The sequence below is a fragment of the Lutra lutra genome, chromosome 5 (genome assembly GCF_902655055.1).
Source record: "Lutra lutra chromosome 5, mLutLut1.2, whole genome shotgun sequence".
Taxonomy (NCBI): domain Eukaryota; kingdom Metazoa; phylum Chordata; class Mammalia; order Carnivora; family Mustelidae; genus Lutra; species Lutra lutra.
Genome location: NC_062282.1, coordinates 126,296,032 through 126,440,210, shown reverse-complemented (window position 1 = coordinate 126,440,210; position 144,179 = coordinate 126,296,032). Strand labels below are relative to the sequence as shown.

The 144,179-nt window shown below is 35.6% G+C and overlaps 1 protein-coding gene across 5 annotated transcripts; it reads left to right on the top strand.

Annotated features, from left to right (window-relative positions):
* Positions 1–55,086: 55,086 nt before the first annotated feature.
* On the top strand, positions 55,087–129,501 carry SLCO6A1 (solute carrier organic anion transporter family member 6A1). Of its 5 annotated transcripts, none has more exons than XM_047730439.1 (13): positions 55,087–55,646; positions 58,732–58,992; positions 59,264–59,449; positions 61,293–61,389; positions 70,239–70,360; positions 71,168–71,277; positions 81,917–82,061; positions 89,163–89,358; positions 106,361–106,514; positions 112,593–112,780; positions 124,254–124,318; positions 127,458–127,595; positions 129,277–129,501. In XM_047730439.1, exons 1-13 carry the CDS (start codon positions 55,331–55,333, stop codon positions 129,411–129,413), a joined length of 2,115 nt encoding a protein of 704 aa, XP_047586395.1. In that variant the 5' UTR covers positions 55,087–55,330; the 3' UTR covers positions 129,414–129,501. The 5 variants fall into 5 exon arrangements, with proteins under 5 accessions (XP_047586395.1, XP_047586394.1, XP_047586396.1 ...); XM_047730438.1 differs by having other exon boundaries at positions 59,261–59,449; XM_047730440.1 differs by lacking the exon at positions 127,458–127,595 and having other exon boundaries at positions 59,261–59,449.
* The last annotated feature ends 14,678 nt before the right edge of the window (positions 129,502–144,179 follow it).

The following is a 144,179-nucleotide window of genomic DNA, read 5'->3' as shown; positions in this document are numbered from 1 at the left end:
TTTTGTTTGGGATGTCCCCTTTTGCTTCAATGCTCAGAATGTCCCTCTGAAAAAAAAAAGTCGGTCAGTTATAGAACTAAATTCATCTGCTTTGATTTTGTCAGAGATCACATTTGTATGTTACCTGTAGTCCAATGTCTGAAAAATTTTTGATATATATTTGTCTAGTATTCCAGTTCTTTATAGTGGAGAGGTAATTAAATTTCTGTTATTCCATCATGGCCAGAAGTGGACTTCTCAATTCAATCATTGTTGTGCCAATTATCTGAAATAGATTTTAATACTTGTGTTGACTTTTTTTAAAGATAAGATTTCTTTGTCTCTAAGTCAACATTTTTTCTTCAGCTCATGGTCTTGTACATACTAAATAAAAATACTATATATGAGAGATTTGTCTGTTTAAGTCATTCTTTCTTATAAACTCTCTTTCTAACATATTCTCAATGTTCTCACTTTTTCCAACTTAGCCTCTAATCCTTTTCCTCCTGCTCATTTTCTGGCTTTGAGATGACGGCATGGATAATATACCGATTAAAAATACAATAAATACCAATTTGAGAAGTCTTCTCATGGGTGCTTAGGTTACAAGTACTGACAAATGCACACAATTTCAGCTTCTAGAATAGGAGATTTGCTTAATTCACACACTAATCCCAATAGCAGACATTGTGGCCAATTGATATTGATATAATTCTAATCAATCATAAAACAGATTGATAAAATAAAATCAGATGGGGCACCTGGGTGGCTCAGTGGGTTAAAGCCTCTGCCTTCGGCTCAGGTCATAATCCCAGGGTCCTGGGATCGAGCCCCACATCGGGCTCTCTGCTCAGCAGGGAGCCTGCTTCCTCCTCTCTCTCTGCCTGCCTCTGCCTACTTGTGATCTCTGTGTGTCAAATAAATAAATAAAAATCTTTAAAAAATAAAAGAAAAAAATTAAATAAATAAAATAAATGTTTAGATGTTTAGATGATTTTCCTCCTACTTAGTGCTTTTAGATGTTTCGTTGGTCCCTAGTTCATAATACACTTTCCTTTAGGATATTATACTAAATGAACCAGGTTATTGGTGTTTTTTAATTAGTTCATGCACTAAAATATTTAGCTCTATTTCTTTTTTTAATTGCTATTATGTATGTTTGTATATGCAATGGAGAAGATAACTGTTTCCCCGCAAAATAAGAAAGTGGATTATTATGTATGGTTTCCTTTAATGGAGTTAATTCTTCAAATTAATCTTTAAGAATTAAAGATTAAGAAATATTTAATTTCCATATGCTTTACTTATATTTTGGTGTGCCAGTTGCAGATTAAGATTTGATAGATTACATTCATTTCTTTATATTCCATCTACTCCCCAAAGGATTTGAGGGGACTAATATCAGGTATAAGATGATGCCAAATATTGCTTTTCTTTTTTTTTTCAAGATTTTATTTATTTGACACAGAGAGAGATCACAAGTGGGCAGAGAGGCAGGCAGAGAGAGACAGGGAAGCAGGCTCCCCGCCGATTAGAGAGCCGGATGCAGGGCTGGATCCCAGGACCCTGGGATCATGACCCGAGCCAAAAGCGGAGGCTTTAACCCACTGAGCCACCAGGCGCCCTCAAATATCGCCTTTCAAAAGCAATGAACTTGTCATTGGCTTCCTTTTCTTTCTTTCTTTCTCTCTCTCTCTTTTTAAAATTTCTTTCTCATGAAGAGTACATAAACAAGCAGTATTAATTCTACTAGTATTTATTGAGTACCTACTGTCTGGTAGGAACTGTGATGAGTGACTGCAGTTCTGAAGCCTACAATCAGAGTTTGGTTCTTGTATCCAATGAGTACCTAACCAGCCAGTTTGCAGGCATATTGCATATGCCTATTAGCAGTTATCAGCTTCTAAAGGATTGGGACAGTTTAACATTAACAACCCTTAATATTGCTACCACAATGGCAAGTGTGAAGATGCTTATTACATTGCAGCTGATGAAAAAGCAGAGATGGTCAAAATCCCAAGTCTAACACCAGCTGTAAATGACTCTATATTAAAAAAGTGTTTTTTTTTTCCCCCAGAACAGCTATGAATGGAGAAAGTGGAACACTTTTGTGTCCATCTGTTTGTGGCACAGCTTAGAAAAATATTTTTAAATGATTTGAGAATTTGAGAATGAGTTTTTGGATCTTTTCCATACTCTTTTATTATTTCATAATTTGCCAGCCACTTAGAACACTTTGAATGCAGTTGGTTTAGATAGCTCATTTATATTAGTTTTAGCATGTTCCCATTATCCTTCCAAAGGGCAACATCCTATTCCTGCAAGCTTACTTCATAACTCTTGTTGTTAATGCAAAGAAACAAACTCCTTCACACGGTCCCATATGAGCTATTTGCGTCATCATACTCTCAAGTCTGTGATCATTTTTCTTCCTCTCAGCTGACAAAACAGATAAGTTTGTATTGATGATCTGAACAATTAAAGAGATAAGTGAAATTAGAATATTTGAAAGGGATGTTGCCTTCTAGATAAATCCATTAGTGAGGCTTTCATAACATCCTGTCTATCAACATCATGCAAGATTGGACAGAAATCCTAAACATTTCTCATTTTCAAATGTCAAAGGTAAACATTGCTTTGAGAAATTGATATCTGTGTCAGGAGGGTCTCAGCAGGGTGGTCACTGGACTGGGGTTGGAACTGTGAGTTCACCAAGTTGCTCCATGCTCTGGGCATGTGTCCCCTGAATGTCCTCACCCCTTTGCTTCTTTTTGCCACATGATACTTACAAGAAGAAACAAACCAGGAAGAGAATCTCCCTTCCCCTGTAATATCCTTTTAGGGTCCTCTAAAAAAACAAAAACAAAGAAAAATTTAATGTATTCACTGCAAAGGAGAATTGCTTATATGATCTAGTACCATTGTCACAAATCAGATAATGTAGGGGATATTTGGATCTGAGAGGCAATAAATTGATAACTGCCCCAAAGATATATAGAAGATAAATTGGCAAAAGAAAATGATAATCTTAATTTCTTTTGTCTAAGAGAAATATGTAGATGTCTATAAATGTCACTATATGTATCTTGTGACTGTTTTCCCCACTAGTACAACAATTTAATTCCAATTTAATTGGAATTTGATCCCGAGGCAGTAATGCTGTGTGAAAATTTCCATTGACTTGGCCCTTACTTTTCTTCATGCTGCCCCTGCAAACTGCATATGTGTATGCACATATACACACATATCTGAATTCTAATCCCAGTTCTGCCAGTTATTAGATTCATAATCCTCTAAAACTTAATCTGCCTATTTGTAAAGTAGGAATTAAAATATGTCTTCATAGGCATGTAAGGTTTACAAAATACTGTTTGTGAAAATTCAGTTCATCTTAGACACTAAGTAAATGTTTATGAAATTCAAATCCTTTGTAATTTCTAACTCAAAAACTATCACAACAATTGTGTAAAAATGAAAAAGATTAGGTGGTTTTAGCTTCTGTACTTGGAGGAAACCACAGAAAATCCCGAGGTTACCTTGAGGAAATATTAGGAATATATCTATGGCTTGCAATTAAATTGTTTTAGGTTTTGCAAACTGTTTGAAATCACAAACTCATATTGTAAAAGCTTTATGCTTCCATGACAATACAACCATTGATAATTGCTATTCTATATACACAGATGTTTGAAAGTTATAATTGTAGACTTGATCAGTTAGTCAATCAATGTGGTTGTTTTTAACTGGTTTCTCTTTTCTGCTGATTAATTAACTCTCTTATTAAGTCTGTACTCCTAAATAATGCCCCCACCCCACAACACACATGGGCTTATTCTAGTGAGCAGAAAGTATTTTTGGTTGAAATGTGAATAAAGTTGTTTCTCTTTTAAATTCTAGCATCAGTCATATACTCTGTTTTTTACTCTTTGCAGTTCTTGGTACTTCCCAATCATGTGTACCATTTTATGGTAATTAAATCCTGCCTTTTCTTCTACATGGAATGCCTTTGAATTGTATGCATATATCAAGGCTTCACAGATAGCACAAGCCAGAAGTGATCTCTTAGTCCTTTAACCTCTCCCTCACCCCACAGAATGTGGTCTGCACACATCTTCCAGGATGTTTTTCCTCATGTTGTAGGCCTCTGTATATTTACCTGTGTCCATATCAATACTCTTGAGTGATAGGGTCAATTTATCCTTTGTGTATTACACAATATATTATGGTTTACAATAGTTGGTACCCAATAATATTTGATTATGATAATAATGGTCTTAGATAAGGTAAATGATATCAAACTGATTAGAATTATAATATAGCTATATTTAAAATATAATTTTTTTTAATTTTATTTTTTATAAACATATATTTTTATCCCCAGGGGTACAGGTCTGTGAATCGCCAGGTTTACACACTTCATAGCACTCACCATAGCACATACCGTCCCCAATGTCCATAACCACCACCCCCTCCCAACCCCCTAGCCCCATCAACCCTCAGTTTGTTTTGTGAGATTGAGAGTCACTTATGGTTTGTCTCCCTCCCAATCCCATCTTGTTTCATTTACTCTTCTCCTACCCCCTTAACCCCCCATGTTGCATCTCCTCTCCCTCATATCAGGGAGATCATATGATAGTTGTCTTTCTCCGATTGACTTATTTCGCTAAGCATGATACCCTCTAGTTCCATCCACGTCATCGCAAATGGCAAGATTTCATTTCTTTTGATGGCTGCATAGTATTCCATTGTGTATATATACCACATCTTCTTTATCCATTCGTCTGTTGATGGACATCTAGGTTCTTTCCATAGTTTGGCTATCGTAGACATTGCTGTTATAAACATTCGGGTGCACGTGCCCCTTCGGATCACTATGTTTGTATCTTTAGGTAAATACCCAGTAGTGCAATTGCTGGGTCATAGGGTAGTTCTATTTTCAACATTTTGAGGAACCTCCATGCTGTTTTCCAGAGTGGTTGCACCAGCTTGCATTCCCACCAACAGCATATGAGGGTTCCCCTTTCTCCGCATCCTCGCCAGCATCTGTCATTTCCTGACTTGTTAATTTTAGCCATTCTGACTGGTGTGAGGTGATATCTCATGGTGGTTTTGATTTGTATTTCCCTGATGCCGAGTGATACGGAGCACTTTTTCATGTGTCTGTTGGCCATCTGGATGTCTTCTTTGCAGAAATGTCTGTTCATGTCTTCTGCCCATTTCTTGATTGGATTATTTGTTCTTTGGGTGTTGAGTTTACTAAGTTCTTTATAGATTTTGGACACTAGCCCTTTATCTGATATGTCATTTGCAAATATCTTCTCCCATTCTGTCAGTTGTCTTTTGGTTTTGTTAACTGTTTCCTTTGCTGTGCAAAAGCTTCTGATCTTAATGAAATCCCAATAGTTCATTTTTGCCCTTGCTTCCCTTGCCTTTGGCGATGTTCCTAGGAAGACGTTGCTGCGGCTGAGGTCGAAGAGGTTGCTGCCTGTGTTCTCCTCAAGGATTTTGATGGATTCCTTTCTCACATTGAGGTCCTTCATCCATTTTGAGTCTATTTTCGTGTGTGGTGTAAGGAAATGATCCAATTTCATTTTTCTGCATGTGGCTGTCCAATTTTCCCAAAACCATTTATTGAAGAGGCTGTTTTTTTTTCCATTGGATATTCTTTCTTGCTTTGTCAAAGATTAGTTGACCATAGAGTTGAGGGTCTATTTCTGGGCTCTCTATTCTGTTCCATTGATCTATGTATCTGTTTTTGTGCCAGTACCATGCTGTCTTGATGATGACAGCTTTGTAATAGAGCTTGAAGTCCAGGATTGTGATGCCACCAACTTTGGCTTTCTTTTTCAATATTCCTTTGGCTATTCGAGGTCTTTTCTGGTTCCATATAAATTTTAGGATTATTTGTTCCATTTCTTCGAAAAAAAAAGGATGGTACTTTGATAGGAATTGCATTAAATGTGTAGATTGCTTTAGGTAGCATAGACATTTTCACAATATTTATTCTTCCAATCCAGGAGCATGGAACATTTTTCCATTTCTTTGTGTCTTCCTCAGTTTCTTTCATGAGTACTTTAGAGTTTTCTGAGTATAGATTCTTAGCCTCTTTGGTTAGGTTTATTCCTAGGTATCTTATAGTTTTGGGTGCAATTGAAAATGGGATTGACTCCTTAATCTCTCTTTCTTCTGTCTTGTTGTTGGTGTAGAGAAATGCAACTGATTTCTGTGCATTGATTTTATATCCTGACACTTTACTGAATTCCTGTACAAGTTCTAGCAGTTTTGGAGTGGAGTCTTTTGGGTTTTCCACATATAGTATCATATCATCTGTGAAGAGTGATAGTTTGACTTCTTCTTTGCCGATTTGGATGCCTTTAATTTCCTTTTGTTGTCTGATTGCTGGGGCTAGGACTTCTAGTACTATGTTGAATAGCAGCGGTGATAACAGACATCCCTGCCGTGTTCCTGACGTTAGTGGAAAAGCTTTCAGTTTTTCTCCATTGAGAATGATATTTGTGGTGGGTTTTTCATAGATGGCTTTGAGAATATTGAGGTATGTGCCCTCTATCCCTACACTTTGAAGAGTTTTGATCAGGAAGGGATGCTGTACTTTGTCAAATGCTTTTTCAGCATCTATTGAGAGTATCATATGGTTCTTGTTCTTTCTTTTATTAATGTGTTGTATCACATTGATTGATTTGTGGATGTTGAACCAACCTTGCAGCCCTGGAATAAATCCCACTTGGTCATGGTGAATAATCCTTTTAATGTAATGTTGGATCCTATTGGCTAGTGTTTTGGTGAGAATTTTTGCATCTGTGTTCATCAAGGATATTGGTCTGTTGTTCTCTTTTTTGAGGGGATCCTTGTCTGGTTTTGGGATCAAGGTGATGCTGGCCTCATAAAATGAGTTTGGAAGTTTTCCTTCCATTCCTGTTTTTTGGAACAGTTTCAGGAGAATAGGAATTAGTTCTTTAAATGTCTGATAGAATTCTCCCGGGAAGCCGTCCGGCCCTGGGCTTTTGTTTGTTTGGAGATTTTTGATGACTGTTTCAATCTCCTTACTGGTTATGGGTCTGTTCAGGCTTTCTATTTCTTCCTGGTTCAGTTGTGGTAGTTTATATGTCTCTAGGAATGCATCCATTTCTTCCAGATTGTCAAATTTGTTGGCGTAGAGTTGCTCATAGTATGTTCTTATAATTGTCTGTATTTCTTTGGTGTTAGTTGTGATCTCTCCTCTTTCATTCATGATTTTATTTATTTGGGTCCTTTCTCTTTTCTTTTTGAAAAGTCTGGCCAGGGGTTTATCAATCTTATTGATTCTTTCAAAGAACCAGCTCCTAGTTTCATTGATTTGTTCTATTGTTTTTTTGGTTTCTATTTCATTGATTTCTGCTCTGATATTTATGATTTCTCTTCTCCTGCTGGGTTTAGTGTTTCTTTCTTATTCTTTCTCCAGCTCCTTTAGGTGTAGTGTTAGGTTGTGTATTTGAGACCTTTCTTGTTTTTTGAGAAAGGCTTGTACCGCTATATATTTTCCTCTCAGGACTGCCTTTGTTGTGTCCCACAGATTTTGAACCGTTGTGTTTTCATTATCATTTGTTTCCGTGAATTTTTTCAATTCTTCTTTAATTTCCTGGTTGACCCATTCATTCTTTAGAAGGATGCTGTTTAGTCTCCATGTATTTGGGTTCTTTCCAAATTTCCTCTTGTGATTGAGTTCTAGCTTCAGAGCATTGTGGTCTGAAAATATGCAGGGAATGATCCCAATTTTTTTTTTTTTTTTTTAAAGCTGATGGATTCTGTAAATTTTTTTTTTAAAGATTTTATTTATTTGACAGAGATTACAAGGAGAGAGAGAGAGGAGGAAGCAGGCTCCCTGCTGAGCAGAGAGCCCGATGTGGGGCTCGATCCCAGGACCCTGGGACCATGACCCGAGCTGAAGGCAGAGGCTTTAACCCACTGAGCCACCCAGGCGCCCTGATCCCAATCTTTTGATACCAGTTGAGACCTGATTTAGGACTGAGGATGTGATCTATTCTGGAGAATGTTCCATGTGCACTAGAGAAGAATGTGTATTCTGTTGCTTTGGGATGAAATATTCTGAATATATCTGTGATGTCCATCTGGTCCAGGGTGTCATTTAAGGCCTTTATTTCCTTGTTGATCTTTTGCTTGGATGATCTGTCCATTTCAGTGAGGGGAGTATTAAAGTCCCCTACTATTATCATATTATTATTGATGTGTTTTTTTGATTTTGTTATTAATTGGTTTATATAGTTGGCTGCTCCCATGTTACGGGCATAGATATTTAAAATTGTTAGATCTTCTTGTTGGACAGAGCCTTTGAGTATGATATAGTGTCCTTCCTCATCTCTTATTATAGTCTTTGGCTTAAAATCTAATTGATCTGATATAAGGATTGCCATTCCTGCTTTCATCTGATGTCCATTAGCATGGTAAATTCTTTTCCACCCCCTCACTTTAAATCTGGAGGTGTCTTCGGGTTTAAAATAAGTTTCTTGTAGGCAACATGTAGATGGGTTTTGTTTTTTTATCCATTCTGATACCCTGTGTCTTTGGATTGGGGCATTTAGCCCATTAACATTCAGGGTAACTATTGAGAGATATGAATTTTGAAATATAATTTCTAAATAATTAATATATTCAGAGGGTTCAAAACTCAAAAAGCATGAGGAGGTATACCATGACAACTCTCCCTCTCCCCCTTCCACTCAGTTCCTTTTCAGATAGCTAATAACTATTAATTTCTTAGCTATTCTTGCAGAGAAATTTTATGTTTATACAAATTAAATACATATATTATTACCTTATTTTTTAAAGATATTTGTCACTTTGCTTTTTCACCTTAACATACTTAGGATACCTTCCCACACATAACATATAATTATAACTAATGTTTATTTAGTATTTACTATGTACTAGCTTTTGTTTTCAGTATTTTATATGTATTAAATTATTTAGTCATAACAATTACACTAAAAGGTAAATACTATTATTGCCCTCTTTGGTTAAAAATGAAACTGAGGGGCTGCCTGGGTGGCTCCGTGGGTTAAGCCTCTGCCTTCGGCTCGGGTCATGATCTCAGCGTCCTGGGGTCGAGTCCCACATTGGGCCCTCTGCTAGGCAGGGAGCCTGCTTCCTCCTCTCTCTCTCTCTCTACTTGTGATCTCTCTCTATCAAATAAATAAAATCTTTAAAACAAAAAAAGAAACCGAGATATGAAGAAATAGAATAACTAGGACACCTGGGTGGCTTGGTCATTGGGCATCTGCCTTAGGCTCAGGTCATGATCCCAGGGTTTTGGGATCGAGCCCCACGTCAGGCTCCCTGCTCATCAGGAAGCCCGCTTCTCCCTCTTCCACTCCCCCTGCTTGTATTCCCTCTCTCACTCTCTCTGTCTCTGTTAAATAAATAAATAAAATCTTAAAAAAAAAAAAAAAAGAAATAGAGTAAACTACCCAAGATAGGAAGCAGCATGACTCACACTTGGAATACTGACAGTCTGGCTCTGGGGTTCATGTTTTTATCCATTATACACACTGACATTTGTAGAACTTCCTCATTCTTGTTTGCAAAAGAAAACTAGATTTCAGATCCTTAATAGCTGCCTTTTTTTAAACTCTCACTCTACTTTAGGCACAGGGCCAGTCCCATTGCGTGACTGCGAGAGGCACAATTCATGTGGCATACTCTATGAATGAGTCACCCCTGGAGTTGGGTAAGGTGGTTACCCTAAAAGGCACCTTTCAGCAACTCATGGAGAAAATGAGGGTTAGATTGGTAATTTGCCCAAGATTACATACTGTATTGGTAAGTGTGGAACTGTGAATTGAACACTGATCTACCTGATAACAAAATCATCCTCTAAACCATCACCGTTAAACTGGTTCAGTTGCCTTCAGATTTCAGATCTTCAGTAAAGAGAAAATGTATCTTTTAGGTTGTAGGTGATACGGTAGAAAAAACAGTGGTACCATCTTGGTTGAGTTTCCTTCAGGAGAATCCTGAAGAGTTTCACTCCTTCCTCAAACTTGCTTCACCTATTACATTCCTTTATTTCAGTCATCAGGAGAGTTGAAAGAGGAGTTTGTTTCAGAAAGACAAATGTTTAGCTTAAGACATGGCTTCTAGCTGATTCAGTAATTTGTTTTTCAGACCACACTTTATACTCAAAAAGAAAGTGCAAGAGATATGACAGACTTCACTTAGAATTGAAATAAAATTTATCTCTTTTCCTTCCTATCTTCCTTCCTTCTTTCCTTCCTCCTTCCCCTCTGCTTTATTTTTTCTGGTCTGGTTCTGCTCTAAGAACACTTGCCCTACTTGGGGTTAACTTTTCTTCAGAATACATTTGAGTGACTCACAGTTCTGGAAATTGGTGAAAATTTGCAAAGTGCCTGAGCAGCCTTTTTAATTTCTCTTTCATTCTTTGAAAAGGATTACTCCTCTGGGGGAAAATGAGCAGATGGTGTCTAAAGCAGTTGGCCAAATTTCTATAACAATGCTATTACTTGACTCTGTGTCATCTGCTGGAGCATCTGTCAGAAGAAAGAGTTACGCTCCCATGCCTCTCCCCTTTGAGAATTAATCACACCTCTCCTCCATTTCTTACTGTTCAGCATATTGTCTTTTTCGAAATCTGGTGCCAGAAGATTTCACTGATGCTCTGACATAATTCAAAGAAGATACTACAACAATAGCATTATTGGGATTCCTATGAGACAAAGAGAGACTTCACTGGGAAGGAGGCTGACATTTTTTCAGTTATTTCTGACAAGAAGACTGTATAGGGTCAGTTACTAAGTCTCAAGGGAATTATGATCTTTGATGACATCTTAACAAAAAAAAAAAACAAAAAACCCAAAACTAATATGCTATGGAACCTCTACAACCTCATTCTTCTCCTTCTTTCTGATTTAATTCTAGTCGACCTATCTTCGAATATATGGTGAAGAAAATCTATCATTTCATCTTGCCATATGGCATTATTACCACATAGAATTCCTGTGTCAGAGACTAAATGTCTAAATGCAACAGTGTTTGTAATATTTCTTGTATCAGTTAAGACAGTGACATGACTATGCTTTGGCCAAAGTTAGAGAAGAAAGGACAGGAGAACATGTACTAAATTGGAGCAGTCATAGTCATAACACTAAAGCTGTTGGTCATAAATATGTACATAGTCTGTTGAAATAGAATATTGAGTCTTCTATAATAGAATGAATAATTTCATTTCACAGATTAAAAACCAGTTTATGTTTTGAAACCTAGGCATCTAATAGTTATCTCAGCTTTCCAGATACAATCTCAGTGGCCCCAAGATCTTTAGCCAAAGTCATAAAATTTTTAATGTTTCTGTTCATCCAGTCCAATTGAGGCTAGGCCAATGGACTCTCCCTCCTACATCAGGATGAGAAACTCAGGAGCTGGCCCAGGGGATGAAGTAAGGCAAAGGATGACTCAGTTTTATATTTCTTCTTCTTTTTGACAAATCCTATTTTGTTGTTGTTGTTGTTTTGTTTGTTTGAGAGGCATCTGATTTTCTTGAGCTCATTGTGAACAGGGAGGATATTTATGGAAAAAAACAAGAACAGGGACTGTCCGTGGAAGACTAATCACCATGGTCTGCTAGAAAGCAAATAGACCTGTCTCTTATTCCTTTGTTCCTCAGAGACTTTGTCATAATGATATGGAACTGTATCCTCTCCTCCACAAACAGTGGAGGCTCTAGTTTTCTATATAAAAGAGCTAAGGGTCGCAAACAGGTTGGAATTATTGGAAGTCAGAGTCTAGAGAACCTGATTTAAAGCTGAATTTGTTCTCTGTGATTAACTTAGATTATATATTACAGATAAATAGAGCAAAAATTCTTAGAGCTTTCATTCAGCTTAAGATTAAGAACATAATGATTTTTATATCAAATTATGTTGTTAATGGTATTAAAATTATAATCATTATTTTATTTAAAATGGCTTTCGGGGATAAAGAATCCAGCAGCGCTAAAACTTCCCCAAATACCTTTTGGTTATAACTCTCTTCATGGGATCCTCCATGTTGTTTCTACTTCCACCCCCTAGATGTCACCTGCTTCTTCACCTGTACTTTCCCTGCTTTTCTGTTTTACCCCTTATCATATGGAGTTGTAATTATTTGTTCATACCTTCCGTTAGATCATTTGTTTTCAAGAACAAAAATATTGCCGTTTATTTTTATAACCATGGCACTATGTTGAACATCAATGCTGATGAGTCAGATGTGGAAAATGAATAAACAATTTCATCATTCTCTTGGATGACAGTGTTCAAAGCTCTGCTTATCGAAATCAATGAGAAAGACAGACAGACTAGCCAGTGAAAGTTTTCAGAAATGGCCCTAAGGACAAATGGCAAATGAAGAAAGAGGTATTCAAGGAAATTAATAAAAGAAAGGTGAGAGTATGTGATATTTGACCAAGAGTGCTTCCTCCTTTCTTCTCTCCCAGCTCTGAAAGGTGGAAAAACTGCTCCAGACCATTGCAACGAAGACCACAGGACCACTTCTTGGTCAGCTATATTGTCAGACGGCTTTTTTTTCCATGAAGAAACAGATCTTCAGTGCTTCTCCTTCTGCCCCCAGCTACCTGTTGCTCAGGCTAAGTTCCAGGAGGGAGTCCCACTGATGAGAAGTGGGACTCCCTTCTTCAAATGTGGGCTCTACGTTGGGTATGGAGCCCTGAGAATACTATGGTACTGACTTACTTGCCCTAACTCATGAGGTAGAGGTTCCACATGAGGAGAGAGAAACTGAGAGAGACTCAGTGGCTGCCCCCTACACAGAGTGTTGAACTTCCAAAGGGGATGGTCATGTGCAGAGAGGCTTGCCATTTGCCCTATGCTCAGTTCTAAAGCCCTGCTTCACAGATTTTTGCCTCAAAAGAGAAGCAGACTGTAAAATGGATAACCCCTTATCACTTCCCAAAGGAATTGACTTCATTTGCATGAAGAAATTCAAATCTAAGACTCTCTCACGAATAGTGGAGGTTGTGGTGAAAGGCAATTGGGAGATTTGTGGATCATAAAGATGTAGCCAGGACTCTAAACTAGACTCTCGCTAACCCCAGCTCCATAGTCCCAGCTAAGACAGTTTTCCTGAAGGGAGAATCAGGCCATAAAACAGATAGTTCCTAATCTCTTCTCAAAGGAACTGACTTCATTTGCAGCAGTTTAATGGAGAAGTTTTAAGCCTAAGAGTGCTCTAAAGAATGCTGGGGATTGGCAAAAGGCAATTGGGAGGAGATTCTTGAATATAATGAAGATGCAACCTAGACTGTTGGCTGCCAAGTTTGTAAGAGAGAACTAGAGAATACCATAGCTGGGAGAAGCTTTCCTGGGGTTATAACTAATATCAGGCACTGACCAGGATCCATTTATTCTGAGGAGCCACCATAAGATTGGATTAGTTCATAGGTATCTTGGTGTCTTGGGGCATTGCTGAAAACAACAGAGTAGTCAGCTGGCAGTTAATGGAGTTTAACTTCTAGGTGAGGTCACTGAAAGAAAGGAACAGAAGCTTATAAATACTACTGTCATCCTAGGGTTGCTGTGGGTATGTCTAAAGCTGTGACTTCCTGAAGAGCAACAACCAAGCCTTAATATTGTGCGTGGAGGGGTGTGCATAGGAAATAGACTATGCTAAAATAATCCAGACTTTCACTAAACAAATTTTTTAAAATGGCAATAAAATTCCCCAGGAGACTTTTGGTTTTGTTGGCTGTTTCCTTTGCTATACAAAAGCTTTTTATCTTGATGAAGTCCCAATAGTTCATTTTTGCCCTTGCTTCCCCTGCCTTTGGCGATGTTTCTAGGAAGCAGTTGCTGTGGCTGAGGTCAAAGAGGTTGCTGCCTCTGTTCTCCTCAAGGGTTTTGATGGATTCCTGTCACACATCTAGGTTTTTGTATCCATTTTGGGTCTATTTTTGTGTGTAGTATAAGGAAATGGCCTAGTTTCATTCTTCTGCATGTGCCTGTCCAATTTTCCCAACACCATTTGTTGAAGAGACTGTCTTTTTTCCATTGGACATTCTTTCCTGCTTTGTCAAAGATTAGTTGATCATAGAGTTGAGGGTCCATTTCCGGGCTCTCTATTTTGTTCCATTGATCTATGTGTCTGTTTTGTGCCAGTACCCTACTGTCTTGATGGTGACAGCTTTGTAATAGAGCTTGAAGTCCAGAATTGTGATGCCACCAGCTTTGGTTTTCTTTTTCAACATTCCTCTGGCTATTCGGGGTTTTTCCTGGTTCCATAGAAATTTTAGGATTATTTGTTCCATTTTTGTGAAAAAAGTTGATGGTATTTTGATAAGGATTGCATTATGTGTAGCCATGCGTAAATTGCTCCAAGTAGCATAGATATTTTAAAATATTTTATTTATTTATTTGAGAGAGAGAGAGAGACAGTGAGAGAGAGTATGAGTGAGGAGAAGGTCAGAGGGAGAAGCAGACTCCCCGTGGAGCTGGGAGCCTGATGCGGGACTCAATCCCAGGACTCCAGGATCATGACCTGAGCTGAAGGCAGTCGCTTAACCAACTGAACCACCCAGGCGCCCAAGCATAGATATTTTAATAACATTTATTCTTCTAATCTGTGAACATAGATGGGAGAAGATATTTGCAAATTACATATTAGATAAAGGGCTAGTATCCAAAATCTATAAAGAACTTAACCAAAGAACAAATAATCCAATCAAGAAATGAGTGGACATTTTAATAACATTTATTCTCCTAATCTGTGAACATGGATGGGAGAAGATATTTGCAAATTACATATCAGATAAAGGGCTAATATCCAAAATCTATAAAGAACTTATCAAACTCAGCACCCAAAGAACAAATAATCCAATCAAGAAATGGGTGGAAGATATGAACAGACATTTCTGCAAAGAAGACATCCAAATGGTCAACAGACACATGAAAAAATGCTCAACATCACTCAGCATCAGGGAAATACAAATCAAAACCACAGTGAGATACTATCTCACACCAGTCAGAATGGCTAAAATTAACAAGTCAGGACAGATGTTGGTGAGGATGCAGAGAAAGGGGAACCCCCCTACACTGTTGGTGGGAATGCAAGCTGGTGCAGCCACTCTGTAAAACAGTATGGAAGTTTCTCAAAAAAGTTAAAAATAGAACTACCCTATGACTCAGCAATTATATTAATGGGTATTTACCCTAAAGATACAAATGCAGTGAATCAAAGGGGCATGTACACCTGAATGTTTATAGCAGCAATGTCCACAATAGCCAAACTATGGAAAGAGCCTAGCTGTCCATCAACAGATGAATGGATAAAGAAGATGTGAAATATATATATATATATATATATATATATATATATATATACACACACACAATGGAATTGCAATGGAATATTATGTAGCCATCAAAAATTGAAATCTTGCTTTTTGTAACAACGTGGATGGAACTAGACTAATGATGTTGCTAAGTGAAATAGGTCAATCAGAGAAAGACAGTTATCATATGATCCCACTGATATGTGGAATTTGAGAAACAGGGCAGAGGATTATGGGGGAAGAGAAGAAAAAATGAAATGGGATGAAACCAGGAGGGAGACAAACCATAACAGACTCTTAATCTCAGGAAACAAGCAGGGTTGCTGGAGTGAAAGGGGGTGGGAGGGAGGAGCAGCTGGATGATGGACATTGAGGAAGGTATGTGCTATGGTGAGTGCTGTGAATCGTATAAGACTGATGAATCACAGACCTGTACCCTTGAAACAAATCATATATAAAATAATAATAATTTAAAAAATGCCCTGGGAGGGGGATAACTAGTACCCAGAGGTTCTAAATATCATGTAAATTTTCAGTTTCCACCAAATTATAAGACATGCAAAGGGACTAGAAACAAACAAACCCCAAGACAGCAGAAACTGTGAGCATGACCAGATATTAGATTTAACATACACTTTTTGACTCCACAATTTCCATTTGGTTCTTTTTTGTTATTTTTGTGTTCTTATTGACAGTCTTTATTTGATGGAACATTGTCATTATACCTTCCTTTATTTCTTTAATCATGCTTTCCTTTAGTTTTTTGAACATTTGTGATGGCTCTTTTGAAGTCTTTTATGTGAAACCTGATTTCTTTGGTGTGTTAGGCATTCTTCACAAAGAGCCAAGAGGAAGAAGGTGGCCAGGAGGACTCATAGGCATGCTGGCATTCTGTTATTTTTTAACTATGAGCCTACTTTAATCCAGTTTTGTTCCTCTATGGAGCTAAAGACTACAATTCTATTACAATTCCCAAGGCCAAATTCACTCAAAAATATTTTCATATTCTGTAACATTGTTGAGGCTTTTCTGCTAATCTCTCTTCTTGACCACAACATAGGCTACAAAATTCTGACTTTTCTCATCATGTAGATTAAATATGATACTTCACCAAGTGCATTTTTAAAAATGCCAACCAAAACACGATTTTTTTTTTTAGGTGTATTGGATGTCATCCCTCTAGAAAATCCAAGTCTAGTTACTCCAAGTGAAATACAGATGGAGATATCTATAGAATATCTTTAAAGATGAGATTTATTTTACTTATAGATATAAGGCTATAATAGTAAAGTTAAAACTAAATATATTGATTAAGTAACTTCCAAGTAGACGGTGTATGTTTATATCTCAGAATTCTCTTCTAAGAAAATACTTATTTGATTTCTCATATTTAGTAGTAAAATAATTTTTAGGCATATGTGAGAATAGTGAGTTGTGAAAGAACAATATGTATGGTTATTTGATTTGTATAGATCACCAGGATGTCCTATTATGTTATTTCCCAGTTGACATTTGGACTGTTCATTATAAAAAAAAAATTCATCCCTATCAAATTAATGTCTTTGAGTCTCTTAAATAAATACTTTTTTTTAAGAAAGTATCAGTGCATATTTTTAAAATATGGCTACATAGAGAAACAAAAGTTCAGATTTGCACATTAACAGAGTATTTTACAAAACCTGCCAGAATTGCTCAGTGTTCATGATCATAATTGCCTTCTCATGGGCACATTTTTAAGGTCAGGTAAATTGAGTATTAAAATATTTAGTATTAAGAAAATAAAAACTTACTAATACTTGAACAAAGGATATGAACAGTGAAAGTCAGCATCTTTAGGTATGTATTCAATGGCTTTTAATAAATGTCACAGTCATATAACCACTCCTGAAAACAAGGTTGGGAGTACTTTAATCTCTCTAAAAGATTTACTTCTACTCACTTGCATTTAGTCCTTTCACCCCATTCCCTTTCTCCCCAGCAACTACTGATCTAATTTCTGTTGCTGTAGTTTTCCTTTTTCAAGAATGTCATATGAATGGAAGCCCAATGTATGTAGCATTTTTGTGTCTGGAATCTCTCACTCAGCTTCTTTTACTTGTAACGTTCATCTATGTGGTTGCATGCATGAGTAGTTCATTCTTTCTTCCTGCCAAGCGCTATTCCATTGTACAGTTACATCACAGGTTTATTCAGCCAGTCACCAGTTGCTGGGTTCTTTTCAGCTTTGGTAAGTGTAAATAAAGCTGATGTGACCATTTATATACTGACCTTTGTGTGGACACATGTTTTCATTTATCTTAAATAGATGGAAAGACTTAAGATTGCTGGATGGTAACGTAAAGACCTCTCACAGCTCGACACTAACAAAACCAACAACAAACTCAAAAAACATTGGGCAAAAGATCTGAATGGATACCTCAGTGAAGAAGATATAAACCTGTAAAATAAGCATATTAGAAAATGCTCAACTTCATTAGTCATTAAAGAAAGGCAAACTGAAACCACAGTGAGATACCACTAGAGTAACTAAAATAGTGGCCAAGTGCTAATAAGAATATGGAACAATTAATTGAACTTCCCTATTTTATTGGTGAGGATGCAAAATGGTATAGTTATTTTGGAAAAACATTTTTGCAGTTTCTTATAAAATTAAACATCAGTGCTCCTTCTTTTCCTACAACCAGTTTAAGCAATGGCTCCACCTAGTGTATATATGGAAGGAAACACTTAAACAATCTACATTTGATTTGGAAGAATTAGAGCATGCCAGTTTTTACCCTATATTTTATTTAGATATTCTTATTATTTTGAATCTTATTTCTGTGTGGTAGTTTATGAGCTCAAGGTAAGGAAATTCCAAAAAATAATCAAATATATGAAATAAAATCTTCTGGCATCCTGTTTTTTTTTCTTTAAAAAAATACCACACAGATATATTTTTTATTGTGGTAAAATATACATAATGTGAAATTTACTATTTTCACTATTTGTAAGTATACTTCATTTGCGTTAAGTACATTCACACTGTTCTACAACTATCATATCTTTCTGTCTCCAGAACTCTCCTTCATTCTAAATTGAAACCTGCATGTATTAAACATAAACTTCCCACCTCCTCCTCTCCCCAACCTCTGGTTACTTTTATTCTATTTTATATTTCCATAAATATGAAAAGCAATACGTTATTCTTTTTCCAGATTCATTGAGATGTATTGACATATAATATTGTGTATGTTTAAGGCATACAATGTGTTGATTTGATACACTTTTATATTGTGAAAGGATGACCATACTAGCATTAGCTAACGTCTCCATCATGCCTATAGTTACCATTTCTTTTTTGTGCCACTTACTATTAAAAGAAGGAAATGGGTGGGAAATGTTATATAATCTTGGGTAAATTCCAGATACTGAATTAAAAAAAAAACCATTGTTTTCTTGAAGATAAAATGTTAAGTTGGAATAGAATGCTGAGAAGGCTAAAAACTTTTGTTTTCATTTTGTATGTTAGTAGTAGTATGAATTTATAAAATGAATATATGGGGAGATGGTTATGTAGTGCTTTGCCTTTACTAGTTTTTTTTTATGCTTTAAATTTTAATTCTGCATTTAACATGTGCCAGATATAATATGAAGCCCAACAGATGCAAAGATGAATATGAGGCATAGTTCTTATCTTCTAGGAGTTCACATATATTCTGGGAATGATATAATAGTACATATAAGTAAAAACAACAAATAAAGAGTAGAAAGAAGAAATTGCATTGTATAAACAGTGATGCATTTGTAGCTACATTGGTTCTCAAAAATTAATTACCTGATAAAAATTTATTTACATAGAATTTGTGTTTCATTTCAAATGTGTAATTATAGGAGAAACCTATGTGAATTTAGAAGAGGGATAAAATTTCCCTTTGCACATTATCATAAAGATCCTTAAATTACCTTGAAAACTCAGTATTTTCAATTAACTTAGTAGAATGAGTTTGAATACAAACATTTACTACAGCATGAAAGGCACTAAGTACTTTTAGTACTTACTATAAGAAGCTGAATGTAGTTTGAAGGTAAAAAATGTTTTTAAAAAATTGTAAAGAAGGCTTTAAGTTATTCTAAACTAGCAATGTTAAGAACTAGAAATACAGTTTCAATGTACTTCTCTCATTCATTTAACAAAAAGCTCTTTGATTCAATGAACAGAGAATATTTTCTTAAATGGACAGATATACTCAATTACACATACACAGCAGAAACGTTTGGGTAGTAGGAAATATCATGGAGTTTGTTCACTTGGGACCATGTCATTGTTTTTCTTTTATGGGCTGTGAAAAGTACATTTTAGAAGATATCTTTGAAGAATCAAAGCATTTGTTATTCTATTCACCAGAAGATTTTAAAAATATTCAATAGGTTTTATAAATGGGATTACATACTTTCTAAGAGGAACACACACAAAATTCCCACATACGAATATTGGATTTGAGAGAGAAAATCGTTAATATAAGTCTTTGGAAAGCCATTCTTGGGTCTGAACATCCTCTTATCAGTGTCCAGATGTTCTACTGTTTTTCTAAGACTTGCTGCAATCAGGAACTGTTTTTACACTTAATTTAGAATGGTCATCCCAAATGGTTGGTAAGCTTCAGGTTTCTCATGTCTCCTAGCAGCGTGGGTCCCCAAAGAGCAGTACCGGCCAAGATCATGATGTCATTCCCACTGTGGCCTGAAGTATTCAAAGGCTAAATTGTTTCTCATGTTGTTGAAAATATCTTGCTTAAAATGTTGAATATTGCCTACACTTCATTTTACAGAACCATATCAATCAAGTATCTAGAGCATATTAAGAAAAATGTAACTTTAATTAATTTTTGGAATATTTCTTTTCTACCCTATGTCAGTTTACATAAAACTACTTAGTACAGTTTTGATTCAACTCTTAAAATAGCTAAATATAAAGATTCAATTTTAAGCTTTTAGAGAATAATTTTTATAACCTATTACAGAAGAAACTTCCCATTAAGCATACATTAAGTATGGTTAGCTACAAAATATGGAAGATTTTAACCATAAACATTTACCCTATTTATTTAATAAGTTTGTGTCCATTTTGTGGAAAAAATCCATATAAAAACAATAAATGGCTTTTAATATGCTATAGACCCATGGTTCTTAGGTGGCTACCTTGGTGATCTCTGTCTGCCCTTAGGAACTGTGGCTTAGTCACAACTATATCCTGTTTCAGCTCTTCTGATGGAAAGGAATTTGTAGTCTAGTGAATTTATGTCTTACCAATTTCTTCACTCAAAGGAACTCAATGTACATTTCGTTACAACACCCCCTTACAACATTCTAATAACGTAAGAGGTAAAACTTGCTTTCCACAGCTTAAAAATGAAGAAACGGATGTATGTTGAAGTTAAGTGGTTTAACGAAAGTCATTCAGAGGTTCAGGTCTGACTCTTACTTCCACAACCTTTAACTCACTCAGACCACGTTCAGACTGAGACACAACACAGAGCCATAGCAGTCCCTGTTCTGCTTCCTTAGCTCCAGATTTTCTGATGATTCTACAAATCAACGTGCAAATAAAGATGATGCTGTTAAAGAGATTGAGTTTTCTGCACATGTTTTATGGTGCAGGGTTTTAGAGGTAATCAGCATGTTCCTAAAGTTTTATGTTTAAATTTATCTTGCTAAAGATGACTTTTCCTTTTATTTATGTCTGCTTGGTCATCAGAATCATCATCTGCTTTTTCCTGCCTGTGGCAGAGGAAGGGTATCAGCTTCAGTGGGTTGAGTAGGATAATTTTTATCTAAAGAAAAGTTCTTAATTGCACAGATTTGTGTTATAGGGGGAGAAATAGATAAAGAAGTTCTTGGGCAATTGGCAAACTCTTTCTGCTTGAAGCAAATACCCTAAGCTCTGCTTGGTAGCCGACAGAGACCGGAATTTCTCTGTATTGATAGGAGGAACATGGCTCCGCAGTCATCGTCCAGTTAGGGTTCTCCAGAAGAGGACACTATGTTTCAAAGCTAGAACCAAAGGAACCCAGATCTATACCAGGAACCTGAAGAAGTCAGTTCTCTAACTTCATGACTAAGGCTTTTTTGAAGAAAGATTGGAAACTAACACAAAGCTATAAATTATACAGCTATAATTCAGTTGAAATTTATTAAAGAAAAAGGTTGTAAAATTGAAGATATGAAGGTTTCTTGCTATAAATATCACTTTCTTGTGGTTTCCAAAAGTCACACATGAAAGTGCTAAAAAACGTGTAGCTAGTCTAAACCAGGCAGACTAGGCAATAAGGCTGTGAAGCACTTTCTCAAGCAGTAGCTGGGTGTAAGCTCATTGTGAACGGAACTGTTTCATGAGCGATTCCTGTTATACTTGACACATATGTAGTCATTTTATGGGGGCTTCTGGTCTCCTTACTGAATGTGCCCTTTAATAATTTCTCTCTCATTCTAAATGATCTGATTGTAATGAATTATTAAGTGATTACTATTTTGAAACTCTTTAAATATTATAAATACGATACTATAATTAAATTTGCTCTGTTACATTCTGGAACTTAAAATAAGTCTTGATGTTTATTCCTCACTAATATTTGGAATGGGTCTTGTTACTGGTCAGGCACTGTTAGATGCACCTTGAAGTCTTTGTGTCAATATTGAACAAGTATTTATGGGGAACCAAATATTTTAGACATTGTCCTAGAAGCATGGGTGAAGTGTTAAGATTATAAAGCAATTAGGACAACTTTGTACATATAGTGTGATTTGATTATTTTTAACCAAAATTGTTAATCAGTTCAGCTAAACAAGCTATTAGTTCAACCTTACAATTAGGAAACCCCTTTTTATTTAAAAATAAACTAACTGTTTGGCTGACTGAAGTGAGAGGTTATTTTCAAGCGAGAAGCTAAATTTTGGATGTAAGTGTAACATCACTTGTCAAAACTCTAATTCTCATTCATTCCATTGAATCAGATATATAGAGCCACAGATAGTATTTCTTTTCCTTTATGTTCTATCACCTGTTGCTTTGCTTTTCCGTATGGTTCATGCATTTCAGTTTTCCAATGGCCTAGCAAGTACTATCTGGGCAAGGAATGCAGATTCTAAGTGCCAAAAGAAAAAAATACAGTGACAAATGGAGGAAATGGAAGTTATATTACAATTTCAGAAATATCTAGGTGAAATTCTTCAAGCTGAATTTTAACTTAAAAGGTTCTTTTTTTTTTTTAAGATTTTATTTATTTGACAGAGATCACATGTAGGCAGAGAGGCAGGCAGAGAGAGAGAGAGAGAGAGAGAGAGAGGAGGAAGCAGGCTCTCCACTGAGCAGAGAGCCCGATGCGGGGCTTGATCCCAGGACCCTGAGATCATGACCTGAGCCGAAGGCAGAGGCTTTAACCCACTGAGCCATCCAGGCGCCCCTAATTTAAAAGGATATTAAAAGTATACATTTGTTGTGGTTTTATTTTTGCTTTCTTTTCTGATATTCTAGGCATTCTTATCTGTTTTTGTTTTTGTTTTTGTTTTTCATAGTTGATGATCCATGATAGCTATTTCAGTTAGGTCAAACTGAGGAGGTCATCGAGGTCGTAAGGCTTCATCTGGGTATCTCACCTCAACTTCCTATAGGTCTTCTTAGTTCCTGTTCTAAAGACTTGTGCTTTGAAAAAACAAAACAGTAAAACATACACAACAATACCTCATCAAAAATTACTCCCTTGAGGCACAATTTGCAGTGTAATGAAAATCACGAAATGCAAGAGGACTTGGTAAAATCTCCCATTATTCTCTTCTGAGTCCTGGTGAGGAACATTAACCATTCCGTAAATTTACTTTGCTTGCATCAACATTCCTGTGGCGGGATGAAAAAGGACTATGTTAATCTTTAAGTTCCATAGTTTGCCCAGATAATTTGTTACAAGGTACAGTATTATTTGGTTTAGGGTATAATATGTAGACTATCTAAAATAATGCCTACTGGCCATTCAGTAAACATTTTTAATGATCTTGTTTTGAAAATAAGAGCTGGGCAGCCCCTGTTGGCCTATTGTTTTCCTTGCCCAGGAGATACAGCTTGGCAGACTCTGTGCAGTTAATCAGGAGTTTTGCTTAGCCCTTTGTCCCTTCTTCTGGGAGATAATTCACACCCCATCTCTCCACAGTGCTTACCCGTGCAGTAAGGCATACCAACTACAGTCAGGTAGGGAAGTTTAACTGTGTCAGATCTAGTTGTGCACATTTGTTCCCATCAGAGAGCCCAGGAGGGGCAATCAGCCAGTAACTCTCTTTTTATTCTTCCTCAGTTTAGGCTTTAGGGAGCTTAAATTTTCCCCTGCCCGTGACCTAGACCCACTGATACCCACCTCCTCTTCACTACTTGGTGTAATGTAGTTCTGCCCAACCTGGTTTAAGGATTCCACGGAGATGAAGGGACCCAGATAAAGGACTGGAAGTTATACTTGGAAGGAGATAAGCAGCAGAAGAAGATTTTCAATAATTCGGTATTTATTCTACATCATAAAGATCTGGGTAGAAAAACAGAAAAATCTAATGATGGAGAAGTATAATAGAAACGAATAGTAAGATAGCAACTGATTACTTTATACAGAACAAAATAAAGCACACTAGGGATGAAATTAAGAATAATAACCAACTGGTTAAATATTAAAGATGATATATTTTTTCTTTATAATTTATAATAGTGTGGATGTAAAACTTTTCCAGTGTAGCTACCCCTCAATGTTACTAGCACATGAATTCTAAAAATACTCAAGTATAAAAAGAAGTGGAATTTACAGATGAAGCTCAAATATAACTAAGGGTTTTGCTAGAGAATTTGTATCCATACTGTGTTTAAGGATACAAAGTTATATTAGTCATGAATCGCTAAGTTGTTAAGTGTCAAAAGCACACATCAGGGCACCTGGGTGGCTCAGTGGGTTAAAGCCTCTGCCTTCAGCTCAGGTCATGGTCCCAGGGTCCTGGGATCGAGCCTCGCATCGGGCTCTCTGCTCGGCAGGGAGCCTGCTTCCCTTCCTCTCTCTCTCTCTCTCTGCCTGCCTCTCTGCCTACTTGTGATCTCTATCTGTCAAATAAATAAATAAAATCTTTAAAAAAAAAAAAAGCACACATCAAACCAGTTAAAGAAAACAAAAGCAACAAGATTCATTGGCACACATTACTGTGATTGAAGAGATATGTTTCAGATATTAGAGTTTAAAATAATTATTTCAGAATTCTTTCTGTCTTCATTCCTGTTTCTACTTGTGCATTGGTTTTATTCTAGAGATAGGCATTTTTTTCTTACAGCAGGGAAGAAGATTGCGGCTAGCTCAAATTTACATCCAGACAGATAGAATCTTGGTGGGGAAAGTCTTAATATCTCCAAATCAGTGTCAGTGAAGATTCTTACTGCTCCTGCTTGAGTCAGGTGAAGCGCCCTGGGCCAGCCTTGGTCACACAGCCACCCTGAAGTAGGGAAGGAGTGGTGTGGAACAGTCTGAACCAGAACACACAGGCAAAAACTTGGTGTTATTACCACAGAAGGGAGAAGAAATACTAGGTGGGCAAAAACCAAAATTTCCTATCATAGTGATATATTTTTAAAAATTTTTATTTATTTTATTTGACAGAGAGAGAGCGAGCCCAAGCAGGCAGAGTAGCAGGCAGAGCGAGATGGAGAAGCAGGCTCCCTGCTGAGTAAGGAGCTGGACACGGGGCTCGACCCCAGGACCTTGGGATCATGACCTGAGCAGAAGGCAGTTGCTTAACCAAGGGAGCCATCCAGGTGCCCCCATAGTGATATTTTTAATTGGGTGTGATGGAAAAGATAATATATGAACATTTTAAGAAAAAAATTTTTTAGTGAGGCCATTTTACTAGCAAACACCATAGAAAATGTGTTTTATAATTATAGGTAAAATAGAGTGTATAGCCTACTTGTTAATGATCTTCATGTTCAATCTTTTTTATAAATTTTGATTAGTTAGGGTCCCCTGGATGGCTCAGTCAGTTAAGTGTCCAACTCTGGATTTTGGCTCAGGACATGGTCGCAGGGTTATGCATAGAGCTCCCTGGGTGTGGAGCCTGCTTAAGATTCTTTCTCTCCCTTTCCCCTCCCCCGCCCTTCTCTGGCTGCTCCCATTCTCTCTCTCTCAAAACAAACAAAACAAAAACTTTTGAGTAGTTAAAAAATAATTATCTGAATGTAACTAATTACATTTGTAATTCTTATAGACAAATGGCGTTGAAGGATAAGTATGCTAATTTCAATGAACTGATTTGAGTGGTAGAAACATATAAATAAAGTTGTCATAATAGAAGGTTATTGATTCTGAATGTGGTTATGGCATACTCCTGTTTAACATACAGAGCAATATGCTGTCATGCTAGTGGTCAGGGTACATAAAATGAAGGTAAGTCCCCAGACTAGCAAGTTTCCTTTAAAATTTACATCTGACTCTGCTTGACTTACTTCACTTAGCATAATCCCTTCCAGTTCCATCCTTGTCAATGCAAATGGTGGGTAGTCATCATTTCTGATGATTGAGTAATAGTCCATTGTGTATATGGACCGCATCTTCTTTATCCTTTCATCTGCTGAAGGGCATTTTGGCTCCTTCCACAGTCTGGCTGTCATGGACCTTGTTCTTAGGAGCACCAGAGTGCATGTGCCCCTTCTTTGCACTACATCTGTATCTTTGGGGTGAAACTGAACATAATTAAAAATACATATATACATATGTATTTTTTGTATATGGGATTGTAAATTATTTGTAAATATGTATATATGTATGTATGTAAAAAATACATGTAATGTAAAAAAATACATGTAATGTAAAAAATACATACATACATATATACAGGTATATATATATACATATATGTGTGTATATATATACACACATACACACACACACACACATATATGGTCCCAACACAAAAATTTAAAAATAAAGATTGAAAAAATAAAATAAAATTTACATCTGGCTAACTTAATAATTATTAAAAGCAGATTTTTGAACCTGCGCTTCTATCTGTATACAAAGAGGTATAGGTGACTTTGAGGTATAGATGACCTAGGTCATATATAACATGTGGTATTACCAGTTCGACTATTTGATATTTTCAGTAGCTGTTACTAATCCTCAACTGTTGAAAAAGGTGATTTCTAGCAGTGTTATCTAGAAGTTAACAATTATAAGAAATTCAAGGCCATCTTTGCACAAAGTTGGATGATATTAAAAGACATACACCTTAGTAAACTGGAGGGAAATAAATATTAAGATTCACAAGAGATTTAAAAAAATAGTAGATTTTAAAAAATAGTAGTTAAAAAATGTAACTTTTTTTTTTTTAAAGATTTTATTTATTTATTTGTTAGAGAGAGAGAGAGCGAGCAAGCACAGGCAGACAGAGAGGCAGGCAGAGGCAGAGAGAGAAGCAGGCTCCCCGCTGAGCAAGGAGCCTGATGTGGGACTTGATCCCAGAACACTGGGATCATGACCTGAGCTGAAGGCAGCCGCCCAACCAATTGAGCCACCCAGGCGTCCCTAAAAAATGTAACTTATCCTGAAAGTCTAGGAAGAACATTCTTCCTCCTCTGGATAACTAATTCTACTTTGAAAATTAATTTGTGAGTTAAGAGAAAAAGTGAAGTATAGATACCACCTGTCACCATACAAAATTATGACGGGCATTGTGAAATGTAAAGAATTGTTGAATCACTGTGTTGTATACCTGAAACTAACATAACATTGTTTGTCAACTATAATTCAATTTAGAAAAGAGAGAGAGAATGACAAAAAGGAAAGCTTGCTTTCTTTTTACTTGTTTTCTTTTTACTCTCCTAAATCCATGAAGAAAAAAAAAAAGTAAGTGAAAACTGACAACTGCATACCCTCATATTCTGTTTCTCTTTTGATGTGGATTTAGAGAAACCATCTCAAATTCCACATTTATAATGTGAAATTTAAATTTATAATTTATATATAGAGAGAATTTATATACATAAATTCTCTATATATAATTTATAATGTGAAATTTAAAGTCTATATATTGCCTCATGAAGAAACTCTTCAGAATACATAAATGTGCTTTGGAGGTCACATGAGCCTTGAAAATTATTTTATTTTGGTGACACTTCTGGCTCCATCTAACTTAAATATATTTCTTAAATATTCATGATTAATCTATTGAACTAGAAATTACTAAATTAATTTTCAATTAATGAACTAGAAATAATTATTTGAAAATTATTTTCGATAACTTCATGAGATCTTCTCAGATTACTCTCGTTCCTTAGTAGCTACAAAAAAAGCAAAATAAAAATTAAAAATAAAAAGTATATTCCATGCACTCTTCAATAATAACATTGATAATGTAGCTTTCTAAAACCTATTTTAAGATTATATAAAATATGTGTAATTCGATTGTTTATTAACTCACTGAAATAAGTCTTTCTAATCAATGAATTAAATTATCAACAAGGGACACCTAGGTGGCTCCGTCGGTTAAGCCACTGCCTTCGGCTCAGGTCATGCTCTCAGGGTCGTGGGATCAAGTCCCATATCAGACTCCCTGCTCAGTGGGGAGCCTGCTTCTCTCTCTGCCTCTGACTGCCACTCTGCCTGCTTGTGTGCTCTCTCTCTCTGACAAATAAATAAACAAGATCTTAAAAAAAATTATCAACAATATTGTATTCAACAAATATTTATTGGGCACCTGTTTTGGTATTGATTGATGTGCTGGGATCATAGTCTTGAGACTCTGTCATTGTGGAGATTACTTTCCAGATGAATAAATAAGATACTTTCAAATGATGAAAAGTGCTATACAGATAATCCAACTGAGTAATGGGAGTAATGGGAGAGTGTGCTCTCATGTTTGAACCTAACATCCTGGGTTTAGGAAATGAGCTTACTTTAGATTGGATAGTTACTCAGGAATGGCCTTTCTGAAGCATTAACACCATCAGGAATCACTTAATTTACTCCTTCATTAGTATTTTGGAAAGTATAATGTCTATATTCAGAGAGGAGATCAGAAATGTAGTTAAAGATTTACCATTGAAAAATCAGCAGGCCTCCTGGACGGGTGGTTATAAGGCTCAGTTCTGTTTATAGTAAAAAATGACCGTGCTGTCATTTGGTCAAAGCAACCACAACTTCTCAAAGGATACTGCGCTGTGACTGCAGAACAGATAAGTTTGGCTTATAAGGGAAACCATGATGTCCATAACAGATACAACACCAGTGTTTCAGACCCATACATTTCGAGGTAGAACCACAGACTGATCCAATAGTAACTCCTTAGGGATTCTCTAAAGAGGAGACCACGGACGCTTCAGTAATTCCCTAGTTTACGACTTGACCAATCCCGCTTGCACCATTCTCTTTCTGACACCAGTCTCCCAAACCCTGTAAAATTCTTCCCCAACTCCCTCCTTTTGAAGATCCATTTCCCCGTACTATGAGGTCCTCCTTGTTGTTAGTGATAAACCTACCTGTGCTGAACACAGATGTGTTCTAGGGGCTTTTTGACTCTTGGGAATTGACAAAAGGTAATTCCTGTATTATTTAAGCTATTCCAGATCATATACCATCTTTCTTTAGGAAGTAGAAGTTTAGTAGAAGTTTAGTAGAAGCTGAAAGTGGTTAGACTATCCAAAAGAATTTCCTTCTGTTAACTGGCTCCCTGAAGAAATTAGAAAGGATATACTTTTTAAATTTCAGGTTCTTGAAACAATAAACAAGTACATGTATAGCAGAAATACTAAACTACCATCATGTATTTGAAATGTTCCAAGATTCTACAGAAATGACATTAAAACTTGAGTAATTATATCATGATTATCTTCTATCACAGGGCTACTATTTACCAAACTAACAACTCTTGGAATCAATTAATGAACATTAGATAATTAAGGAGATGTAGAAACTTCAGCTTTTAGAATATATCCCTTTGGTCTGAGAAACCCAGGTGTTGAAACTAAATTATCTCCCCTTTATCATGAGTATTTAGAAGACTTATCAAGTATTTAGAAGACTTATCCCTAGTATCCAATTTATTCTGAGGAATACTAGCTGACTGCTCTAGTTGGCTTGTAAATTGGTAGAATGCTTGTTCAATGAGCAAAGCAAAGTTGCAAGCAATTCGACCTCATGTAAGTAAAACAGTACACATCTCCATGAAGCCTCTGTGAGACCAAGGCCCAGCATCTAGCAGGTGTCTTTCACAGAACAGCAAAGAGGGCAGGAGCTCTGCAGAGTGTGTATCTCCTCAGATCTACTTAGAGAGCAAAGATGAGTCACCCAGAATGTTATTTTCCTTAGAGAAACCAAGCCATACAAAGGTGTATGAAATGTATAGTTCTTATAACTGGCTGCATAGCGGACAGCTTTAAAAATTGGGAGCTTTAAAAATTCCTGATGCCCAGGGGGGCCTGGCTGGCTCGTGGGTTAAGCCTCCAACTCTTGAGTGAGGCTCTGGTCATGATCTCAGGGTGGTGAGATCCAGCCTGGCATCAGGCTCTGCATTGCTTAAGATTCTCTCTCTCCTCTGCCCCTCTCCCTGCAGTCCCTGCTCTCTCTCTCTCTCTCTCTCACACACACACACATGCACGCTTGCACTCTCTCTCCAAAAAAAAAAAGAAAAAAAAAATCCCAATGCCGAGATCACACCCCATACCTATTAAATCACAATCTCCAAGGAGGATGGGACCCAGGCATTTATTAAAGTTCCCTAGACAAATACTGTATGTGGTCACAGTTGAGAACCACTGCTTTAGGAATAAACTGAGTTACGTACAGTAGTATGTCACTTAAGAAAACAATAGATCTCAGAATGGGTAGTACATACCAATACAACCTCCCCCTTCCCAAACCACCCTCCCCCACAACAAGCGGACAAGCAACTTCTTTTTTTTTTTTTTTTTTTTTTTTTTTTTTTATGTGACAGAGAGAGAGAGATCACAAGTAGGCAGAGAGGCAGGCAGAGAGAGAGGGGAAAGCAGGCTCCCGGCTGAGCAGAGAGCCTGATGTGGGGCTCGATCCCAGGACCCTGAGATCATGACCTGAGCCGAAGGCAGTGGCTTAACCCACTGAGCCACCCAGGCGCCCCAGACAAGCAACTTCTTATAGCTTTTGGTTAAAAGCCTATTTCTTTGTGGTGGTGCTAAAGGTTACAGGAACACATTTGAAACCATCCTATTCATCAAGATTATGTTTGATGCCCCTATCAGTTCTATATTTGCCCTTGTTCTTCTGCCAGAAACAGTTAATTTTGAGCTTGAAATTTTGTGAAATTTCTAATATATGAAACATCTACATTGATTAAGCACGTTGAGTAATCAGTATTTATTGATTTCTTTTTAATTTTTCTTATTTGGGTATAACTGACACACAATGCTACATTAGTTTCAGGTGTGCAACTTAGTGATTTGACAGTTTATATATTGTGCTGTGTTTACAACAAGTGTAGCTGCCATCTGTCCTGTTACATTGCTGTGATAGTATCATTGACTACTTTCCTTATGCTATGCCTTTATTCCCAGGACTTATTCATTCCAGAACTGGAAGCCTGTTTTCCCTTCATCCATTTCCCTTTCTTCAATTTTGCCAAACCTCCCACTACTCTCCTGTCTGGGAACCATCAGTTTGTTGTCTGTATTTATAGCTCTGTTTTTTTGTTTGTTCCTTCATTCTTTTTTTTTTTTTTTTTTTTTTTTTAGATTGCACTTATAAGTGAAATCAAATGGTATTTGTCTTTCTCAGTCTAACTTTTTTCACTTCATATAATACTGTCTAGGTTCATTTATGTTGACTCAAATGTCAAGAGCCCATCCTTTATATGGCTGCATAATGTTCCATTGTGTGTATATGTAAGTGTGTGTGTGTGTATATATATATATATATCACATTTTCCTTATCCATTCATTTATAGACAGACAATTAGGTTGCCCACATCTTGGCTATTGCAAAGAATGCTACCATAAACACTGGGGTGCATGTATTTTTTCAAATTTGTGCTTTCTTTTTCTTTGGGTAAATACCTGATAGTGGAATTATTGAGTCATATGGTATTTCTATTTTTAATTTTTTTGAGGAACCTCGATTCTGTTTTTACAGTGGTTGTACCAGTTTACATTCCTACCAACAGTGCTTGTTCCTTTTTCCTCCACTTAATGATCAGTATTTGTTAAATAACAGAACTTCTGGTTAATTTGACAGGATTTTCAGCTTATATTATTAGAATGCTCTTCTACTGGTTATCACAGAGTTACTTTAAATCAGATCTTGTGTTAAGTCTTTTTTTTTTAAGATTTTATTTATTTATTTGACACAGAGAGATCATAAGTAGACAGAGAGGCAGACAGGGGAAGAGGGGAGCAGGTCCCCCACCGAGCAGAGAGCCCGATGCGGGGCTTGATCCCAGGACCCTGGGATCATGACCTGAGCTGAAGGCAGAGGCTCAACCCATGAACCACCCAGGCGTCCCTCTGGTGTTAAGTCTTTAACCAACTAGTAATTTCGTGATATTTATAAGCATCCATTTGGTTAATAGCTTGGTTTTTTGTGTTAGACCTGCTTGAATTCTGGCTAGATGTGTGTCCTTAGTAAATTAGGTACTTTTCTTGCCTCCTTTTCTCTATACCTGTAAAACTGCGATATGTGTGCCTAATTCATAGAGTATAGAATTAAATGGTAAAACACATGAAAAGTGCTTTGTGGAGTGCTTGACAAATAACAAGTAATAGCTATTGTTACTTAGTTTTAATAATACTATGCACATTGCTATAATCCAGAGTAACTAAAGGCTCTCCTTTCCCTATATCAAAGAGAGGACTGCATATTTATTACATATTTTCATTAACTAGAATATATCAAACCTCGGGCCAAGAGGCTTGTATAGATTTCTCATTTAGTCTTCTTTGTGTGAAGTAGATCTTATCATCCCAGCTTTACAAATGGAACCCTGATGGCAAGGGAGATTAACAGTACATCCTAATTTTATTCTACTGAGCACTTTTATTGATAATAGCAACCACCCTAATAATGAATCCCACAAACCCTTGCCGTCATAATAATTTAAACAATAGAAAATAGTCAGTACTGCATTGTGTGGACTATTTCTTATGGTTCTCTCTGTGATTATTGAACTTCGGAGCCTAAGACAAAGAAAGTCCAGCAAATGTGGGACTATCTCCATGAACAACACTAAGGTGCTTTCTCTCTTCGGAAAACAGAGGAGGGAGTGATAAGGAGATGTTCAGAATTCAGAAAGAAAGACCTGAAGGAAGTAACACTGTGTTGGTCAGAATGACCTGATCAGAGAAACAGTTTGATTTCTAACTTTGGTCAACTTTTTTTCCTAAGGAAAACAATCCCAATGGGCCAATGGGATCTTAAATGAGCAAAGAGAAGCCCTAGTCCCTTTGCACCCTGGCTCCATTTCTCCCCACTGACTCTGCCTCTGAGGAGATGGATCCCAAGCAGGGGTATTTTAATTCCTAGGAGCTGGGAGATGGCGTATGTGCAGGGACAGCGTTACGTGACTCTAAATGTGGTGAGCAGGTATAGAGAATATTTTGCTTGGATCTAATTATGCTTTGAGGGTCTGCTTGTATGCCAGGAGAGTATTTTCTGTACAAACAAAATAGATCATTAATATGGAAGCCCAGTAGAGACTGGGTTTTGCCTAGGAGGCTCATAAGCATAATATTCATCACTTTCCCATCCATCCATCCTAAGAATATCCAGATGGTGAAATGCATTCCCCTATGACCAGACCTGTGAGTACTGTCTGCCAATTCTTTCTATCTGCAGCACCTAAAATAATAAGGCTCTCTCTCTCTCTCTTTTTTTTTTTTATTGCCTGATATTAGTGTTCTTAATTTGGTTGGAACTTGATCTTCTATAATTCTTCAACTAATCCATATCTTAATCTGAGATCTTCTAAAAAGCATAGTGTAAAAAAAGGATCTGCGTGTCAGTGGTAGTTCGGGAAGCAGATAATAGCAGCGAGAGGGAGCTCAAACAGGGAGGCCAGGCAGCCGAGACAGAGCTAGGTTGCTGAGAAGGTCACTGCCATGGGTCACAAGGGCTCCATCCTTCTGGGGAAGCGTAGAGTATCTCAGCACTGTCTACCCGAGGGCACCCAGGACAAAGCATTTGCCCTTTGCTCTCCTACTGCACCTCTTGTGGGTTATCCGGTGTTTTTACTCCCCAGGGGCACGAGGGTGTGTGCTGAATGGAATCCTGCAGGACTCTCAGGGCATAGAATTGGAAGGCCCTGGGGCAGTTGCTTGAGGCACGCTGTTGTCAACACCAGTGAGTCAAAGCAAACCCTTACCTGATCCCCAGAGCCAAGGCTGCAGTTAGAGGTGAGGCCTGAGGATACTGAGAAAGGGCATCTGAGTTAGGCAAACAACCTTTTTATGGCAGTTCCAACTGGATTTGAATCTGAACCCCATAACTTGCTCTCTGAGTCATTTTGGACCCTTTGTTTATCATTACTATGTCTCAGTTTACTCACTGTAAAACGGAAATAGTTATGTGTTTCATAGCAAGGAGCTGCTTATTAGCACCACTATAGGGAGTGTTTGAAGAATATTGCCTGGAAAATTCTAAGTCATGTAGAAGAGGTGGTTTGCAATCACATCACATGTCTCTAAAAAGGCTGATCAAAATTATTTCTGTGGAACAATACAGGACTGTTTACTTTGAGTAGGGCAAGTGTTATATTTACTTTATAAGGACTTTGAAACAAAAAGAGGTTATATGATTTAACTAAAATCTCTTACCTAATAAAAGACAATGCTGATTTTTCTGCCCCTTCTTCTAAGTGTTTAGGTTTTTTTTTAATTTTTAGTAAATATTAAAATTGCTGAGTTGATCTGCAGTGTGCAGATTATCATTTACTTGCACATACAAATTATGGATCAAGGCTTAATTGCAGTGGACTAATATCTGTTTACTTACTGAACTTGGTGAGTAGCTCCTTCCCTGTCATTGATTTTACTGTTGAGAATTGGGCAAGGCCTTGCCAAGTCATTTTTCCATGTCAGAGTTCACTATGGAAGGACCAGTGTAATTACCTCCACCGACTTCTGGCTCTTAATTGAATTAGTGGTTCCTATCGTCTGCCTTAGATTAGGTTCTTAGGAAGCAATTTAGTTGTCAAATGACTTAGATTAAGTATGCACATTTGGATGTTAATTTTTTGAATACCTCAGTAACTAAGAAGCATACACAAAACAGGTAATAATTGAAAGAGTCAGAAACAGAGTTACAGAAACTTCATTAATCCCAAATTCACCATTTAGCAGAAATGTTAGTGAACACATTAATTTGATGAAGCTTATTCTTTCTATTCATGTATTTAATGAAAAATGTATTGCAGTTCTATACCACAGCTTAAAAAGTAGCATCATCTTCTTTGTAAACATTATATGTTTATTATATGCCCAGCCCTGCTCTAAGACTCTTACAAATACTAACCTATTTAATCTTTATCATAGCCTTATGAGAAAGGAATGATTGTTTTTTATTTTTTTAGAGAGAGAAAGAGAAGGGGGAGGGGCAGAGGGAGAGGGAATCTCAATCAGACTCCCAACTGAGCATGGACCCACAGGGCTTGATCCCACAGCCCTGAGATCATGACCTGAGCTGAAATTGAGTTGGAGGCTTAACTGACTGAGCCACCCAGGTGCCCTGAGATAGGAAGAATTATACCCATTTATGAAAGGAAACTGAGGCACAAAGAGGTTAGGTGACTTGGTGAAGGTCACATGGCTAGGAAGTGGCAAAACTAAAGTTCCTATTGAGTTTACTAAGCACAGGTGATTCCAGTTAGGGATGGGGCTTTTTGTTTGTTGGATTCTCCCAAGACCCTCTTAAGTAAACATGTATAGTAGAACTTGTTATTGAAATGTTTAACAAGATACATGATGTGGACTACTACAAATAAAATGCTGAGATGCCTGAGTTTCTTTTGTTTGTCTGTTTGGTTGTCCTGATCAAAATTTTCATATTCTAGATCATCTATGTCATCTTTGGGTTGCTAGGGTCAGAAGTTCCATTAAGTTGGTTTAACAAGAAAATGAAATTTATTGGCAACTTTAACTGATAATCCTGATGGTTAGTGCTGGTTTAGGACTTGATTCTGTGTAGGATATCTTTTTCTTTTTCTTTCTCCATCTCTTGGCTCTGTTCTTGTTTATTTTTCCCTCCAGTCAGGCTTTCTTTTTCTTCCTTCCTTCCTTCCTTTCTTTCTTTTTTTCCTTCTCTCTTTCTTTCTTTCTTTTAAAGACTTTATTTATTTATTTGAGAGAGAGACAGAAGGAGTGAGAGAGAGAGACTGTACACGAGTAGGTGAGGGGTAGAGGAAGAAGTAGACTCCCTGCTGACCAGGAAGGCTGATGCAGCGCTGGATCCTGGGACTCCTGGATCATGAACTGAGTTGAAGGCAAATGATTAACTGACTGAGCCACCCACGCGCCCCAGGCAGGCTTTTTGTTTATATTTATTTTAAATTATTTTTTATTTTTTAAGATTTTATTTATTTATTTGACAGAGATCACAAGTAGGCAGAGAGGCAGGCAGAGAGAGGGGGGGAAGAAGGCTCCCTGCCAAGCAGAGAGCCCAATGTGGGGCTTTATCCCAGGACCCTGGGATAATGACCTGAGCTGAAGGCAGAGGCTCAACCCACTGAGCCACCCAGGTGCCCCCCAGGGCAGGCTTTTCATATGTGGTGTCAATGTTGATTCTAGAGACCATCCAGAGTTCATATTAATTTCCAGAAAAGCACTGATTGGCTCTGCTTGGGTTGAGTGTCTGCTCCTGCAATAATCATTACTTCCAGAGGCATGTGGCCATTACTTGACCAATCCGGGTTGGTTGGGATTGACACATTGTTGGAATCATATCAAATATGTGACATGCAATTCCCCAAAGAAACAGAGGATTTAGTTGCCAGAGGAGGAAAACTATCTGTGTAGCTCATAAGTCACAGCTGTTTGAGATTCCAAAATCTTCGGGTCCTTTCAAGATATTTAGTGACAATGATGAGTGTAATGGACATTATTGGACCCTGTTTTCTTATTTTCCCAGAAAGCAAGATAGTGAAGAGGAGCAATAGATACCCTGCTCATTATTTATCATCTTCATTAAACAGACAAAATAAAAACCTTTTTTAAAAAAATTATTTATGATGAGTCTTAATTTGCTTCAGGTGATCAATGAAAGTAAGCTACTTAAAGTTAAAATAGTATAAAGCTCTCGCTTTGTGTACTGGCATACGTTTATGTGCTGTTCTCTCACTGCAATGCCAGTCCTTATCTGCCAAACATACTCTTGATTCTCAGGAGATCTACCCAGGCCACAGCCTCTGGAGCCTTGCACTGACCTAACTCCTATTCTTAGCCCCCCCACCTGCCCCAGCAATCGCTTTTTAGACTAGGGAGAATGCGTGACTCTAATACAGCAACCTCTCTGTGAGGCAGAAGTGTTGTTATCCTTAATTTACATTTGAGGAAACCAAGGCCCTGAAACATTGCAGAGTTGGTTAATGATAAGAGTCAAAATACAAATTCAGGGAGTCCAAGCCCATATTTTTAATCACTATATTGCCTCTCGTTCAGGATGCTTATTGAGTAAATGGATTAATGGTTATTGAAAACCAGCCCTAATACTATGCCATGAGTGACTAGAAAAATTAAGAGTCACAATTTTTTAAAAAGGGAAGAAAAACAAAACTGCTATTAGGTTCACTTAAAAAGAAAACAGAGAAGCCAATCCTCCTATATTTTGTGAATGCAGTGTTGATTGGTCAAAGCTTTTAGATTAATGTGAGGTATTTTTATAGAGTTCCTGGGAGAAAATTTTGATCTATAAGAACCAAAGCATTTGATTTAAAAACACACACACACACACACACACACACACACACACACACACACACACAACGCCCTTCTAGTATGACCTATAAATTCAATATATACATTTAATATTTCATTTTTCCCTTGAGGAAAGAGTCAAGCTTATGGTAACGTACATATGTTTACTTTTTCTTTCACAAGATGTCAGTTAATGCTTGTCCTTTGACATTCTAGGAGCAAAGGCTTCTGACAGTGCTGCTGAATCAGGGACTGCTTTGGTTGGAAATTCTGTGTTCAGTGGGATGTGATACCTACCTAGCTGCTGAAAACTGGCAGTGTGTGGTTACTTTTGGCTGGAGAGCAAAAGACAAATGATTTGAATGTATTGGAAAATAATAAGATAGGGAATAGAAGTAAAGAAGGGTTGATAGATTCGTGCAAAACCAAATTAAACCTATAAAACCAAACAATTATTAAAAGCAATCATATAGTCTCTGTAGGAGCAGAATACCTTTACAAAAAATTAATGAGTTTCAACCCCAAATAGCAGAATAGTCTCACCATATTCCATATCCAGGAGAACCTTTTTGGATACCCATTTAACAAGGATCTTTATAGAATTCCAAATTTAATCCCCTCATTTAAAAGATCATTATTCATCCTAATTTATTGATCTCTCCCTAGATAATACTAAATGTTCCTATTTTTATCTGAACTCTGCCAACTACCTGATGAATCTTTGATTGTCACTTTAATTCTATTATTTGCTGCCAAGAATTTCATTGCCTTTTCTTCATTCTTTAAGTAAATCACTTTTTTTGGACTTTTCATAATATATATTTGGGGATCAATTGCAAATAAGTAGCCATGGAAAAATAATTTTACTTTATTTTAAAATTAGGTACTTTTTTAACCATCTATGTAAAATGGTTAGCATCAGATCTTTAGAATCATGTTTCTAAATCCTTAACATGTTAAAACTCCTTAACCTTTAAACTCTCTTCTATTTGTTCACTTCACAGAAAATACAGAGTAATGAGAAAGACCCACAGAGAATTGTCTCCCAACCCTTGGGACTCTTTTCTCCAGGGAATCCTCTATTATTTTGACTAGTTCACCGCACTGAAAAAATAAACCAGTACAGGCAGTCTGCAGTATACTCACACACATATTCCTACTTTAGTGAACTTTCACTCCTTCTCTATAATGACATGGGTTTGTCTAGGAGACTATAGCAATAGGTGATAATTACAGGGGTCCCATTAAGGGTTGAATTTTATGTCCTCAAAATTTATATGTTGAAGTCCTAATGCTTGGTGCCTTAGAATGTAACCTTAGAGGGAATACAGTCATTGTGGCTATAATTGGTTCTGATGAGGTCATATTGCCATAGTGTGGCCCCTAATTGAATATGATTGGAGCCATTATGAAAATGGGACATTTAGACACAGACATGCCTACAAGGACAATGCTGTGTTAAAATGAAGGTAGAGGTTGGGTGGAGGCTTCCGTACAAGGCAGAAAAAGCCAGAGATTGTCAGAAAACTACCAGAAGGTAAGGGAGAGTGGTAGGATAAATTCTTTCCTATAACCTTCAGAAGGAACCAAGTCCGCTGACAGACTTCTAGTCTTGGGTTTCTAGTTTCCAGCACTGTGAGACAATCATCTCTGTTGCTTAATCTATCTAGTTCGTGATACTTTCTTACAACAGCCCTAGAAAACTAGGTTTCTAGACTCACCCAGACTTGGAAGACCTGATCCTGATGAGCACTGACATTTGATCAGAATCTTCAAGTCTTTCTCCAACCTGAGCTCAGATCAACCCTCCCTGAGTGACAGTATTACCATTTGGTAAATTCTCCAAACTCAGCAGAGCCTGTACTAGAAGCCAGTAGGCAGAAGGAATATCACTAATTTCAGATGGTATTTTTAATGCTAGGATTTTAGAGCCGAAGAAACCCTTTAGATCTGAAATGTTGATACTACTGATATTCCTCTGCTGAACTCCCAACCAAGTTTCCTTTGCTTTTAGTTCTTATAAAACTCAGTTACAATTCTTCCCTCTACCTCTATTCCTGGATTTTATTTACTAAAGTACTCCTAAACGTTGCCTTAATCGTACCATCATTCCGATCTTTATAGTCAGGGAGTTAGCCCCGGTTCTGAGGATCTGAGCATGCACAAGGAAGCATGTAGTGGAGAATTGGCAAGGTGGGAGAGTAGAACTACCTTTTTTCCCTTCACGAAAGAACAATGCTTACCTGCCCATGGGCTTGTGTGTGACATAGCTTATGAATAACTTGAACAAGAAGTACTCCGCCCCTGGGATAATAACACATTATGAATTCCAACTTTGTGTGTTATGGACTTCATGAGGTTCTTTGCCTATAAATTCCAAGTTGACCTTAACCATGACCATCATTTTCATCATTGACCAAGCGTGTTTGCACCTACAGTGTGTTTGCACTGCAGTAGGTTTTAATACACTTAATTTTAGTTTATACCTAGGACAGAATTAGGGATTATTCTCCACATTGTACAAATAAAGGAAGGGAGGTTCAGAGATGTTAAATATTTAAGTTAGAAGGGCAGGAATTTTGACCGACAAGATTAATGCTGTAACAATCTAGGACAAAGTTATAAACATAAAAAGACCAAAAAAAAAAAAAAAAGAAATGCAATAAATAGAAGTTTCTCTTTACATTGTCTGCAGTCAGAGAGATTTATTGCTCTTTTGGACATGTTAGTGAACAAAGGTACCTCAAATCTGAAAGTCACACAATAACGAGCCTAATTCTTTCTACATGTAACTCACTCAATTTTAACAACATTTCCCCACTTCCGGCTCAAAATGTTCTACTCTTTCCCACCTTCCCTCTTTCCCTCCCTTTATCCAAGCATGGACATGGCCTGAAATGTCATGAGAACAGGCAGAATGTACAGCAGTACCTCCTACTCTGTGGCTCATGCCATTACTGTACATTTTTTCCCCATCATTTCAGACAAGTGGGTCTTTACTGGAACTCCAAGTGAGAACTGATTTCTAACAAATTTTTGCAATAGCCTGTTGAATTACTATTGAAATGCAATAGACTGTGGCTAAATCAGCTGTCCTCGAGACTGTTGAAAAGGGAGTTTTCTGAAGCTCAAGGTTAATATTACTTGCAGTAAGAAGATTTCCCCAGAGGCTTTTTTTTTTTTTTTTTTTTGCTGTGGAATACTGTAGATTTATGGCATGGCTTCAGGCAAGGTTCTGGTTTCTTTCTATCAACACCCTCTTAAAAATTCATGAATCAAAACACAGATTCAGAAATTAATGGAAGCATGAACCTGAAGATCACAGTTCCAAAAGCCAGCTTGTCTTTTATTGTCATGCAGGAAAAAAAAAAAAAAACAACTCTCCCTGGGAACTTAGTTTAATTAACTACTGAAATATTCTATTCTAAGGATTATTGACACTTTAAATGGATTCTTTCTGAAGTAGCTAACAAAAACTTTTGTTGGGAGATTGTTAAGAAAAAACAATAAATTAGAGCTGGTGAAATGTAAGTAAAATGGTTATTCCTTATTTGAGAGAAACAAATGGCAAGGAGCTGATCCATTCCTTTTCTTGTGAGCAGAAGAGAGAGAGAAAAAAAAAATCTTCCAAGATCTGCAGTAACATTGATTCAGGGATTCATATTTCCCAAAGACACTAACTGCACCTTTTCTTTATTTCTGCTCTTGAGACAGTAGGACAAATAAGATTTTAGAACAAGAACTAGAATAGAGAAATGCTGATTTGTGTTTATGTTTTCCTTCCTGACTGCTTCTTCCTGGTGCCATGAAGATTTTAACAAGTGGATGAATTGTAAGATCTAAAAATTATTACCAAATGGTAACACTAGATAAACAGAGAAAATGAAACCAAATGATGTAATTCTTCCATTGGTTATAAATTTCTAGGAATTAAATAAATATTAAATACATAGTATTAAACATTTAGAACAAGTAATCTCTTTTTTTAAAATTAACATATAATGTATTATTAGCCCCAGGGGTACAGGTCTGTGAATAGTCAGGTTTACACACTTCACAGCACTCACCGTAACACATACCCTCCCCAGTGTCCATCACCCAACCACCCTCTCCCTACTCCCCTTCCCCCGCAACCCTCAGTTAGAACAAGTAATCTTTAAAAAAAAAAAAAAAAGAACAAGTAATCTTTGAAGGTCATAAGTAATTTCCTTTATTCTCATTTAACATTTATTTTTACCTCCCTACTGTTTTTTTTCTAATATGGGACTTCAAAGCAAGATGGTGTATGTATGTTTATATTTCAATTTACAGTATGTATAAGATGTATACAAGATAGTGCCTATGAAAGTGGGCCTTAGAGATAACTTGAACATGAATTCTGATTGTGCTGGTTGCTAAGTCTAACCTTGGACAAGTGATACTACATCTCTTTGTCCAAATATTCTCCTGTATAAACAGGTTAATAGTAGCTACTTCATGGTGGTGTTCTAAGAATAAAATGAGTTAATATGGTGGCCTAAGCCTGGTACATGAACACTTTAAAGGGTAGGGACAGTTTTAAGGGAATTCCTTTTTTGATCCCGAAGCCCACATACATTCTGCCTGAGAACTTGTGGCTGGGAAAGGGTCATGTTGGAGAGGTCGTGCCTCTTTTCTTCTCTCTTTTCACAACTGTCCTTTCCCACACTTTAAAATAAGGTGCATCTCTCGCCCATCCAGAGTCTTACTCTGCTGCTTTCACTTAATGTAGAAATTCTTCAGTGCCAAGTAAAGGGACTATCTGAAATAGAGTTGTCAGTGTTGAGATGGTGAGTGACACTAATGAGTTGAATTATGTTTTTCTGCAAGTCTGGTGATTTTTAATTCTTTACTTTCAACAAAATTGAAGACGGACTTCATTGAATTTTCAGCTGATAGATCATTAGAAATATTAAGGATGATAAGAATAGAGGAGTCGGTCATTGCTATCTACCTCTGTATGTGAACAAGTTTTTTAGCTTGTTATGTATCCCTGGTCACAATGTATTTTTTTAATTTTTAAAGATTTTACTTATTTATTTGACAGAGAAAGACACAGCAAGAGAGGGAACACAAGCAAGGGGAGTGGGAGAAGGAGTAGCAGGCTTCCGGCAGAGTAGGGAACCCAATGAGGCTCCACCACAAGACCCATCCCGGGATCATGACCTGAGCTGAAGACAGATGCTTGGTGACTGAGCCACCCAGGCGCCCCCTCACTGGTCACAATTTAAAAATTGTTTTATATCATATACATATACATATATGTACATATTTACTGTTTGCTTTTTTTGTTGTTGTTTTGGGGATAATAGGTATCAAATTATGACCTATACAAATTATGACTAGCTCATAATTTGTATAATACCAAGCATTATTCTGGTTGTATTTCAAAGCCCACTCATGTTCAAGGGAAAGACACAAAGATCCCACCTCTTGGTGGAGAGCTGCCAATGACATATTGTGAAAGAGTTTATTGGGTGGGATGTATTATTGCAACCATCATTGAAAAACAGAAAATACTACATATTATAAGAAGGGAAAACACTACAATTTCGAATTTGCAAGCAGTTTTTTGTTTCTATAAATGAGGAAGCTTGAATTTGCCTTGGAGATCAGCTGTTTCTTCTGTTCTGGGGAAGAAATCTAAACAGTTTATTAGGGCTTTTCCTGTGGTCAGTCAATATTATATTCTGAAATGAAGGGATATACAGTGAGGGATGAAATTACTCTGCATTGTAAAAAAATTTTTTCCTACTAAGAAATGGAGCCACATCTCTGAAATTTGTTCCCTTTCAAAACAAAAAACTCTCCACTTTCATTTCTAAGGGAGTCCTTGAGAGAGTTCTGGTCCTGAATTCTGAGCAGGACAGTCATGCTGAAGGACACTCATTTGTTTAGGAGCTAAATGTAACATGGCAGGATACTGGGAACTAAGGGTAGACATGTTCACAAGCAGGTATGTTGGAATGGTTTGGCCAGGGGATTCCTGGAATGGCTGTGTGTAACGTCCAGTTTTGAGAGGTTTTTGTTTTTGTTTTGATAATTCTGTCTTCTAATATGCTGGAGACTTCAGTAGAATTTTGGTTTACATGACATTTTACTGTCATTTTTTTTTCCTTTGTCAACTAAGGAATGGATTTTGTTAGGATAACCAACTTGTCCTGGTTTGCCCAGAATTTTCTGGTTCTACCACTAAAGGTCCTATATTCCAGGAAATCTCTCCAGGCCCAGGAGAACCTAGATGGTTGGTCACTATAGCTGAAATCAACACTGGAGGTGAACTTTTTGGGAGAAGGGGATGATAGCTTTGGGAAAGTTGGGTTCAGGTCAGGAAGTGGCAACCTTCAGAAGAGATGGGCCATCCTTGAATCAGGAATCAGTTCAGGTTTCAAAAAAATGTTAAGAAAAGGTATCCTAATCTTAGAAATAGGCACAAGAGATTACTGGGCATCATTTTAGGGTCATGCTGGGTACTGAAGTTCACAGAAATGTTATCTAATTCTCTAGTACCTTTGCTTGACTTACTGTTTTAGTAATGATTATGTATTTTATATCTCTGTAAATGTTGTTATTAACTTGTAGAAGCTGATGTGCATAATTATTTTTTGATAGCAGTGCAAATGAATTTTGTTCAAGAGATGAAATTATTTCTGTCCCATAAAAAGAAATGAACCCCTTGGGCGCCTGGGTGGCTTAGTGGGTTAAGCCTCTGCCTTCGGCTCAAGTCATGATCCCATGTTCCTGGGATAGAGCCCCGCATCGGGCTCTCTGCTCAGCAGGGAGCCTGCTTCCCCCTCTCACTCTGCCTGCCTCTCTGCCTACTTGTGATCTCTGTCTGTCAAATAAATAAATAAAATCTTAAAAAAAAAAAAAAGAAAGAAATGAACCCCAGAGGTTATAGTTTTAGTGCCCTGAAGAATATTAACAGGTTTTATATTTTAATTAGTGTTCTTATTCTACTACCCTTTCTTTAAGCCACTATAAATACTTTGATTTTTGGAACATCTTGCTAGTTTCTCTCATTATTGAGGTAAATTTGATACTGCTAACTTTATTTGGGTGAGTGATATTTTCATCTTGTTGAAAATCATATTTTGACATTAGAGATTTATGGAATATACTAATATTCCTCAGAAACAGCCCAGAAATTCTTGGAGGGAGAGAACCTCCACGTAAAAAGTTGAAGTCTGGGTTCCCTACATCTTCTCTCTCTGACAGGGCTGGAGAGATGATGAACATGAGATTATAAATAAGAGATTAGGTCTTCCTAGAATGAGGAAGTGTTCTTGTTTCTCCTTCATTCTCAGTGTCAGTGCCCCCAGGACTTCATCTTTTTCTCTACCCGCAATTCCCTCCTCTTAGAGGATTCTATCAGTGATGCTATGGGGGGTCTGGGGTGGGGCACCTTCTTCCCTGCACTCAAACTAAAGCAACTGTAAGTCAAAACTTTCTCTTATCAATATGGACCTCTTCGTAAAGCTTAATTGTACCACATAACATAATGATCCTAAAAGAGTTGGTGTTGCTTTCCTCAGTCTTGCCAAAAATGCTTTCCTTGGAACATATGGGAGATGGAATCAGAATAAAACTGTATGTACACATATAAGCATATGTGTGTGTTGTGTATCTTGTCAGGGTCCTAAGAGGAAAACAGAAACCAGAGACCACTCTACATATTTTTTAAAATGAAGTTAATACCAGGAATTGGTTAAACAGATAATGGAAAGACTGAAAAAACAATTAGGAAAGGGGAGGCACTCCAGAAATTAGCAAGAGCAGGAAACTGCTCCACCTCTCCTGCTGGTTGGACAGAGAAAGAGAAGGTAGTGTTCCTGGAGCTCACTGGCTCATGTCAAATGACAGGAATTGGATCCATAGGGAAGATGGAGCTATTGTTAGAGAAGCCTCCAGAGCAGGGAAAGGAGACAGATTTCTTCCTTCTTTCTACCTTCTCTGAAAGGTCCCACTGGATGGTCCAATAGGGAGCAGTTGATTACAAAGGTAGCCCCTTTGAGAGGAGAAAAGAATAGCAGAAGGGGAAAGAAGGAGAGTAAGAGGTATGCCAAGCACACATGCACTATTTAGGGGGACACAGAGTAGATCAATAAATGTTAAATTCCCATTTCTTCCAGTTTCTAATTTCATTGGCCATTTAGATTGTTTATCTGATTACCATGGGTGTAAAAAAATCTTTTTTTCCAAAGATTTACTTATTTATTTGAGAAAGAGAGCGCATACTTGCCTGCATGCTGGATTGCAGGATTGCTTGTGTGCAGGGAGAGGCAGAGGGAGAGAGTCTTTAGCAAACCTCCTGCTGAGCCCAAATCAACCAGGGCTTGGTTGAGATCATGAGATCTCCATGAGATCGTGACCTGAGCTGAAGCCAAGACTAGGATGCTTAACCGACTGAGCCACCCAAGCGCCCTAAACGTGCTTTCATAATATACCCCAGGACCTTGAATTAGGTCACAACTTCCTGAGAAGACGAAGGGCTGTCCTGCTTTGAATTTCTTGAAACTTACCCTGCTTTGAAGATAATCAACTTGGTCAGGGTAAATAAGCAGTCACTCTCTCAGTTCCTCTACTCACTTCAGTACTTTTTCAGGATCTCTCTCTTTTGCCTGGCCTCCTAAAAATCTTCTTTCCCTGTTTATGATGCATCCCTACATCCCACAAAACCCCCCAGATCTTTCACTGTTTATTTATTTATTTATTTATTTATTTAAAGATTTTATTTATTTATTTGACAGAGAGAGCGAGCAGAGGCAGACAGAGAGGCAGGCAGAGGCAGAGGGAGAAGCAGGCTCCCCGCCAAGCAAGGAGCCCGATGCGGGACTCGATCCCAGGACGCTGGGATCACGACCTGAGCCGAAGGCAGCTGCTTAACCAACTGAGCCACCCAGGCGTCCCATCACTGTTTATTTTTAATTCAATTGCTATCCTATTTCACACATGCACATGCAAAATACTGGGATTCGTGATGAAACTAATTATACCCCCTTTTTGCTTTGAGTTCTGAAACGTTTAAAAAGTAGATACAGAAGTGAGGTAAGGAGTAAAATGGTAGCTGTTCTGCTAGAAAAGCTAGATCAAAGAGCACAGCTGGCACTTGAAGGTGAATTACACATTTCCTCCCACTGAATCATATTTACCACTTTGTCAGAGGTCAAGAGAACAGATAACTTGCAGGCCCCGATCCTGCATGCTCAATCCTGACCTAATTTCATCAATTTGATAAATTAATCCTTCTTCCTGGGGTCTTTTCAAATAATGAGGCAGACAGGGTGATGGGAAATAATCCCCATTAGGTAATATAGGGGAAGGCCTTTTTCCTTGAGGAATGAGAGAAGTAAATGTCTCCCTCCGTCAAACTACTACATACATCAAATGTCATTCAATCTGCTGAAACCTACCTATGGACCAGTTTAACCCCTTTCGTTACCAATTTGTGTATAATCAATCCTGGCCTCAAAAATTTGCAAATTAGACATTCCTGATTCCTAACTAAGGGAATTTAAAAATCTGATTAAATGTTTAAAATTTGAAAAGTTCTGTGTTGAAACTTGTTTTATAAATATATTATGCACTGTTATAAAAGTTAGTACAGCATAAAAAAATACACTATTGCACACCTAATATAGTCAGTAATTCCGACTCTTACAGAGTACTGGAAGCATGAATAATTCTGTAGTTTATAATAACTGAAAATATTTTCCTGCAAGAAAATGTAAGTAACAAATGTAACAGCATATGAATTCTACTTTAAAGTGTCTAAATCCATTTCTTTTAGATTTAATATAAAAATGAAAGTATATGCCCACTAGATGGCGGCAAACTAAATCTTTAAAAACTACCTCTGATGAAGCAGAGGCTGTCATTAAGTTGGTAGGCACTAGGAATTTAGACAGAAACCATGACTTGCAAAATACACTGGCAAATCGTAAAAGCTATCAACCAGGTTGTGGTTACAGACTATCTACATTGGCTTCCTAACATCAAACTCTTTGAACATCAATTCCTTTGGACCCGTATGTTCGAAGATCACACCACAGATAAAACTGATTCAACAGTAACTCCTCACAGTCTGATGAGTTCTGAAAATATAATCATTCACTGTGACAGAGACTGACCTAATTTACAAATTCTGACCAGTCTTTGCCAAGCCCACCGTGTGACTCAGTCTAGAACCAAATCCTTTCAGTACCCATCCTTCCCTGACTCCCTCTTGTGGTGTTCACTCTGGCTTGCTAGAGGTGGTAGACTCATAGAGGTATTGGCCTTGTAGAAGTGTTCCTACTTGTGTTGATTGGGAGCTTTAATACACCAATGAAACATGCTGTTTTCAAATTTATTAAGGGATTATCTTCAACATTCCCTATGATAATTAAAATAGATTTATTTTAGGGGCGCCTGAGTGGCTCTGTCAATTAAGTGTCCAATTCTTGAGGCTGAGGCTCAGGTCTTGATCTCAGGGTTTTGAGTTGGGCTATGTTGGGCTCCACACCTAGCATGGAGCCTACTTAGGAAAAAAAATAGATTTATTTTAGGTAGTGTAAGTTAAGTTCTATCAACAGTACAGAAGCAAAGCATCAAATATCCTGACAAAAACTTTCTCCTTGACCAAATTTTAGACAGACCTCCACCACCCTCTTTTCAACTAATCTAAAAACAGTCTTGGCAAAGAATTCTGCTAAGACATCATCCCCCTACCCTCCATAATCGGATCACCCTTACTGTCTGATCAAATTCCTCGAACCCACCTTTGGTCTATAAGTCCTTGGCTTGCTTTTAGCAAGAGTCCTGTTAGCAAGAATCCCCTCATGCTTGATGTCTCCTCTTAGTAATTTTCTATCTACCGACCCCCTCGGTCTGCTCTTTAGCTGTAAATCCCCACTTGCTTTGCTGTATTTGGAGTTGAGCACAATTTCTCACTGTTATTGCAAAGTTTTTGTTTGTTTGTTTTAATTTTTAAGATTTCCTTACTTACTGGAGAGATACAGAGAGCATGAGTGGGAGGGGCAGAAGGAGAGGGCCAGAGAATCCCAAGCAGACTCTGTGACAAGCATGGAGCCTGTTGCTGGACTCATTGTAACAACCTGGGCCAAAACCAAGAGAGGATGTCCAACCAGCTGTGCCATCCAGGTACTCACAAAGTCTTGAACAAAGTCTTCCTTTTCATTTTAATAATTTCTGTTTTTTTTTAATGTTTAACTTGTTTTCAAAACATTAACATGTAATCTAGCAATCATTCTGAATGGCTTTAAATTTGGAGATATATATATATATATATATATATATATATATATATATATATATATATATATATATATAGTTAAAGCACATTATTTCTAACAGGAATTCTTTGCTAAAGGTCTTCTTCACCATCTATCTTTATATTCAGCAGCTTATAAGTTTATTGATTGACCTAAATAATTTTCTACTGTCTCCAACCTCAATCTACTCAACCATTTTGCACACTGAATTCCTAGACTTCACTAGCTAATGAGTAAAATTACTTTATGTTCATTTCAAAATTATACATTCTTTTTTTTTAAGATAGTGGGGTTATGGCCCATTATTGTTTTCTTCTTCTTTTTAAAAAATGTTTTATTTATTTATTTGTCAGAGAGAGAGAGAGAAAGAGAGGGCACAAGCAGGGGGAAAGGGAGAGGAAGAAGCTGGCTCCCTAATGAGCAGGGAACCCGATGTGTGACTTGATTCCAGGACCCTGGGATCATGACCTGAGCTGAAAGCAGACACTTAATGAACTGAGCCACCCAGGAGTCCTCAACATCATACATTTTTCATTGTAGAACTCAGCTCTCCCAGATACTTCCATGTGCCCCCTATTTTCACAAAGATGTCAGTCAGGGGTCATTCCTGAGCATCTACATACATTTTTTTTTTTTTTTTTTTTCCCCAGCTCATTCCCTTCCAGAGTCATTTGTTAGTGGAATGCTGCTTCAGGTAGCCTTAAAACTCTTTATTACAGTTTTTAACTTTATTTCTAAGTGTCTTCAGCTTTATCTCTAAGGTACCTCATGGTAGACATTGATTGTGGCTGTTATGTTTCTTATAAACCGTTACTTAATCAAGTTCATTAAGGATACTTTCAAGTGTTGTCCTCTCACTTTGGCCTTCTGTGAGAGCATATGCTGATATATTTCCTCCTCAGTTAAGTCAACTTCTACCCATTAATGGAGGATCTAACTTATAGAGGGCTACTATGCATAGTAGGTACTTTTTAATATATAGGTTTATGATTATAATAATTTGATAAATAATTATCTTTGTTGAAGTACTATATATTGGGAACTGTGCTAGACACTTTTAGCATATTACTTCTAACCCACACAATAATCTTTCAAATAAGTTACCATTATTTTAATTATACAGATGAAGAACTAAGGGTGAGAGTGTTTAAAAGAATTCTCCAAAATCATGTAATAACTAAGCAGAAGAGCTGGATCCAAAGTCTAGGTTGAATTCTCCATACACAGTGCTTCCTTCATGCCCCAATGTTTGTTTTTCTCTGGGTTTAAACATTATTTTGCATTTCAATTATCCAGCAGTTAGACCTTTCACCTCAATAAACTTGGGAGGTGAGGTATTAAAAACTGTCACTGCATTAGATGAGCGAGGAATCAAGCATCATTTACCAGAGCAGCTAAGCAAACCAGGGCCATTTACTAAAGGCACAAATAGTTCTCTATCCCTCAATAAGGAAGTCATTCCTGTGTTAAACTACATTACGGTAATTTTTGCCATCATGTTGTTTTTCAGCTTTATTGATGCATTTGCCAAAAAGAGTTATATGAAATACACTCAGTAGGTTAATTTAGTGACTTGTTCTTCCTACATACATGTTTAGAGGTTTTAGCTAAAATAAATATTATATGGAGGATGTTTAATAGCACCTCATAAACATTCATTGTTTAATTCAAGCTTGTTTCTTGAAATGTCTTAAGCTCTTGAATTGCCTAATTTCTCAGGGATTGCCTTAGTTGGTAGCTATATTCACGGCCCACATTGAAATTTTACTTGTTTAAATTACAACAGTTACTTGTTAACTTCTGGAAACCATGCAAAATTATTTTAATATCCATGTTTACAGATTCAAAGACAGTTTTTTCTATATTTAGTATTTCCAAAATTGGGTTCTGTTTTATAACGTTGTTTACATTTTATATGAAAAGTTGCTTTAAATCAGTGACTCATCTTTCAGAAGAATACTCTGCATATGAAGATGTTCATTTCAGTATTGTCAAAGCCAAAATCAGAAACAAGCCATACCATCAACACGGGATTGACTAAATTACAGCAAATTCATACATGGGATTTTATGCAAAGCTTGAGCCACCAAATAAGAATATCGAACATGGATTGTTCGGTGTGATGTTTACTAAGGTTAAACGTGCAGGGCAAACAAAGTTCTGTTATTTCTTCTTAAATACTTAGTCTACAGTCCTTGTGGTTGGATGGTAGTACCCTCTATTATATAATAAAAACCTCATGGTTAGACATTTCTCCACTCAAATAAATGCTATTATTTTAAAAAAAAGATACAATGAAATCATTTAGCTAGCTTTAAAAAATTTATTATAAAAAATGGGAAAATATCAATTTAATATGAAATAGAGTAAAAGAATTGCTATTAATTCTGTGATTTAAACACATTTCACCCCCAAATAACTTACAAACTTTTTCAAAATGAAAAGGAGCCTCTGTAATCACACTCTACATTATGGTAGCCACTGGACCTATATGGCTATCAAGCATTTGAAATGTAGCTAATCTGAACTGAGACGTCCTGTAAGTATAAAATACAAACTAAATACTAAAGACTTACTGGAAACAAATACAAAATAGTCCATTAATAATTGGTGATTTCAAAAATATTAATTACATGTTGAAATGCTAATGTTTAGGACATATTACTCAAATTAATTTACCTATTTCTTTTTAATTTTTTTGTGGTGGGGACTAAAAAATTTAAAATTATGTATTTGCTGACATTTTATTTCTATTGTACAGTACTGCTCTATAACTTGGGTTTCTTACAGACTCAGAAACTTCAGAGGTCTCGTTTTTGGCTAAAACTGAAAATAAATTAGTGAAGCACCACTTATTATTTCATTTTCACACTCCTTTGGACTTTAAAAAATTTTTTTCTGATCAAGACAACAACCATAAAAAAAGCCAAATTACATGGGCAGATCTTCCTCTAAGACCTCATCTTTCTATCAGTAGGCAATTATTTTAGTAAACAACACTACAGGTGTGGTTGCCCTGTAGTTGAGGGCTCTCTAGCTCATACTCTCTGTTACAGTGGAAAGGCCACATCTTTTTATGACTGTCATCTGCTGCTTCCAGTAGTGATTTCCAGACTTAACTTTCTTAAAGGGCTAAATCATCTTTTTCTCCATGGGTATTTTAAACATTGGCTACTGAAAATATGACTATACTTTCACATAGTTGTTTCTTGCATAAAGGATTACTCAAGTAACCCTGGAAGCAAGTCAAAGGTCAATAGGTATGATACCATTTATCAGTTTGGGGCACTTCCCTTGTATTCTTAATTTCTTGTGTGTTTTTATCATGAAAAGGTGATGAGTATTTTCAAATGCTTTTTCTGCATCTACTAAAATGATCAGGTAAATTTTGCCTTTTGTTAATCTGGTATATTTCATTAAATGATCTTCAAATGTTAAACTAAACTTGTATTCTTAGAATAAATTCCACTTGATCGTGGACTATAGTTCTTTTCATATGTTGTTGGGTTTGACTTGCTAATATTTTGAGGTGATTTTTTTGTTTGTTTGTTTATTTTGTTTTGTTTTTTACAGTCCTTGACATCTTTTTGAAAGATATTTTGATGGATAAAGAATTTTTGGTTGGAGACTTTTCTTTTATATTTTAAAGATAGAGTCTGGACTGCATAGTTTTTGATGTTATAATTTACTATTACTTATTTAATTTTTAACAGTTTCATTACTTATATATTTATTTTAGCATAATTTACTTTTATTTTTTTTTATTTTTTTTTTAAAGATTTATTTATTTATTTATTTGACAGAGAGAGAGATCACAAGTAGACGGAGAGGAAGGCAGAGAGAGAGAGAGAGAGGGAAGCAGGCTTCTTGCTGAGCAGAGAGCCCGATGTGGGGCTCGATCCCAGGACCCTGAGATCATGACCCGAGCCGAAGGCAGCGGCCCAACCCACTGAGCCACCCAGGCGCCCGCATAATTTACTTTTAAAATTTGTTTCTCTATAAACTATACTTCTCTTTTCTGTGACTTCCTTCAAACCGCTCTAATTAGGCTTGATTTTTAGCAACTTGACTGTGATATGTGTAAGTATATTTTTCTTTGTATTTATCTTGCTTGGGATTTTCTGAGATTAACGCTTACGTGGTTCTACATCTTTCACTAGTGTTATAAAATTTGTGACAATTGTATCCTCAAATAATTTTTCTACCTCATTTTCTGTCTCTGTCTCTCTCTCTCTTTCTCTCACTCTCTGGTACCTCAATTATACATGTGTTAGACCACTTACAACTTATTTTCAGACACTGTATAAGAATGTGTATTTCAGACTAATGTATTTACACCTGGAAGTGATGATTCTTCTATCTGACTGTCAGTGTAGGTTTGTCAGTGTTGACAGGGGCGGAGACAGATTGGGCTTTTGTTTTTGCTCTATTTATCTTTAGCGTATCACAGGCTTCAAATTCTTCTGATGGGGATTGAAACTTCCTTACTTGGTCTGGAACCTGGAGTGCTTGAGAGTGTTTTGTTAGTGTTATTAACACTAACCTACTCTCAGCCTTCAGTGGGTCTAATATGCCTGCACCACAGAGGGGGCCTCCCTCTGCTCCCTTATCCACCTATATTGGTATAGTGCCACTGATTTGTATTCATACAAATCTCATAATGGAAGCAGGGGATAGGTTCCCCTGGACCAGCCACAATCTTAGTCCTAAGTGTCTGAGTCTCAAGGGTTGGACTTTGCTTGTTTTGGTGCCAGGTCTCGGGAAGGTATAATGTTCTTGCTCCTCCCTCTTTGTCAGACGATTTGTATTTCTACCCTTCCTTCTTGTGGTAGCCAACCTTTGGGTGAAACAGGATGTTTTCCTGCCTCTCTTTCAAGGACAAATGGCTTTTCCTCTGTTCCTCTTGCTTTGCAAGTGACTAGAGGACAGGAGAGTTTCCTGCCTCAATCCCAGAGACAGAACTGCTTTGGCTTTGCTTGATAAAAGGCTCAGGAACATGAAACTTCAGAGCAGGAAGGTAAGCAATGGCAGAGATCTGACATATGGGTGTGGATTCCCCTTGTTTTTGAGGTTCCCGGGGTTTCTAAACCATTATGCTACCCCTCACTTGTTCTTTAAGAATGAAGATTTCAAATGTTTTCTTTTTATCTTCTTTTATGGTTGCTTACCTCCTCCTTCTGTGTTCTACCAAAGGTGAGTTCATGTTTCTCATCCTTCTTCCTAGGAGTTTGCTTCCCTCTGAAAGCAATCCCCTGGTTGCTTTGCAAACGTAGCTCTCCAATGGGCTTAAAAGGGATAATTTTTTATGTTATCCAGGGTTTTTTTTTTTCTTTTGGTTATTATTGTCGTTAGAGTCAGGTGACATTCTGTTTGGCTCTGTATTCTGAATAGAAGCAAAATGTCTTAGAATAATTTCTTTTGAACAGAGCCATCTTTTCCCCTCTGCCCTCATGCAGTACCTAGTTGGGTACCAAAGCACAAGGATGAGTCCCCCTGCTTTCCTCCTTCCTAGGCATCCTATTTCCCTTATGCTTATTAATGTCGTGAAATAATGTGAGGGGATACCCTAGTTGAGAATGATGAATATGGAAAAACCAGGGCATTTTTTCTACTTATGTAGTGATTGTTTCTTTGACAAACTAGGTCTTGTACTAAAGGCAAAATAACATTTCCACCCACTGATCTACATATAGTAAGGCAAGCTGAGGATTCAGGTTGGAAATAGTGTCTGTGGTACCCTTTTCCACAGCTTTTCTCAGTGATTTTTCTCCTAGCACTTGCCAGCTGCACAATATTTTGTTGAAGACCTGGATTGTTTTTAGTAACACGATGTCTAATCCATTGGAAGGAAGATCCTTTCATTTCTCCTGTTAAGTCAACCCACCTGTATATATGGCCTGAATAACTTACATATCCGTCTGAGAAAAGAAAGCTGATAAGAAGGTGAATTTCTAACCATAAAAATATACAAGTTTCATATCCTACTACTGTTCTCCTATATTCTTTTTTTTTCAGTAAACTTTTTATACCTGAGACCTCCCTAAAGAGGGGTCCCATCCCCCTCTTTAGGGAGGAAAATAATAATGCTTTCTACTCTTGGTTAAGGATAGTTTCTAGGGCAAAAATGTCTATGTGTAAAACACTTAAGAGCATTCCTTGGGGGTATTTTATGATCTTTGCTGGTTTCTCTAAATGTGGTAGAAGTGTCTTTTTCATGTCTCTCATTTCTCCTGGTGCTTTAACAATTTTCAGGTTGCTTATAGTGAGATCATCCAGTTCAAAAAAACATTACAATAATGTTATAACATTAGATAAGTCTGGAGAAATCGGAGGAGAGTTCCACTATTGCCTCACTGCACATTTCTCTTTCCTTGCTTCCTAAGAAAAAGTCTTAAATCTAGCATCTTTTGACTTCCATGAGAATTACTCTGGCACCCCCTGTTTGTGTTAGCAATGATCAGAATCTAGTAGTACTATCTTCCTTCCCTCCCCACCCCCACTCCTCTTCCCCACGTGGAAGCAGAGAAGGAAACAGCCTTGGAAGTTCTCTCTGGGCAACTGTCAGCCTTTCAGGGACGTTTGCTTTCTGCCCAAGGAGAAACGTTCCCCTCTGGAGGCTTGGGCTGCAGGCAGCTCTGGGGGCCACCAGTTTCCAGACGTCCAGGCCGGCTGGCCTTTCAGTAGAGCTGGTAGAGCAGGAAATCCCTGGAAGCAACAGGGCACACCTCCTCTGGCCCAGTGCCGCCCTCTGTGAACCAAGGCCTCAGCCTCCGCAGGCCCCAAGCCGCCATGCCAGACGCCCTAGCGGAAGTGGAGCCGAAGGCTGCCCAGCCTCAGGTTGCTGAAAATCCTTTGGAGACGGAACAGGCAAAGCGCAAGAAAAAACCCAAGCTTATGAAGATTTTTCCCACTAGCTTGATCAAGTTCCACACTTTCCAAAACAAAGAAAAAGGTCAGGCTGGGGCCACATCCCCCATTACGAAGAAGCCAAAAGAAAATTTGGAGGGTCCCTGCGGCTTGGGCTGTATAGTTATTTCCAGATGTCAGCGTTTCAACACGCTCCATTGCTTCCAGGTTTTCTACGGCCTCCTGATCACGTCTCAAGGTGAGCTTGAGTGGGTGTGGCGGGCATTCTGGGGAAGGCAGCCCCGGGGCGCCTTGGGACAGGCGTGAATGGGGGACCCCCTGTGGTGACCCAGCTTGAAGCAGCTGTAGTCTCTCAGGCTCTCAAGGTCAGTCTGGAATCACAGCAGGTTAATCGGGCCATTACCTTGGGTGTGTACCCCTGTCATAGCTTTACCTCGGAAGGTACGTGAGAGACCGTCCACTGTACACAGTGTAGGTGATAGGGGCCTGGCCTCCAAATAGGAAGGGGCTGTAGAGTCATTTAACGTTGTTTGGTCAGGGATCCTGGGAAGTACAGGGTTGAATTAACTGGGGAGATTAAAATAAAATTGAATATGGTGTTTGTGAGCACCAGTTTGTTTTCGGTTTCTCCTTACAATTTTGAGACTGGCTGGCCAAACTGCTTGCTGCCTGGATTTGGTATCCTCACATGTGAACTGAGGAGGTGAAGTGGGACCTCAAACAACCTATACCAGAGAACTCAGACTGGCAAGTGTTTTATCTTTGCTCACACAGTTAAACAAAGCATGTGAATTTGAATGCCCTTAGAGGGGGTGTCTGTTCTTTATTTGGCCTCAGCCCTCACCACTCCCTTTATGCTCAAGATTCTTTACTATCCTGTTAACACTGATGGCATTGAAGTTTCCTGGACATGATCTCTCTTTTTGCCCTAAAATGTTATTTCTAAATAAGTACAATAAAAAGGCTGTGTGTGATAAGAACCACATGAAAGGGACACATAAATAGCAATAATTTTATCTTGATTTTATTAAAGAAGTTTCTTGGGGAAGAGGTGTTTGAATCATGCCCTGATAAATAGGGTACAGCTGTGATAATGGAATGTAGTTAAGGAGTATTGTATACGGAAATGAATGTATGAATGAGTGAATGTTTGGATAAATAAAAACTCAGATACAGGAAAGCCTTGTTCCAGAATGGTGAGTGATGAGTTTAGCTTGGATGATGGTTTCACTTAAGCATCCAAAGGCAATTATATTTGTTTTATTCATTGTGTCTCCTTAAGACCTAATTATAGCGACTAAGACAGAAAAGACACTCATTAAGTACGTACTAAATGCATAAATGAATTAAAAAAAGGAAAAGACAATTTTATGAAGGTCTTTAAGTGACAGACTAGAGATTTTGAGAGGACACTGAAAGTTGTTCACTTCCTCGTAATGTGCTGGGTGACAAGTAAGGTGCTTTACAGGTATTCTCTCACTGATATAATCTCCTTCCTAGGTTGATAATGGGGAGCCATTGAAAGTTTTTGCAAAAGTAGTTCGCAGTGAAGTTTTTTAGCTCCACTACTTTTTAATTGACTTCATATAGATCATTAGCTCAGTTTGGGTATAACATTGGGTCTTCGATTTATAAAAATGATTTATCCATGTGTATTTACCAGTTGATCTATTTATTATTTGTTGTTACCTTTTAAACAATTTTGAAATAATTTCAAACATACGAAAAGGGTGCAAAGTTGATACAAAGGATTCCTGCGTCCCCTCACACACATTCTCTAGTTGTTTACATTTCACCACATTTGTTCCTTCACCTTTCCTTGAACATACAGACTTTTTCAGACATGGTGTCTCTTATAGCTAAAGACTCCAGTGTGCATTCTCCCAAAATGAGGACACTCTTCTTCTTAACCACTATACATCTTTCTCAGTCAGGAATATCAGTGCCACACTACCATCAAATTTGGAATTGGTGGCCTCACTCAGATATTGCCAACTGCCTCAATACTGTCTCCTTTTCCTTTCTGGTCCCATATTCTATCCAGGATCACACAATGGATTTAGTTGTCATATTTTAGACTTCTTTAATCTGCAGCAGTTCCCCCACTTTGTCTCTGTTTCTTTTTTTTTTTTTTTAAGATTTTATTTATTTATTTGCCAGAGAGAGAGCACAAACAGAGGAAATGACAGGCAGAGGGAGAGGAAGAAGCAGGCTCCCGTTGAGCAGAGAGCCCGATGTGTCCAACCTCTGTATGAATTTCTTGAAGTTTCAAATATTTAGTACAATATATTTCAAATATTGAGGACAATGTTTTTTTTCCTAGTTGGATACTAGGGGATAGAAATGCACCTCTATGATAAAATTTACTTAATGTTTAGGAACATGACAAACAATTCTCCACATTGTTCAAGGATGTACACATTCTGACTTTTAAAAGAGTCAGAAATTACGACCTTCAAATATAGGTTATGGGTTATGGAGAGAGAGAAGAATGCATTTTGGGGGGGGTACATGCTTGGCTTCAAATACTTTGATGTTTTATTTCCTATTTTGGGTGATAGATAAGTATTCATTAGATTGTCATTTATTTATTTTTTAAAAAGATTTTATTTATGTATTTGAGAGCGAGAGAGAGCAAGAGCGAGAGAGCATGAGCAGGGGGGAGATGCAGAGGAAGAGGGAGAAGCCGACTCCTCGATGAGCAAGGAGCCTGACACAGGGCTCGATACCAGGACCCTGGGACCATGACCTGAGCCAAAGGCAGATGCTTAACTGACTGAGCCACCCAGGTGCCCCTGTTATTTATTCATTTTTATAACTGAATCATAAAACATTAAAATAAAGATCAGTACTAAGTAAGATGACTGAAAAAGATAAGTATTCTCCAGTAAATCAGTACAGAATAGGTAAAATTCAATTAGCAAATATTTCACAAAGGTTAAGTAAGGCCTGTTAATATTTTTTTTTTAAAGATTTTATTTATTTATTTGACAGAAAGAGATCACAAGTAGGCAGAGAGGCAGGCAGAGAGAGAGAGGAGGAAGCAGGATCCCTGCTGGGCAGAGAGCCCAATGTGGGGCTCGATCCCACAACCCTGGGATCATGATCTGAGCTGAAGGCAGAGGCTTTAACCCACTCTGCCACCCAGTGCCCCAGTATTTTAGAAAACGAATCATGTATTTATGGATCTTAAACAGTCAGAATAATGTAAAGTAAACTTAAATCAATGTAAATTGTTTTGGTTTGTAATGATTATAATGATGTTCTATTTTGTCTCTTAAAATGCATGTTACTGCTTTCTTTTTTTTCTTGTTACATTTTAGGTATTGCGTTTGGTCTCAAAGAACTGAGCATAGACACTTTTGAAGAAGGCAATCATCTGAAAGATGTGGAGGATTTATTGTTGCCTTTGACTTATGATATTTCATCTTTTCTGGTAGCAGTGTTTATAGCATACTACGGAGGGAAAGGAAACATACCAAGATGGGTTACATTTGCCTCCTTTTTAGTGGGATTTGGATCACTTTTATTTGCTTACCCATACTTTACTGAAGGAGATTTTAAAGCAAATGTAGATATTGAAGGTAAGATTATAAAAGGTGTCAAATTATTATTTAAATATCCATCATTTCCAGTATTCTCACAAAATTCCTTTTATAATTGTGTTTTTTATGAGAATATAATGACTGATTTTAGAACTGCTACATTCAGTGTAAATGAAATGTTAACTTAAAAAAAAGGTGTATTGGTGGAAATAACTTTGTAAAAGGTGAAATATTTCACGAGAGATACTGCATATTTGTTGTATGTTTAATTTTTGACTCATTTAACAAAAATAATTGTCTTTTTCAGAAGATATTTGCCAAGAAATGAAGACTGTCCAGGCTTGCAGGAAAACTGTACCATCATTCCATGTGAAATATTTAGTTTCCTTCATCCTGGGGCAGACTGTGCAGGGAGTAGCAGCAATGATTCTTTATATCCTTGGAATAGTCTTTATTGACAACAGTGTTGCCATACACTCAGCTGGTATTTATATAGGCAAGTTTTTTTTTTTTTCCCTCTCTAATATGGTTGACCCATTTTGAATTTTTATTGAGCTTTTTACATCTTGGTGTACATATCTAAACTGATATGTAAGTGCTAATTATTTGCCCTTAAAATAACATTGTAACAAATGATAGATAAGTCGTGTGTTTGACTTCAAAATCACATTAGGTTGCCTAATTCTGAGGAATTGCTTGAGATTTTGAATTATAGACAATTCATCTGAAAGTCATCAAAAAGATAAAGAGAAATAGGAAAAGGACATACTTTCTTAAGTAATAAAAACTACTCTTTCTATGTATTGTGTTTAATATATTATACATAGAACATTGATATATATATATATGTCATATCAAACTATATAGATTACATTTCATTTCTCTGGAAAAAGTCTCAAGTTATTAGATTGAATTGTCTGAATAATTGTAAGTTTAAACTTTGGGGACATAGGTGAGAAGTTGCTGCCATCATGTTCATAAGGGGATAGAAATACTGTTTCACATTTCCTCAGTAGTTGATTCAGTGTGGTGTTGAAATCATCATCATCATTTTACTAAGCACTTTAATGCTTTAACTCAGTTCACCTTTTGGCGGGGCTCAGATATTTTGAAGTTAATGAAAATATAATCTTGTTCATTCTATCAAGGAGGGAAGTGATATGCTATTTAATTGACTACAATGTAGTACATTCTATTTCTAGTCTTTTGTGTCATGGTATCCTACAATAAGTAACCCAGGGGTATATCTCACAATAATCTGTATTTCTTCATGTTGCAATAGCTCTGCTCTTGGTTGATCATCTATCTGTACAGTGTTATCATATTTTTAAAAAAATTTAAAGTATTGGAAAGGTAACTTTAGAAACATAGCATTTTGCACCAAAATAATTATTTTTTCCACGAGAAGTAAGGAAGGTTATGTCAATAAATTTAAATAGATGATATTCATATTTATGATTGCTTTTAGAAAAAAATGCAGTGATTTATTAGTGTTGGCTGAGGATGGCAACAAATCTGTTTGTTTTACTTTTGGTTCTACTGATTAGTAATTAAAATGCACATCTACACACTGCAAACAGTTGCCACCTCTTGCCACCATGGCAGCTAAGGTGAAGTATACAAAGTTGCCACAAAGTGTAATCAGCTATATTGGATTTGTATTTATATTAAATATAAATATATTTATATTATATTAAATATGTCGATTTTAAATAAGATACAGTGAATTATATAATTATCTAAGTCTCTTTAATATAGATACTAGAATATATGAAAATATGTGTATATATATATATATGATTAATTTTATATGTCAGTTTTGCTAGATTTGTTCGGTCAGACATCATTCTAGATGTTTCTGCTATATTTTTTAGATGTGAGTAACACAGTCAGTAGACTGAATAAAACAGATTACTCTCCATTATGTGGGTGAATCTTATCAGTTGAAGGCTTTCAGAGCAAAAATGTAGGTATCCCAAAAAAGAAGCAATTCTTTTTCTAGACTGCTAGATAAAAACTCTGCCTGAGTTTTTCCAGCTTTCTGACCTGCCCTGTGAGTTTTAAGCTTAAGTATGGACTCAATAATGTAATATTAACTCTTACCTGGATTACCAGCCTGCTGGCCTGCCCTACAAATTTGGACTTGACAGGCCTTGTAATTGTATAAGGCAATGCCTTAAAAATCTCTCTCAATATCCTATGGGTTTTGTTTCTCAGGAGGACCCTGACTAATAAAGTAGGACATGAGGATTTCAGAAGTAATCTATTTCAGTGATATAATTTTTATCATGACAAAGCTGGCTTATGTAGTTGTTTGATGTTCAGTATTCATTTTATAGGTATAATGGAAGCTTCCTTTGTATTTGGATATTCTCTGAGTTATGGGATAGCAGCACCCCTTTTGAAGGGCGCTAAGAACAGAACTTCTGCAATTAGGTAAGCCATTTTATTTCCTTGTTTGTTGTTTACATTGTTTGCAATATTTTGGGTAGATACTGTAACCTATAAACATATACACTTAATTTGTAATAACCATATTTTTAGGAAAAACATATGTAAATGTGATTGATATGGATATATATGTACATATAAATCTAGAATATACACTTTTATCTTTAGTGTTTGATATGTAATTTTTAAAAACACTATTTATAATGACAACCTTATTACCATTCTACATAGTTTTTTGAAAAATTGTGGAGAAGCCACATAACATAAAATTTACCATCTTAGCCATTTGTAAGTGTATGATACAGTTGTGTTAGCCATGTATACTTTGTTGTGTAACAGACCACTAGAACTTTTTATCTTGCAAAGCTAAAACTCTATATCCATCACAAATAACTTCTATTTACCCACTTCTCCCCAGACCCTGAAAACCACCATTCTACTTTCTACAATTTTGACTACTTTTTATAACTCATGTAAGTGGGATCATGCAGTATTTGTCTTTTTCGTGCCTGGCTTATTTCGCTTAGCATAATGTCCTCAAGGTTAATCCATGCTATAGCATATGCCAGTATTTTCTTCATTTTTAAGGCTAAATAATATTCCATTGCATGTATATGCTATAGTTCTTTATTTTTTAAGCTTTCATTTTTTATTTATTTTTACTTATTTTATTTTTTCCCCACCTACCCCTTCCCCCCACTCCCATAGCAACCTCAGTTTTGTTTCCTGAGAGTAAGAGTCTCTTATGGTTTGTCTTCCTCCCCGGTCCCATTTTGTTTCATTTTTTTCCTTCCCTTCCCTCCACAACCCCCTGCGTTGCTTCTCAAATTCCTCATATCAGAGAGATCATATGATAATTATCTTTCTCTGATTGGCTTATTTCACTTAGCCTAATACCCTCTAGTTCCATCCACGTTGTAGCAAATGGCAAGATTTCTTTTTTGAAGACTGCATAGTATTCCATTGTATGTATATATACCACATCTTCTTTATTCATTCATCTGTTGATGGGCATCTAGGCTCTTCCATAGTTTGGCTATTGTGGACACCGCTGCTATAAACATTTGGGTGCATGTGCCCCTTCGGATCACTGCATTTGTATCTTTAGAGTAAATACCTAGCAGTGCGATTGCTGGGTCATAAGATAGCTCTATTTTCAACTTTTTGAGGAACCTCCATGCTGTTTTCCAGAGTGGTTGCACCAGCTTGCATTCCCACCAACAGTGTAGGAGGGTTCCCCTTTCTCCACATCCTCACCAACATCTGTCATTTCCTGACTTGTTAATTTTATATACCATACTTCTTTATCCATGTATCTATCTGTGGACATTTAGCTTATTTTTTTTTTAAGATTTTATTTATTTATTTGACAGACAGAGATCACAAGCAGGCAGAGAGGCAGGCAGAGAGAGGAAAGGAAGCAGGCTCCCTGCTGAGCAGAGAACCCGACATGGGGCTCGATCCCAGGACCCTGGGATCATGACCTGAGCTGAAGGCAGAGGCTTTAACCCACTGAGCCACCTAGGCACCCCGGACATTTAGCTTATTATGTCCACCCCTGGATTACTATGAATAATGCTTCAGTTAACATGGATAACGTGGATAAGCAAATATCTCTTTGAAATTCTATTTTCAGTTCTTTTGGATATATACTCAGAAGAGGGATTGGTAAATCATATGGTAATTCTATTTTTAATATTTTTGAGGAATTTCCATCTTATTTCCATAGAGGCTCTACCATTTACCTTCCCAGTAGTAGTATATAAGGGTTCCAATTTCTCAATGTCCTAGCTAGCACTTGCTATTTTCTTTCTTCTTCTGCATCCTCCTCCACCTTTTCTTTCTTCTTTCTTCTTCTCTTTATCCTTCTTCTAATAGTCATCCTGACAGTTATGAGGTGATAGCTCATTACAGTTTTGATTTTCTTTTCCTAATGATTAGTGATATTGAGCACCTTTTCATTTACTTGTTGCCTATTTGTCTATTTTCTTTGGAGAAATGTCTAAACATTTAGTCTGTAACATGTACATTGCTTCTTCTAACAATACCATTCAAAGACTCATAGATGCCATATTCATCACTGTGGTTTCTCACATCATACTACCTCTGACAAGGGACCATCTGAGAAGACAAGAAAACTGTGACAGTATGACAACTACAGATTTCACTGGTCTTACTCTGTAATCCATTGTCCAGAAATAGCTGACTTGATAGAATGGTGTCATGGCTTGGTACCTTCACCAGTTTTTTGGTGGAATCTTTAAATTTTCTATATTTAGGATCACGTCATCTTCAGAGACAGTTTTACTCAATCCTTTCTGATTTGAATATCTTTTTTTTTTAAATTTTGTTTATTTATTTGACAGACAGAGATCACAAGTAGTCAGACAGGCAGAGAGAGGGGGGAAGCAGGCTTCTTGCTGAGCAGAGAGCCCCATGTGGGGATCGATCCCAGGACCCTGGGATCATGACCTGAGCCAAAGGCAGAGGCTTTAACCCACTGAGCCACCCAGGTGCCCCTGATTTGAATATCTTTATTTATCTTTCTTGACCAGTTGATTGGGTTAGTATGTCCAGTGCTGTGTTGACTGAAAGTGGGCATCCTTGTTTTGCTACTGATCTTACTTTGTCATATATGGTCTTTATTATGTTGATGTATGTTTCCTTAAACTCTATTTGTTGAGAGTTTTTATTATGAATGAATGATGAATTTTGTCAATGATTCTCTATATCAATTAACATGATCGTATGATTTTTATCTTTCATTTTGTTCATGTGGTGTATCACATTGGTTGATATGCAGTTATTGAACCATTCTTGCATGCCTGGAATAAATCCCACTTTGATTTTTTTAATGTATTGTTAAATTTGGTTTCCTAAGATTTTGTTGAGCATTTTTGAATCTGTGTGCATCAAGGATATTGGCTTGTAATTTTCTTTTCTTGTAGTGTCCTTGTCTGGTTTTAGTTATACATATGAATGTAACGTCCAATTTCAATTTATTTTTTTTATTTAATATGACAAATGGGTAAAGTTTCTCTTTCGCCCCCAAAGGGATAGATACCTTATTGTACTGATGACATTTATGGATCATTCCTTTTTTTTATTTTAATTTTTATTTATTTATTTATTTTTTACATAAAACAGACTTCAATATTTATGACATAAAGGGGTACTAAATTAATACATTAAGAATCTTCTACAGATCAATAAGGGGAAAAAAACTCCTGCAAACACTTGTAAAGATTAGCAGAAAGTTCACAAAGGAAGGAATACATATTCCCAATAAACATAAAAATATATAGAAATTGGTTCCATTTCACTACTAATTTGCAAAAAGAATAACAGTGATATATATAATATACATATTATTATATTAGTTATATTATATTACATTATATTATATGTAGTTAGCAAAGATTCTGAATATTTAGTGCTAGCTAATTTGTGGTAAAAAGACACAAACAACGCTTGAAGAATATAATTAGAATAATTTTTTTTCCTTTTTAATTTAAATTCAATTAACATGTAGTGTATTATTAGTTTCTGAAGTAAAGTTCAGGGATTCATCAGTCTTACATAATACCCAGTGCTCATTACATCATGTGCCCTTCTTCACCCAGTAACCCCATCCCCTAACATCCCCCAGCAACCTTCAGTTTGTTTCCTATGATTATGAGTCTCTTATGTTTTGTCTCCCTCTCTGATTTCATCTTATTTTATTTTTCCCTCCCTTCCCCTATTTGTTTTGTTTCTTAAGTCCCACATATGAGTGAGATCATATAATAATTGTGTTTCTCTGATTGACTCATTTCACTTAGCCTGATACCCTCTAGTCATAGCCAAATACCATCCATGTTATTGCAAATGGCAAGATGTCATTTTTTTGATGACTGAGTAGTATTCCATTGTGTGTGTCTGTATATATGTATGTACATGTGTATGTATGTATGTATGTTTGTGTGTGTGTATATGTATGTGTGTGTGTATATATATATATATATAAACAATATTTGTTCTGGCAGTCCATAAGCTTGGAATGTTTTTCCATTTCTTTGTGTTCTTCAGTTTTTCATGAGTGTTCTATAGTTTTCTGAGTACAGATCATTTGCCTCTTTGGTTAGGCTTATTCCTAGGTATCTTAGGGATTTTGGTGCAATTGTGTGTGGGATCGACTCCTTAACTTCTCTTCTGTCTCATTGTTAGTGTATAAAAATGCAACTGATTTCTGTGTATTGATTTTATATCCTGCTACTTTGCTGAATTCCTGTATGAGTTCTAGAAATTTTTGGTGGAGTCTTTTGGTTTTTCCACATAGAGTATCATGTCATCTGTGAAGACTGAGAGTTTGACTTCTTTGCTGATTTGGATGGATGCCTTTTATTTCTTTTTGTTGTCTGACTGCTGAGGCTAGGACTTCTAGTACTATGTTGAACAACAGTGATGAGCGTGAACATCCCTGCCATGTTCCTGACCTTAGGGGAAAAGCTCTCAGTTTTTTCCCATTGAGAATGATATTCTCTGTAGGCTTTTTACATATGGCTTTTATGATATTGAGGTATGTACCCTCTATCCCTACACTTTAAAGAGTTTTAACCAAGAAAGGATGCTATACACGGTCAAATGCCTTTTCTGCATCTATTGAGAGGATCATAGGGTTCTTATCCTTTCTTTTATTAATGTATTGTATTACACTGGTTGATTTATAGATGTTAAACCACCTTTGCAGCCCAGGAATAAATCTCAGTTGGTTGTGGTGAATAAGCCTTTTAATGTACTGTTGGATCCTGTTGACTTGTATCTTGGTGAGAATTTTTGTATCCATGTTCATCAGGTATATTGGTCTGTAATTCTTTTTGGTGGGGTCTGTGTCTGATTTTATGATCCAAGTAATGCTGGCCTCATAGAAAGAGTTTTGAAGTTTTCCTTCCATTTCTATTTTTTGAAACAGCTTCAGAAGAATAGGTATTAATTCTTTAAATGTTTGGTAGAATTCTCCTGGGAGGCCATCCATCCCTGGACTCTGTTTTTGGGAGGGTTTTTTTGTTTTTTTTTTTTTTTAAGATTTTATTTATTTGCCAAAGAGAGAGAGAGTGAAAGCACAAACTGGGGGAGCTGCAGGCAGAGGGAGAACCAGGCTCCCTGCTGAGCAAGGAGCCCAATTCAGGACTCAATCCCAGGACCCTGAGATCATGACCTGAGCCAAAGGTAGATGCTTAAATGACTGAGCCAGCCAGGCATTCCTGTTGGGAGATTTTTGATTACTGCTTCATTTTTCTTGCTGGTTATTGGTCTGTTCATTTTTTCTATTTATTTCTGTTTCAGTTTTGGTAGTTTATATGTTTCTAGGAATGTCTCCATTTCTTCCAGATTGCCTACTTTGTTGCCATATAGTTGCTCCACAATATGTTCTTATAATTCATATTTCTTCAGTGTTGGTTGTGATCTCTTTCATTCATTATTTTATTTATTTGTGTCCTTTCTCTTTTCTTATTGATAAGTCTGGCCAGGGGTTTATCAATCTTATCAATTCTTTCAAAGAACCAACTCCTAATTTCATTGATCTGTTCTACTATTTTTTTTTTTTTTTTTTGGTTTCTATTTCACTGATATCTGTTCTAATCTTTATTAATTCTCTTCTCCTGCTGGATTTAGTCTTATTTGTTATTCTTTCTCCAGCTCCTTTAGGTATAAAGTTAGGTTGTGTATTTGAGCCCTTTTATATTTTTTTTTTGAGAAAAGCTTGTATTGCTATACACTCTTAGGACCACCTTTGCTGCATTCCAAAGGATTTGAATAGTTGGGTTTTCATTTTCATTTGTTTCTATGAATTCTTTTAAATTCTTCTTTAATTTCCTGGTTGACCCTGTCATTCTTTAGTCAGATGCTCTTTAACCCCCTTGTATTTGACTTCTTTCCAAATTTCCTGTTGTGATTGAGCTGAAATTTCAAAGCATCATGGTCTGAAAATATGCAGGGAATGATCACAGACTTTTGGTACTGGTTGAGATCTGATTTGTAACCTAGTATGTGATCTATTCTGGAGAATATTCCATGTGCACTCCAGAAGAATGTATATTCTGTTGCTTTAGGATGGAATGCTCTGAAAATATCTGTGAAGTCCATCTGGTCCAATGTGTCATTCAAAGCCCTTTTTCCTTGTTGATTTTCTACTTAGATGATTTGTCCATTGCAGTGGATGGAGTGAAAAGTTATAGTACCTTACTATTATTGTATTATCATCAATATGTATCTTTAATTTTGTTGATAATTCATTTTTATAATTGGCTGCTCCCATGTTAGGAGCATAAATATTTGCAATTGTTAGATCTACTTGGTGGATAGACACTTTACTTATGATCTAGTGTCCTTCCTCATCTTTTATTACAGTCTTGGGTTTAAAATCTAATTTGTCTGATATAAGGATTACACCCCAGCTTTCTTTTGATGTCCATTACCATGATAAATGGTTTTGCACCCCCTCACTTTCAATCTGGAGGTGTCTTTGTGTCTAAAATTAATCTCTTGCAAGCAGCATATCTGTGGGTCTTGCTTTTTATCTAATCTGATACCCTGTGTCTTTTAATTGGGGCTTTTCCCCCATTTACATTTAGAGTAATGTATATCAGAGTATCTATTGAAAGATATAAATTTAGTGCCATTGTATTACTTGTACAGTCACTGTTTCTGTATATTGTCTCTGTTCCTTTCTGGTCCATGTTACTTTTGGACTCTCTCTTTGGTTAAAAGATCCCCCTTAATATTTCTTGCAAGGCTAGTTCATTGATCACAAATTCTTTTAGTTTGTGTTTGTCCTGAAGCTTTTTAACCTTCCTTCTATTTTGATTGGCAGCCTGGCTGAATAAAGTATTCTTGGCTGCATATTTTTCTCATTTAGCACCTTGAATGTATCATGTCAGTCCTTTCTGTCCTGCCAGGTCTCTTTGGATAGGTGTTCTGCCAATCTAATGTTTCTGCTTGTATATGTTAAGGACCTCTTGTCCTTAGCTGCTTTCACGACTTTTTCTTTGTCTCCAAGATTTGCAAGCTTCACTGTTATATGTTGAGATATTTATCTATATTTATTGGTTTTGAGAGGGTTCTCTGTGCCTCCTGAACTTGAATATTTGTTTCCTTCCTCAGATTAGGTATGTTCTCAGCTGTAACTTGCTCAAAGATACCTTCTGTCTGTACCGTTTACTCTTCTTCTAGGATCCCAATTATTCTAATATTGTTTATTGTTTTTAAACCTATTTTTTAAAAGATTTTATTTATTTATTTCACAGACATAGATCACAAGTCAGACAGAGATCACAAGTAGGCAGAGAGGCAGGCAGAGAGGGGGTGAAGCAGGCTCCCTGCTGAGCAGAGAGCCTGATGTGGGGCTCGATCCCAGGACCCTGGGATCATGACCTGAGCCGAAGACAGAGGCTTTAACCCACTGAGCCACCCAGGCACCCCTCTAATATTGTTTATTTTTATAGTATCATTTATCTCTCAGATTCTCCCCCATGACCCAGTAGTTGTGTATCTCTTTTTCTCAGCATTTATTCTCCATCATTTTGTCTTCTATATCACTAATTCTCTCTTTTGCTTCATTTATCCTAATAATTAGCGCCTCCATTTTTTATTGCATCTCATTAATACCCCTTTTTATTTCAACTGGATTAGATTTTAGTTCTTTTATTTCTCTAGAAAGAGATTCTCTTTATTGAAAATATTCCACTAAGCTTATTCCTAGTAATTTAAAGTGTTTTGTTAGCATTGTGCATGGAATCTTTATATTATTATGTTTCTTAATTATTTCTAGTAGGAGGAAAATCTATTGATATAGAGGGCACTGTATTCAATTCTTTGCTTATACTTTGCTTTTTCCTTTGTTCTTTGCTTAACTTTGCTTTTTCCTTTGCTCTTTGCTTACACTTTTAATTAATTTCCTCAGTCTTCTTGGTTATCAATTGTTTGCACATATGTAATAATCATATGTAGCATAATGCACATACTTATAATATATAGCTGGATTCAAAAACAAAAGAGAAAAAGAGAAAATTTCTAAGCATTATAATCAGTGAGGAAACACATAGCCCTAGTGACAATCTTCTCCCTGAGTGATACAAAATAATTTCACAACTATGAAAATTTTTCCAAGATTGTGGCCTTAGCATAACTGAAGACAAAGAATGTTGAACCTGCAAAATGTACAATCAGTCAAAAGAGAAAATCAACAAATCCAGCATAGGATCCCTCACATTCCCATCCCACCCTGCTCACTGCAAAGTCTGTAAAGCCAGACCAAGAAAAACTGCAGAAGATAAAGCCTATAAAAGGGTCCTTTGGGCGATTAGGTATGATCACTAGAAGGGTAATTAACATTCAATCTGAGTTGAGTCAGAGAAGGAACTGTATGAAAGAGATTTCCAAGTATTGGTGATTTAAAGGGCCAGATATCAGAAAAGTGTTAGTTATGTACCTTAAAGGGCCAGGGTTGTCCTAAAGGGTGGGCATGATTTAAAGGGGCAGGAGTTTAAAGGATAGGTGATATTTAAAGGGATAGTCTTCCAAACTCATGGTTTCAGCTGAAGAAAAAAAGTTAAAAAGAATAAAGAATTATTTTTGCCACCTGGGTGGACATGGGAAAAGAAAGAAAAGGGAAAAATTTAGACTCTTGCAGGATAAAAGAAAACTACATAATTGGAGGACTTCTCAATCAGCAAAACAAAACAATAGGGACAAATTAACAGAAAATGTTCCATCTCTCTCTCTCTCTGTTTGATTATGGCATTGTTGTAATGAAATACACGATGTTAAAATTTTTTATTTTTTCTCTGTTAAAGTGTTGAAGACAGTTATGACATTCAAAGCTGGCTGCAGCATTGGTGGATTTATTTTGGTATGGTTTCACTTATTGCATGGTCTACATTAATACCATTGTCATGCTTTCCACACAGTGTACAAGGTGACTATAAAACTATAATTCATTTAATTAAAAGACAATAGATTCCTTGTCCCCACCCCATCTCCAATGTCAGAATATGGCTGAACTACATTTCTTTTTGTTATGGAGATATGGTGACATATGCTAGTGTTATTTGAGCAAATGAAGCTGGATTTGGCCAAATATTATTTTATTTATGTGCTAGACTTTAGTATGTATTTTTGCTTCTTGTCATTTTTTTAAATACTAGAGTTCATAATTTTTCTTTAAAAAGAAACATGTTTTAATCTATTTAACTAGTATTATTTAATACATGAAAGAATTATTGAAGATAAAATAAGTATTAACTTTTTTTTGAAAACACTGAAAGATAACGTGTAACATTAGAGAAATCATATACTTTCCTAACAGTAGTAAAAATATTTTTAGCAATGTCAAAGATTACTCTTTTACATTTTAGGGCTGTGCTGTCAAATGCTAAAGTCACTTGCCACATGTGGCTACTTAAATTTCAAATTAAAATTAGAAACCCATGAACTCATTCATAGGAGCTACATTTCTAGTATTAATAATAGCTTCATATAGCCCATGGCTACAGTATTGGACAGTACAGATATGGAAAATTTTCATTATTATAGAATATTCTTCATGACAACACTGTTTTAGGAGAATGTGCTTTTTACTTAATTAGATTGATCTTAGCTTGTTCACACATAGCTCACTTATCATTTCAAGAAAAACTGGGCTTATTAAGATGTGTGCATATATTTATATACTTTTTAAATTATTCAAACATGTCATAAGATTCTTTTACTTGTTATCATATAGGTACAGCAAAGATAAAAGCTGAGAAGCTTAAGCAGCCTCATCCATTCGGTGGACAGATTAAAGATAAGGAATTTGAAACTAGTATCAAGGATTTATTTGCTACTATTTGGGTAAAGTAAAATATTTTATGCACATAAGGCAAATAAGTTGACCTATAGAAGATTTAAGAAAATAACCACAAATGTTCAACTAAAATCTGAGTAGGACTTTCAAAGTCTTAATTAACTTTTTCATTTTATAGATAATGGAAAATAGGACCCATCTTACATAAGTGGCATTTCCAGGAACATGGCTAGTGTCAGAGGATGGTACTAGTATTTTCCTTCTATTTCTTTTAATTTTACTTTTGCGTTAATTTGTTTTGTTCTTTCCCTGAAGAAATACATAAGACATTTAATGAGATGACTTACAGGTATGTTTTAGTATGTTTAAATGACTTAGCAGAGAACTCTAGAAGTTAGCAAATATTCTTACAAACATCATATTTTATGGAAAATATCTCAGTATCCAATGGAGAAGAAATCTTTGCTTCTCTAGGTGAGAAACAAGACCTACGATATAGACATAGAGAGATTGAAAAACCCAACTTCTTTTTAAAATTTTTTAGATTTTATTTATTTGAGAAAGAAAGAGAGAGGGAATATGTGAGTGCAAGCAGAGGAGGAGCAGAAGGGGGCGGAGAGGGAAAGAATCTCAAGCTGACTCCATGCTCAGCGTGGAGTGGGCCATGGAGCTCGATCTCACGATCCTGCGATTATGATCTAAGCTGAAACTGAGAGTCCGATGCTCAACTGACTGAGCCCCCTTCGCCCTGAAAAAAACCCAGCTTCTAAATAGTGATCCTATATTCAATTTGCTTCCTCTTCTCCTTTTCATAACTTTATCCTTTATGTTGTGGGCAGAACAGCATTGAAGATATAAATCTAACACCCATGGCTCTATGGAGCCATGTTCTTCTGTGGGTCTTAGATCTTAAAAAAAATACAGATTAAAAGCAAGTGATTAACAATTATGTAGAGGAAATTCCATGTAAAATGGAATTGGGTCAAAATAGGCTTCACCAAACAGGAGCTTTTAAATGGAAAACCAAATCAAATCAAATCCAACATCTCCTGATGTTGTAGGTTTTTTTTTTTTCTAAAAAAAGAGTTTTCTTGTCATAAATTTTTATTTAAAGGAGCCAGAGAACTATCTAGTTTTAGAATGTATTCTCTCTACTATTACCATATTTCTTGTTGGTCCTTACTTATATATTTTAGAAAATTCATCAATTAAGGAAAGAAAAGAGTTTTATTCAAATGTCAGTAAAGATAATTTTAATTTTAAAATAGATAAAATAGACATAAATAAAAGCTAAAAAGCCAGAAGAGAGACAAAATATTTAATATATTTATAAAGTTATAATATCCATTGCAAATCCTCAATAATATATTAGCAAATCAAATCCAACATTAAAAGAATTATTCACCATGATTGAGTGGGATTTATTCCTGGGGTGTAGGATGGTTCAATATTTGCAAAACAATCAACATGACATATTACATTAATAAAAAGAGATAAGAATGATATGGTCCTCTCAATAGGTGCAGAAAAGCATTTGACAAAATACAGCATCCATTTTTGATAAAAAACCCTCAACAAAATGGGTTTATATGGAACACGCCTCAACATTATAAAGGCCATGTATGAAAGACCCACAACTAATATCATTGGGGAAAAACTGAGAGCTTTTCTTCTAAATTTAGGAACAAGACAGAGATGTCTATTCTCACCATTTCTATTTAACATAGTATTAGAAGTCTTTAGCCTTTGGCAACCAGACAACAAAAAGAAATAAAAAGAATCTAAGTTGACAAGAAGTAAGCTTTCATTATTTGCAGAGGACAGGACACATTATGTAGAAAATCCAAAAGATTCCACCAAAAAATTGCTAGAACTAATACATGAATTCAGCAGAGTTGCAGGATACAAATGTACAGATTTCAATGTACAGAAATTTGTTGCATTTCTATACACCAATAATGAAGCAGAAGAAAGAGAAATCAAGTAATTGATCCCATTTACAATTGCACCAAAACCATAAGATATGAATAAACCTAACCAAAGAGGAGGTAAAAGATCTGTACTCTGAAAACTATAGAACACTTATAAAAGAAATTGAAGATGACACAAAGAAATAGAAAGGTCTTCCATGTTCATGAATTGGAAGAACAAATATTATTAAAATATCTATATTACCCAAAGCAATCTACATATTTAACACAACCCCTATCAAAATACCACCAACATTTTTCATAGCACTAGAACAAACAATCCTAAAATGTGTATGGAACCACAAAGCCACAGAAAAACCAAAGCAATCTTGAAAAACAAAAGCAAAGCTGGAGGCATCACGATTCTGGACTTCAAACTATATTACAAAGCTGTAGTTATCAAGACAGTATGGTACTGGCACAAACCCAGACACGGATCAATAGAACAGAACAGAAAACCCCAAAATGGATCCACAACTATAAGGTCAGCTAATCTTCAACAAAGCTGGAAAGAATATCCAATGGAAAAAAGACAGTCTCTTGAACAAATGGTATAGGAAAAACTGACAGCAATATGCAGAAGAATGAAATTGGATCACTTTGTACATTACACACAAAAGTAAATTAAAAAATGGATGAATGACCTAAATATGAGACAGGAATTCATCAAAATCCTAGAGGAGAACACAAGCAGGAACTTCTTTGACATCAATGGTAGCAACTTCTTACTGGACACATCACTGAAGGCAAAGGAAACAAAAACAGAAATAAATTATTGGTAGTTTGTAAAGATAAAAAGCTTCTGCACAGCAAAGGAAACAATCAACAAAACTAAAATGTAGCCTCTGGAATGGGAGAAGATATTTGCAAATGACATATCTGATAAAGGGTTAGTATCCAAAATCTATGAAGAACTTACCAAACTCAACATCTAAAACCCAAATAATCCAGTTAAGAAATGGGCAGAAGACATGAATAGATATTTTTTCTAAAGAAGACATACAGATGGCTAACAGACTCATGAAAATATGCTCAATATCACTCATCACTGGAAATGCAAATCAAAACCATGACGAGATACTGCCTCACACCTGTCAGAATGGCTAAAACTAATGACACAGGAAATAAAAGATGTTGGTGAGCTGTAGAGAAAGGGGACCCCTCTTGCACTCTTGGTGGGAATTCAAACTGGTGCAGCTGCTCTGGAAAACCGTATGGAGGTTCCTCAAAAAGTTAAAAATAGGGGTGTCTGGGTGGCCCGGTCAGTTAAGTGTCCGACTCTTGATTTCAGCTCAGGTCATGATTTCAGAGTCCTGGGATTGAGCTCCGCATCGGGCTCTCTGCTTAGTGGGAAGTCTGTTGTCTCTCTCTCCTTCTGCTTGCTCTGTCTTTCTCTCTCTCAAATAAATAAAAAAATCTTAAAAAAAAAAGTTAAGAAAAGGACTATTCTATAACCCAGCAATTGCATTATAGGTATTACCCAAAGGATTAAAAAAAAATACAGATTCAAATGGGCATATGCACTTTGATGTTTATACCAGCATTATCATCAATAGCCAAAATATTGAGGGAGACCAAATGTCCATCAGCTGATGAATGGTAAAGAAAATGTGTACACACACACACACACACACACACACACACACAGGAATATTACTCAGCCATCAAAAGAATGATATATTGCCATTTGCAATCATGTGGATTGAGCTACAGTGTATTATGCTATGTGAAATAAGTCAGTCAGAGAAAGACTATGCCATATGTGGTGGAATTTAAGAAACAAAATAGATGAACATATGGGAAGGGTAAAAAGGAGAGAGAGGGAGAGAGAGGGAAACAAATCGTTAGAGACTCTTAATGATAGAGAACAAACAAGATTGATGGAGGGAAGTGGGAAGGGGATGAGTTAAATGGGTGATGGGTGTTAAGGAGGGCAGTTGTTATGATGAGCACTGGATGTTGTATGTAAGTGATGAACAACTGAATTCTACTCCTGAAACAATGTTGTACTTTATGTTAGTTAACTAGAATTAAATAAAAATTTGAAGAAAAAAATAAACAAGTAAAAAAAAAAGTTATAATATCCGTGAGGTGAAAAGTTATAAATAAAAAGTCAGTGGGTCTAAGCTTAAGAATAGAAGGTGAACCCTCTTATGCTGTTGTGGGAATGCAAGTTGGTGCAGCCACTTTGGGAAACAGTATGGAGTTTCCTCAAAAATTTAAAAATAGGGCTACCCTATGACCCGGCAATGGTACTACTGGGTATTTACCCCGAAAGATACAGATGTAGTGAAAAGAAGGGTCATATGCACCCCAATGTTCATAGCAGCAATAGCTACAATAGCCAAACTGTGGAAAGAGCCAAGATGCCCTTCAATAGATGAATGGATAAAGAAGATATGGTCCATATATACAATGGAATGTTACTCAGCCGTCAGAAAAGATGAATACCCAGCTTTTGCATCAGCATGGGTGAGACTGGAGGAGATTATGCTAAGTGAAATAAGTCAAGCAGAGAAAGTCAATTATCATATGGTTTCACTTATTTGTGGAACATAAGGAATATCATGGAGGACATTAGAAGAAGGAAGGGAAAAATGAAGGGGGGAATCAGAGGAGGAGAGGAACCACAAGAGACTGTGTACTCCAAGAAAGAAACTGAGGGTTTTAGAGGGGAAGAGGGTGGGGGGATGGGTGAGCCTGGTGATAGGCATTAAGGAGAGCACATATTGCATAGAGCACTGGGTATTATATGCAAACTATGAATTATGGAACACTACATCAAAAACACTACATCAGAAACCCCTGTACACATATAGGAGTACTACTGTATGGTGACTAACATAACATAATAAAAAATAAATAGATTAAGCATGTGAATTAGTGAAATGTTAATGTGGAATTTTGAAAACGTTTCAAAAATATTTTGTTGTAGAATGCCCAAAAAAAGAGCAATAACTATCCATAGCTCTCAGAATATAATGGATTAAAAATATATTTCAAAAGAATAAAAATAGAAAGCTTAGTAATTAGGGAAATAAATCAGGGAAAAGAAAAAAATGAAATTAAGACTGGCTAGAAGCAGGTAAAGAATAAGATTTTATAGGAGAAAACTTTTTAAATGTATAGAGCAGAGAGATCAACACTTTACCTTCTTTTTCTTTATCTCATGCCTTAAGTCTCATACCTTATTAACAGAGAAGACATTTATATACTAGAACTCCAGTGAATGAAGACTTGTTAATGAATATTATGATATGAAAGAACTTTTTGAACTATAAAGGATGAATTGAATTTAAAGTGTTATTCATTAGTTTTGTGACTAGAAATGGTTGACAGAATACATCAAAGGCAACTAGTATCCAATTATTTAGATATTATGCTATTGGTAGTCAAAATATTGAATTTCCTTGGAAAACAGGTGAACTTCTATCATAGAAACTAGAATCAATATACATTTGACACAAGATTTTTAAAAATATAGTATTACTTGTATTTCTATCAGGACATCATGTACTATTTTCAGTCTCTGATTCATCTACTAGGTTTGATGAAATAAATTGTTGTTTGTAGAAGCAGAGTAAGTGAGATTTCAGGATAGAGGGCTGAAACATTTTTAAACTTGAAAAAACAGCCTTTTCTAGGTGAGTTATTTTACTCTTATTGACAGATTTAATAAAGATAACCATCATTGATTTTCTATGGCTAATTGTAGATGTTCTTCATGAGGAACCAACATGAGAGAAAGGGAGAAGTTAATTGATCAACTAAAACACTTGAGTAACTCAAAGAAGTTTATTGGTATCCTCTTCAAGTTATGTTTTCTTTCTATTTGTTGACATGAAGGCCTTTTACTGGCAAGATCATTGTCTCCTGTCATGCTACTTTGATTAGGGTAGGAAATAGTTTAATGCTTCTATCACCTGAAAGAAGAAGTTCCGTAATTAATTGGGACACTGCATACCACATCTTCACTGAACCTTGGTTGGGTCTTTAGGAGCTCTTTCCTTCCTGCAGCATTCCTCTGCCTCAGTTTCCTCGTTAACATTTATTTCCCACTGCTACTTGAACCCTGTCCTGTATATCAGTCTACTTGTCTGTGTCTACTATACCATTTACATTATATTTTGCTGATCCTGTCCTTGTTTCCTACTCTTACTGAGTAAGTACATGCAGGAGTACTATTTTGGTTGGTTACCATTTGAAAGCATGCATCCCAGACCAGCATGAACCTCCTCTGGTGTGGTAAAGACCATGGTTTTAGATAAAACCATGATGGAGTAGGGCTGAGACCCACAGTGCTATAAGAAATGGCTGTTGCAGGAATTATCTGCTACTACGCAGATTTGATTTCTTCTTTTCTTTTTCAGTATATTAAGCCTGATTTTATTACATAAAATCCCTTGAATACTGATTTTATGTCTGGCCTTTTTCTTTGCCTCCCATATTTATATGTAAGAAAAAAATAGATTTTTTAAAAAAGATTTTATTTATTTATTTGAAAGACAGAGATCATAAGTAGGCAGAGAGGCAGACAGAGAGAGAGGGGAGGGGGGAAGCAGGCTCCCTGCTGAGTAGAGAGCCTGATGTGGGGCTTGATCCCAGGACCCTGAGATCATGACCTGAGCCAAAGATAGAGGCTTAACCCACTGAGCCACCCAGGTGCCCCCCCCCCCCCCCCCCCCCCCGCCTACCCAAAATAGACTTTTTTAAAAAGAGGAAAGCCTAGATACTTTTTCGGAAGGGTCTGTTGTAGTCTGAGTGTTTGCTATGCTCACAGTGTCTTTCTAAGTGCCCGTAGTCCTTTCTGGATAAAGGACCCAGAAGTGTTTCCTTGTGCAGAGTTGCCATGCTCTATATGATGTAGTTCAAATGTCCTAGTTTAAAACTAGGTCTGGGATCAGAACTTAAACCTAAGATAGCAATCCTTAGATTTCTAGAAAACCTATTAAATAGCTTGAGAAAAATATCCAATAGGGAGACCTGCTATAAACCGACTAGTTAACATTCTATTTCTTGGGAGAGTATACGTAGGAGAAAGGCCAGGAAACTTACACGACACAACTCTAATAAACTGACATAGAGAAAATGAATGTGCAAAGGCCATTGAGATAGAGAAGCAAATGGAGAGACAATACAGTGAGCAGCTGTAATAGAAGTAGATATAAGCACAATCAGCTGACAGAAAGAAGCTGAATATCTGGGTCTTTGTAGCAATTAAGACAAAACAATGGAATGCCCACTAGAGAGCAGACCAGATAAACTGCCATTTGCTTCTGAAGAATCTGTTTCTTTAGGAGTGCTGAATTATTCAGCTACTCCGTGTTTTTGGCTTTCTCACTTTACTGTGTAACATTATAGTAAGTCTCATCAACTGGATTAACCTAGGAGTCTGTTCATTTTAATTCTAAAAAGTTCAAACACAAAAATTATCTAGTGCAGTGGTTCTTCGTGTGGCTCCCAGGCCACCACCATCATCATCATTGCCTGGGAATCTGTTAAAACTGCAAATTCTTGGGCTGTGCTCCAAACCTACTGAATCAGAAACTCTGAAAGTAGGACCTGGTAATCTGTGTTTTACACCATCCCAATGATTCAAAGCACACTACAGTTTGTAAACAACAAATCTCATAGTCTAGTGTGACCCTCTTATTTTATAAATTATGAAAATGATGTGTATTCTTTCCTGGGTAACTTCTAGCTGCCAGAAATTAAATTATTACATATATTCCATTTTCATGATCACCTGGAGATATATATATTATCATTTCTAGTTTATAGATCATGAAGCAATAATTTAAAGAGGATGAGTAATTTTTCCAAAGGCATATATATCTTTGGATACACACACACACACACACACACACACGCACACACACACACATATACAGGTAGCTGAACTGAGGTTAACAATATAAAAATATCTCATGTACCTGACTCTAACACCATTCCTGCATCTACTATTATATAATACTCCCTAAAAATGGGATATAGAGAGATGTGATTTGCTAATTGTTGTTCCAAAAATCAGTTGCAGAGCCAAGATAAAAGCGAGGTTTTCTGTTCCTTATTCTACCTGTTATACCTGATACAGATTGCCGTTTCCTATAAAATCATGGTATAGACCAGTGAAACAGAAGACAGAACTCAGCAACAGATTAATATATATAAAAACTTGCTATCTGATAGGGGAGGCACTACAACGATATAGTTCAGTAAATGTGATAATAAAGTTGATTCTCTGTATGGTGAAATGAAGTCGGACCACTACCTCTTATGATACGCAAAGGTGATTTATAGGTTAATAAAACGTGACTAGGAAAAAAAAAAAGAACAGCACAGTTAATGCTAAACCATGAAAGAAGTATCTTGTGACATAGAGGTAGGAAAGGTTAAGCAAGGTTGCAATAGTGTAAAATACAAAGTAAAAATTAGTGGATTAAAGTTATGACAAAGATTTCTGTTCTATGAAGGAAACTGCAGACAACGTTAAAAGATGGGTAACAGGGACGCTTGAGTGGCTCAGCGGGTTCAGCCTCTGCCTTCGGCTCAGGTCATGATCTCAGGGTCCTGGGACTGAGCCCCGCATAGGACTCTGCTCAGCAGGGAGCCTGCTTACCGCCCCCTCTCTCTGCCTGCCTCTCTGCCTACTTGTGATTTCTGTCTGTTAAATAAATAAGTAAAATCTTAAAAAAAAAAAAAAGAAAAGAAAAGATGAGTAACATCTCTCAGTCTAACAAGAGATTAGTATTTAGAATAAATAAGGAATTCCTGGAAGATCTATACAAAAATTTCAGGAAGCCTAATAAAAATATGAATAAGCTGTTCACACACAATAACCAAGTCTAAATAGCTATGAATTACATGAAGAAATGCTCAGTTGGATTTGAATTTAGGAAAGTATCATATAAAGCACTGTGGTATGACTTTATATCCATCAGCGTGACAAAATTTTAAAAGCCTGCTGATAATACCAAGTGTTTGTGATTACGTGGAGTGTACTACTTCTCTATTGCTATGTGACAAACCACCCCAAAACTTAGTGGCTTAAATAATAGAACATGATTTTGCTCATTAATCTGCAGCTTTGTCAGGGCTTACTCCACTCAGCTCTACTTGTCAATTAAAGTGAAGTCTGGGGGATAAAATCCTCTGATGGCTTGTTTACTTAACTGTGAGCTATCGATACCGGCTGTTTGCTGGAACACCCACACATGGCCTCTCCATCTGGCCTTGACTTTCTCCCAACATGGCAAAAGAGTCCCAAAGCCAAAGTCCTGAGAGAGGGAGCATATGCAGCAGAAGTCCTATTGTCATTTTATGATCCAACCTCAGAAGTCTTGCAGCATCTCTTTGTTGAGACAGTCAATAAGGACTTTCCCAGTTCAATGCCTCCTGATGGGGGAAAGGCAAAGTTCTGGAAGGGTATGTGGAACTGAAAATATTGCCGTGGTGAATTTTATAAGTTGCTACATGAAGAGAATAGAAAACTCTGCTACATTATGGTGGGATTATAAAGTGATACATTTTGGGGAAAAAAATTTAAAGAAATAATGGAATGAAGTGTATAGTACATCTTAATGCCCAAGCAATCCTGTTCTGGAATATATACTTCCAAAGACATTCTACCCTAGTCCTTAAGTGTGCACGCACAGGCACATTTAATATAGTCTTGTTTGTGACAGTGGGAGTTTGTGAGCCTAACTTGTGGGAGTAGATGAATATGTAGGATCACAGTATGTAAATTTAGATAGCACTCAGAAGATGAATTAGATTAATATAGAGAATATGTTTAGATTTTTTAAAATGGTGTTTACGACTAGAAAAAAAAATTAAGTTAATTTAACAATATATAAACAAAATGCTACTGAAATTTTTCAAAGATAAGTATATATAAGAAATACAGAAATCAGTTTGAAAGTTTATATTTTAATGTTAATTATTATCAGGTCAATTACTATGTATAGTATAATAGTACTATACATCCTCCTGAGGCTTCTGAGTAAGTTCAAAAAATGCAGAATTTGGGCGCCTGGGTGGCTTAGTGGGTTAAAGCCTCTGCCTTCGGCTCGGGTCATGATCTCAGGGTCCTGGAATGGAGCCCTGCATCAGGCTCTCTGCTCAGCAGGGAGCCTGCTTCCTCCTCTCTCTCTGCCTCTTCTCTGCCTATTGTGATCTGCCAAATAAATAAATAAAATCTTTAAAAACAAATGCAGAATTTACATGACTTCACTGTATGTGGAATACCCAGGAGTAAAATGTTATAGAATCTTAATAGTAATACTAGTAATTTTCCTTGTGTGTTGCTTAAATTATCTTCATTTTGTTTTTTAGTTAGGTGAAAAGATTTCTTAAGGAAAGAAATAGATTAACTAAAGTAAAGGAACATTCTAGACACCTGGTTAATGATATCTATTTTTCCTTAATTTTTGTAGAAATTTCCTTATTTTTGTAGAAAACTGCCAGAATCTCAAATAAAAATTATAGGTGGTATGGAGGTCAAATGAATAAAAATGGTACAAATACTACATGTCTTTAATAGTATATTATTATATACTATATATTGGTGAACTGCAGATTTTGATTTATATATATGTTTAGTTTAGATTCGGAAAGGTAAAATTTTTGCTGATTGGTTATTAACATGTGAGTGAATAAATCTATTTTTCTTTACCTAACAAAATGAAATGATTTGTGTATAACATTTCTATTTTAGGTTCTGTTGAAGAATCCAATATTAATATGCCTAGCTCTGACTAAAGCTTCTGGATCTTTTGTTTTTATTGGAGCTTCTGAATATTTGCCTTTGTATATAGAAAATCAGTTTTCATTAACACGCTCTATAGCAACTAAAATTGCAGGTAGACCTTTTCTGCTCATTATACTCATTTTGAAGTTTTTATATAAAATTTTCTTATATGTTTTTATGAAATATTTGAAATAAACATAAAGTAGGAGTAATATCATTTGCTGAAGTTTCATTTATCTTAATTCATTTTATTATTTTTCCATACTATATATTACTATATATCACTCAGTGCTCATCAATGCTCATCACAATGAGTGTACTCTTAATCTTCTTTATTTTAGCTACTCCCCAACCCACCTTCCCTGTGGCAACCACCAGCTTGTCATCTGTATTTAGAGTCTGGCTTTTTGTTTGTCCCCCTCTTTTTTTTTTTTTCATTTGTTTTGTTTCTTAAATTTCACATATAAGTGGAATCATACAGTATTTGTTTTCTCTGAATGACTTATTTTGCTCAGGATTATAATCTCTAGGACCATCCATACTGTTGTGAATGGCAAGACTGCATTCTTTTATTGCATTGTATATGTATTCCACATTGTCTTTATCCATTCGTCCATCTATTAGCGGACACTTTGACTGCTTCTATAATTTGGCTTTGTAAATAATGCTGCAGTAAACATAGGGAGGCATATATCCCTCCAAATTAGTGCTTTTGTATTCTTTGGAAATAGTCCTGGCAGAGAAATTACTTGATCATAAAATAATTCTATTTTTAGTTTTTTGAGGACTTCCCTACAGTTTTCCATGATGGTTGTATCAGTTTGCATTCCCACCAACAGTGTATAAGGGTTCCTTTTCCTTCACATCTTTGTCAGCACTTATTTTGATTCTAGCCATTCTGACAGGTATGAGGTGATATCTGGTTGTGGTTTTAATTTACATTTCCTTGATGGTGAGTGATGGTGAACATCTTTAAATGTATCTGAAATGTGTCTCTTGTAGGCAACATATAAATGCTTTTTTTTTTTTTTGAAAGAGAGAGGTGTGGAGGGGGCAGAGGGAGAGAGAGAGAATCTTAATCTTTTTTGTGTTTTCTATCTCTTTTTTAAGGGTCTCATTGATATTCTCCACTCTTTTCTCAAGTCCAGTGAGTATCTTTATGATCACTACTTTGACTTCTCTATCAGGCATACTACTTATATCTGTTTCACTTAGATCTCTTGCTGTGGTTTTGTTTAGTCCTGTTATGTCATTTGGGACATATTCCTCTGTCTCCTCATTTTGTCTAACCCTCTGTGTCTATTTCTCTTTGTTAGAGAGCTATGTCTCCTTATGAAGAAGAGGTCCTGTAGTGCTCTGCAGTGCAGAGTCTTCTGTTCACCAGAAGCTGGCACTTCAGGGGTGTCTCCTATGTGTGTTGCTTGTGCCCAGCTCTTGTGTCCTGGTTGCTTTTTCCTTCAGTCCATCCAACTGAAGAGGCTCTCTTTACCTGTTGTGGGCAGTGTTAAGTCCCCAGCTGGGGTGGGGCACACAGTTTTAACAAGGTATACCTTGGGCTTCCACAGGGCCCACTCCTGCTGCTGCTGGGACTGAGGCCCTTAAAACATGTGTGTTGGGAGGTATGGTGTTGGCAAGGTTTGCACCAGTCTTCTGGGGGAAGACTTCTGCAGACACTGGGACAGAGGCAAATGTGGCTGGGAAGGGTGGATCCATCGAAATCTGGGAGTCCAGGGCACAGTGTAAATGAGTGAGTTAGTGAATGTGGGGACAACTCTGGAGGAACATAAATCTTATAATAGACAGTAATCATGCTTATCTTTTGATCCAGAAGAAGACATTATCTTTACTGTACTTGACAGTAAATGTATCTTCTCTTATTTCCAGGAGGAACATAATCTCTGTTTTCTAGAACTATAAGCAAACTTGCCTTCTGTTATTGAGAACACTATCTCTATTACCCAAGGCTGTTTGTTCACTGTGCAAATATCTTTGAAGAGATAGGACAAAGATCGGTCAGTGATTCTGCTTGCTAGATATGCAGAAACCTGAGCTACATGGAGAATTGCTGCCCGGTATATATGACAGTAATTATCTAACATATAAATAATGATTGTCAGATTAACCAGACAATCTAGTATGTTACTTGCAAGAGGCACTCCTTAAATATGATGACATGAAAAGGTTGAAAGTCAAAGGGTAGGAAAAGTTCTAGTATGTGAATCCTAGCCAGAAGAAAAGGTGGTATAACTATAGTAATTTTAAATTAGTATTCTCAAAGCAAGAGGCATTAGTTGTTGTGAAGAGATCATTTATAGTGACAGCAGTGAGATAAATGAAACAATTATACATGGGCATGCCCTCAACAATGTAGCTTTAATTTTTTTAAAAAGATTTTATTTATTTGTATGAGAGAGAAAAAGAGCACTAGCAGGCAGGTAATTCAATAAAAATGGACAAGAGACTTGAAAAAGTATTCGATAGAAGATGCTATCCCTTGGCTAAGATTCATATGAAAGTGGGTTCACCTCTACTGGTTTTTAGGGAAATGCATATGAAAACCACAACACAATACTACTATTCATTCACCACAATGGCTAAAATGAAAAAAGGGAAATGCATGTTGGCATGGATGTGGAGTGGTAGCATTTCATTCACTACTAGTGAAAGTAAATTGGTTTAACCATTTTATATCTGTTTGGTAGTATCATGAAAAGCTGAACTTATACATATTCCCTCCTTCAGGAATTCTACTCCATGTTACATACCAAACATAAATTCCTCTCTTAAGGATATACCTAGAGGAAGTGCAAATATTTACAAAAAGACAAGTACACAAATTTTTAAAGTTGCACCATTATTCACAATATCACAGTGAATAAGTTGTGGTGTTTGAGTATTTTAGAATGCTGTTCAGCAATGAGAAGGCATCATCTGTTGTCATGTATAAAAACATGAGTGAATTTTTCAAACATCATACAAACAAAGAAGCCTTAATGTATATATACTTTATGATCCATATTTTATAAAATCCTGTAAGTGCATAAAAGAGCCTTTGATCTTCTGGCAGTGTTAGATTTTTGATCTGGGTGGTAGTTTCATAAGAACAGTCACTTTGAAAAGTCATTGGCATCTATAATTGTGATTTGTGTACTTTTAAGTACATCAATAAAATCTTTACGGAGTTGAAGTTCTGTGCATTGGTTGAATTTCCAATTGTCTTGTTTCCTTTTGGGGTAGACTTTAAAGAGCTAGCCATTTAATTGTTGAACTCCCTGTGCCCAGTATTTTCTTATCACCTAGGGCAATAGCCTGACAGGCAATGTTTTCCTAGCTGAGTGGAGTTCTCAGTTTTGTGCTCACAAATGTTTGTGGTTTTCCCAAATCTGTAGTTGTTGGGTTCAAGCTGGATAAACCAAGGGCCTTTTCCTGGGTTAGTTATATGGCTTGGGGATGGGGATAGGACTTGGAACTCAAACATTTTATATAGACTGCCATCTGTTCCCCTTGTTTTTCCTTTATCTCATTCCTGCTTGGGGTGGTACCTATTGCCCTTCATTTCTGAGATTCTGGGGTAAAATGCGGCTTGCCTCTTTTTGACTTCCTTACTTTCAGGCTTACTTCTCACCCTTTGAAGTGTCCTGATTCAGTTCCATTTCTCACAATTTTCTTGATAAATATTGCCCCTCCTCTATTTATTTGTAGTTTTTTTTTTTCTTTCTAATGAATTTATTTGTGAATGTCTACCTTTTATCAAACATTCATATGTTTACTTTGTGCCTGAACTTTTCTTTTTTTTTTTTTTTTTAAGATTTTGTTTATTTGACAGACAGAGATCACAAGTAGGCAGAGAGGCAGGCAGAGAGAGAGAGAGGAAGGGAAGCAGGCTCCCTGCATAGCAGAGAGCCTGATGTGGGGCTCGATCCCAGGACCCTGAGATCACGACCTGAGCCGAAGGCAGAGGCTTTAACCCACTGAGCCACCCAGGCGCCCCCCTGAACACTTTTCTAAGCGATTAAATATGGGCTCATGTAACTCTCCTAACAACCTTATCATTGGTGATATAATTATTTATAGATTTTCCTTAATAGTATCTCATACATTTAGGTGTAATTTTCATTATTTTTCTGTTCTAAGTATTTTTAAAGTTATGATTCTCATCATATTTTTATTTAAGTCAGTCTTTTTTTTGTTTTTTTTTAAGATTTTATTTTTTAATTTATTTGACAGAGAGAGAGAGAGAGAGCGAGATCACAAATAGGCAGAGAGGCAGGCAGAGAGAGAGGGGGAAGCAGGCTCCCTGCTGAGCAGAGAACCTGATGCGGGGCTTGATCCCAGGACCCTGAGATCATGACCTGAGCTGAAGGCAGAGGCTTAACCCACTGAGCCACTCAGGTGTCCCTTAAGTCATGTCTTATTGAGAAGAGATTTTTAGTTTTTAAATATATGGTTTGCTTTTCTTTTTAAATAACTATTCACATCGAGTAATAGTTTCCATATCTTTAGTAATGTTGTAAACTGAGTCTTTGTTTATGAGAAAGCTGAGTCCAAATACTTTGCTTATGGATTTTTAATTTTCTGGGCAATTTTAACAAAATTTATTTTATGCAATGTTAAGTATATATAGGTTTATGAACTACATTTCATGGCATATTTTTTTAATATTTTATTTTCAGACTTTCCTTTAAAAATACCCAATTTAATTATCTGTCTTTTTAATAGTTAAGCTTTATCCATTTCCAACTTATTAACTTGGGTATTCTGACTTTTTTTTTATTTAAGATTTTATTTATCTATTTATTTGACAGAGAGAGAGATCACAAGTAGGCAGAGAGGGAGCCCGATGCAGGGCTCGATCCCAGGACCCTGAGATCATGACCTGAGCCGAAGACAGTGGCTTAACCCACTGAGCCACCCAGGCATCCCTGGATTCTGACATTTTTAAGTAACTTTTAACTTCTTACTTACATTTCTTTGTTTATTACCTTTCAATCTGCTTCTTTTCCCCCCTACTATCTTGTTCTCTCTCAATAGACTCATTTCTTTTTTTCATTTTATCCCTTTTGTTTTGTTCAGGAGATTTTAACAATCCACTGGTAGTCCACTAGCCCCACTCTTCAAGAGTGAGTGCATGTGTTCATGTCCAGTCTAGTTCAGGAGGTTTTAACTACCCATGGAGATAGTTAACTAGCCCCACTCTTCAAGAGTGAGTGCATATGCTCATATCATGTCTAGATAATTTTATCATTTATGAATTAGGTATAATTATTCTTTTGCAAGTAACATGCTGTTTGGCAGATTTTTACAATTTCTCTTTATTCTTGATGATATGAAGTTTTCTTTCCTTACTTCTGTATACCTTAGGATAGATTCAATTATTTATTCTTAATCGTACTCAGTAGTTGGAGTGTTCTTTTATTCCCAGAACTAATATCTTTTTTTAATGGTGGAAATTTCTTATTCTCAGTTTCAATTGTTCATGTATTATTTCTGGGGAAATAATTCCCCAGAATTTATTCCATTATACTTCTCACAAGTTCAGTAAAGCATTTTGTAGTGCCTCTTACTCTGTTGTCTTTTTTTTTTTTTAAGTTACTTTCTTATTAAACTTACAAAAAAAATTTGGAGGTAGTACAGACAGCTCTCATACACTGCATACCTCATTTCCCCTTTTATTAACATCTTACATTAATATAGTAGTTTTGTTATAATTAATGAGCCAATGTCAATACTAACTGAAGTCAGTATCTCATTTTTATTTCCTTTGCTTTTACACAATGTCCTTTTTTCTATCCCAAGATTTCATTCAGGATACATCATATTTAGTTATCATATCTCTTAGGTTTCTATTGGGTTTGGCACGTTCTAAGTCTTCCACTGTTTTTTATGATCTTGACAGTTTTGAGGAGTGCTGGTCAGGTACTTTTTAGAATGTTCCTTAACTGGGAATTGACTGATTTTTTTCCACCTGTGATTAGACAGAAGTCATGGGTTTTAGAGGGAGGATCACAGAAGTAAAGTGGCATTTTCATCAACTCATATCAAGGGTGCATACTGTCACCATGGTTTACTGCTTTTGAATTTGATCTTGTTCAACTGGGTAATGTTTATCATATTTCTCTACTGTACTTATTGTCCTTTAACTACTTATCTTGGTTATTCTCCTTTCACTCTTCTTTTTTTAAAAAATATTACATAGTGCATGAATTATACAATGTTCTCTTCCAACTTATTAACTTTTCAAATGTCTCTGGTCTGGGACTTTAGTTTTTATTTTAGGAATTAAAAGTTTTAAATATCCAGGTTTATTACTTTTTATTCATCTGCTCTTATTTTATTCCTTTATCTTTTTATTTTATTTCTTCTTTTTATGGAAGTTAAACTTTCATTTATCTTTTTGAACATTCTAAAATTACTTACTTACAAGTCTCCCACAGACCTTCAAAGATAATAAATTTAATCTGATGTTGGTGGAACTTTTTCTTTCTTTTTTTTTTTTTTTTTTTTTTTTGCCTTGTATTTCTTTTGCTATATTCTTATCTAAATCTACCACTTCTTTATGTTTGGAGCAAAGGAAATCACAGCAATGTTTGCATTTACTGTGCTACTTTCATATGACTATCTTCTAATTATATGTCTTCTTCTCCCTCTTTCTTTTTCCTCTTCCTGTTTGCCTCTATCTAATCCTTTATGCTTGATTGAAAAGAAAACTATTTCTCATAGTGACTATTCTGAAATCTCAGTTTATTGTGAGATTGTTAATATTGCACACCCATTCATAGAATCAGTGGGTGGCTTAGTTAAATTTCTGGTAGTAAGTTTCTGTTACTGAACTCTTGTCATGGGCGTGTCTCTTGCTGTAAAGTATAAATCCAGACAACTATCCAATAATAGCTCTGAATAAGACAGTTTTCATCTTCTGTTTTGCATGGATTAAGTCCTGGGTTTATCTTAGATGCCATTACCACATAGGAGCAAAATTTCTCCATCATTCCACTAGGCCTGTAGGTTTAGCCCTACTCCCAAATTTGTACTTCTCTTAAGGTTCAGGTTTGTTGAGATGTTTATCATGCCTTTAAGTTTTCATTGTCTTTTTATTTCAATCTATATTTGATGTATGTTTAGAGCAGGGGGATTGTATCAACGTATGAATGTTCTGTACTATCTTCAGCTAATTTTTTTTAAACTGTTTTCTTCTCCTCCTCCTTTCTTTTAGGATTTGTTTTACTTCCAGCAGGTGGACTTGGCGAGCTTCTGGGAGGTATCATTGTTTCCACGTTACACATGTCTTGTAAAGCCCTTATGAGATTTATAATGGTTACATCTGCTGTATCACTTATGTTCTTTGGGTTTGTAATTTTTATAAACTGTGCTCCAGTACCGCTTGCTGGGATCAATGAAGATTATTCCGGGTAAATATTATTTTGCAGATTGGATATTTACATTCAAATCAACAATGTATTTCTCAGTTAGTTAATAATTATCTAGTAACCAGATAAGTTTATGCCATTCTTAGAATCATTCAACACGTAAAATAAATATAAAGCACACTTTTACCTTTCATATTAAGGGCAGAAATATCATGATGGTAGCTTGTGACATGGCTGTTTACGCATAAAGTACTAAAGAAAAAAAAGCCATTGAAATGATTCCGAACCAAGAAGTAATATTCTGTATTTAAGTGGCTAACAACTAAAAGACAATACTGTCCGTACAAAGCCTTACCTTGTGTTCCTGAATTGGTAGATATGCCTTTTTTTTTATGATTTTATTTATTTATTTGACAGAGGGAGAGAGAGATCACAAGTAGGCAGAGAGGCAGGCAGGGGGGAGGGGGGATGCAGGCTCCCCACCAAGCAGAGAGCCGGATGCGGGGCTCGATCCCAGGACCCTGAGATCATGACCTGAGCCGAAGGCAGAGGCTTTAACCCACTGAGCCACCCAGGTGCCCCTAGATATGCCTTTTTATAGATACCAAAGAATAGAACTGAAGTACAGCTGAAAGTATGTATAAGTAATATCTCCTTTAACCAAAAATTCAAAGAACTTGGCAGAGGTTGATATTAAACACAGCAGAACAGGATTTGAATAGAAAACCTAAGGACAGAACAAGTAAAATAAGTAAAAAAAAAAATAAGAGTTTCATTGCTCCCCACAATGGAGTAATTTGTGGCAGACCAATGCTCCCACGGAGAACAACTATACAAAACTGAATCAAGTTTAAAAGATTTGTCTCAAGGTATCAGAGGATTGTTTAGGCAAATAGAAATTCAAAGGCCAAAATTTTGGACTAAGGCAGACCCTTAAGAAGAGAAGCAACTTCTTGCATTTGGATACTTTAGAGGTATTTGCTGACTCTCAACATTGAGAAGAAGCTGAGAATTTGGGCAAAGGTCTGGGCAAAAGCATCTAGTTAGATGACAAAAAATCAGCACACATTTGTGACAGATGCTTCAACCTAGAGACAGAAAAATAGAGCAGGATATCAGAGAGGAGAGAGAGAGAGACAAATGACACAACACTCTGTTGGTTTTTCATTCAGTACATGTGCTGAATTATGAATGTAAGAGGCTGAAATCAAGCAGGAATCTTAGAAAAAGTAGAGGAAAAATCTAGCAGTACTGTGATACTCTGTAGATGAGAGTGAGTTTAGCATACACTGGGAAGAGGAACTGTGATGAATACTACTTGTTCTCTGATATCTCTGTAAGGCTAAGACCAGAGAGTAAGGGCCTTCCAGAAGTACTACAGCCTATCCAGGAGTTAATTTGGTCTCTAATTGGATTAATTTGGTCATCTAGCTCTAGCTGCAGAAAAAACCAACACTCTAAAAAAAAAAGATAATACCCAAAATTATCAGACAAAACAGACAATAGGACAGACCACAGGGGATCCAGAGATCATCATTATCAAATAAGAATGTTAAAACAATATTAAGAAACAAACTGAGGGTTTTGGAGGGAAGGTGGGGTTAGGTGAGCCTGGTGGTGGGTATTAAGGAGGGCACATACTGCATGGAGCACTGGGTGTGGTGCATAAACAATGAATCTTGGAACACGGAAAAAATAAAATTAAAAAAATAGACAAATGGATTAAAAAAACCAATATTGATATAAGCAATAATACAAATGACTATGAATATCTCTTCAGAAACCTTAGGTTCAGAAGAGAGTAAAACATTAGCTTTAGAATGCTGAAAGACAACTCCCCGCCCCCCAAAATAAACATTGACTTATAAATCATTATCCAGTGAAAAGAGCCTTCAAGAACGAAAATGAAGTAAAGATATTCTCAGGTGAAGGATAACTCATAAAATTTGTTATTAGCTCTAAAAGAAATTATTAGGTATTTTTTTCAGTCTGAAGCAAAATAATCCTAGAGGAGAACCTAGAGGATAGAGGAAGAATAAAACAAGTGATAAATATACTAGTAAGTAGACTAACTTTTCATCTTACGTTTAAAATGTATATAACTACTGAAAGAGAAGTATAACATTGTCTGGTGTAGTTTTTCAAAGGTTGTAGATGTCATACATCTGACAACTATAAAAGGAGAGAAGAAAAGGACCTCTTATAACACTTATACATTTTAAGTATCATGGCAAAATGTCAGCTTGAAGTAGAAAAGTAAGTATATATACACATAGTTTAGATACCTATATCTATATTTCCTGTCTTTGTATGGTCTGCACACTAAGATTGTTTTTATATTAGTAAGTGTTGTGAAAAACAATAAAGAACAAGAGGACTTATAGTTTCTACTCCAGTATGTAAAGAGCTTGTAAGTCATCACTCCCATCCTCACAATAAGGATAAAACAACAAATAAAATAAAAAATCAAACAAATAAAAAAAATCAACAGTAGAGGACAGACTGGGCAAACTGCTGTGACCCAAAGTGGAGAGATAGGCAAATAGGGAGAGTTATAGTTTGCTAGGAGCAGAAGCCATTGGAACTGAATATTAAACAGCACTTGATCATTTGCTGGAGGTAGAACATGGAGTAACTTGAGAGTTAAAATCTACTGGGGACTCAGTAGTAGGAGGACCCCACACACTCTCATGACTCTAAACATCCAGGTGCTCTACCAGGTTCTCAGAGTGGAAACTGAAAGAAAATCCTCTTGTGTTTGGGCAGGAGAAGAGGGAAAATAACCATTTGAAATATGCCCAAGAGAAGTCTACTGTCTGTAACAGAAGCCTTACCCTGTAGGAAACTACTTTACCAGAGTTTCCCCTGCCAAACTTTAAAAAGGAGGGTAATCAGACAAGTCAATCCTTCTCTAACCTTCTTGTCTAACATAAGGGAAGGGAGAAAAAGGGCTAAGAAAAACTGAAGGTCACAGCTTAGAGACTCAGGCACATTGGGGTGGAAAGAGACACAAAATCCAAGATTTTATTTTATTTTATTTTATTTATTTATTTGACAGAGAGATCACAAGTAGCAGAGAGACAGGCAGAGAGAGAGGGGGATGCAGGCTCCCCGCTGAACAGAGAGTCCCATGCTGGGCTCGATCCCAGGACCCTGAGACCATGACCTGAGCTGAAGGCAGAGGCTTAACCTACTGAGCCACCCAGTTGCCCCCAAAATCCAAGATTTAAATGTAAGATTATAGAGCACTTTCCCTCAGCAATATCTTACCGCCACACCAGTAGATCCCCAGTATTATAACAGAGAAGCACAACTGAGAGAGCTGGAAGGCTCACTCTGTTTCATAAAAAGATTCTAGGGAAACGCAAAGACAACTAGGAAGACAGAATGAGGATACCATGGGAAACCAAGGCCTTTGCCACCTCGCTACAGCAAACTTTAAACAAAGCCTAACTCCTAGACAGAGAAACATAAAAGCCTCTTATTAAAAGACCAGTTTACCTCTGTTTTTGTTAACATGATGCATAATGCCTGACTTTTAACAAACACATTACAAGGTATTCTAAGGGCAAGAAAGCATGCAAACTGAAAAAGCACAACATACATCAGACCCAGACTCAGGTATGGCACAGGTTTGGGAATGATCGGACTGGGAACATAAAATAACTATGATTAATATGCCAAGGGTTCTAATGGGAAAAAGTGGGCAACATGAAAGCAAAAATAGATACTAAGAGAAATAGAAATTCAAGAAAAAAATCAGAGGTAAGTTTCAGAAAGCAAAAACCATAAAAGAAATGAAGAAACCCTTTCATGGGCCCATCAATAGACTGGAGAAAACTGAGGAAAGTATCAGTGACTGTGAAGATATGTCAATAGAAACTTCTTAAACCGAAAAATACAGAGAAAAAGATGAAAAAAATAAAACCCCAAATGAACAGAATGTCGAAGAACTGCAGCAATTACAAAGGTAAAACCTATAACAAAACAAACACCAGAAAGAGAAGGACAAGAGAGGAACACAAGAAGGGAGTAATAATGGCTGAGAATTGTCCAGAATTAACAAACACCAAACTATTGATCCAGGAAGCTCAGAGAACAACACCATGCAGGGAAAAAAAAAATTACAACTAGGCATTTTATATTTAACCTGTGGAATCAGAAAACAATGACAAAATCCTGAAAGAAGCCAGAAGAAACAAAACCTCACTGGTAGAGGATTGAGGATTATTTATCTCAGACTAATCTTACAAACCATACAAAAAAGAAGACAGTGAAATGAAATATTTAAAGGACTGAAAAAAAAAATCATTAACCTAGAATGCTATGTGCAATGAAATTGTCCTTCAAAAATAGCAAAATAAATATATTCTCAGATAAACAAAAACAAACAAAAAAACCCCACATGAATTGTAAACATGCTTTGCCAGAAATGTTTAAGGAAGTTCTTCAGAAAAAAGAAAGATGGTATGAGTCAGAAATTTGAATCCACCTAAAGGAACAAAGAAACATGCTTTGCAAGTAACTTACTTTGCAAGAAATGTTTAAAGGAGTTCTTCAGAAAAAAGAAAAATGATATGAGTCAGAAATTTGAGTTTGCATGAAGAAACAATACCAGAGAATAAATAAATGAAGGGATAATATTTCATTTTTTATTTTTAATTGGTATAATTGAAGACTTGTGTTCAAAATAACAATGGCGATAAGATGTTAAGTGTTTAAAGTCTATGGATAGTGAAATAGATGAGAGAAATCTTATAAGAGAGAAAGGAGGAATTGAGAATATTTTCTGACAAGGTACCTTCACTACCCATGAAGTGGTATTGTGTTATTTGAAAGTAGACGTAACCTGCTTATATACTGGGAATCCTATGGAAACTCCTAAAACATTTTTTAAGAAATATAATTGTTGTGGCCCCTGGTGGCTCAGTTGGCTGAGCATCTGACTTGATTTCGGCTCAGGTCATGATCTTGGTGGGACTGAACCTCCTGTCAGGCTCTCTGTTTGCAAGGCAGTCAGCTTAAGGGCTCTCTCTTTCCCTCTGCCACTCCCCCTGCTCATGCACACACACACCCTCTCTCAAATAAATCTTTAAAAATAAAAATAAAAAGTATAATTCCATTCTAACATGAGAAAAAATAGAATCTCATAAAATAATAAAACCAGAGTTGGGCAAAAAAAAAAAAAGAAAGAAAGAGAGGAAAAAAAATGAAAAAGAAAGAAGAAAAAAGACAGAAGGATGAAAGCAAGAAAGAAAAATTTGTTGGCATGTAATTGTTCGTAGTCATCACTTATGATCTTTTGTATTTGTGTTGTGTCATCTGTGATGTCTCCTTTTTCATTCATAATTTCATTTGTTTGAGTCCTCTTTTTTTTTCTTGGCAAGTCTAGCTGAAAGTTTGTCTATTTCGTTTACCTTTTCAAAAACCATAGATCTTTTCTATTGCTTTTTTAGTCTTTATTTCATTTATTTCTGTTCTGATCTTTGTTGTTTCCTTCTGCTAACTTTGGGCTTAGTTTGTTTTTTTCGTAGTTCCTTGAAGTATAAAATTAGGTTGTTTATTTGAGATCTTTCTTTTTTCATAATGTAGGCATTTATTGGTGTGAACTTCACTCAGAATTTCTTTTGCTGCATCCCATAGATTTTGGTATATTACACTTCTACTTTTATTTATCTCAAGGTATTTTTTAAATATCTCTTTTGATTTCTCCTTTAAACCATTGGTTGTTCAGTAGCATGTTTTTAAACCTCCACATATTTGTGAATTTTCCAATTTTCTTCTTGAAATCGATTTCTAGTTCCATACTATTGTTGAAAAAGATGCTTGATATGATTTCACTCTTCTTAAATGTAATAAGGCTTGTTTTGTGGGCTACTATGTGATCTGTTCTGGACACTGTTCCACATGTACTTGAGAAGAATATGTACTCTCCTGCTGGGGATGCAGTGTTGTGTAAATGTTTGTGGGTCCATCAGATCCAATGTGTAGTTTAAGTCTAATGTTTCTTTACCGATTTTCTGTCTGGATGATCTATCCTTGTTGAAAGCAGGGTGTTTAAGTCCCCTACTATAATTGTATTGCTATCTGTTTTTCCCTCTAGGTCTGCTAAAATTTGCTTTACATATTTAGATGTTCCTCTGTTAGATAAATAAATATTTGCAAATGTTATATTCTCTCACTGGATTGATTCTTTTTCATTATGAAATGATATTTGCCTCTCATTACAGTTTATTGTCTACCCCAGCTTTCTTTTGGCTTCTATTTGCATGGAATCCTTTTCATCTCTTTACTTTCAGTCTGTGTGTGTCCTTACATATGAAGTGAGTCCCTTGTAGGCAGTTTATAGATCAGTCTTTTTTTGTTTTGTTTTTATCTATTCAGTCATTCCATGTCTTTAGATTGGAGAATTTCATCCATTACATTTAAAGTAATTATTGATAGATATGTACTTGTTGCCATTTTGTTAATTGTTTTCTGGCTCTTTGTAGTTCCTGTTTCCTTTTGTCTTCTCTTACTTTCCTCCTTGTGGTTTGATGATTTTCTGCAGTGGTACGCTCAGATTCCTTTCTCTATATCTTTTGTGTGTCTACTATAGATTTTGTGTTTCTGGTTACCATGATGTCTACATAAAATATATTTTTAATGGTCATTGTTGAGCTCAGCTTAACCTTGAACACATACTAAAGCTCTATTTTTTTTTTTTTAAAGATTTTGTTTATTTATTTGACAGAGAAATCACAAGTAGGCAGAGAGGCAGGCAGAGAGAGTGGAGGCAGGGGGAAGCAGGCTTCCCACTGAGCAGAGAGCCCGTTGCGGGGCTCCATCTCAGGACCCCGAGATCATGACCTGAGCCTAAGGCAGAGGCTTTAACCCACTGAGCCACCTAGGTGCCCCAAAAGCTCTAATTTTTTATTCCTTCCCTACTTCTTTGTTTTTGATGTCACAACTTATATCTTTAGATCTGTGTGTCCTTTAACAAATTCTTGTAGTTATGTTTATTTTTAATAACTATATTAACCAGATAAACCTTATCTATAACCAGATAAACCTTATCTATAATCTCACCTGTAATTATAATTACATGAAACTTTTCATTCAGCCAAGCCTGGACTCTTGGTTGTCTCTCAAACTTTTGTGATTGTCCAAATTACCTTCTTTGTTCTTTGTGGGTCCCATTAGTTGAGAATGTGCTAGACCTCTCAGTGTCCCAAAGGGGAGAATAACAGTCAGTACCTAGATTTAGGCTAATTGGAAGCTGGACCCTCAGCAGTGTTAAGAAAGAGTTAGTTTAGACTCTTCCAGGGAGAAACTGGGAGTTGTGCTTTTTTTCGCCTGTTCCTACTTTGCTGGGTTTGAGTGTATAGCTGCAGGAGGGTAGTTCTGTGCACATTAATGACTGCTTCTTTGTCTGCTATGGTCCTGTGGGGACTCCTCAGTGCAACACCTTTTGGTTATGAGAGCCATACAATCCTGGGACACATCCTTTGGGTGGCAGCCACAAAAACGGGATGCCAGTATAGGTAGAAGCTGCTTCTAGGGAGACACTGGCAATTTGGAGTGAGCTGAAATGAGAAGGCAAACGTTATGTCTAACTGTTTCCCTGATCTCTGGGGAGGATTGCAGTCAACCCCAACAGGCCTTCTAAATTAGAAACCTGACCCTCAGACAGCTGCTTTTAAAATACTCAAATAGGCCTCTTTCAGGGAAAATGTGAAAGATGGGTATTTTTTCTTGCTCCCTCTGCACTGAGCCCTGTGGAAATAGCTGGTTAAGAATTGTTTCTTGGAAGGGCCTGGGTGTCTCAGTCCTTAGGCATCTGCCTTCTTCGGCTCTGGTCATGATCCTGGGTCCTGGGATCAAGCCATCTCTCTCTCTGTGTGTCAAATAAACAAATAAAATCTTAAAAAAAAAAAAAAAAAAGAAGAAAAAAAAAGGAAAAGAACTGTTTCTTTGTTTGCTACAGTACTGTGGAACTCTGCAAGGAGCATTGTGATCAGCCCCTGAATACATGTTAAATTAGAAGCCTGGCCCTCAAGTGGTGACTTTTAAATTATGCAGATAGACCTCTTTCAGGCAAAGATAGAGATGAGCATTTTTTTGCGTTCTCTTTCTGTGCTGAGCCCTGGGGCGGGGGATAGCCATGGTGAGTCTGCAGAGACCATTGAATGTTTCTTCTTTGCCACAATCTCATGGATCTGTGGATGCAAGCCCCATTGGCTTTTGGAGCTAAGTGTTTTGGGTGCCTACCACTTGGTGTGAGTCTTAAAAGTTGATGCAATAGATATGGGGTCCATACTCTTCACTCCTTAGGGAGAGGTTGCTAGTTGGGTGGTCCTTCCTGAATATCAGGCACTGTGCCTGGGGAAGGGATTATGGTAAAAGTATGTCTCAGGTTTTCCTCCCTGTTTCAGTGTGGGTGATGGAATTTTCTCACTTGCCCAATGGGTAGGAGGGATTCAGCTCCTTTTGGATTCTTTTCAGTGGAATTTCTCTGTGTGGCTATAGATTTTGTGTCCTTGGGAGGAGGTCAGTTCTGGAGGTCCCTATGTCATCATCTTGGACTGCAACCAAGAATAATAAAATAAATAAATAAAATACTAAAAAAAATAATAAAAAAGAATAATCTTTTCAACAAATGATGCTAGAAAAACTGAACATGTACATGCAAAAAGAAAAAGAAGAAGAAGAAGAAAAGAAAAAAAAGAAAAAAATTCTAGAGACAGACTTACATGCTTCACAAAAATTAAATCCAAACTAACTAAAAATGGATTATAGACTTAGATATAAACACCAAACTATAAAACTTCTGGAAGATAAAATAGGATAAAATCTAGATAACCTTGGTTTTTGTGATGATATTTCAGATACAATACCAAAAAAGGAAGTATGAAAGAAAAAAAAAAAGATATGTTAAATGTCATTAAAATTAAAATCTTACTCTGTGAAAGACACTGTTAATAGAATTAAAAGACGATGCACAAATTGGGAGAAAAATACCTATTTGATACAGGACATATCCAAAATATTTAAAGAACTCTTAAAACTCATCAGTTTACAGAGAAACAACTCAATTGCAAATGGCCAAAAGGTCTGAACATTCACCTCACTAAGGAAGATGTGCAGGTGCTGATAAGCACATGAACATACGTTCAGTATTATATGCCATCAAGGACCTGCGACTTAAAACAACAATGAGATGCCATTACACATCTATTGAAATGGCTGAAATCCAAAAAACTGACAAAACCAAATGCTAGCAAGGATGTGAAGTAAAAAAGACTCACATTTGCTGCTACTGGAAATATAAAATGGTAAGTCACTTTACCAGTTTGGCAGTTTCTCACATTGCTACACATAGCTTTTCCATACAATTCAGCAATTGTGCTTTCCGGTATTTACTCAAAGGAATTGGAAACTTACATTCACACAAAAACCCGTCAGTCAATGTTAATAGCATCTTCATTCATAATCACTAAAATTGGAAACAATCAACATACCTTTTGGTCATTGAATAGATAAACTATAGTACACCATACACAGAATATTATTCAGTGATAAAATGAGCTATCAAGCCACAAAAAGACATGGAAGAACCTTAGATGTATATCTTGCTAAGTGAGAGAGACAGTATGGAGGTTACATATTATATGATTCCAACTATAAGACATTCTGGAAAAGGCAAAATTATCGGCAAAATTGCATATTTGATTTGGGCTTTTTAAAAAATATCTTCTGGGGGTGCCTGGATGGCTCAGTTAGTTAAGCATCTGTCTTCAATTCAGTCATGATCCCAGGGTTCTGGGATCGAGTCCCACATTGGGCTTCCTGCTCTGCAGGAAGTCTGCTTCTCCCTTTTCCTCTGCCCCTCCCCCTGTTTCTGTTCTCTCTGTCAGATAAATAAATAAAACCTTAAAAATTTCTGTTTAATCTTTTGAACATATAGAATACTGATGTAATAACTGATATAAGATCGATTGTGAAAAAATGTACCACACTAAGGCAACTTACTACTAATTGCTGAAACTGTGTGTTGAAGGAGAAAGAGGTATATGGTAACTCTGTATGCTCAATTATTCTGTAGACCTAAAATTGTTCAAATACATAGTTTATAAATCAGAATATAATAATCTAAAATTATTTTGAACTATAGGTACTTTTTCAAATGATTTATAATATAAAGTAAGACCCTTTGGCTTCATTCTAAATTTATATTTGGAAATTGTTCTGGGCTTTCACTTCCAGCCAGGATGGGATAACAGATTTCCTCTCCTACTAAAACAACCAAAAATTTGACAAAAATTGAAACAGTGGTTTTCAAGATATTGGAATCAGTCACTGAAGGACAGTGGTACATGAGATGAGAAACATTCAAGATGAGCCCTGCAATTCCTCCAGCTTACTGCCTTAGCAGAGTTTTAAGGTCGTAGCACGGGGAATGCGAATGAGACAGATTCTGGCTGATTGCCTGAATTGAGGACATTGAACTGAGAGTTCAGAGAGACCAATAGAGCTAGGGTTCACAGGCTTGTATACTAGAGGACATACCTGTAGAAGACTCTCTTATGTATTCAGTAAAGTGGTAACTAGTAACTAGGCTATGTTTGAAGAAAGTTATTGAGTCTAAGTCCACCAAGAGAATGAGAATTAGAGTGTACACCACTCATACAGAATTGTCAATAATATCTGTTCTCATCAGTCAAATTGAAAGCTCAAAAATCACAGTTGTAAAGTACACAGAAGAATCTTGTCTCAGCAGTGGGTGATAATTAATTCTAAACCGAGTACTACTCTCACTCTTCCTGTCAAATCTGCCTACCGGCTAAGAAAGATAAAAGTGTATCTGAGTAAATTAGCTGCATTTCAGAATAAAGCTTAAAAATAGTCACAAAAATAGTCAACATTCAACATTGAAATTTACAAGGTCCAATATCCAGTAAAATGTTGTAAGGAATTCAAAGCAGCAGGAAAATACAACCCATAAGAAGAAGCTAAATCAGTTGATCAAAACTGACCAATAGCTGACGGATGTTATTATCAGAGTTAACACAGTTACTATATTAGTATTCCATATGTTCAAAAAGTTAAGTAAAAGATATTTTTAAAAACCCAAATTGAGTATATAGAAACAAAAAACCAGGAACTCTGAGGGAAATACTATGTATGAGAACAATGACAGATTAGACATTGCAGAAGATTTAATAAATTTGAAATTAATAACAGCTAACATCCAATGGAAAACACAGAGAAATTACAATTAACAAAAATGAAGCATCAGTGAGTTGGACAAGTTCAGTGGCCAACCATATGTACAGCTGGAGTCTCCAAAGGAGGGGCCTTGGGGGAAAAAAAATTGAAGAAATTATGTTCAAGTTTTAAAAATTTCATGTAAGCTGTAAACCTACAGAACAGACCCGGGAAACTGAGCAAACCCTCAGAACAAGAAACACGAAGAAAATTATATCATGCTACATAATAATCTAATTGCTCAAAATGAGTGTAAAAAAAAAATCTTAAAAGCAGTTAGGAGTGGGAAAAATACATTATATACAAACGACCAAAGATAAGAGTAACAGAGGGTTGTGGAAAGGGATGTGGGTCGGGGGGTGACATAACTGTGTGATGGGCATTAAAGAAGGCACATGATATGATGAGCACTGGGTGATACACTCAACTAATGAATCATTGAACATTATACGTCAAAAACTAATGATTGCTATACCTTGGCTAACTGAATTTAAGTTGAAAAAAAGAATGCAGATAAGAAGACAGTAGGATAATATTTTAGAAGTACTGAAAGAAAAAAGTCAACTAATCATTCTATACCAAGTCAGAATGTCTATAAACAATGAAGGAAAAATAATTTACACATAAATAATGTAAGTAGTATTTGAACAACAGACTTACACTAAATGAAATATCTAAAAATGTCTTTCTGGATGAAATAAAATGATACCAGATAAGAATATGAACTACACAAAGCAAAGAAGAGGAAAAGAAATGGTAATTTATAGGTATTTCTTCTTATTTAAATCTCTTTTAAAATAATTATTTAAAATAGATAAACATAATATGGGTTTACTCGAAGTGCCATAAATCACATGTTGGTAGACTGTGTTAAGCTAAAGATGTATAATATACATGCTGAAGCATCGTAAAATAACAGAATCACAGCTAGTAAGCCAAGCTGACACATAAATTAAAATAGAATTTTATAAAAATATTGTTTAGTCTCAAATTAGGCAAAAAAAAAAAAAAAGAAAAAAGAGAACAAAGAAAAGATAAGAAAGAAAACAAATAGAAAGGATAGATTCAAATCTAAAAGTAGTGCTAATTGCATATAATGTCAGTAAAAAGGCCGAAAATTTCCAATTTGATAAAAAAAAAGCAAGACCCACTTATATATGTTGTATAAAAGAAATGTGCTTCAAATCTACACAAGTAGATTATGAGTAAAAGGATGGGAAAAGATGTATCATATTAACAGTAATCTAAAGAAAGCTGGAGTATAATAGTAGACAAAGCAGATTTGGGAGCAAATAATATTAGCAGGAATAAAGAAGGTGATTATGTAATGATAGGGTGATCAATTCATCAAGAATTGAAACAATTCTTAATGTTATGAATAAAATAAAAGAGCTTTAAAATATGTGAAGCAAAAACTTAGACACTGCAAGTAGAAATATAAAAATCCACAAAAACAGATATTTTCATACTCTTCTCTAAATAATAGAAATAGGCAAAAGTGAGGATACAAAAAGATTTGAATAACATTAACAACCAACTTCACATAATTGATGTTTGTAGACTATTTCGCCTATCAAAGAATACACATTCTTTTTAATAGTACAGGAAACCCAAAGTAAAGCATATTCTGTAAAGCAAGTCTCAGTAAATTTAAAGGATTAAATCATATAATGGAATTATATTTCTGACCATGATGAAATTAAATTAGAGGCACATTAATAAAAAAAAGATTTCTGAAAAAGTCCTGAATATTTGGAAACTGAATAACAGACTTCTAAATAACTTGTGTTCAAATAATTTCTTCAGAAGAAAAATTGTAAAGTATTTTGAAGTGAATGAAAATGAAAACACAAGTAACAAAACTTATAGAATGTCGCTAAGGCACTAAAAAAATGTTTTATTTATTTATTTGACAGAGAGAGAGAGAGATCACAAGTAGGCAGAGAGGCAGGCAGAGAGACAGGCTCATGCAGGGCTCGATCCCAGGACCCTGAGATCATGACCTGAGCCAAAGGCAGAGGCTTAACCCACTGAGCCACCCAGGTGCCCCTAATCAGGTCAAATTTTGAGGAGACTGATAAAATTGCTAAACCTCTAGACAGAGAAAACTACCACTATCAAGAGTTAGAGTTCTGATGTGATGTTTTTATAGATTCACCAGTATTAAAAGGATAGTAAGGTGATGTTATAAACAACTTATGCACATAAATCTGACGGCTTCCATGAAATGGGCAAATCCTTCAAAGGACACAAACTCATATAAAAGAAAAAAACTATGTGTCTAGTAAGTAAATCAGATTTGTACTTAAATACTTTCTGACAAAGAAAATTCCAGGTCCAAATGGTTTTACTGAGAACTAAACCAAATATTTAAAGAATATCTGACTTTACACAAATTTTTTTCAGAAAATTGAAATGGAGTGTATACTTTTCAACATATTCTATAAAACTTGCATTACCTTTATTTCAAAGGACAAAAGACATTGTAAGAAAAGAAAACTATAGACCTATTTCTCTCATGAACATAGATTTAAGAACTATTAAAAAATTCTGGCAAATTGAACCCAATAGTATAGAAAAAGGAAAATAAATTATGATCAAGCACAATTTATCAAGGGAATGTAAGGTTGCTTTAATATTTGAAAGCCAATTGATATAATCCACATATTAATAAACTAAAAATGAAAAAACCCATAATCACAATAGGTGTCAAAAAGCTCCACAGTGAAGTGCAACATCTATTCCTTATAAACTAGGAAACTAGGAATGGAAGGGAAGTGTAAAAACATACAGTTAACACTATACTTCGTGATTATTGTGGAATGAATGTGTTTACCCTCCCACTAAATTCATGTGTTGAAGCCTTAATCTCCAATGTAATAGTGTCAGGAGGTGGAGCCTTAAGGAGATCATTAGGTTTAGATAAGTTCCTGAGGGTAGACCACCCTCCCCCTGATGATGGAGGTTAGTGTCCTTATAAGAAGGGGAATAAACCAAAGATTTCCCTCAATTTGCCATATGAGGATACATTGAGAAGGTGATGGTCTGTAATCTGGGAAGGGAGCCCACACCAGATACTGTGGGGAATAAATGTTTGTTGCTTAAACTACCCAATCTATAGTATTTGTTACAGGAGTCTGAGCAGACTAAGACAATGATGAAACATTGAATAACCAGGAGTATAATAAGAATATCTACTTCCAGTACTTCTATATTAACATTATTGTGGATGTTCTAATCATTGCAATACTGTACGAAAAGAAAAGAAAAGGCATCCTGATAAGAAAAATAGAAGTAAAATTGTGTTTATTTGAAGGTGACAAAATTACTTCTGTATAAGAAGATCCAGAACCTACTATAATTTAAAAAATGAGTTTAGGGGCACCTGGGTGGCTCAGTGGGTTAAGCGTCTGCCTTAGGCTTGGGTCATGATCCCAGGGTTCTGGGATCCAGCCCAGCAACTGGCTCCCTGCTTAACAGGGAGCCTGCTTCCCCTTCTTGCTTTGCTGTTCACCCTGCTTGTGCTCTCTCTGACTTGCTGTCTTTCTGTCAAATAAATTAAAAATCTTAAAAAAAAATGACTTTGGCAAGTTTGCAGGACACAAGATCAACATGTAAGAACTTACAGTATTTCTACATACAACCTACAAATAAGCAGAAATTAGTGTAAAAAATAACACCGTTAACAGTATTAAGAAAAAAGAAATACTATAGAAGAAAAGATCATTATACAAGAAACTATGGTGTTTTTATATACTACCTACAAACAACTGGAAATTGATAATACACAAAAATGCCATTAGCATTAGTATCAAGAAGAAGAAATACTTAAGGGCAAATATAAGATGTGAAAGCCCTACTCATAATTACTACAAAATATTCCTGTACTAAATTAAAGACCTAAATTTTTAAATAGATATCCCATGTTCATGGGTTGGAAGACTCAATATATTAAGAAGTTAATCCTCCCCAAGCTGATGTGTGTATTCAGTGTGATCACAATCAAAATCCCAACAGGCTTTCTTTTTTAGATACCATACAATAACTCAAATTCATACAATATACAAAGGACCTAGAAAAATAAAAAAACGATTCTGATGAAAAATGGAGGACAAACACTATTTGATTTCAAGAGTTATTAGCTAATGTAATAAAGAAAATAGTATTGGTGTAAATATAGACAGATATATCAGTGTAAAGAATAGAGAATCCAGAAATAGGCCCACATGTAAATGGATAATTTATTTTTGATAGGATGCATGGGCAATTTTTTCTTTTTAATTTGACAGACTGAGATCACAAGTAGGCAGAGAGGCTGTCGGGGGTGGGGGGGAAGAAGGCTCCTGCTGAGTAGAGAGCCCGATGCGGGGCTCGATTCCAGGACCCTGGGATCATGACCTGAGCCGAAGGCAGAGGCTTAACCCATTGAGACACCCAGGTGCCCTGGATACATGGCCAATTTAGTGGAGAACATATAGTCATTTTAACAAATGATGACGGAACAAATAGATATCTATATGTAGACAAATGAACTTTGGTCCCTATCATGCAGCACATAAAATAGTTAAAATGGATTGTAGATGTGACTATAAAATACAAAATACCAAGAATATAGGAGAATATCTTGTAAACTGGGGCTCAGCAAAGTTTTCTTAGATAGGCACCAAATATATGATCCATAAAGAAATACATTGATTAATTGGTCTACATCAAAATAAAATATTTCTGCTCTTTGAAAGACCCTGTTAAGGGAATGAAAAAGCAAGCCAGAGATTGTGAGAAGATATTTGAAAATCAGATATCTGATGAAGGACTTGTTTCCAGAATATATAAAGAAATTTCAATGCTTAATAATAAGAAAATAAAATACAAATGGGCAAAAGGTTTAAACAGACATTTAACCAAATATATACAGATGAGAAATAAGTATATGGAAAGATGGCCAACATCACTAACCATCAGGGAAAGGAATATTAAAAGCCACAATATGAATCTACTATATTTTTGTTAGAATGTCTAAAATTAAAAAGACTGGGGGCACCCGGGTGGCTCAGTTGGTTAGGCATCTGCCTTCAGCTCAGGTCTTGATCGAGCCCCACATTGGGCTCCCTGCTCAGAAGGTTCCTTCTGCCCCTCACCCCACTTGTTCTCTCAATCTCTCTCTCTCTCTCTTTCAAATGAATACATTAAAAAAAATCTTAAAAAAAAAAGACTAATTATACTAAGTGTTGGTGAGGAATGTAGAAAACAGCTAAAACTCTTATACACTGCTGATGAAAATATAAAATAGCACAACCAAATTGGAAAAGTGATGGTTTCTCAAAAAGTTACATGAACACCTACTGTATGATCCTACTCCTTAGTATTTACCCAGGAGACATGGAGACATATCATTATACAAAGACCATATAAAGAATAACTGCATGAAAGAAGGCAAAGACAGTGTACATACTGTATGATTCCATTTCATAAAATGCTATAAAATTCAAATTAATGAATAATGGCAGAAAATACATCAGCAGTTGCCAGGGGACAGAGGTATTTACAAAGGGGCACAATGAAATTTTGGAGGTGATGATTGTTAACATGATTGTGGTGATGATTTTACAAGTGTATACATATATTAAAAAAGTTCAGGTTGTAAACTTTATTGTATATATTGAGTATGCTTCAATATACTTGATAAAAAGAAATTAATTTAAATAACCATATGTTTATGGATTTCATTGATATCCTGATATCTACATTAATAAGTATAATACTGTGGTATAATTACATTAAATCTCTTTTTTTACAGAACAGGACAGTTGGGAAACCTAACAGCTCCTTGTAATTCTCACTGTAGATGTTCATCTTCATTTTATTCTGCTATCTGTGGAAGAGATAATATTGGATATTTTTCTCCTTGCTTTGCAGGCTGTACACTATTTAAAACATTAAATGATGGCAAGGTAATTATTTTTTATTATGCTTCTCCCTCTGGCTGGTCTTTGTGAGGGGGAGAGAGCAAGAGAGATCTTTATTTATCGTGACCAATGGGCATCATGCTACCCCCATAGCAAGCAATAGTGTCTTTTTTTTTTTAAATAATGTCTTTTGTTATTTATACACCTACATAAAAATATGTTTTTTCCTGTTATATACAGGTCACTTTTTTAAAATAGCATATTAGCATACCTGACCAACTGGTTCCTCATAGTCAGGTTTTCACCAGTGTATGACTTAATACTATATCTTCAATTGTTTTTAATGAATATCAATATAAAAAAGGTTATATACACTTTAAAAATATCTCTTCTTAAATGTTACAGTATATGTTTTAAATGATACTTTAAGTCTTTAAAATATATTACTATGGAAAACGTTAAGTGAAATAGAATATAGGAAAGCATACTGAACTCCTATATGTCCATTACCTCTCTTCAGCAATTTATTAACTTAGGGAGAATCTTAACTTTATATTCCTTCCAACTTCCTCTCCTCCATTTCAGTTTGAAAAAAACAAATGACCTTTTTAAATGCTCATGTTTTCACTACAGTATAAAGCCTAATTGTTTGACCTCTGTGTTTTGATCCCATGTGATATTCAAGAGCTAAAACAGCCATCCACCATAGATTTCCTTCTTTCCTTTCTTGGGGGATTCTCTTTTAGGGAATCCTTAGGGATTTTTTTCTTTTTCATAAAAGTCTTTATAATCTTCTTGCATTTGTCTAAGGAGTAACTAACTCAATGAGTAGCAGTGATAGAAGTAATCCACAAAATTGTCACTCAATCTGTGTGGTAACATTTGATACTGAGTAAAATTGCAAGAAGAATAAAATATTTTTGACAAATATTAAAGCTGTTAGAAATTATCCAGAATTAGCCTTGATAGAATTAATGGCTCTGAAGGGAAGCGGAAAATAGCCAAAGCTATTAATAGAATTTGATTAATACAATTTGGTATGGATAGAATGATTAATAGATGATTAATGATTAATGCAATTTGATATGGATGGAACTGATGAATAGATAAAATATGCTTTAATTTCAAATGGGAAATAATTGTTACCAATATAAATATTATAAATTATAAATAATTTTATTAAACAAATATTTAATAATTTCATTAAATAATTTAATTTTATTAAATTTTATTAAATGACAATTAAATAAAAGAAATAGTATATATAAAAAGTAATTTTGTATATAAATGATGTAAATGGAATTCCCGCCATTGAAAATATTTTTTCAGTCAAAGTATGTCAACTTTGAAATAATTCTGATTAAGAGGCACCTGAGTGACTCAGTCGGTTAACTGTGTAGGTTTTAATCTCAAACTCAGGTCTCCCCCTCAGGGTACAAGCCTTACGTTGTGCTCCTAGTGAGTTCAAGCCTTATGTTGCGCTCCTAGTTAAAAAAATTTTTTTTGCTCTGAAATAATTCTGATTAAATGTTTATATTTAAAACATCAGAGTAAAAGTGAATTAGAATTGGATGTTCTTCAAATACACTTATGAAAAAATATTGAGTGGTAGAAAATACTTTATCTCTAAAGATTTCTAATTTTCCTTAGAAAATTAGAGCCTTACTAAAACTGAAAATAGGTATCTGTTCTTCATACTGCTAATATTCCTGGGCAGTTTTGTATCATTGACATCCATATGCATTTTTCTCTATCTGTGCTACCAAAGATCTTCAAATTTCCTTAATATAGATACTAAAGAAATCTTGGACTTTACTTCATGCTCTTGTCACTCAGACTAGGTTTTTTTTCAGCTGATATAGATTGCATTTTAAATATCAGGATCATGGTGCTTTTCCCAAAGATTGTTCTATTATAACAGGAGCGTCATTCTAATTATCTATGAAGGGGGTATTAATCTCGCCCAAAACATTAAGAATTATAAGAAGCCAGGCTTTAAAATCTCCTTCCATTGGCACATCCTTAGAATATTTTAACTTCATTTACTCACTTTCCACCTTAGTTTTATTTTTATCATCTACTGTATTTCTTCATGTATTTTAAATGATATGAACTATTATTACTGTTTTGTAAAGTCAGTATACACTTATATTTACCCATTTCCTTGCATTTCCATGTTTTCATATGAGATTACTTCCTTTCTTCCTGAAGAACCATATTTCACCTTCACTTCTGAAAAAACAGAACAAAACAAAACAAAACAAAAAACAAAAACTGTTTCACTGGGTCTGGAATTCTATATTGGCAGTGATCTGCCCACCCCCAATCTTGCCACCCTGGAATTTAAAAGATGCCATTTGATTGTCGTATATCTCTTACTGCTTGGTGGCTATTAAGATTTTCTTTTTGTTTTTGGTTCTCAGCAGTTTTACTTTGATAGTCCTAGATTGGATTTTCATTACACTTATTTTGCTTGGTTTTCGCAGAGCATCTTTGGTCAGTAGATTTATGTGGTTCTGTTTGAAAATTCTCAGCTGTTGTTTCTCCCTTACTCTCTTCTCTTTTTTGTGGGCAGTGGGGAACCATAAGTTAATTTACTATTGCTACCTGACAAATTACCACAGGCTTAGCGTCTTTAAATAATTCTGTTTATTTCACAGTTCTAAGGTCATATGTCCAGACACCATGACTGGGTGCTTTGTTGAGTTTGATTGAAATCTGGGTGTTGGTTGGGCTGTACTCCTTTCTGGAGGCTCTGGGGAAGATTCTGCTTCCAAGTTCATTCAGGTTATTGGCCATTCTGTTGTTTTGAGATGTAAAGAATGAGGTCTTTGTTTCCTTGCTAGCTGTCAACTGAAGACCAATTTTAGCTCTTATAGGCTATCCCCATTCTTTACTGCATGATTGCCTTTGTCTTCAAGGCTGGAACAGATGGTCACTCCTACGTCACATGCTTTGAATCTCTAATTTCAGAAAAATCCCAGTACTTTTCAAGGCTTACCTAGTTAGGTGAGGTTTATCCTCTCTCTTTTATAGTCATCTATACCGCATAACATAATTTACTAAGGGGAGAAAATTTCAGCAATTCATAGTCCTCAGAATCATGCAGGCTTATGCAATGGGGGTGAGAATCTTAGGTGGCATCTTAGAATTCTACCTCACACCCATTACAAATAGGCTTTCCGCTGTGTTTACTCACCATGTTTTTCAGTTCTAACATTTATGTTTTTGTAGGATGCAAAACCCTGGTGAAATTCCACATCATTTAAAATATTTTATCCATTTCCCCCTCTCTTTCCTGGAAATTATTAATCATTGCTATTTTAACTTTCTTACTGTTGGGTGCGTTATGTGGATCATCCATGAGTCTTACTTGTATTTGTTCTTCTCTTAATGATTATTTTATCTCCCAATAAAATTTTACAATTGTCTATTTCTCTGTTTTAGCTTCATGCATTTTTAGACTCTTATATGTATACACATTGATAATTGTTACATCTCATTACTGAGTTACTTTCATCTTTATTAAGTGTCTTTTTCCATCCCTGGTAATTGTCTTTGTCTTTACATCTGTATTTTATTTTTAAAATTTTTAAAAATTTATTTATTTATTTATTTATTTATTTATTCATGAGAGACGGAGAAACAGGGGCAGCAGGAGAAGCGGGCTTCTCATGGAGCAGGGAGACCAATGGGGGGCTCAATCCCAGAACCCTGGGATCATGACCTGAGCCAAAGGCAGATACCTAACCAGTTCAGCCACCCAGGTGCCCATTAACATCTATATTTTAAATAGTCACTTTAGCTTTCTCTTGCTGACTGTTTCCATGTATATCTTATTTCATCATTTTATGTTCCAACTATTTGTGTCTACATTTAAAGTGTTTCTTATAGTCAGCATGTAATATGGTTTTGCTTTTTCTTCAATGCTGCTAATCTATTTTTTTTTTAAGATTTACTTATTTATTTGAGATAGAGAAAAAGAGTGTGTGCAAGTGGGGGAGGGGCCGAGAGGGAGGGAGAGAATCTCAGACTCCCCGCTAAGTGAGGAGCCTGACATAAGTCTGATCTCACCCCCCTGAGATCATGCATGACCTGAACTGAAATCAGAATTGGACGCTTAACCAACTGAGCCATGCAGGAGCCCATCTGCTAAATCTCTTTTAATTGAAGTTTTCTTCTACTGGAATTTATTGCAATTATTGATATAGTGGATTTGGATCTACCTTCTTCTTTTTTTATTATTTGAATTGAATATATTTTACTATTTTATTTTAATGTAACTTTTGGCATTTTGATTATATTGCTTTGAATATGACTCCATGGTCCTTCAACCCTTCCAGGGCCAAATATCTTGTGGTTCTACTGTTTGCTCACTAAACCTTCTTCGTATTTTCATTTTGCCCTTTGTCAGCCTAGGTTCTATTGTCTGCAACCATTTATTATGCATTTATCTTTTGTCTAAATTTCAGGTCCACTTTTCATTGTTCTCTCTATTCCTCATTGTTCAAGGAGAGAATGAATTACAGGATGAGAGCATCCTTGGCTTCTGACTGGGTTAAGTTAATAAAAAGTTCTAGTAGAAAATCAGCTCAAGTCATGATCTCAGGGTTGTGAGATCAGACCCATGTCAAGCTTCTCACTCAGTGGGGAGTCTGAGATTCTCTCCCTCCTTCTCTACCCTCCCCACCACTTGCAAACACTCTTTTTCTCTCTCTCAAATAAATAAGTAAAAAAAAAATTTTTTTTTAACCTGGAATATACTTTTTTCAGACAACCACAAGGCTCACTTCCTTATCTTCTTCAAATCCCTGCTCAAATATCACTGCATCACTGAGACATTCCCTAATCATGCTAAATTCACTTCTATAATCTCTATATTTTTTCCTTGCTTTATTTTTTCCTCCAAAGTATTTGTCACTGTGTGTTTCATTATAAAGTGGTTTTTAAAAAATTACCTGTCTTATCCAAGTTATCTACGTGATGGCAGGGATTTCTTTTGTATTGTTTACTGTGTTTTCCCAGCACCTAGAATGGTGTTTGGCACATGGGCACTAAAAAGAATATGGTGGAATAAATTAATTATAATTTGAATATTTGGATATTTCCAGTTGTTATCAGATCTAGCAATCACATAACAACTGCCCCAAAGAATCCGACATGATTTTGAATCACAATTTTATGAATCACTCAAATCCAAGTCATCTTTTTTCCTCTTATTCTTTAACTGGTAACCTAGTTCCATATTTCTGGTGAATTTATTTTTTTTTTTTAAAGTTAGAATATTTTCAGTAGACTAGTAAGTTGCTAACTAGTCTCTGTATCACCAAGCTCTGTTTAGTTCTTCTTAGAAAATATTACCTATTCATTTTCTTTGATTTATCAACACTACAACAACCCCAAATTGTCATTTGGGGCTACATTATGACTTTAATCAACTCTAGACTCTTTTGCCTTTGTAAGCCCCTTCTCTCACTTTAAAAAAAAAAATAGTGTAAAATTTCATGGTATGGAGACAAGTGTGATCCCAGCTGGATTCATTTATTTATTCATTATTATTATTATATTCATTTTTCCTTTAATTTTAGGAGACACTAAAACTCAAACGTCTGATTGGGCCCTTAAAGTATTGTGGACCTTAGCCATTGTGCCTACTACTTTGCCTAATAGATAACAGCCCTCATCATTACATACAAAAGTCTTATCTTTTTCTCACGGTTCCAAAACATTTACAGTTGGGTAACTGTCCATTTTTCAAGTCCCAGCTAAAAATCCACTTTATTCATTATCTTAATTGTCCTCATTTTATACAACTCTCCAAGAATTATTTGTGCAAATGAATGTAAATACCTTTGGTGAAATTTTTTAGATTAATAGAATTTATCAAAAAAAAAAAAACTCTAGTTACACACACAGGCACACACATTTTATTACATAAAATACCTAGGGCTTATCATTAACATTTCATTTCTAATAATGAATGGCAGAGTTAATGTAAGAATATTGACTCATAAAACTAGCTAGTGTCCCTGCAGTTGTTGATTTTATTTCATTTTGCAATAACAGGAGTATTGCTTTATGACTATATTTCTAAAAGATCCTTTCTTATTTTCATTTTCCTAGGCATACTACAATTGTTCTTGCATTCAAGAAGGATTAACAACCTCAGATGAGCAAGGTGATTTTATTGATGCTAGACCGGGGGCATGCAATACAAAGTGCTATAAATTGCCTTTGTTCATTGCTTTTATCTTCTCTACGATTTTATTTTCTGTTTTATCTAATACACCATGCACCCTGACCATCCTTCGGTATGTATATATTATTCAAAATCATTGTTCATTTAATGCACGAGAAAGCCAATTTTAGGGAGATTTTAGAATATTGCTATAAATGATTTACTCTTCTGTTTTGAGGTAGCAACTGTAAGAAAGGAAATTGCTATATTATCAAAATTCATATATTTGCTTATTTCTCTGTTTGAACTAATTTTATTTGCTTAAAGTTTATAACTATCACATTTAGGTTCAATTAAATTTAACTTACAATGTGGTAACTTCTTATATAGGAAAATTGTTACATTGTCAAAATTCATGTATATGTTCTAATTTTTTATTTTATCTAATTCATTTACATATAGCATATAGATAACACATTTAGCTTATCTTTAAAACTACTTGATTAACTTGATTCAATACACCTGGAAAACTCATAAATAGAAAATTCATAAATAGAAAATTCTTAATTATAACACAAATGTGATTTTAATGTTGATTCATTAGTTACAGGTATTTATTAAATATTTGTTTCTATATTAACCAATTTGATTATGAAAAAACATCAGTGTCATTAGCAAAGGAACATGACAACTTAAAAATTTTTGGAAAATCAGTACACAAATTTTTCTAAATTAAAGCAACATGTGCTCTTATTTGTACTTTTTTTAAAAAATATTTTTAAAATTTATTTATTTGGCAGAGAGATCACAAGTAGGCAGAGAGGCATGTGCAGAGAGAGGAGGAAGCAGGCTCCCTGCCTAGCAGAGAGTCCTATGTGGGGCTCAATCCCAGGACCCTGAGATCATGACCCGAGCCGAAGGCAGAGGCTTAACCCACTGAGCCACCCATGTGCCCCTATTTGTACTTTCTGAATATGTGAAATACATTTAGTATTTCTTTTCATCATATTAGAAAAATAGTCATTTATTATTTTCAATTATTTTTTCAAGAGACTAGCATAAAACTTTAAGTCATGAGAATCAGTTTGTCCCCTTGGAAAACAGACTAGAAAACATAAATAAATGTATGCAAAAACGATTCTGAGAACTTGGGGACATGTGGTTTCTGCTTTTAATTAACTTGCAATTTAGATGGGAGACAAAAGTTGGACATACCGCTATGGTGAAGCAGCTTTTTTATCCATTCATCTGTGTTGGACTAAATTACAGGGGTCAGTAAGATATATGCCTTGCCTTCAAGTTGCTTAGAGTATAGGAGGAGAAAAAACACGTAAGTATAGTGGCCACTTAAAGGTGACTTGATGGAAGCTTGGAGAGATTGACACGGGAAAATGTGGAAGAAATGTTCATTCTTATCTAGGATGATTGGGAAGTGCTTGTAGAAGGTATGGTGCTTGAACTGAGTTATGAAGATAAGTGCTTTGTTATAATGCAAGTAGATTAAGGGAAATTTCTTAATAGGAAAACTGAACAGTGAAAGTAAAGACAAAAATGTGTGAAATATCTTGGCAAGGAGTTTGTTATGACTGGAGTAGCATGATGGTAAATGAGACAGGGAGATTTGTATTCTATAAGGGTCTGATCATGGAAGGGTTTCCTTGCCATATTAACATGAATTATGGAAAGGAAATGAAATATGAAATATGAAGAGGATCTCAGGATTGACAGATCTCCTATATCTCTCCAGCATATATTTCTGCTCAGAAGGAGAAGGCCCCACCTTATAATGGAAGTTTTGGGATCACAACCTAAGTAGATAAGTCAAGGTAGACTCTCTCCGGAAAGAATGAAAGAAAAGGCCTGGAAAATGCCCAGGAGCTCCAGACATAGCAGATCTCAAAAAGTGCCAGCAAAATGTACCTTCTATAATTGAATGCATAACATTAGAAAACAAGAAATATGAAGAGATCTCAGAAGCCCATGGCTTGCTGTAGAAGTTCTTTTGAGGTAGACCAGAATTGGAGAGGCACAGGAGGTAGAGCCATACATAGGAATCATAGTTTAGTCCTCCCCATGTCAACAGAGGAGATAACTTTAGTTTTGAAGCTTGGAAGCCCTGCTTTATGTTCCATTATCATAACCTGTCTCTAATTTAAGAAAGTTCATCTTATCATATTGTATAGCCTGGTTTCCACTTATTCAAGTGGAAAAGGAAAGGTTTCCGCCTTCATACAAAATAACCATAGTAAAAGAAATGAAACTTGTTAAACATTGCTACACACAATGAAAACTCAATAGAATACTGTTACTGTGAATCAGATAAAAATATAAATGTAGCTATATGTAAGTTTAAGCTAAAAATAATTTTAAAAATATGGCCACAAAATGAGAAAATAGCTAGATAAAAGTGGTTATGGAATGCAAACTAACAAAACTCAGGAAAGAAATTGAAAGGAAACAATTCAGAAATGTGAACAAAATTACAAAGCACACAGGGAAGTAAAGACAACATAGAAACCAACTGTGGTTGAGAAAGAGGGAGGGAGAGTGGGAGGGAGAAATGGAGAATATAGAATAAAAATAAGAAACAAGTATTAGAAAAAAAGGGACAAAAATAGAAGATAGGAAAAGAAGATCCAACATACACATAATTGAAATTCCCAATGAAGAAAACCAAACAATCCAACAATAAATCTCAGGTTAAACTTTACTGAAATGATATTTAATAAATACTGAAAGAGTAAGCAATAATAATAAATAATGAATGTATACTGAAATATAAAATATTTACATATTAAAATGGCACATCAAGTTTCTAAGGAAACTGACTCAAAACAGTCAATGCTGAGATATATAATAGTAAAAATGTTGTATTTAGCGATGAAGAAATAGTTCTTTTGCCATCTAAAAAAAGAGGAAAGCAAAAAAGTTTGGCACTGGATTTCTCAACAGCAACATTCACCGCTACAAAACTAGAGAGACACTTAAAAGATTTCTGAGGAAAGAAAATATGAGTTAATTATTGTATCATCAACAAACTTCCTTACAATTATAAATAGTTTTGATGTGGCAGAACCCAGGAAATGTTGTTAGGAGATATTTCTTAAGAATTGACAGCAAGACAAATTATAACTAGCCAAGACATGATTGGGAAAACTTTGATAAAAGGTCCATTGCAGATCATTAGCTATATTAAACTAACAGGTTTAACTGCTTATATTTAACTAATATATCTTCTAAATATAATTAATTTATGCTAGAACTAAGACAAATACTAAGCTGAGCATAAGGGTTACAAAACAGAATGTAATGTAATATGATCTGATAAGTAGAAATTATATAACAAAAATGGGTGAAGAAAACAGATCAAAAGAAGGACAAGCTTGTTGGATGCCTAACAGATAGTAAATGAGGAGTCAAGGGAAATCAACTTTATAGACATTTTACTGAAACATAGTATATATTCAGAAGAGTGCATGTATCACTTGTATACAGTCTGGTGCATTTTTACAAAGTGAAGACACCAGTGCAACCACAATCCAGTTCAGGAAATCAATAATTATAAATATTCCAAAAATCCTTCCAGGAATAACTTCTTTCTTGTCACCAAGTTTTTCATTCCTTAAGGTTACCATTATCCTGACTTCTATGCTGAATAGGTTAATTTGTTCTGTTTGTATTTTATGTGTATAGGAGATTATTGCACATAGTCATTTGTGTCTATATTGTGTTACTCAACAGTATATTTCTAAGAGTCAATATTGTTGCATGTGAAAGAAATTATCTTCATTGCCCTATAGAATTGCTGTCCAACTGTATATTCTAAAATAATGAAATGTTTTATATATCTGCAGTCCAAAATAGTGGTCTCTATCCACATGTGTATGTTGACATTTGAAGCATAATTAAGTTGAATGAGACACTGGACTTTAATTTTTATTTAGTTTTAGCTGACTTAAATTCAAGTAGGCATAAATAGTTAATGGTTACCATATTGTATAGCCTGGTTTATAGTAGTCCATTGTATGAATATACTAAAATTTGTCCTTTGTTCTATGGTTAATGTTTTCAGTTTAGGTCTGTTAGGATTGCTGTTTCCACGAACATTTTTGTACTTCGTTTTTGGGAAAGATATGAATACATTTCTATTGAATATATACTAAAAGAACAGAATTGCTGGGTTATAGGGTTTATGTATGTTAAGTCTTTTAATTTTAAAAGTATTTGCACAAATTCATTCTTCTAGCAGTCTGTTTTTGTTTTTTTAACTTGAGCAATTTTGATGGGTGTGTGTTAATATTTCAATGCGATTTAAAATTTCTTATTTAAAGGACTGATATGATTGAACACATTTTCTTGTGCTTCTTAGCCATATGAAAGTGCAATTTTTTCAAGTATCTGTTTGGCTCCTTTTTCTTTTTTTTACATTGGGTTGTCTGTTTATTATTGATTTGTAGGATTTCTTTCTATATTTGTTATATACCCCAGGTGGGAAATTACTTGTCATATATTCATAACAAATATTTTTTTTCCAATTCAATGGCATGCCTTTTTTGGCTGTAATGTCATTTTTTGAGGGAAATAAATTTTTGATTTTAATGTACTATTTAAGAAATATTTCCCTAAGCAGAATCATGAGAACATTTACTACATTATTTTAATAAAAGTTATGAAATAATTCAGCTGGAAATTTTTAAAATATAATATAGGAATCTAGTTTCATTTTTTTATTTTATGCATACTAAGAGACTCTCCACCATTTACTAAAAGGCTATACTTACCCTGTAGCAGTGTACAAGAGATGCTATATATGTGGCTCTGTTTCTGTATCTATTCTGTTCCATTAGTTTATTTATACATCGTTGCACTAGTATTCTTCTGTCTTAATTGTTGTAGAGTTATTGTGAATATTTGTATTAGTTGTTGTTGTAAGTCCATCTTCGAGACTTTCTTGGCCATTCTTGTATTTTGAGGTGATTGAAATCCAACTAGTCAATAATAACATGATAAGATTTTAAAAATAACATTTTCTTTGATAGAGAGAAAGAGTGTGCAGGAGGGAGGGGCAGAGAGAGAAAGAGAATCTTCAAGCAGACTCCCTGCATAGCAGGGAGCCTGATGTGGTGATCGATCTCATGACCCATGAGAACATAACCTGAGCCAAAGCCAAGAATTGGATGCTTAACCAACTGAGCCACCCAGGCACGCCAACCTGATGAGATTTTAAACAGAATACCTTTAAAACTATTTGAGAGAATCGCTATACTTACCACACTGAGTTTTATGAGGCATAATTCCTTCTCTTATTTAAATCCTCATTTATTTCTTCCAATAATTTTTCAGGATTCATTCCTAGGTAATTAATGTTTTCATACCTAGTATAGCATAGGATAGTTGTTTGTTGTTGGTATGAAGAATGCAATTCACTCTTGTGCTTTGATCTTATATTGACTATGCTTATATTAATTTCTATTGGTTGGTTAGTAATTTAACTTGAGATTTTCTATGTATATAATGCTGATCTGCAAATAGTGATTTTTATTCTTTTCAACCCTTATACCTTTTTTTCTTGCCAGAGTAAGCTATCCTATACAGTGTTGAATAGATGTAGTGATAGTTACTATCTTTGTTTTTTATGTGCATCATGATGACTTTTGATATTTCAGTCATGATGATGACTTTTGAGATATAAAATTTGCTATAAATTTTAACATTAGGTGTGGTATTGATAATGGCCTATCAGAATAAGCCAATTTTCTTTCATTTCTCGTTCACTAAGACTTTTTTCTCTGTCTTTCTTAATGAATAAATTTTGAAATACATTTGATGCATATATTGAGATGATCACAATATCATATTTCTATTTTATTCTAGGAATAAATTGGACTTGGTCAGTTGCTTGTTTCATTTTGCTAATATTTTGTTTAGTATTTTTGCATCTTTCTTCATGACTAAGGTTACCTTATAATTTTTCTTCTTATTAATACGTTTGTCAGGTTTTGACCTTAATGTTCTGGTCTCATGAAATGAGTTGGGAAATATTTCCTCTTTTTTTTGTATCTGGGCTATTTTATGAAGGTGTGGTTAAATTTGTTGTTGTTGTTGTTAAGTCTTTGGAAGAAATCACTTGTGTTGTCACCTGGGCAGGGAAATTTCTTTGTGGGGTTTCAAATTAAAAATGGAATGCCTGTGTGTGTGTGTGTGTGTGTGAGAGAGAGAGAGAGAGAGAGAGAAGGAGAAAGAAGCTAATCAATCTTTTTGTTTTTTTTTTTTAAAGGTTTTATTTATTTATTTGACAGAGATCACAAGTAGTTAGAGAAGCAGGCAGAGAGAGAGGGAGAGGGAAGCAGGCTCCCTGCTGAGCTGAGAACCCGATGTGGAACTTGATCCCAGGACCCTGAGATCATGACCTGAGCTGAAGGCAGTGGCTTAACCCACCGAGCCACCCAGACGCCCCAATCTTTTTGCTTTTAATTTTTACTTTTCATCATTTCACTTTTATGCTTATTATATTTTTATTTTATTCACATATACCTTCTGTATATTGATATATATTCTTTTTCTGTCCAAATGTGAATATAGCTGTATCCCAAAAGTCTTAATATGTATTTTTTGCATTCTTTCAATTTAAATATGCCTTTCAATGTAATTTTTTTATTTAAGCCATATCTTATTTAGAAGTGTATAGTTTAATTTCTAAACATTTGACTTTTTCTTATATATCTTATATTTGTATATAATATAAACATAATTAGTATTCTATTTATTTTTAGATGGAGCCCACTGTGTTCAGGGAACATAATTTTATGTTTTCTTCCTTGAAAACTTCTTTGGACTTAGACATTATTTAAGACCTTTTTTTATTATGGTGCATTTGTCCATTTTTGCTGTATATATTTTGAGGCTATATTAGTTGAAAAAAATTTGAATTGCGGGGCGCCTGGGTGGCTCAGTGGGTTAAAGCCTCTGCCTTCGGCTCAGGTCATGGTCTCAGGGTCCTGGGATCGAGCCCCACATCGGGCTCTCTGCTCCGCCGGGAGCCTGCTTCTCTCTCTCTCTCTGCCTGCCTCTCTGCCTACTTGTGATCTCTCTCTCTCTCTGTCAAATAAAAAAAAAAAAATTTGAATTGCTACAACTTGTTTTATTGACCCTTTAGATCCTTTAGAAATATTCTAATATTCTGTTTTATCTCTAATAACTTCTCTTTTTAGAATTACTTTTTCTCACTTTAATATTGTTTTATCTACTATATTTCTATTAGCATAATATACATTTTTCCATTCTATTACTTTCAATAATTCTCTGATTATACATATTTAAGGTATCTACTATGCAGTCTGTAGTTGCCTTTTAAAAAATCCAGTCTAATAACTTAGTTTTTAAACTAGACTATATGACTATTAAATTAAGAATAATTGGTGATATGTTTGGATATTTGTCTCATTTTAGTATTTGCTTTACCATATTTTCTACTCATTCTTTTAGTTTTTTACTTCTTTTGCATTATTTTTAGCTTTCATTATTTTCCTTTTATTATTTTGCTAATTATGTATTATCCTTCTTATAGTGGTCAAGACATCATAAGAGTATATATGGCTTGTTAGAGCCAAATTAAATTAGTAGTTTTGCCACTTTCTGGATAATTCAAGGACCTAAGAATACTTTAACTCCATTAACTTTCTTCCAAACCTCTGTTATTGTTGTCATATATTCTGGTGCTACACAAATTTTACAATCTAATGGATGTAATTTTGTGTATATATTTAATATCATATTATCAGAATCTCTTTGTATTTTCCTGCATTTTTTCTTTCTTCAGAGATCATTTCTTTCCTCAAAAGAATTCTTCTACTGTGGGTCTGATGGAAATGAATCTTGTTCTTTTTGTTTGTTTGTTTGTTTGTTTAAAAATGTCTTTAATTCGCCTTTATTTAAAAAAATGAGTAGGGAGGAGCTCTCTATTTTTATGCAGGAAAAGATCTTGAGAATATATCGTTACATGAAAAAAAATCAAGTACAGAACAGTGAACATAGTATGCTACCTTCTGTGAAGAAAGAAATACAGAGATATCCATTTACAATTATTTGTATTTGTATAAAGAACACTAGATATAAGCAAGAAAGAAATTAAAATGGTAGCCTAAAGGTAGCCCAAAGGAATGGGGTAGAAATAGATGAAGGCAGGGGTAGAAGCAAGCAAGTTTCTCCAGCATATTCTCTTCATTTCGTTTTGCTTTCCAAATCATGTAATTACACCACAAATGCAACAAAGTTTAATTAAAAAAAATACAGTAAGATTCAGAACCAAAGACATAAATTGTGAAATCTCTGACAAACAAATGATAATGAAAGTCAAGGAAGAGGGGGTAGCATGGAGTACTTTGTAGCAGGCCAAACATCCTATAGAGGGCAACTAGAAAAACTGGGTTAACGGATAAAAACTATGTATTTAAAGGCAGAAAAAGTGACAGAGAACTAGAGGGATTAAAATTCTAGAGAGAGCAGAAGTGTTTAGAGGTGAGCTGGAGATCTAAAGCTGTCCCTGAGGTTCTTGCCAATTCTTGATGAAGGCCAGCAGCTGACAGTCTGGACTAGGTCCAGGTAGGGAGTCACTGCTGGGGACAAGCAAACTCGTAGGGTTTTTGGTGATCACGTGGACTAAGAGTGACAGAATTATTTTTTTCCCTGGAGAAATTAGTTAAAATCTGAGATGTGTGAGGCTGAAGTCTAAACAGAAAACTACCATGACTTATCTGTATCTCTCCATGAAGATGTTCATTAATAAAAATAATATAAAATAATATAAAATAAAATGGTAAAATACATCAGAAATTTTAAAATGTAAGTGGATTAAAATCAGATTTACAAGTTTAACCAAATAAATAAATAATAGTTGAAATAAAGGAAAACAAGAAAATAACTTAAAAGAAAAGAAAAATTAGTTCTTCATTTCTTTCCCTTCCGTCCCACATTTAAAAAATAATGTTTATGTCTTCTCAGCTGTGATAGTTGCCAGAGATTCAACCAAGAAGGTAGATGAGAACTTTAAAGAAAAATGTAGAATAAAAGAGAGATAAAAATATCTAGTTCCCTGCTGCACTGGTAGCCGTTGGAGGGTGTCAAGAAAAACAGCAAAAAATAAAATAAAATAAATTTTAAAAGTGTGTTTTTACTAGTAAGCAGTTAGAATATTAAAACACATTGCAAAGAAAATGCAGGGAAATGAAATGAGAAAATTATACGACAATCTAACTCAGTCCAAGGATTCAGACAGGGTGTTCTGGAAGAACTGACCTTTAAGCTGAGCCTTAAGTGTTAGGGGCTGAGTATTTCACACAGTGGCAACAGAGGCAAAGAGTCTAAGTGGGGGAAGCAGCTTCATAAGATTGTTGTGTCATCAAATGTCTTGAACAGGGAAGGTGATAAGGGCAAAAATGTGGTGTGAGGTGGTGTGTAATGAGACTGATGTGATCAAGCTGACTTTTGTAAAGTTTTCTGCAATTCTAGATGTTACCATAAGAACAAGGAGAAGCTGTTGAAAGATCCTAGTGGGGCAGTGAAATGATCAGAATTTCATAGTTAAAAAAAAAAATCACTTTGGCTGTTCCATGTAAAGTAGACTGAAAGGATAAGGATAGTTGTTGGGAGATACATTAAGAAGTCATTTCTTTTTTTTTAAGGGGTAAGATACAGCCTTGGAATAGGCCTGTAGTCTTAGAGATAATTTTTTTTTTTATCAGAGAAAGATATGAAAAAGCTGTATTTTTTAAAAATCACAGTATTTGGTTATTGAATCTGGTCAGTGAGGAAAAGGGGTATCAAGAATGCCTCTTCACATTTTGGGCTTGGACATTGCATGATGGTGGATGACAGTTCCACTTCTTGTGATAGGCAACACTAGGGGAAGAACAGCTTTTGTGCAAAACAGTAACTTAAGTCTAGAACTGATGTCTTTTAAGAAAGATATGGAGTGAAAATATAAATTTAGAAGTCATAAGAGATAATAGAAGTTGCTTTTTTACATTTTGGAAGAGTACTAATGAATGTTTTCTTTATTCCATGAAATTCTGAAATCATTTTATCCTAGCCTTACTTCATTAGATGATGTACAAAAAAATTCTCTTAATTGGTAAAAGATACTCATTTTCCATTAAATTTTTTAATACATATCTACTATTCATTTTGTGCTGTTCATTTAAGTGATTATGGAAAATCCTAGGGATCATTGCTCTTTTCATCTTGTTTTATATATATCAGAAAGATGGTTAATCAAACTGAAGATACATAAATACATCTTAATGATTATACTTGAGTTATGGTCAACTCTATCTATGCTTCCGAAAGCAACAATAAGCCACGTAAGAAAACTACCTATGCTAAATGAAGAAGAACACACAATTAAAGTTAGGGTTATTATTCATATTTCCACATTATACCAAGACCTATACAAAAGTGTGGTTCTAAAATGTAACACTTTCTTTTTCCTCCTTAAGAATCTGCTCATTATAGAAGTGTAAGTTATTTTTTTATTTAAAAATGTCATTCTCTTTTGAGGATTGGTTTATTTGTTTTCATTTTCCTAATAGTAAACATCTAAGGTTTATTGTTCAAGTTCTAGAGCAAGGAAACAAAGGGTAAGAATAGAGTTTATTTAAAATAAAATGTAGCTCTTATTTTTTTTTACTCCCTAGTATGTTCAAAGGTTGATTTTTTTTATTGTATTTTCATTTTCCAAACTAGCATGTGGCATTATGCATGTTTTAAAACAAAATGTTCATTTTTTTTATATTTGGGAAAGTTATTTTTTGTTTATTTTAGCTTTTGAATAGGGAGGGTAATAGTCAGAGGTCCAGTAGGAAGACAAAGGCACCTTCCAATTAGGACAATTTAAGCAAGGCTGTAGAAAGTGACTATTTAAAATGTGGGTGGAGTATAAGAAATCACATGGTATAGTATAGTACCTCTAGTCTGTTACCACTTGGCTAGAGGAAAACAGGGATAGGAAGAAGAGAGACCTGTAGAGGGGACTGCTTTGCCTAGGGACCAAGTCAACCTATTATAACTCTGCAAGAGAGAGCCTGGCCAGGAACACCTTGACCTCACTTTCCTTCCTCACTCTGGAGCATCCAGTTCGCAGATGCTAACTAGAAGACAGAAAACAAGAGAGCCTACTTATTTAGTACATTTAGGTCAGCCTTCCAAGACAGAGATAAAGGAAGAAGAATGTAGGGAGTGGATCTCACAGGGGCAAAAAAGGAGAAATCGAAAACAGTGGGTATGCCCCTCAAAATGGAAAAGATAAGTGTGAGAGTTAGTGCTAAGTTTTTTTTCAGCAAACGAAAAAGAGGCTGGGGCAGAACGTTTGGTCCACAAATTCTTCCTCCTTGTGGAGAGCAAGAAGCTTTGGAATCAGTGGGCAAGGGGCAGGATATGAAGAAATTGAAGGAGTGGTGCTTCTTTGATTCACCTGAATGAACTCTGTCAACTGGCTAAAGATTCTTAGTTTAACTGACACACAGGAAAAAAAAATAATCTTGAACCTAGCAAACATTCTCTATAGCTAATAATAATGATGTTTTAGTAATATCATTACTATTTGCTTGCAGGATTGTATCAGACAATCAACGTTCTTTGGCCTTGGGTTTGACCTATGTGATTTTGAGAGTATTTGGTATGGACTTTTGGCAATCTTTTATTACACTGAATTGTTAATTTTTTTTATGTGTGTCTACATGTATATTTGTAATTTCAAATTTATTTATTATTATTATTTATATTTATATTATATTTTACAAATATTTACAAATATATTATTATATTTATATTATTATATTATATTATATTATTATTATTATTTATAATAATGGTTAACTGACACAAAACAACTGAAAGGGGGAGCTGCTTTGCAGAATTTAGGAGATGATATTTATGTTAAAAAGACAATACCTAGGGCCGCCTGGGTGGCTCAGTGGGTTAAAGCCGCTGCCTTCAGCTCGGGTCATGGTCCCAGGGTCCTGGGATCGAGCCCCACGTCGGGCTCTCTGCTCAGCAGGGAGCCTGCTTCCTCCTCTCTCTCTCTGCCTGCCTCTCTGCCTACTTGTGATCTCTGTCTGTAAAATGAATAAATAAAATCTTAAAAAAAAAAAAGCCCATCCTGTCATATAAAATATGTATTAATATTATATTTGATTAGAACAATCTATTTGATTAGCGGTATACTCATCAAGTTCCTAAAAGTGGTTTGGTAAGCTGAAACCAAACATATAACCACAGGATTGCTTGCATGTTTGGAAAGTCACTAATCTAAACTAGTGCTTTTAAACATTTTCATGACCAAAGACTCTGATTCTGACATTTTCATGACCAAAGACTCTGACTCTGACTCTAAATCTTAAAGGATTTATAGCTAAAGAAAAAATTGGTTTTGCTGAGGGTAAAGCACTTTGTACTTCAGGCTTTCTTAATAGCAAAAACTAGCTTTCCAAATCTACATTATGACTATATCAGCATCCCCAGTTCAAAAGTTGATTAAAAATATTAATTGGAAAAAAATATTAATAGGACAAGGAAACAAGATTGAACTGGATTGAAGACTGAAAGATATATGATAAATGAAGTCAAGAATATAGAAAAATTGGGGCGCCTGGGTGGCTCAGTGGGTTAAGCCTCTGCCTTCAGCTGAGGTCATGATCTCAGGGTCCTGGGATGGAGCCTGGCATTGGGCTCTCTGCTCAGCAGGGAGCCTGCTTCCCTTCCTCTCTCTCTGCCTGCCTCTCTGCCTTCTTGTGATCTCTGTCTGTCAAATAAATGAATAAAATCTTTAAAAAAATGTAGAAAAAATTAAGTATGGTTTTGATGGAGATCAAAGAAATAGTTTTATAACTAGATCAGTATGTGAGGTTAAAATGGCTTTTTTAATCAGGAAAAATTAGAGCATATTCTTGTGTGAATAATGACCCATTAGATAAGGACAGCTTTTTTTTTTTTTTTTTTAAGATTTTATGTATTTGTTTAAAAGAGAGAGCGAGCGAGCATGAGTCAGGGAGAGGGAGAAAGGGAGAGGGAAAAGCAGGCTCCACAATGAGCAGGGAGCCCAATGCGGGATCCTGTCCTGAGCCGAAGGCAGATGAAGGCAGACACTTATCCTTAACTGACTGAGTTACCCAGGTGCCCAAGGTCAACTTTTTTTTTTTTTGAATTAACATATAATGTATAATTTATTTCAGGGGTACAGATCTGTGAATCATGTCTTACACATTTCACACAATTCACAGCACTCACCATAGCACATACCCTCCCCCATGTCCACAACCCAGCCACCCATCCCCCACCTGCCCCCACTCCCCTCGGCCCCCCAGCAACCTTCAGTTTGTTTTCTGAGATTAAGAGTCTCTTATGGTTTGTCTTCTTCTTTGGTTTCATCTTGTTTCATTTTCCCTTCCCTTCCCCCCATGACCCTGCCACCCCAAGGACAACTTTGTAATGGGCGAAGGAACATGAGAAACACCAAGTATATAAATAGTTTCTGCATCAGAAAGGAAGCCAGGGAGACTAATACATTTTTGATGGAAGAGGGTGGAATATGATATTTTAGATACAGACCTACTCTATATCTAATGATTTTGACAACAGAGGGTTTGAAGCAGAGGACAGAGATTATCTGATTTACATTTAAAAGATAACTCTGCTTCTGAGGGAGAAATACTTACAGAAGATAAATGTGGAGGAAAAAAAGGCTTCTGCTGGAGTCCAAGTCAGAATTATATTAAATTGGATTCTGGGGGTTGTAAAAGAGACATAGAAATCAAGATATGTCTAGAGTTAGTGTCACACAGATTTATTATCATGGGTTGGAAAAATAATGATGAAAAGTAGAAAAAAATGAACAGGAGGCCTAAGTTTTTCATCTTGAGCAATTGTAAACAAGAGTGTTAACGCTCAATGAGATTGGGAAAATTGGTGATGGATAGTGATCTTTGGCAGGAACCAAGAGTCATGAAGCATGAGGGCCCTGAAAGAAGGAAGATGGTTAAGACATGTTAGTTCTGAGATCCTTTTTCTAGTATCTTTGGGGTGGCTTTTTTCCCCCTAAGATTTTATTTTGAAGTCCTCTCTACATCAAACTGGGGCTCGAACTCATAACCCCAAGGTCAAAAGTCTTATGCTTCACCAACTGAGCCAGCCTGGCTCCCCACTGACTTTTTAAAAAAGTGACTTTTAATTCAATTTTAGCTGAAATTGTTGCTGAGCAGATTTGTCTCTGAGTATATAGAGATTTACCTCAGGCAGCACACAACTGTTCCTCTGGATTAGAGGTTCTCTGAATTTAGGGGGCGCTACAAACATACCAAAGCATTTACATTTTCAGTTATTTCTGTCAATATCTTGATAACAGATGTATATTGGATTATGAAACTAAGTTATCACTGAAAATTTCACAATTTGAAATATTTGGAGGTACACTGAGTTCACAAAAATAGTATTTAATATCCCTTTTAAACACTTTCTCCTAAATTTTTAATTGAAAAATTAGAAGTTTTGAGATGTCAACTGCATAACAATATGTACACCATTCTAAAAATATGAAAGATACTAATTTTTTATACCTGCAGAGATAAGGATTTTTTAAAAATACAGTCATTGTTTCCAGTTATTAGTAATTCTATTTGTAAGTAAACTCTTAGCTAGTTTTAAATGCTATATTTAAATGTGATGATGACTAAATATATGTCTAATTTTAGAATAAAAGCATTCTTATCCCTACCTGTGGTATTTTCAAGGAGAATTTACAATTATTGCATTTTTCATAGCGACGATACCTGGACCAATACTTTTTAAACTGGCAGGAGACTCTTCTTGTCTATTTCGGGAGACTGAACACTGTAAAAGGAAAGAAAATTGTTGGAGCTATGATAAGAAAAAAATGGCCTACCTTATGGTAGGAATATGTAAGTAATACCTATTGAAGAAATATAGGAAAGTGTAATTGTTTTAAAAATGTATAGTTGTTTATAGTAATGTACAGTAATAAACGGAACAAATGGTTACTTTGATGTAAGTATATAATAAGAAGACATATATAAGCCTTATTATATAGAAAATATTTTAGAAACTAAAGTTTTATAGTATTTGTGTGAATATTTGAGTCACTCCACTGTACACAATAGTTGTATGTTATTCCTGAATAAAGGGTGGTAATTAGCAAAATTTCAATTTAGGAAACAATTTTGTCCATATACATATACAACCAAGTTGATTGACCTTGTGACTATTTCCATTTCCATAGTAAAGGGTTGATAATTAAAAAATATTTTTCACACTCTTAAAGAACATCAAGATATTTTATACTAATTACATGTAAGTTTCACTGTTTCTTTTGCTCAGTGTCATAACAATCCACATAGCAAGCATTCGTTATTTGTTGAATAAATAAGAGATATGGAGAATTGGGATGCTATGGTAGTATGGGCTATGGCCAGTGTTGAGAAAGTCCAAATATGCTTGTTTTACTTTGGAAAGCTCACTAGCTCTTCCTGGATCTCAATTATTCATCTGTAAAATGAGGATGTTGGACTACATAATTTCTGAAATCTTGGTCACTGCTAACATTCAGTGATATTGTTGCATAGATGTCGTTGGTGTGATACTTAGAAGTGTTTATATGTTTTGTGATTTTAATGAGTGGGTTCATTAATTCAAAGAAACACGTAATAATAGACTCTATTATTTAACAGTAACAGATACCTCTGTGATAAAGTATACAGTGTGCCTTGAAATTCAAAAGTCAATTATCCAGCAAGCTTAGTCTACATTAAGCACTAAGTAAAATTTTAAAAAACAATTAAAAAATTAAAAAATGGGGTGCCTGGGAGGCTCAGTGGGTTAAAGCCTCTGCCTTCAGCTCAGGTCATGATCCCAGGGTCCTGGGATGGAGCCCGCATCGGGCTCTCTGCTCAGCAGGGAACCTGTTTTCTCCCCCACCCCCCACCACCTCCGGCTTCTCTGTCTACTTGTGATCTCTATCTGTCAAATAAACAAAAAACCTTTTAAAAAAAGATAAAAAGTGACATTTAAGTAGTTAAAATTTATCAGAGATAATTGTACAAAACTAGGCATTGTTCATAATTAAGTCCTCTTAAGACACTGCTGAGCCTTTTAATTTTTATTTAGATATAACTGTAGCACATTTCTTTTCAAACAGCACATAATTGAGAAAGCTGGTGAACTGCTAGAGAACCTGCCAAGGAACTAGTAACAAGAGATGACAATAATAAAGAAATAGGGAATTAAGTCACAAAGGACAAACACAGGAAACTACAATAGGAATATGCTTTTGTGGCAATTTTGTGTCAACTAATCCATTTTGAGGAAATGAAATAATTAAAAGAAATAATTAAAAGATAGGGCTGTATCTTTAAGAAATCTAAAAGTTTTTATAAACATTAAAAAAGTCTCCTTTAAATAACTTGACATGTGTTTATGACATTAATTACATTTTACAATTGGAAAATTGATATTTTATGGAGATGAAATATACTTACTTTTTCTTTGGTATTTGGCATTTTTTCCACAAATATTTTCACTCTAAGTAGATTGATACATCTGATGCTTGTATTTTTTTTAATTTAGGTTCTGTTTGCAAAGTATTTGCTATCTTCTTCACTGCTATTGCATATTGCCTGTATAAATATATATCAAAGAGAGACGGTGACAGCCTGCATATACCTGTAAAGAGTCTAAAAGTAAAAAAAAAGGGAAAGAAGTGATTTATAATTGGATCATCAATGTGGAAGAATTATACACTGTCAGTCCATCAATGTAATGCTATATTAATAAAATTCGAAATAATTACAATATAGTTACATGTTTAATAAATGAATGTGATTCATGTGACCCTTTAAGTTTTATTATAATTTGAGTACAAATATAATAACATAGTCTCTGTGTTTTAGATTTTTAAAAGATACTGTAAAATACACATTTAATGCTTTCAATAGAGAATACTTTGAAAGAAGATGAAGCAGAAGTGGGAAAATACATCTAAGTTAATTCTAACTACAGTGATATCCTTATGTATTAGTTATTAGACTTTGTTGATGTAGGACTACTTAGGTTTCATATAGTTTATTCTTATTAATTTTCATTTGGGCTGTGGATATTTGTTTTTCTATAATTTTTCAAAATAACATTAGATTTGTCAATCCAGTTAGTATAATAAAAATTTAAATTAGTGTCATGATTTTTAACCAAAAGAAGCTCGTTTTAAACATTATAAAAAATGTCATTTTATTTATCTTTTATTTCACCACAGAGAGTTTTCTTCAAAAACTTTCTGTGGTCAGTTGGCTAATTTGCAATATACATTTTTATGTTCCTTTAATTTTATTAGACACAAAATTCAGTATGATCATATATTTTTACTTTGGCGTTAATTTTGTTGATAATGACTGTCTGATACCTGAACTGGTTTTCATTTTTGTGCTTATATATTTCATTGTATGATAATTATAATTGTTCCATGTGAGATTATATTCAAATTTCAATGTAGGAAATGTGTCAACATTTGTAGAATTTTTCTTAACCTTAAATGTGTTCCTCTAGAGAGTTTTTCTTATAATTACTTCATATATCATTGTACATCCATCCAAATTATATAGCAATCTTCTAAATATTGGAGTAAAAATCAAATTTTTATAAAACAAAAACTTCTTTACATTGTTTCCATTGTTTTGTTGGAAGAAGAAACAACTGACAAAATTTCTCCTTTATTATACATATTAGCCAATGACCCTGTTTTAAGGGTAGACATTGTCCTATTCTTTTTTTTTTTTTTTATTAAGTACTTTAGACATTGTCCTATTCTTTACTTTGTTTCCCTTTCTCCAAATTTTAATTTAAATTCCAGGTAGTTAACATACAGTGTAATATTGGTTTCAGGTGTAGAATTTAGCGATTTCTCACTTACATACAACACCCAGCGCTCATCACAAGTGCCCTCCTTAATCCCCATCACCTATTTAAACCATCCCACCTGCACCCCCACCCCACCCCCAGCAACCCCTTGGTTTGTTGTCCATAGTTAAGATTGTTTCTTGGTTTGCCTCTCTGCACCCCCCTCCCCCGCCCATGCTCATTTGTTTTGTATCTTGAATTCCACATATGAGTGAAATCATTTGGTATTTGTCTTTCTCTAAGTTATTTAGCTTAGCATAATACTTTCCAGCTCCTTCTACATCACTGCAAATGGCCTATTCATGGTATTGGCTGGCAGAAGGAAATGTGAAGCGTAAGTATTCATATTTTATTATATATCATTCTTCCTTAACTTCAACATGCATTTATGAAAACCTATATACTAGTCTTTATGTGAAATTCTACTTGACTGCTTGACTCACTCTACTCTTTGGACCAGTAGGATTGGAGAATATCTGTAGATCAGAGTGTGAAACAGGAGTTTCTCCTTTAAAGATTCTACAAGGTCTGTTGCTGTGCCCTATATTCAGAAAAGAAAAATCACACATGATGTTTACCTAAGTAGTAGAAATGTATCTATAGTGATCTGTATTTTCATAATAGAATACCTTCTTATGAAACATGTCTCATGTTTTTAAAGTGCATGGGAATTGAGAGGCATGGTGGGGGGTTGTGGGGGGTAGGGAAGGAACAAATGAAACAAGATGGGATCTAGAGGGAGACAAACCATAAGAGACTCTTAATCTCACAAAACAAACTGAGGGTTTTTTGCGGGGGTGGGAGGGTGGGGATAGAGTGGTTGGGTTATGGACATTGGGAAGGGTATGTGCTGTGGTGAGTGCTGTGAAATGTGTAAGCCAGCCTGATGATTCACAGACCTGTACCCCTGGGGCAAATAATACATTATATGTTAATAAAAATAATTAAAAAAAAAAAAACAAAGTGCATGGGATTTTAGACATCAGTGTATAACATAGGTTTTTCTAGGAAAATTAAAGTTTTAATAGTTTTAGGTTATTCATTTCCTTAATATTTTTCTGTCTAAAGATATTATCTGAAAATTTATACAACCAGGAAATAAAGATAAAACAATAACACTTAGATCCATTTTGAAGGTGCTTGATGCCTGTGTGTGTGGATGTGTATATATTATCTATAGATCTGTCCTGTTTTCAAAAAAAGAAATCAAATGTAAAACAAAATTACAGTAATTTGGGGAGTAGTGTGAAGGCTTTAAATTTGATGATAGCTTTGATACAAAAGACCATTTGTTTCTGTCACAAATTAGGGTGTAGTAGATGGCTAAAGAGAGAAATGATAGAAGTATAACCCCGAAGTTTCATTGGTTAACACCAAGTTAGCAGCTTTTGAAATAATCAGGGGAATCTTTCTTACTGTTACACAAGACCTCAACAAGAAATGAAATCTTAAGAAAAAAAAACGGCTAAAAATCCTAAAAAGTACCTTCCTCTGGAATCAGTTTTGATTAGTCTGATGCTATGGAGAATCATTATGCTTTTTACAATGTTACTGTATCCAGTGAGGCTGCAAGTGCAGGTGAAGAAGCTGCAAAGATATTTCTAAATATTTTTATTTCTGATAAGACTTCTGTTGGGAATAGGTGTCCTCAAGAAGATCTATCTCAGTGGAAGAAGGTGAGCCCCAGGGTTTAAACATATGAAAGATAACTCTGCTACTGGGTAAAAACCCAGCTGGTACTGTAACGGTGAAAACCGAACCTGGATTTAGCTATATGAAAATGTACTAAGATTGTGGTTGTTTTTGTTGGAACTCGGTTACAAAGTTGCAGTGGTTTACCTCTACATTGTTTTCTCCAGAAGCCTAGTTATTTCTGGTGTTTGATTTTGCCCAAGGGGATGTTTTAAAGGAATGCACATGTTATTATAGCAGAAATGTTTATATTTTTATTTTTATTTGTTTATTTATTTTTAAAGATTTTATTTATTTATTTGACACAGAGAGAGAGAGAGAGATCACAAGTAGGCAGAGAGGCAGACAGAGAGAGGAGGAAGCAGGCTCCCCGCTGAGCAGAGAGCCCAATGCAGGGCTTGATCCCAGGACCCTGAGGTCATGACCTGAGCTGAAGGCAGAGGCTTTGACCCACTGAGCCACTCAGGCACCCCAGAAATGTTTATATTTTTCGCATTGAGAGTTTTGAATTGCATGTTCTCCAAAATCTTAGGATAATTGCCATGAAAATCCTAGTTCCTCAGTGTTTTTGAAAATTAATTCTTATGAATATTGGATTAAAGATTTCCTGTTTTAATATGTGGCATTCAATTTTCCATACATAGTCTAGAAAAAATCAAGTTTTGATGTATTAGTGTCATATTTCCCTTCTCAGCACTAAGAGTTTATTCTCATTTTCCCCAAGCTTTGTTAATGTACAATTGTATATATAGTATATAATTCGTTACAAAACTATAGAAGTTTAAGGTATACAGCATGGGGCACCTGGGTCGCTCATCGGGTTAAGTCTCTGCCTTCTGCCTCTGCTCAGGTCATGATCTCAGGATCCTGGGATGAGCCCCTGCAATGGGCTCCCTGTTGAGCAGAGAACCTGCTTCCCCCACTCTCTGCTTGCCTCTCTGCCTACTTGTGATCTCTCTCTGTCAAATAAATAATAAATAAAATCTTGAAAAAAAAGCTATACAGCATAATGACTTGATTTACATATGTTGTGAAATGATTATCAAAGTAAGTTAGGTAACATCCATCATATATAAATACAAAAAAGGAAGAAAGGAAACCAGTGTTTTTTGGCTCATGATGAGAACTCTTAGTATCACCCTCTTAACTTTCAAATATTCTGCAAGCAGTGTCAACTGCTGTCATCATGTTGCACATTATATCTCCAGTACTTATTTATCTTACAACTGGAAGTTTGCATATTTGACCCACCTTTGTCAGATTCCACTCCCTTACCCAAACCTCTGCTTCTGGTAAGCACAAATCTAATCTCTCCTTCTATGTTTTGTTTGTTTGTATATTTGTTTGTTTTATATCCCACATATAAGTGAGATCATAAAGAATTTGTCTTTCTCAGGGATGCCTGGGTAGCTCAGTTGGTTGAGTGGCCGACTCTTGGTTTCGGCTCAGATCATGATCTCAAGGTTCTGGGATCAAGCTCCATGTCAGGCTCTGTGCTGAGTGTGGAATCAGCTTGAGATTCTTTCTCCCTCGCTCTCCCTCTCCTTCTGCCCCTGCTCTCTCTCTCTAATATGAATAAATGAAATCTTTTTTAAAAAAGCATTTGTCAAAAAATGGGCAGAAGACATGAACAGACACTTCTCCAATGAAGACATACAAATGGCTAAAGAGGAAAATGATAGAAGTATAACCCCGAAGTTTCATCATCACTAGCCATCAAGGAGATTCAAATCAAAACCACATTGAGATTCCATCTTATACCAGTCAGAATGGCCAAAATTAGCAAGACAGGAAACAACATGTGTTGGAGAGGATGTGGAGAAAGGGGAACCCTCTTATACTGTTGGTGGGAATGCAAGTTAGTGCAGCCACTTTGGAAAATAGTGTGGAGATTCCTTAAGAAATTAAAAATAGAGCTTCCCTGTGACCCTGCAATTGCCCTACTGGGTATTTACCCCAAAGATACAGATGTAGTGAACAGAAGGGCCCTCTGTACCCCAATGTTCATAGCAGCAATGGCCACGGTCACCAAACTGTGGAAAGAACCAAGATGCCCTTCAACAGACGAATGGAGAAGGAAGATGTGGTCCATATACACTATGGAGTATTATGCCCCCATCAGAAAGGATGAATACCCAAATTTGTATCAACATGGACGGGACTGGAAGAGATTATGCTGAGTGAAATAAGTTAAGCGGAGAGAGTCAATTATGATATGGTTTCACTTATTTGTGGAGCATAAGAAATAACACGGAGGACATGGGGAGATGGAGAGGAGAAGGGAACCATGAGATACTGTGGACTCTGAGAAACAATCTGAGGATTTTGGAGGGGAGGGGAGTGGGAGGTTGCGTGAGCCTGGTGGTGGGTATTATAGAGGGCACATATTGCATGGAGCACTGGGTGTGGTACATAAACAATAATTCTGGTACACTGAAAAGAAATAAAAAAAATAAACATTTGTCTGTCTTACTTATTTCACTTAACATAATGCTCTGTAGGTCTATCCATGTTATCACAAATGAAAGGATTTCTTTTTTATAGCTGAATAATATTCTGTTGTACATACATTCACCACAACTTCTCTATCATTGATGGATGCTTGGGTTGTTTCATGTCTTGACTATTATAAGTAATAATGCTGTGAACATGAGAATGCAGATATCTCTTGGACAGTGTATTTATTTTGGATATATGTTTCTAGGAGTGGAATTGTGGATGATATAGTAGTTCTATTTTAAGTTTTGAACAACCTTCATACTATTTTCCATAGTTGGTGTACCAGTTTATAACTGTACCAACAGTGAACAAGGGTTTCTCTTCCCTACATCCTCATCAGCATTTGTTACCCTCTTGTCTTTTGGTGATAGCCATTCTAACAAGCATACGGTGATACTCCAGTGTGGTTTTGGTTTTGCACTTCCCTGATGGTTAATGATATTGAGCATGTTTTCATGTACCTGTTTGCCATCGGTATATCTCCTTTGGAAAAAAATGTCTATTTAGATACTCTGCCCATTTTTTAATTGGATTGTTTGTTTGGCTATTGAGTTGTATCAATTCTGGTTATATTTTGAATGCTAACACCTTGTCAATTATACTATTTGCAAATATCTTTCCAAATGGTAAATCGTCTTTTCATTCCATTGATCATTTCTTTTGCTGTGCAAAAGGTTTTTAATTTGATGTAATCCCACTTACTTATTTTTGATTTTGTTGCTTATGCTCTAGGTTACATATCCAATAAAATCATTTCCAAGACCCATCCCAAAGTACTTCTTTTTTATGTCTTCTTCTACGTGTTTTATGGTTTCTGGATTTACACTGAAGTCTTTAACTCATTCTAAGTTAATTTTTGTAAGTGGTATAAAGTAGGGATATAGGTTCATTCTTTTATATGTGAATATCTAATTTTCTCAGCAGCATTTATTGAAGACTCCTGTTTCTCCATTGAGTATTCTTGAATCCTTTGTCAAATATTAATTGATCATATATACATAGGTTTATTTCTCAGCACTTCATTATGTTCCATTAGTCTATGTGTTTGTATTTATAGCTGCACCAAAATGTATGGATTGTTCTCTTGACCTCGGTGTGCATCTTTATGACCATTATTTTGAACTTTTTATGAGGTAAATAACTCATCTTCATTAAGATCCATTTCTAATATTTTTAGCTTTTTAAAAAATATTTTATTTATTTACTTGACAGACAGAGATCACAAGTAGGCAGAGAGAGGGGGGCAAGCAGGCTCCCCGAGGGGTACAGAGCCAGATGCGGTGCTTGATCCCAGGACCCTGGGATCATGACTTGAGCCAAACACAGAGACTTTAACCCACTGAGCCACCCAGGCGCCCCAATTTATAATATCTTTAAGTTTTATTTATTTTTTCAGGGTCCATTGCAATGTTATGTTAGTTCCAAGCATATAACAGCGATTCAACAGTTCCAGTTATTACTCAATGCTCATCAAGATAAGTGTACTTTTAATCCTCTTCACTTATTTCACCCATCCCCCAACCCACTTCTCCTCTGGTAACCATCTGTTTCTTTTCTATAGTTAAAAGTCTGTTTTTTGGGGCACCTGGGTGGCTCAGTCGGTTAAAGCCTCTGCCTTCGGCTCAGGTCTTGATCCCAGTATCCTGGGATCGAGCCCCGCATTGGGCTCTCTCCTCAGCTAGAGCCTGCTTCCTCCTCTCTCTCTGCCTGCCTCTCTGCCTATTTGTGATCTCTCTGTCAAATAAATAAAATTTTAAAAATCTTAAAAGTCTGTTTTTTTGTTTCTTTCCCTTTGTTCATTTGTTTCTTTTTTTTTCTTTTTTAAGATTTTATTTATTTTAAGAGAGAGAGAGAGCACACAAGCAAGGCGGGAGATTGAGAGGGGTAGAAGGAGAGGGAAAAGCAGACTCTCCACTGAGTAGGGAGCCCAGTGTGGGGCTGGATCCCAGGACATCAAGATCACAACCTGAGCTAAAGGCAGATGCTTAAGTGACTGAGCCACCAGGGTATCCCTCATTTATTTTGTTTCTTAAATACACATATGAATGAAATAATATAGTATTTGTCTCTCTCTGACTTATTTTGCTTAAGATTATACCCTCTAGGTCCTCCATTCTGTTGTGAATGACAAGATTTCATTCTTTTTTATGGATGAGTAATATTCTATTGCATAGCTATATACCATGTCCTCTTTATCCATTCATCTATTTTTTTAAGGTTTTATTTATTTACCTGACAAACTGAGATCACAAGCAGGCAGAGAGAGAGGGGGAAGCAGGCTCCCCACTGAGCAGAGAGCCTAATGCAGGGCTCAATCCCAGGACCCTGAGATCATGACCTGAGCTGAAGCAGAGGCTCAACCCACTGAGCCACCCAGGTACCCCTCCATTCATCTATTGATGGACACTAGGGCTGCTCCATAATTTGGCTATTGTAAATAATTCTGCAATAAACATGGGGATGCCTATATCTCATCAAATTAGTGTTCTTGTATTTTTTTGTTAAATACCCAGTAATCTGGATCATTGGGTATTTCTATGTTTAATTTTTTGAGGAGGCTCCATACTGCTTTCCACAGTGGTTGTACCAGTTCTCATTCCCACCAACCATGCAAAAGAGTTCCCTTTTCTCTACATCCTTGGTAGCACCTGTTTTTTGAGGTTTTGATTTCAGCAATTCTGATGGGTGTGAAGTTGTATCTCATTGTGGTTTTTGATTTGCATCTCCTTGTTGATGGGTTATGTTAAGCATCTTTTCATGTGTCTGTTGGCCATTTGTATGTCTTCTTTGGAGAAATGTCTGTTCATGCCTTCTGCCTATTTCTAAATTGTATTATTATTATTATTATCATTATTTGGTGTTGAGTTGTGTAAATTCCTTATATATTTTGGATGGTAACCCTTTAGAGAGGTCATTTGCAACTATCTTCTCTTATTTAGTAGGTTGTCTTTTAATTTTGTTGACTCTTTCCTTTGCTGAGCAGAAGCTTTTTCTTTTGATGAAGTTCCAATAATTTAATTTTGCTTGACTTCCTTGCCTCAGGAGACATACCTAGAAAAATGTTACTATGTCTGATGTCAGAGAAATTACTGCCTGTACTCTCTTCTTGGATTTTTATGGTTTCAAGTCTCACATTTAGGTCCTTAATCCATTTTGAGGTTTTTTGTGTGTGTGGAAAGTGGCCCATTTTCTTTCTTTTGCATGTAGCTGTCCAGTTTCCCAATACCGTTTGTTGGAGAGACTATCTTTTTACCATTGCACATACTTTCCTTCCACACTGGAGATTAATTGGCCATATAATTATGGGTTCATGTCTACATTTTATGTTTTGTTCTATTGAGTAGTATACATTTTGATTACTACAGTTTTGTAATGAAACTTGAAGTCTGGAATTGTGATACTTGCAGCTTTGTTTCTCATTTCCAAGATTCCTTTGGTTATTTGGGGGTCTTTTGTGGTTCCATAAAATTTTTAAGATTATTTGTTCTACCTCTATGAAAAGTGCCATTGGAATTTTGATAGGGATTGCCTTGGATGTGTAGATTGCTTTAGATAGTATGGACATTTTAATTGTATTAATTCTTCCAATAATGAAAATAGTGTATTTTCCATTTATTTCTATTGTCTTGCCTAGTCTAGGGCAATAGTGAATATATTAATACGAGTAAATACTGAAACTTCTAAAATTCATTAAACAAAATACAAACCTCTAAAAAAAAAAAGAAGGGCATTTCATAGAGGAGGAAAAACAACTGCCCAATAGTCATATTAAAAATATGATTAAGGATTTAATTAGTAATCATGAGAACACAAATTGAAATGCATCATAAAGATGCCATTTCATACTCATTAGAACTGCAAAAATTTACAAACCATGACAAAAATCTCTCGCTGCAGCTTTGGATGAACTGAAGCTCTCTTAGACTGCTGGTGGAAGTGTAAAATGTAAAAAGTGTAAAATGGCATTGTGGATAGCCATTTAGTTTTTTTTCTTAAAAATGTATACACTGTAACCCAGAAATTCCATCTCTGGGAATATATATTTTAGAAAATTCCTTTATATAGTCAAAAAAAGACATGTTCAGGGGTGCCTGGATGGCTCAGTTAAGTACCTGCTTTTGGTTGAGGTCATGAACTCAGGGTCCTGGGATCTAGTCCCACATTAGGCTCCCTGCTCAGTGGGGAGTCTGTTTCTCCCTCTGCTGCTCCCCCTGCCTATGCACACTCTCTTGCTGTGTCAAATAAATAATTTTTTTTTAAAAGAGACATGCCCAACAATATTTGTAGAAGCATTGGTATGTATTAGCAAAGATGGAAAAATACAAGTATTAATAAGAATGCATAAACAAATTGTGCTATTTTTGTATTGGAAACCATACTACTATGAAAGTGAATGTAATTGAAGTGTTGCTATCAAAACGAATAAATCTTAAACAATTTTGACAAAAATGCCAAATTGTAGACTATATGTGTGTGTGTGTGCGTGTGTGTGTGTGTGTGTGTGTGTGTGCATGTGTGTGTGTTTATGTTTATAATATGCAATATTATTTATGGGCATACACATTTGTAATAGAATTATAAAAAAAATTAAGGGAGTGATAAAACATCAGTTGTGGCAGCAAAGTTACCATGCTGCATTGCTTATATCCACTGGGGGAGAAATAAACTCTCTCCCCAAATTTGAAAAGAAAAAAAAAAAAAAAAAACCAAAAGAAAACACTCCTTTGCTTCTGTCTGGTTGGACAAATTTCGTTCCATGCCCAACCTGGAACAGTAACAGTTGCAAAGGTAATACTAACCAGATTGACTTAAATTTGAGCTCCTAAACTAATAATTTTTCAAGAGGAATATAATTGCCATAATTAGATGATTTATGTGGTTCTAGCCCTAGAATTGAACATGGAATCGGTTTCCCCTAGGTCCCATGAGCAGTTTGGGAGAGGTATATATAATCAACAAAATGGAATTTTTTTAGGAAGAAATCTGTAGGATTTAGGAGTAGAGTAGTTACAGTGGAATTATGGGTAGCATGTGAATGGTGAAGGATGAGAGGTGAGGGAGTGAGAGAAGGAAGAAAGAGAGTTGGGGTGGGTGGAGATGGAAAGAGAGAAGGTAATTCAACTTGGTACCCTTGTAGTTGGTTTGTAGACTTTTAAGTAGAGTGTTACCATTTATTAATATGTGAATCATAGGAGGAATAGAGGATTTAGAAGAGGAGATGAGTTCAGTTTTGAACATGCTGAGTTTGAGGTACCAATGAGGCAGCCAAGTACCATTTGGCAGCTGAAAATAAAGATCTAAAGCTGAGGAGAGAGATCTCAATTGGAGTCACAATTGGGGATCACCAGTACGACAATAATTATTTGATCCATGGAGAAAAGATAAATTTTCTCAAGAAAGGAAAAGAGTCTACTACAATCTGAGGAATTCTGAAGAATATAACATGTAAGAAATGCCTAGAGGAAGAAACTAAGAAAGAAAAGCAAGGAGAAAACCAGAGCTAAAATCAGTATAATAAAAATAAGGTAAGAGGTTATATAAAGATGATGGGAGCCGTCAAAATTGTCACATGTTGCTGAGAGTTCAAGGGAAGTAATGATAATGTTTACTGGATTTAGTAACAGAGTTTGTTGGAAACAAGAATGAGAGAAATTTCAGAGAATTTTAAGAACAGAAGCCAAATGACAACAGATCAAGAAATGTGTTGGAGATGAGCATTGGACACATCATATGTAAACAAGATCTTCTGTAAGTATAGCTGTGAAAAAAAATGTAGCTGTGAATAGAAGATATGTCCTTAGTTGGCTGCAGTGCTGAGGTTTGTTGAGAAAGATGAAGTAATTGTTGCTGTGTGTTGTGATGGCTAGTTTGAGCATGTTCAAAGCTGATAAGAAGAAACAAGAAGAGATCGGGGTTTAAGAACAAGACTTAATAGAGCATGACTAAGGTGATAGAATGGGTTCCAAAGCACAGGGAGAAGGATTAGCTTTAATAAGGAGAGAGAACTTCATCCTTTGCAATAGATCACAAAGGAAGGGATGGGTGCAACTGCAGGTAATTCTGTAGGTTTGGTGGTTGGAACTTGAGCCCACATAATCTTCTGAATGTGTCTCCTCTCCTTATAATCATTTCCTCATGATCTAACCTTTGCAATCTATGTTCTGTTACATAAACAGCATGATACCTCTATAACTGTACTCTTGGCTTTTTTCTTCTTCCAACCCACTCCTTTCTCTGTTGTGAAAGGAATCTTTAAAATGTCAGTCTGCTCATGTTATGAAATGAGTTGTAATTGTTTACTTGCCTCGCTCTTTTCTAGATAAGGAGACTATGAAAGGAAGTATTGTGTTGCTCATTATTTTCTTTTTTTATGTAATGTTCAAAAAATTTTAGTTGGATGAATAAATGGCTGGTGACTTTATCTTTAATGTCATTGGCACCAAAGTATTTGTTTTTTATTGAGATTATCAGAAGATAGATTGCTGAATACAAGTATAAAATCTTCTGTGGGACTTTGAGAATTCATAATTAAGATCTTAAGGACTTCTTTTCAAAGCACAACCCAGCTTGCTCAAACCTCCCTCATTTGCTATTTAAAAGCCTATTTCAGCAAATTTGTTCAATTGTAGGTTAAACTATGTCCCCATAAAAGATATTTTGGGGTCCTAACTTTTAGTACCTGTAAATGTGAACTTCTTGGGAAATGGGATCTATTAATTTTTTTTTAAATTTCATTTATTTTAAGTAATCTCTATATCCAACATAGGCCTCAAACTCACGACCCTGTGATCAAAAGTCACATGCTCTTCCAACTGAGCCAGGTAGGCACACTGGAAGACAGGATCTTTGAAGATGGAATCAAGTTAAGATGAAGTTGAACTGGATTAAGCTGGGCCCTACTCTAATGACTGGAATCCATCTAAGAAGAGGGAGATTTGGACACAGAACACACAGGGGAGAACACTACATGAAGAATAAGGCAGAGATAGGAGTGATACACCCAAAAGCCAAGGAACACCAAGAAGCATAGGTAGGAAGAAGATAGGAAAACTTCTTCCCTAGAGCATTCAAAGGTAGCCTGACCTTGCCAATACCTTGATTTTGAACTTGTAGCCTCTAGAGCTGTGAGAAAATCAAATTATGTTGTTTTAGCTACCCAGTTTGTGGTACTTTGTTATGACAGCTCTAGGAATCTAATACACCATATATATGTATATCTTTGTTCTTGATTAGATTTATTTCAGGAGTCTTATGAAACTTCCAACTAGATAAGTCTTCTCACTTCTTAAATGAAAGTTTTTCAGTCTCATCCATCCAGGGAGCTATTCTTTCCTATTACAACATAAAATTCAAACAACAACACTGCAATAACTTTATTATCTTTAGAACAAAAATGTACTAATCCCATGAGTTTGTTTTCTTTTTAAAATTTCCTCTATGACTTTTTTAATTTCAATGTTGTTGTTTGACGAGGAAGAAAGATTTTAAATGGAATTAATCTGTTTAAATGGCTATGTGTGACACTTAGGAATCCACGTAGGTGGTGGGAAATTTTTGACACCGGTCATGGACTTCACAAAGAAATTTTACAAAAGGAAAGTCTCCATGTTAAATGATTTTAGGAGACTCATAAAAATAATAAAAACTGTGGCACTTCTGACTCTAAAACTACTTCACTATTGACAAAAGAAAAAGAAAAAAAATCTTACATGAGAATTTGTTTCCAAAATACCAAGATATATCTGCCTTACTCTTATTTAACCTGGAGATTACAAAAGGGCAAGTTAGCATTTCTTTAAAACATATTTTATCAACTTAAAATATGTAAAAATGTTATCTTTTTTCAGTAGTAAACATTTAGGACTGTATTAGAACAAACATAATCTTTTAACTAGGTTATAATGGGTATATTTATCTCAATTTATGCAAAATGTTGCTAAAGAGAGTTATAAATTGAACTTTTGTGTCATGAGCTGACAAATGAAACTACTGTTTAATTTAGTCATGTAATATGAACCAAGGCAATTAAGGATAATAAAAAAGAGTTTCTGGTTTTCACTTACTATAAAGTATTATAAGTTAATTCATCTTTTTATCAGAGATAAGTATATTGGTGATGAGTTATATAAAGTGATTATTGTCATATTTTTAATATGTAATTTTGCTTTGTGTCATCAAGTCTAGATCCAGGGATTGCCAGTATTATTTAGGAAAAATAGCTTTTTGTTTAGCTCAAGGAGAGAGAAGGAGATTAAGAGGTGTGAATAAAGGATTAGCATTCTTTTTTCTTTATTATGCTCAGTTAGCCAGCATATAGTACATCATTAGTTTTTGATGTAGTGTTCAATGATTCATTAGTTGCTTATAACACCCAGTGCTCATAACAACACATGCCCTCCTTAATGCATTCTTTAAACGTATTTAAACATATCTTATCATCTTCAACATATTTTATCATCTTAAAGTAGGTGTAGAATCTGTTCTCCACTTCTCTGAGTTTTCCTGTTTTAGATTCCAGATGTAAGTGAGATCATACAGTATTGTTTTTTCTCTGACTTTTTTCACTTAGCGTATTCCCATCAAGATTCATTCATGTTTTCACAAATGACAGAATTTCCTTCATTTTTGTGAGTAAATTAAGGTTCCTTTATATATAAAAATTAATATTTATGAGTTAATAGATACACATATAAATATATAAAATAATATTACATATATACACATTTTCTTTGTTTTTTTTTTCCATCTGCGAAAACTTGGTTGTTTTAATATCTTGGCTTTTGTAAATAATGATACAATAAGCATGGAAATGCAGATATCTCTTGGATATATAGTTTCCGACTTACAGTGGTTTGACTTACAATTTTTCTACTTACAATGGTGTAAAAATAAACAAGCAATAAAAAACACACTTCAAAGATTTGGGATACTTTATCAGATATATTATTTGCAAATATTTTTATCAGATATATCATTTGCAAATATTTTCTCCCATTCTGAAGGTTGCTTTTTAGTTACGCTGATTATTTCCTTCACTGTGCAGAATTACTAAATTCTACTCCTAATACTAATATTACACCATATATTAACTAACTGGAATTTAAATAAAAACTTGAAACTATTAAAAAAATATATATATACTTCAGATTTTGATCTTTTCTGGCTAGGATATATGGTATGATACTTATGCTGCTGGGCTGTGGTAGTGAGCAGCAGCTACCAGAAAGCCATGCAATCATGAGGTTAAATAACACATTCACTGACAACCATTCTGCTTTTTACTTCAGAACGGTATTCAAAAAATTTAATGAGCTTTCAGCACATTATTGTAAAATAGACTTTGTTTTAGATAATCTTGCCTAAATGTGGTTCTAATATAACCAATATAA

What these genes read in the sequence shown, in the direction of transcription:
- SLCO6A1 (XM_047730438.1), top strand. Translation starts at nt 55,331, where the DNA reads ATGCCAGACGCCCTAGCGGAAGTGGAGCCGAAGGCTGCCCAGCCTCAG. An exon ending in CCTCCTGATCACGTCTCAAG is followed by an intron (nt 55,647 to 58,731) that starts GTGAGCTTGAGT and finishes GTTACATTTTAG; the next exon opens with GTATTGCGTTTGGTCTCAAA. An exon ending in ATTTATTTGCTACTATTTGG is followed by an intron (nt 71,278 to 81,916) that starts GTAAAGTAAAAT and finishes TTTCTATTTTAG; the next exon opens with GTTCTGTTGAAGAATCCAAT.